The sequence below is a fragment of the Callithrix jacchus genome, chromosome 22 (assembly GCF_049354715.1).
Source record: "Callithrix jacchus isolate 240 chromosome 22, calJac240_pri, whole genome shotgun sequence".
In the NCBI taxonomy this organism is placed as follows: Eukaryota; Metazoa; Chordata; class Mammalia; order Primates; family Cebidae; genus Callithrix; species Callithrix jacchus.
In genome coordinates this window covers 21,493,297-21,615,192 of record NC_133523.1, presented here as the reverse complement: position 1 = coordinate 21,615,192, position 121,896 = coordinate 21,493,297, and the positions used below count along the sequence as shown (strand labels likewise).

Below are 121,896 nucleotides of genomic sequence, written 5' to 3'. Positions count from 1 at the left end.
TGTCTGGGGACTCAACTATTCTCAGTGATTGTCTTGTTACCCCTGCTCTTTGCCCACAGGAGCGGATGTGGCTTGTCTCTGGGCCCAGCACCCAGGTGAGGTAACTGTGCTCGCCTGACTGGGCTGCGCTTACAAAAGAAAGAGTGACTTGTCACCGGGCCCGGCACACAGGCGATGCGGTCCCCTTGTCTGGGTTCTCGTCCACAGGTATCATCATGACATACTTTTGGTCTCTTCTGCTGGGTGGCCTGTGTCGCCCCCTTCTTCCTGGGAAGTGTCCACCGACACTGAAATGGAACATTTCACCTGACTCAGCACCTACACGACCTGTCTCTCGTATTACGCCTTGGCTTTTCCCACCGGGCTGATTGGGACATACAGCTGAGCACAGCCTCTAGGCTATTTAACTCTTCTCTTCTCACGTGGTCCTACCCACAGGAGGTATTGGGATATATTTCTAAGCACTTCACCTAGGTAATGACCCTTTTTGGGGCTTTCCCCGGATACGGTACGGTGACCTATTTCTGGACCAGCACCGAGGCGATGTCCCTCATTTCTCCTACCTGTTGCCTGTTAGGGCAAAGGAATTCCTAGGGGTGTGAGTCTACAGAAACCGCGATTCTTGCCTCCTCAGGAGAAACGACTCCACCGAGGGCCGTAAAGCAGGAGAGTTTCCGAGCAGCAGTAAACGTGTATGAAGAAGCTTCGGAAGCGGAAGAGAAGGAGGGAAAGTACGCGTGGCAGAGTGCCAAGAGGATGACTCACAAGGCAAAAGCAGGATGCGACCTTTCGACCTGGCGTTTTATATGTTGGAATGCCTCTGGGTTGTGGTTGTTGGTCGCGGTGTTGTCTTTCTTTGTTTTTCGTTTTGTTTCGTTTTTCTTCTTTTTTTAAAAGACGGAGTCTCGCCCTCTCGCCCAGGCTGGAGTTCAATGGCCGGATCTCGGCTCACCGCAACCTCCACCCCTCGGGTTCCGGTAATTCTCCTGCCCCAGCCTCCCAAGTCGCTGCGGTTACAGGCGTCTGCCACCACGCCCGGCTAATTTTTTTTTAACTTTTGTATGTGACCTCCGCAAGGGTGCCTGTCGCTCAGCTCTCTGTGGCTTCCTAAGTCGTGGTGACCTGATGACGTTCACCGTTTTCTTCCCCGAGCTCGGCGGGGAAACAGAAACTCCCAGGGATCCGTGGAAAAGCAGCAGCGTGTCGCTGCCCTTTCTATCCAGGTTGCCGAGACTCCCCGTGTGGCAGGAAACAGGAATGCCTCGTCAGGCCGTCTCTGCCCGGGAGAGTTTCTGTCTCCGTGCCTTCGCTCTCGTTTTCTAGAGGAACACGAACCGGATCCACGCAGCTGCGTGTGTGAGAGTGTCGCGGCCACGGCGACACCCACAGACGTGGACGCCTTGACGGAGAGGGGGGGCTTGGAAAACTCAGGCCTGTCACGGGGGTTCGCTTCTGCACGCCACCCTCCCTGGTGACGTGTTCGAGCCCGGAGAGAGGCTTCCAGTTTCCGTAGAATTCCTGGAGAACCCCAGAGGTCCAGCCCCCGAAGCCCCGCGTGTCCCTCCCCCGCCGCTCAGGCCCCACCCCCGACCACCCCACAGGGCCCTGGTGTCCCTGTGGTTTCCGGCTTGAGAGGGCGGGCTACCCCGCCCTGGGTCCCCGGAGCTCATGCAAATTCAGGAAGGGGTGGGGCCGCTAGGTCTCTATAAAAGCGGCCCCTGGCTGGCGGGGCCGGACTCCTGGCTTGACCTGCCTGCAGGTGCGGTGCACAGCAGAGGTGGGCTGAGGCGCGCGGGAGCCGCCGGGCCTCTGTGTGCCTGTGTCTGTCTGTGACACTCGGCCCGGTCTCCCCGCGATGGCTCTCCCCACAGCTCCCGGCAGCCCTCTCCCGGCGGAGGCCCGAGGGCGAGGAAGGCGAAAGAGGCTCGTTTGGACTCCGAGCCAGAGGGACGCCCTGCGAGCGTCCTTTGAGCGGAACCCGTACCCGGGCATGGCCACCAGAGAACAGCTGGCCCAGGCCATCGGCGTTCCGGAGCCCAGGGTCCAGATTTGGTTTCAGAACGAGAGATCGCGCCGGCTGAGGCAGCACCGGCGGGAATCCAGGCCCTGGCCTGGGCCACGCGGCCCGCCAGAAGGCCGGCGAAAGCGGACGGCCGTGACCCAGTCCCAGACCGCCGTGCTCCTCCGGGCCTTCGAGCGAGAGCGCTTTCCGGACTTCGCCACCAGGGAGGAACTGGCCAGAGAGACGGGCCTCCCGGAGTCCAGGATTCAGATTTGGTTTCAGAATCGAAGGGCCAGGCATCCAGGCCGGGCTGGCAGGGGACCCGCGGCCGCAGGCGGCCCGCGCGACACGGCCCCCGGCGGGCGCGGCTCCTCTGCTCGCTCCTGGGTCGCCTCCACCCACACCGGGGCGTGGGGGGCGGCGCTTCCCGCACCCCAAGTGCCCTGCGCGCCTGGGGCCCTCCCACAGGGGCCCGTCGTGAGCCAGGCAGCAGGGGCCGTGCCCCTGCTCCTGCACGGACAGGCCCCACAGGCAGAAGGAATCTCGCAACCTGACCCGGCGCTCGGGGCCCTCGGGGCTTTCGGGTTCGCCGCCCTGGCTCCTTCGGGGGTGGCGCTCCCCCAGCCTCAGAGCCTTCCGGGGCCTCCGCACCCGGGCAGATGCCACGAGGAGCGGGAGCCGCAGCACGCCGGCCTGCCGGGGACGTGCTCCGTGGGACAGCTTGGGCCCGCTCAAGCCGACTCACAGGGGCGAGGTGTGCAGGGTCCCTGGTGGGGCTGGGGCCAGGGGCCCCAGGTGGCCGGGGCGGCAGGGGAACCCCAAGCCGCGCCACCTCCACCTCCGCAGCCCGCACCCCCGGAGGCCTCCGCCTGGCAGGGGCAGATGCCAGCCCTGCAGGCGCCTTCCCAAGCGCTCCAGGAGCCGGAGGAGCGCTCGTCTGCGCTCACCTCCAGCCTGCTGGACGAGCTCCTGTCGACCCCAGAGTTTCAGCAGCAGGCACGACCTTTCCTAGAGACGGAGCCACTGGGGGAGCTGAAGGAGGTGGAAGAGCTCGCTTCCCTGGAGCCACCCCTCAGCGAGGAAGAATACCGGGCTCTGCTGGAGGAGCTTTAAAAGGCGCGCGCGGGTCGGGGAGGGGTGGGGGCAGGGCGGTGGCCTCTCTCCCGCCGTGAGGTGACCGTGTGGCTCCGCTTCCAGCGGCGTGTCTTGGCGTCTCGCCCTCCCGCTGACCTGTCTGGGATCCCTGAGTGCCAGGTCCGTCCGTCCGGTGAGAGACTACACACAGGGCAGGGCTGTGCCGTCCTTCTATCCCGGGCATCTTGGGGACCCCAGAGCCCGCCCAGGGCCCGGGAGCTGGGCGGTCTAGTGCGCCGGCGCGGGTCTGCAGGCAGCCCGCGGCGCTGCGCTTCGGGGGACCAGCGCAGGCAGAGCTGTCGTCCCTCCTCGCAGCCCTGCCCCCACGCCACCCCGCGTACTTCAGGAGGGTGGGCAGAGGGGGCGCTTTGCCCGGGAAACACCGGGCCGGGTCCGAAGGCGGGGCCGCTCTCCAATCCGCGACACGCCTCTTCTTGCCTCCCCGCTCCGCCCACCCATCACTGGCACACCGGTAACCCGCCAGCCTCCCCCTCCCACCGTCACGGAGCAGCGCCGGGCAGCCCAGTGCGGCCCCGAGACCACCCTTCCCCCCACCCCCAACCCCGTCTACCCCGCGAGCAAACGCTTGGACTGCCCTCTCCAGGCGCGAGGGATGGCGGCTAGAGATGGGGAGAGGATCCCAGGACCAGAGGGAGGGACGAGTGAAGGGAGGAAAGGACGGAAGGGAGAGAGGGAGGAAGGGAGGGAGGCAGGGACCGAGGGACAGGGAGGGACGCACAGGGAGGGACCCAGGGAGCGAAGGGAGGGTGAAAAGGAGAAAGAGAGAAAGGGGGAGAGAAAGGAAGAAACCGAGGTTTGGAGGGACTGAGGAAGAAAGGGAAAGACGGGAACAGGGTGGAACAGAGGGGGAGAGAGAGGGACCACGGGACAGAGGGACATAGGCAGAGATTAGAGCGGTCTCCTGCCTCCAGGACCAACGGAGGGACCCCACAGCCTTAAAGCATTTCGGGAGCTCAATGCGATGCGTGCCAGTCCTCGTTTCACCCACGGGGTTCACAGACGGCATATCCCCACGGCGAACCCTGCAACGGAGCGCGAGGCAGTCTCATCCCCACAGGGGTCACCCTCGGGCCGATTGAAGCGTGATTTCCGACTTCAGCCTGTGATCGGCTGGGTGTGCGCGTGCGCGCGTGTGCATGGATTTGAGGCTCCTGCGGCCTGTCTTGCCGTTTCGCTGACCTGCCTGGGAGCCCTCAGTTCTAGGTCCGTCCGGTGAGAGACAGCACACAGGGCGGGGCTGTGCTGTCATTCTCTCCCCAGCATCTAGGGAACCCCAGAACCCGCCCAGGGCCCGGGAGCTGGGCGGTCTAGTGCGCGTGCGCGGGTCTGCAGGCAGCCCGCGGCCGCTTCTGGGGACCAGCGCAGGCAGAGCTGTCGGCCCTCCTCGCAGCCCTGCCCCCACGCCACCCGGCCTACTTCAGGAGGGTGGGCGGAGGGAGCGTTTCGCCCCCCCCCCCCGGAAACACCGGGCCGGGTCCCCAGGCAGGCCGGCTCTCCATTCCGCTGCACCCCTCTTCTGCCTCCCCGATTCGCCCACCGATCACTCGCACACCGGTGCCCCGCCAGCTTCCCCGCCATCACCGAGTAGCGCCTGGCAGCTCAATATAGACCCGAGACCACTCCTCCCACGGCCCCGCTACGAACGACCCCGCGGGCAAACGGAAGGGCTGCTTTCTCCAGGCCGGAGGGAAGGCGGGTAGAGAAGCGGGGAGGATCCCAGGCCGCGAGGGAGGGACGAGGGAAGGGAGGGAAGGACGCAAGGGAGAGAGGGAGGGGGAAGGGAGTGAGGGAGGGACGGAGGGTGGGGGGTAGGGTGGGACCCAGCACCTAGGTCGTGTGACACTGTCCTCCTGCCTTGGCACCTCATGCTTGGGGCTTTGGGACATATGTCTGTGCTCATAACTAGGATGCTGTGATTCCCTTCTCTTGCCTCATATCTGCTCACATAGGAGTCAATAACATATTGCTGGGCCCGCCATCCAGTTACATTCCTTCTCTGTCATGACCCTCTTCTCAGAAAGCATTGCGACACACTGTTGAGTCCACAGTCAATGTGATGTGAGTCCCCTGCGTGAACCCTGCCCACAGAGACCATTGTGACGTCATGTCTGGGGACTCAACTATTCTCAGTGATTGTCTTGTTACCCCTGCTCTTTGCCCACAGGAGCGGATGTGGCTTGTCTCTGGGCCCAGCACCCAGGTGAGGTAACTGTGCTCGCCTGACTGGGCTGCACTTACAAAAGAAAGAGTGACTTGTCACCGGGCCCGGCACACAGGCGATGCGGTCCCCTTGTCTGGGTTCTCGTCCACAGGTATCATCATGACATACTTTTGGTCTCTTCTGCTGGGTGGCCTGTGTCGCCCCCTTCTTCCTGGGAAGTGTCCACCGACACTGAAATGGAACATTTCACCTGACTCAGCACCTACACGACCTGTCTCTCGTATTACGCCTTGGCTTTTCCCACCGGGCTGATTGGGACATACAGCTGAGCACAGCCTCTAGGCTATTTAACTCTTCTCTTCTCACGTGGTCCTACCCACAGGAGGTATTGGGATATATTTCTAAGCACTTCACCTAGGTAATGACCCTTTTTGGGGCTTTCCCCGGATACGGTACGGTGACCTATTTCTGGACCAGCACCGAGGCGATGTCCCTCATTTCTCCTACCTGTTGCCTGTTAGGGCAAAGGAATTCCTAGGGGTGTGAGTCTACAGAAACCGCGATTCTTGCCTCCTCAGGAGAAACGACTCCACCGAGGGCCGTAAAGCAGGAGAGTTTCCGAGCAGCAGTAAACGTGTATGAAGAAGCTTCGGAAGCGGAAGAGAAGGAGGGAAAGTACGCGTGGCAGAGTGCCAAGAGGATGACTCACAAGGCAAAAGCAGGATGCGACCTTTCGACCTGGCGTTTTATATGTTGGAATGCCTCTGGGTTGTGGTTGTTGGTCGCGGTGTTGTCTTTCTTTGTTTTTCGTTTTGTTTCGTTTTTCTTCTTTTTTTAAAAGACGGAGTCTCGCCCTCTCGCCCAGGCTGGAGTTCAATGGCCGGATCTCGGCTCACCGCAACCTCCACCCCTCGGGTTCCGGTAATTCTCCTGCCCCAGCCTCCCAAGTCGCTGCGGTTACAGGCGTCTGCCACCACGCCCGGCTAATTTTTTTTTAACTTTTGTATGTGACCTCCGCAAGGGTGCCTGTCGCTCAGCTCTCTGTGGCTTCCTAAGTCGTGGTGACCTGATGACGTTCACCGTTTTCTTCCCCGAGCTCGGCGGGGAAACAGAAACTCCCAGGGATCCGTGGAAAAGCAGCAGCGTGTCGCTGCCCTTTCTATCCAGGTTGCCGAGACTCCCCGTGTGGCAGGAAACAGGAATGCCTCGTCAGGCCGTCTCTGCCCGGGAGAGTTTCTGTCTCCGTGCCTTCGCTCTCGTTTTCTAGAGGAACACGAACCGGATCCACGCAGCTGCGTGTGTGAGAGTGTCGCGGCCACGGCGACACCCACAGACGTGGACGCCTTGACGGAGAGGGGGGGCTTGGAAAACTCAGGCCTGTCACGGGGGTTCGCTTCTGCACGCCACCCTCCCTGGTGACGTGTTCGAGCCCGGAGAGAGGCTTCCAGTTTCCGTAGAATTCCTGGAGAACCCCAGAGGTCCAGCCCCCGAAGCCCCGCGTGTCCCACCCCCGCCGCTCAGGCCCCACCCCCGACCACCCCACAGGGCCCTGGTGTCCCTGTGGTTTCCGGCTTGAGAGGGCGGGCTACCCCGCCCTGGGTCCCCGGAGCTCATGCAAATTCAGGAAGGGGTGGGGCCGCTAGGTCTCTATAAAAGCGGCCCCTGGCTGGCGGGGCCGGACTCCTGGCTTGACCTGCCTGCAGGTGCGGTGCACAGCAGAGGTGGGCTGAGGCGCGCGGGAGCCGCCGGGCCTCTGTGTGCCTGTGTCTGTCTGTGACACTCGGCCCGGTCTCCCCGCGATGGCTCTCCCCACAGCTCCCGGCAGCCCTCTCCCGGCGGAGGCCCGAGGGCGAGGAAGGCGAAAGAGGCTCGTTTGGACTCCGAGCCAGAGGGACGCCCTGCGAGCGTCCTTTGAGCGGAACCCGTACCCGGGCATGGCCACCAGAGAACAGCTGGCCCAGGCCATCGGCGTTCCGGAGCCCAGGGTCCAGATTTGGTTTCAGAACGAGAGATCGCGCCGGCTGAGGCAGCACCGGCGGGAATCCAGGCCCTGGCCTGGGCCACGCGGCCCGCCAGAAGGCCGGCGAAAGCGGACGGCCGTGACCCAGTCCCAGACCGCCGTGCTCCTCCGGGCCTTCGAGCGAGAGCGCTTTCCGGACTTCGCCACCAGGGAGGAACTGGCCAGAGAGACGGGCCTCCCGGAGTCCAGGATTCAGATTTGGTTTCAGAATCGAAGGGCCAGGCATCCAGGCCGGGCTGGCAGGGGACCCGCGGCCGCAGGTGGCCCGCGCGACACGGCCCCCGGCGGGCGCGGCTCCTCTGCTCGCTCCTGGGTCGCCTCCACCCACACCGGGGCGTGGGGGGCGGCGCTTCCCGCACCCCAAGTGCCCTGCGCGCCTGGGGCCCTCCCACAGGGGCCCGTCGTGAGCCAGGCAGCAGGGGCCCTGCCCCTGCTCCTGCACGGACAGGCCCCACAGGCAGAAGGAATCTCGCAACCTGACCCGGCGCTCGGGGCCCTCGGGGCTTTCGGGTTCGCCGCCCTGGCTCCTTCGGGGGTGGCGCTCCCCCAGCCTCAGAGCCTTCCGGGGCCTCCGCACCCGGGCAGATGCCACGAGGAGCGGGAGCCGCAGCACGCCGGCCTGCCGGGGACGTGCTCCGTGGGACAGCTTGGGCCCGCTCAAGCCGACTCACAGGGGCGAGGTGTGCAGGGTCCCTGGTGGGGCTGGGGCCAGGGGCCCCAGGTGGCCGGGGCGGCAGGGGAACCCCAAGCCGCGCCACCTCCACCTCCGCAGCCCGCACCCCCGGAGGCCTCCGCCTGGCAGGGGCAGATGCCAGCCCTGCAGGCGCCTTCCCAAGCGCTCCAGGAGCCGGAGGAGCGCTCATCTGCGCTCACCTCCAGCCTGCTGGACGAGCTCCTGTCGACCCCAGAGTTTCAGCAGCAGGCACGACCTTTCCTAGAGACGGAGCCACTGGGGGAGCTGAAGGAGGTGGAAGAGCTCGCTTCCCTGGAGCCACCCCTCAGCGAGGAAGAATACCGGGCTCTGCTGGAGGAGCTTTAAAAGGCGCGCGCGGGTCGGGGAGGGGTGGGGGCAGGGGGGTGCCCTCTCTCCCGCCGTGAGGTGACCGTGTGGTTCCGCTTCCAGCGGCGTGTCTTGGCGTCTCGCCCTCCCGCTGACCTGTCTGGGATCCCTGAGTGCCAGGTCCGTCCGTCCGGTGAGAGACTACACACAGGGCAGGGCTGTGCCGTCCTTCTATCCCGGGCATCTTGGGGACCCCAGAGCCCGCCCAGGGCCCGGGAGCTGGGCGGTCTAGTGCGCCGGCGCGGGTCTGCAGGCAGCCCGCGGCGCTGCGCTTCGGGGGACCAGCGCAGGCAGAGCTGTCGTCCCTCCTCGCAGCCCTGCCCCCACGCCACCCCGCGTACTTCAGGAGGGTGGGCAGAGGGGGCGCTTTGCCCGGGAAACACCGGGCCGGGTCCGAAGGCGGGGCCGCTCTCCAATCCGCGACACGCCTCTTCTTGCCTCCCCGCTCCGCCCACCCATCACTGGCACACCGGTAACCCGCCAGCCTCCCCCTCCCACCGTCACGGAGCAGCGCCGGGCAGCCCAGTGCGGCCCCGAGACCACCCTTCCCCCCACCCCCAACCCCGTCTACCCCGCGAGCAAACGCTTGGACTGCCCTCTCCAGGCGCGAGGGATGGCGGCTAGAGATGGGGAGAGGATCCCAGGACCAGAGGGAGGGACGAGTGAAGGGAGGAAAGGACGGAAGGGAGAGAGGGAGGAAGGGAGGGAGGCAGGGACCGAGGGACAGGGAGGGACGCACAGGGAGGGACCCAGGGAGCGAAGGGAGGGTGAAAAGGAGAAAGAGAGAAAGGGGGAGAGAAAGGAAGAAACCGAGGTTTGGAGGGACTGAGGAAGAAAGGGAAAGACGGGAACAGGGTGGAACAGAGGGGGAGAGAGAGGGACCACGGGACAGAGGGACATAGGCAGAGATTAGAGCGGTCTCCTGCCTCCAGGACCAACGGAGGGACCCCACAGCCTTAAAGCATTTCGGGAGCTCAATGCGATGCGTGCCAGTCCTCGTTTCACCCACGGGGTTCACAGACGGCATATCCCCACGGCGAACCCTGCAACGGAGCGCGAGGCAGTCTCATCCCCACAGGGGTCACCCTCGGGCCGATTGAAGCGTGATTTCCGACTTCAGCCTGTGATCGGCTGGGTGTGCGCGTGCGCGCGTGTGCATGGATTTGAGGCTCCTGCGGCCTGTCTTGCCGTTTCGCTGACCTGCCTGGGAGCCCTCAGTTCTAGGTCCGTCCGGTGAGAGACAGCACACAGGGCGGGGCTGTGCTGTCATTCTCTCCCCAGCATCTAGGGAACCCCAGAACCCGCCCAGGGCCCGGGAGCTGGGCGGTCTAGTGCGCGTGCGCGGGTCTGCAGGCAGCCCGCGGCCGCTTCTGGGGACCAGCGCAGGCAGAGCTGTCGGCCCTCCTCGCAGCCCTGCCCCCACGCCACCCGGCCTACTTCAGGAGGGTGGGCGGAGGGAGCGTTTCGCCCCCCCCCCCGGAAACACCGGGCCGGGTCCCCAGGCAGGCCGGCTCTCCATTCCGCTGCACCCCTCTTCTGCCTCCCCGATTCGCCCACCGATCACTCGCACACCGGTGCCCCGCCAGCTTCCCCGCCATCACCGAGTAGCGCCTGGCAGCTCAATATAGACCCGAGACCACTCCTCCCACGGCCCCGCTACGAACGACCCCGCGGGCAAACGGAAGGGCTGCTTTCTCCAGGCCGGAGGGAAGGCGGGTAGAGAAGCGGGGAGGATCCCAGGCCGCGAGGGAGGGACGAGGGAAGGGAGGGAAGGACGCAAGGGAGAGAGGGAGGGGGAAGGGAGTGAGGGAGGGACGGAGGGTGGGGGGTAGGGTGGGACCCAGCACCTAGGTCGTGTGACACTGTCCTCCTGCCTTGGCACCTCATGCTTGGGGCTTTGGGACATATGTCTGTGCTCATAACTAGGATGCTGTGATTCCCTTCTCTTGCCTCATATCTGCTCACATAGGAGTCAATAACATATTGCTGGGCCCGCCATCCAGTTACATTCCTTCTCTGTCATGACCCTCTTCTCAGAAAGCATTGCGACACACTGTTGAGTCCACAGTCAATGTGATGTGAGTCCCCTGCGTGAACCCTGCCCACAGAGACCATTGTGACGTCATGTCTGGGGACTCAACTATTCTCAGTGATTGTCTTGTTACCCCTGCTCTTTGCCCACAGGAGCGGATGTGGCTTGTCTCTGGGCCCAGCACCCAGGTGAGGTAACTGTGCTCGCCTGACTGGGCTGCGCTTACAAAAGAAAGAGTGACTTGTCACCGGGCCCGGCACACAGGCGATGCGGTCCCCTTGCCTGGGTTCTCGTCCACAGGTATCATCATGACATACTTTTGGTCTCTTCTGCTGGGTGGCCTGTGTCGCCCCCTTCTTCCTGGGAAGTGTCCACCGACACTGAAATGGAACATTTCACCTGACTCAGCACCTACACGACCTGTCTCTCGTATTACGCCTTGGCTTTTCCCACCGGGCTGATTGGGACATACAGCTGAGCACAGCCTCTAGGCTATTTAACTCTTCTCTTCTCACGTGGTCCTACCCACAGGAGGTATTGGGATATATTTCTAAGCACTTCACCTAGGTAATGACCCTTTTTGGGGCTTTCCCCGGATACGGTACGGTGACCTATTTCTGGACCAGCACCGAGGCGATGTCCCTCATTTCTCCTACCTGTTGCCTGTTAGGGCAAAGGAATTCCTAGGGGTGTGAGTCTACAGAAACCGCGATTCTTGCCTCCTCAGGAGAAACGACTCCACCGAGGGCCGTAAAGCAGGAGAGTTTCCGAGCAGCAGTAAACGTGTATGAAGAAGCTTCGGAAGCGGAAGAGAAGGAGGGAAAGTACGCGTGGCAGAGTGCCAAGAGGATGACTCACAAGGCAAAAGCAGGATGCGACCTTTCGACCTGGCGTTTTATATGTTGGAATGCCTCTGGGTTGTGGTTGTTGGTCGCGGTGTTGTCTTTCTTTGTTTTTCGTTTTGTTTCGTTTTTCTTCTTTTTTTAAAAGACGGAGTCTCGCCCTCTCGCCCAGGCTGGAGTTCAATGGCCGGATCTCGGCTCACCGCAACCTCCACCCCTCGGGTTCCGGTAATTCTCCTGCCCCAGCCTCCCAAGTCGCTGCGGTTACAGGCGTCTGCCACCACGCCCGGCTAATTTTTTTTTAACTTTTGTATGTGACCTCCGCAAGGGTGCCTGTCGCTCAGCTCTCTGTGGCTTCCTAAGTCGTGGTGACCTGATGACGTTCACCGTTTTCTTCCCCGAGCTCGGCGGGGAAACAGAAACTCCCAGGGATCCGTGGAAAAGCAGCAGCGTGTCGCTGCCCTTTCTATCCAGGTTGCCGAGACTCCCCGTGTGGCAGGAAACAGGAATGCCTCGTCAGGCCGTCTCTGCCCGGGAGAGTTTCTGTCTCCGTGCCTTCGCTCTCGTTTTCTAGAGGAACACGAACCGGATCCACGCAGCTGCGTGTGTGAGAGTGTCGCGGCCACGGCGACACCCACAGACGTGGACGCCTTGACGGAGAGGGGGGGCTTGGAAAACTCAGGCCTGTCACGGGGGTTCGCTTCTGCACGCCACCCTCCCTGGTGACGTGTTCGAGCCCGGAGAGAGGCTTCCAGTTTCCGTAGAATTCCTGGAGAACCCCAGAGGTCCAGCCCCCGAAGCCCCGCGTGTCCCTCCCCCGCCGCTCAGGCCCCACCCCCGACCACCCCACAGGGCCCTGGTGTCCCTGTGGTTTCCGGCTTGAGAGGGCGGGCTACCCCGCCCTGGGTCCCCGGAGCTCATGCAAATTCAGGAAGGGGTGGGGCCGCTAGGTCTCTATAAAAGCGGCCCCTGGCTGGCGGGGCCGGACTCCTGGCTTGACCTGCCTGCAGGTGCGGTGCACAGCAGAGGTTGGCTGAGGCGCGCGGGAGCCGCCGGGCCTCTGTGTGCCTGTGTCTGTCTGTGACACTCGGCCCGGTCTCCCCGCGATGGCTCTCCCCACAGCTCCCGGCAGCCCTCTCCCGGCGGAGGCCCGAGGGCGAGGAAGGCGAAAGAGGCTCGTTTGGACTCCGAGCCAGAGGGACGCCCTGCGAGCGTCCTTTGAGCGGAACCCGTACCCGGGCATGGCCACCAGAGAACAGCTGGCCCAGGCCATCGGCGTTCCGGAGCCCAGGGTCCAGATTTGGTTTCAGAACGAGAGATCGCGCCGGCTGAGGCAGCACCGGCGGGAATCCAGGCCCTGGCCTGGGCCACGCGGCCCGCCAGAAGGCCGGCGAAAGCGGACGGCCGTGACCCAGTCCCAGACCGCCGTGCTCCTCCGGGCCTTCGAGCGAGAGCGCTTTCCGGACTTCGCCACCAGGGAGGAACTGGCCAGAGAGACGGGCCTCCCGGAGTCCAGGATTCAGATTTGGTTTCAGAATCGAAGGGCCAGGCATCCAGGCCGGGCTGGCAGGGGACCCGCGGCCGCAGGCGGCCCGCGCGACACGGCCCCCGGCGGGCGCGGCTCCTCTGCTCGCTCCTGGGTCGCCTCCACCCACACCGGGGCGTGGGGGGCGGCGCTTCCCGCACCCCAAGTGCCCTGCGCGCCTGGGGCCCTCCCACAGGGGCCCGTCGTGAGCCAGGCAGCAGGGGCCGTGCCCCTGCTCCTGCACGGACAGGCCCCACAGGCAGAAGGAATCTCGCAACCTGACCCGGCGCTCGGGGCCCTCGGGGCTTTCGGGTTCGCCGCCCTGGCTCCTTCGGGGGTGGCGCTCCCCCAGCCTCAGAGCCTTCCGGGGCCTCCGCACCCGGGCAGATGCCACGAGGAGCGGGAGCCGCAGCACGCCGGCCTGCCGGGGACGTGCTCCGTGGGACAGCTTGGGCCCGCTCAAGCCGACTCACAGGGGCGAGGTGTGCAGGGTCCCTGGTGGGGCTGGGGCCAGGGGCCCCAGGTGGCCGGGGCGGCAGGGGAACCCCAAGCCGCGCCACCTCCACCTCCGCAGCCCGCACCCCCGGAGGCCTCCGCCTGGCAGGGGCAGATGCCAGCCCTGCAGGCGCCTTCCCAAGCGCTCCAGGAGCCGGAGGAGCGCTCGTCTGCGCTCACCTCCAGCCTGCTGGACGAGCTCCTGTCGACCCCAGAGTTTCAGCAGCAGGCACGACCTTTCCTAGAGACGGAGCCACTGGGGGAGCTGAAGGAGGTGGAAGAGCTCGCTTCCCTGGAGCCACCCCTCAGCGAGGAAGAATACCGGGCTCTGCTGGAGGAGCTTTAAAAGGCGCGCGCGGGTCGGGGAGGGGTGGGGGCAGGGCGGTGGCCTCTCTCCCGCCGTGAGGTGACCGTGTGGCTCCGCTTCCAGCGGCGTGTCTTGGCGTCTCGCCCTCCCGCTGACCTGTCTGGGATCCCTGAGTGCCAGGTCCGTCCGTCCGGTGAGAGACTACACACAGGGCAGGGCTGTGCCGTCCTTCTATCCCGGGCATCTTGGGGACCCCAGAGCCCGCCCAGGGCCCGGGAGCTGGGCGGTCTAGTGCGCCGGCGCGGGTCTGCAGGCAGCCCGCGGCGCTGCGCTTCGGGGGACCAGCGCAGGCAGAGCTGTCGTCCCTCCTCGCAGCCCTGCCCCCACGCCACCCCGCGTACTTCAGGAGGGTGGGCAGAGGGGGCGCTTTGCCCGGGAAACACCGGGCCGGGTCCGAAGGCGGGGCCGCTCTCCAATCCGCGACACGCCTCTTCTTGCCTCCCCGCTCCGCCCACCCATCACTGGCACACCGGTAACCCGCCAGCCTCCCCCTCCCACCGTCACGGAGCAGCGCCGGGCAGCCCAGTGCGGCCCCGAGACCACCCTTCCCCCCACCCCCAACCCCGTCTACCCCGCGAGCAAACGCTTGGACTGCCCTCTCCAGGCGCGAGGGATGGCGGCTAGAGATGGGGAGAGGATCCCAGGACCAGAGGGAGGGACGAGTGAAGGGAGGAAAGGACGGAAGGGAGAGAGGGAGGAAGGGAGGGAGGCAGGGACCGAGGGACAGGGAGGGACGCACAGGGAGGGACCCAGGGAGCGAAGGGAGGGTGAAAAGGAGAAAGAGAGAAAGGGGGAGAGAAAGGAAGAAACCGAGGTTTGGAGGGACTGAGGAAGAAAGGGAAAGACGGGAACAGGGTGGAACAGAGGGGGAGAGAGAGGGACCACGGGACAGAGGGACATAGGCAGAGATTAGAGCGGTCTCCTGCCTCCAGGACCAACGGAGGGACCCCACAGCCTTAAAGCATTTCGGGAGCTCAATGCGATGCGTGCCAGTCCTCGTTTCACCCACGGGGTTCACAGACGGCATATCCCCACGGCGAACCCTGCAACGGAGCGCGAGGCAGTCTCATCCCCACAGGGGTCACCCTCGGGCCGATTGAAGCGTGATTTCCGACTTCAGCCTGTGATCGGCTGGGTGTGCGCGTGCGCGCGTGTGCATGGATTTGAGGCTCCTGCGGCCTGTCTTGCCGTTTCGCTGACCTGCCTGGGAGCCCTCAGTTCTAGGTCCGTCCGGTGAGAGACAGCACACAGGGCGGGGCTGTGCTGTCATTCTCTCCCCAGCATCTAGGGAACCCCAGAACCCGCCCAGGGCCCGGGAGCTGGGCGGTCTAGTGCGCGTGCGCGGGTCTGCAGGCAGCCCGCGGCCGCTTCTGGGGACCAGCGCAGGCAGAGCTGTCGGCCCTCCTCGCAGCCCTGCCCCCACGCCACCCGGCCTACTTCAGGAGGGTGGGCGGAGGGAGCGTTTCGCCCCCCCCCCCGGAAACACCGGGCCGGGTCCCCAGGCAGGCCGGCTCTCCATTCCGCTGCACCCCTCTTCTGCCTCCCCGATTCGCCCACCGATCACTCGCACACCGGTGCCCCGCCAGCTTCCCCGCCATCACCGAGTAGCGCCTGGCAGCTCAATATAGACCCGAGACCACTCCTCCCACGGCCCCGCTACGAACGACCCCGCGGGCAAACGGAAGGGCTGCTTTCTCCAGGCCGGAGGGAAGGCGGGTAGAGAAGCGGGGAGGATCCCAGGCCGCGAGGGAGGGACGAGGGAAGGGAGGGAAGGACGCAAGGGAGAGAGGGAGGGGGAAGGGAGTGAGGGAGGGACGGAGGGTGGGGGGTAGGGTGGGACCCAGCACCTAGGTCGTGTGACACTGTCCTCCTGCCTTGGCACCTCATGCTTGGGGCTTTGGGACATATGTCTGTGCTCATAACTAGGATGCTGTGATTCCCTTCTCTTGCCTCATATCTGCTCACATAGGAGTCAATAACATATTGCTGGGCCCGCCATCCAGTTACATTCCTTCTCTGTCATGACCCTCTTCTCAGAAAGCATTGCGACACACTGTTGAGTCCACAGTCAATGTGATGTGAGTCCCCTGCGTGAACCCTGCCCACAGAGACCATTGTGACGTCATGTCTGGGGACTCAACTATTCTCAGTGATTGTCTTGTTACCCCTGCTCTTTGCCCACAGGAGCGGATGTGGCTTGTCTCTGGGCCCAGCACCCAGGTGAGGTAACTGTGCTCGCCTGACTGGGCTGCGCTTACAAAAGAAAGAGTGACTTGTCACCGGGCCCGGCACACAGGCGATGCGGTCCCCTTGCCTGGGTTCTCGTCCACAGGTATCATCATGACATACTTTTGGTCTCTTCTGCTGGGTGGCCTGTGTCGCCCCCTTCTTCCTGGGAAGTGTCCACCGACACTGAAATGGAACATTTCACCTGACTCAGCACCTACACGACCTGTCTCTCGTATTACGCCTTGGCTTTTCCCACCGGGCTGATTGGGACATACAGCTGAGCACAGCCTCTAGGCTATTTAACTCTTCTCTTCTCACGTGGTCCTACCCACAGGAGGTATTGGGATATATTTCTAAGCACTTCACCTAGGTAATGACCCTTTTTGGGGCTTTCCCCGGATACGGTACGGTGACCTATTTCTGGACCAGCACCGAGGCGATGTCCCTCATTTCTCCTACCTGTTGCCTGTTAGGGCAAAGGAATTCCTAGGGGTGTGAGTCTACAGAAACCGCGATTCTTGCCTCCTCAGGAGAAACGACTCCACCGAGGGCCGTAAAGCAGGAGAGTTTCCGAGCAGCAGTAAACGTGTATGAAGAAGCTTCGGAAGCGGAAGAGAAGGAGGGAAAGTACGCGTGGCAGAGTGCCAAGAGGATGACTCACAAGGCAAAAGCAGGATGCGACCTTTCGACCTGGCGTTTTATATGTTGGAATGCCTCTGGGTTGTGGTTGTTGGTCGCGGTGTTGTCTTTCTTTGTTTTTCGTTTTGTTTCGTTTTTCTTCTTTTTTTAAAAGACGGAGTCTCGCCCTCTCGCCCAGGCTGGAGTTCAATGGCCGGATCTCGGCTCACCGCAACCTCCACCCCTCGGGTTCCGGTAATTCTCCTGCCCCAGCCTCCCAAGTCGCTGCGGTTACAGGCGTCTGCCACCACGCCCGGCTAATTTTTTTTTAACTTTTGTATGTGACCTCCGCAAGGGTGCCTGTCGCTCAGCTCTCTGTGGCTTCCTAAGTCGTGGTGACCTGATGACGTTCACCGTTTTCTTCCCCGAGCTCGGCGGGGAAACAGAAACTCCCAGGGATCCGTGGAAAAGCAGCAGCGTGTCGCTGCCCTTTCTATCCAGGTTGCCGAGACTCCCCGTGTGGCAGGAAACAGGAATGCCTCGTCAGGCCGTCTCTGCCCGGGAGAGTTTCTGTCTCCGTGCCTTCGCTCTCGTTTTCTAGAGGAACACGAACCGGATCCACGCAGCTGCGTGTGTGAGAGTGTCGCGGCCACGGCGACACCCACAGACGTGGACGCCTTGACGGAGAGGGGGGGCTTGGAAAACTCAGGCCTGTCACGGGGGTTCGCTTCTGCACGCCACCCTCCCTGGTGACGTGTTCGAGCCCGGAGAGAGGCTTCCAGTTTCCGTAGAATTCCTGGAGAACCCCAGAGGTCCAGCCCCCGAAGCCCCGCGTGTCCCTCCCCCGCCGCTCAGGCCCCACCCCCGACCACCCCACAGGGCCCTGGTGTCCCTGTGGTTTCCGGCTTGAGAGGGCGGGCTACCCCGCCCTGGGTCCCCGGAGCTCATGCAAATTCAGGAAGGGGTGGGGCCGCTAGGTCTCTATAAAAGCGGCCCCTGGCTGGCGGGGCCGGACTCCTGGCTTGACCTGCCTGCAGGTGCGGTGCACAGCAGAGGTTGGCTGAGGCGCGCGGGAGCCGCCGGGCCTCTGTGTGCCTGTGTCTGTCTGTGACACTCGGCCCGGTCTCCCCGCGATGGCTCTCCCCACAGCTCCCGGCAGCCCTCTCCCGGCGGAGGCCCGAGGGCGAGGAAGGCGAAAGAGGCTCGTTTGGACTCCGAGCCAGAGGGACGCCCTGCGAGCGTCCTTTGAGCGGAACCCGTACCCGGGCATGGCCACCAGAGAACAGCTGGCCCAGGCCATCGGCGTTCCGGAGCCCAGGGTCCAGATTTGGTTTCAGAACGAGAGATCGCGCCGGCTGAGGCAGCACCGGCGGGAATCCAGGCCCTGGCCTGGGCCACGCGGCCCGCCAGAAGGCCGGCGAAAGCGGACGGCCGTGACCCAGTCCCAGACCGCCGTGCTCCTCCGGGCCTTCGAGCGAGAGCGCTTTCCGGACTTCGCCACCAGGGAGGAACTGGCCAGAGAGACGGGCCTCCCGGAGTCCAGGATTCAGATTTGGTTTCAGAATCGAAGGGCCAGGCATCCAGGCCGGGCTGGCAGGGGACCCGCGGCCGCAGGCGGCCCGCGCGACACGGCCCCCGGCGGGCGCGGCTCCTCTGCTCGCTCCTGGGTCGCCTCCACCCACACCGGGGCGTGGGGGGCGGCGCTTCCCGCACCCCAAGTGCCCTGCGCGCCTGGGGCCCTCCCACAGGGGCCCGTCGTGAGCCAGGCAGCAGGGGCCGTGCCCCTGCTCCTGCACGGACAGGCCCCACAGGCAGAAGGAATCTCGCAACCTGACCCGGCGCTCGGGGCCCTCGGGGCTTTCGGGTTCGCCGCCCTGGCTCCTTCGGGGGTGGCGCTCCCCCAGCCTCAGAGCCTTCCGGGGCCTCCGCACCCGGGCAGATGCCACGAGGAGCGGGAGCCGCAGCACGCCGGCCTGCCGGGGACGTGCTCCGTGGGACAGCTTGGGCCCGCTCAAGCCGACTCACAGGGGCGAGGTGTGCAGGGTCCCTGGTGGGGCTGGGGCCAGGGGCCCCAGGTGGCCGGGGCGGCAGGGGAACCCCAAGCCGCGCCACCTCCACCTCCGCAGCCCGCACCCCCGGAGGCCTCCGCCTGGCAGGGGCAGATGCCAGCCCTGCAGGCGCCTTCCCAAGCGCTCCAGGAGCCGGAGGAGCGCTCGTCTGCGCTCACCTCCAGCCTGCTGGACGAGCTCCTGTCGACCCCAGAGTTTCAGCAGCAGGCACGACCTTTCCTAGAGACGGAGCCACTGGGGGAGCTGAAGGAGGTGGAAGAGCTCGCTTCCCTGGAGCCACCCCTCAGCGAGGAAGAATACCGGGCTCTGCTGGAGGAGCTTTAAAAGGCGCGCGCGGGTCGGGGAGGGGTGGGGGCAGGGCGGTGGCCTCTCTCCCGTTGTGAGGTGACCGTGTGGCTCCGCTTCCAGCGGCGTGTCTTGGCGTCTCGCCCTCCCGCTGACCTGTCTGGGATCCCTGAGTGCCAGGTCCGTCCGTCCGGTGAGAGACTACACACAGGGCAGGGCTGTGCCGTCCTTCTATCCCGGGCATCTTGGGGACCCCAGAGCCCGCCCAGGGCCCGGGAGCTGGGCGGTCTAGTGCGCCGGCGCGGGTCTGCAGGCAGCCCGCGGCGCTGCGCTTCGGGGGACCAGCGCAGGCAGAGCTGTCGTCCCTCCTCGCAGCCCTGCCCCCACGCCACCCCGCGTACTTCAGGAGGGTGGGCAGAGGGGGCGCTTTGCCCGGGAAACACCGGGCCGGGTCCGAAGGCGGGGCCGCTCTCCAATCCGCGACACGCCTCTTCTTGCCTCCCCGCTCCGCCCACCCATCACTGGCACACCGGTAACCCGCCAGCCTCCCCCTCCCACCGTCACGGAGCAGCGCCGGGCAGCCCAGTGCGGCCCCGAGACCACCCTTCCCCCCACCCCCAACCCCGTCTACCCCGCGAGCAAACGCTTGGACTGCCCTCTCCAGGCGCGAGGGATGGCGGCTAGAGATGGGGAGAGGATCCCAGGACCAGAGGGAGGGACGAGTGAAGGGAGGAAAGGACGGAAGGGAGAGAGGGAGGAAGGGAGGGAGGCAGGGACCGAGGGACAGGGAGGGACGCACAGGGAGGGACCCAGGGAGCGAAGGGAGGGTGAAAAGGAGAAAGAGAGAAAGGGGGAGAGAAAGGAAGAAACCGAGGTTTGGAGGGACTGAGGAAGAAAGGGAAAGACGGGAACAGGGTGGAACAGAGGGGGAGAGAGAGGGACCACGGGACAGAGGGACATAGGCAGAGATTAGAGCGGTCTCCTGCCTCCAGGACCAACGGAGGGACCCCACAGCCTTAAAGCATTTCGGGAGCTCAATGCGATGCGTGCCAGTCCTCGTTTCACCCACGGGGTTCACAGACGGCATATCCCCACGGCGAACCCTGCAACGGAGCGCGAGGCAGTCTCATCCCCACAGGGGTCACCCTCGGGCCGATTGAAGCGTGATTTCCGACTTCAGCCTGTGATCGGCTGGGTGTGCGCGTGCGCGCGTGTGCATGGATTTGAGGCTCCTGCGGCCTGTCTTGCCGTTTCGCTGACCTGCCTGGGAGCCCTCAGTTCTAGGTCCGTCCGGTGAGAGACAGCACACAGGGCGGGGCTGTGCTGTCATTCTCTCCCCAGCATCTAGGGAACCCCAGAACCCGCCCAGGGCCCGGGAGCTGGGCGGTCTAGTGCGCGTGCGCGGGTCTGCAGGCAGCCCGCGGCCGCTTCTGGGGACCAGCGCAGGCAGAGCTGTCGGCCCTCCTCGCAGCCCTGCCCCCACGCCACCCGGCCTACTTCAGGAGGGTGGGCGGAGGGAGCGTTTCGCCCCCCCCCCCGGAAACACCGGGCCGGGTCCCCAGGCAGGCCGGCTCTCCATTCCGCTGCACCCCTCTTCTGCCTCCCCGATTCGCCCACCGATCACTCGCACACCGGTGCCCCGCCAGCTTCCCCGCCATCACCGAGTAGCGCCTGGCAGCTCAATATAGACCCGAGACCACTCCTCCCACGGCCCCGCTACGAACGACCCCGCGGGCAAACGGAAGGGCTGCTTTCTCCAGGCCGGAGGGAAGGCGGGTAGAGAAGCGGGGAGGATCCCAGGCCGCGAGGGAGGGACGAGGGAAGGGAGGGAAGGACGCAAGGGAGAGAGGGAGGGGGAAGGGAGTGAGGGAGGGACGGAGGGTGGGGGGTAGGGTGGGACCCAGCACCTAGGTCGTGTGACACTGTCCTCCTGCCTTGGCACCTCATGCTTGGGGCTTTGGGACATATGTCTGTGCTCATAACTAGGATGCTGTGATTCCCTTCTCTTGCCTCATATCTGCTCACATAGGAGTCAATAACATATTGCTGGGCCCGCCATCCAGTTACATTCCTTCTCTGTCATGACCCTCTTCTCAGAAAGCATTGCGACACACTGTTGAGTCCACAGTCAATGTGATGTGAGTCCCCTGCGTGAACCCTGCCCACAGAGACCATTGTGACGTCATGTCTGGGGACTCAACTATTCTCAGTGATTGTCTTGTTACCCCTGCTCTTTGCCCACAGGAGCGGATGTGGCTTGTCTCTGGGCCCAGCACCCAGGTGAGGTAACTGTGCTCGCCTGACTGGGCTGCGCTTACAAAAGAAAGAGTGACTTGTCACCGGGCCCGGCACACAGGCGATGCGGTCCCCTTGTCTGGGTTCTCGTCCACAGGTATCATCATGACATACTTTTGGTCTCTTCTGCTGGGTGGCCTGTGTCGCCCCCTTCTTCCTGGGAAGTGTCCACCGACACTGAAATGGAACATTTCACCTGACTCAGCACCTACACGACCTGTCTCTCGTATTACGCCTTGGCTTTTCCCACCGGGCTGATTGGGACATACAGCTGAGCACAGCCTCTAGGCTATTTAACTCTTCTCTTCTCACGTGGTCCTACCCACAGGAGGTATTGGGATATATTTCTAAGCACTTCACCTAGGTAATGACCCTTTTTGGGGCTTTCCCCGGATACGGTACGGTGACCTATTTCTGGACCAGCACCGAGGCGATGTCCCTCATTTCTCCTACCTGTTGCCTGTTAGGGCAAAGGAATTCCTAGGGGTGTGAGTCTACAGAAACCGCGATTCTTGCCTCCTCAGGAGAAACGACTCCACCGAGGGCCGTAAAGAAGGAGAGTTTCCGAGCAGCAGTAAACGTGTATGAAGAAGCTTCGGAAGCGGAAGAGAAGGAGGGAAAGTACGCGTGGCAGAGTGCCAAGAGGATGACTCACAAGGCAAAAGCAGGATGCGACCTTTCGACCTGGCGTTTTATATGTTGGAATGCCTCTGGGTTGTGGTTGTTGGTCGCGGTGTTGTCTTTCTTTGTTTTTCGTTTTGTTTCGTTTTTCTTCTTTTTTTAAAAGACGGAGTCTCGCCCTCTCGCCCAGGCTGGAGTTCAATGGCCGGATCTCGGCTCACCGCAACCTCCACCCCTCGGGTTCCGGTAATTCTCCTGCCCCAGCCTCCCAAGTCGCTGCGGTTACAGGCGTCTGCCACCACGCCCGGCTAATTTTTTTTTAACTTTTGTATGTGACCTCCGCAAGGGTGCCTGTCGCTCAGCTCTCTGTGGCTTCCTAAGTCGTGGTGACCTGATGACGTTCACCGTTTTCTTCCCCGAGCTCGGCGGGGAAACAGAAACTCCCAGGGATCCGTGGAAAAGCAGCAGCGTGTCGCTGCCCTTTCTATCCAGGTTGCCGAGACTCCCCGTGTGGCAGGAAACAGGAATGCCTCGTCAGGCCGTCTCTGCCCGGGAGAGTTTCTGTCTCCGTGCCTTCGCTCTCGTTTTCTAGAGGAACACGAACCGGATCCACGCAGCTGCGTGTGTGAGAGTGTCGCGGCCACGGCGACACCCACAGACGTGGACGCCTTGACGGAGAGGGGGGGCTTGGAAAACTCAGGCCTGTCACGGGGGTTCGCTTCTGCACGCCACCCTCCCTGGTGACGTGTTCGAGCCCGGAGAGAGGCTTCCAGTTTCCGTAGAATTCCTGGAGAACCCCAGAGGTCCAGCCCCCGAAGCCCCGCGTGTCCCTCCCCCGCCGCTCAGGCCCCACCCCCGACCACCCCACAGGGCCCTGGTGTCCCTGTGGTTTCCGGCTTGAGAGGGCGGGCTACCCCGCCCTGGGTCCCCGGAGCTCATGCAAATTCAGGAAGGGGTGGGGCCGCTAGGTCTCTATAAAAGCGGCCCCTGGCTGGCGGGGCCGGACTCCTGGCTTGACCTGCCTGCAGGTGCGGTGCACAGCAGAGGTTGGCTGAGGCGCGCGGGAGCCGCCGGGCCTCTGTGTGCCTGTGTCTGTCTGTGACACTCGGCCCGGTCTCCCCGCGATGGCTCTCCCCACAGCTCCCGGCAGCCCTCTCCCGGCGGAGGCCCGAGGGCGAGGAAGGCGAAAGAGGCTCGTTTGGACTCCGAGCCAGAGGGACGCCCTGCGAGCGTCCTTTGAGCGGAACCCGTACCCGGGCATGGCCACCAGAGAACAGCTGGCCCAGGCCATCGGCGTTCCGGAGCCCAGGGTCCAGATTTGGTTTCAGAACGAGAGATCGCGCCGGCTGAGGCAGCACCGGCGGGAATCCAGGCCCTGGCCTGGGCCACGCGGCCCGCCAGAAGGCCGGCGAAAGCGGACGGCCGTGACCCAGTCCCAGACCGCCGTGCTCCTCCGGGCCTTCGAGCGAGAGCGCTTTCCGGACTTCGCCACCAGGGAGGAACTGGCCAGAGAGACGGGCCTCCCGGAGTCCAGGATTCAGATTTGGTTTCAGAATCGAAGGGCCAGGCATCCAGGCCGGGCTGGCAGGGGACCCGCGGCCGCAGGCGGCCCGCGCGACACGGCCCCCGGCGGGCGCGGCTCCTCTGCTCGCTCCTGGGTCGCCTCCACCCACACCGGGGCGTGGGGGGCGGCGCTTCCCGCACCCCAAGTGCCCTGCGCGCCTGGGGCCCTCCCACAGGGGCCCGTCGTGAGCCAGGCAGCAGGGGCCGTGCCCCTGCTCCTGCACGGACAGGCCCCACAGGCAGAAGGAATCTCGCAACCTGACCCGGCGCTCGGGGCCCTCGGGGCTTTCGGGTTCGCCGCCCTGGCTCCTTCGGGGGTGGCGCTCCCCCAGCCTCAGAGCCTTCCGGGGCCTCCGCACCCGGGCAGATGCCACGAGGAGCGGGAGCCGCAGCACGCCGGCCTGCCGGGGACGTGCTCCGTGGGACAGCTTGGGCCCGCTCAAGCCGACTCACAGGGGCGAGGTGTGCAGGGTCCCTGGTGGGGCTGGGGCCAGGGGCCCCAGGTGGCCGGGGCGGCAGGGGAACCCCAAGCCGCGCCACCTCCACCTCCGCAGCCCGCACCCCCGGAGGCCTCCGCCTGGCAGGGGCAGATGCCAGCCCTGCAGGCGCCTTCCCAAGCGCTCCAGGAGCCGGAGGAGCGCTCGTCTGCGCTCACCTCCAGCCTGCTGGACGAGCTCCTGTCGACCCCAGAGTTTCAGCAGCAGGCACGACCTTTCCTAGAGACGGAGCCACTGGGGGAGCTGAAGGAGGTGGAAGAGCTCGCTTCCCTGGAGCCACCCCTCAGCGAGGAAGAATACCGGGCTCTGCTGGAGGAGCTTTAAAAGGCGCGCGCGGGTCGGGGAGGGGTGGGGGCAGGGCGGTGGCCTCTCTCCCGCCGTGAGGTGACCGTGTGGCTCCGCTTCCAGCGGCGTGTCTTGGCGTCTCGCCCTCCCGCTGACCTGTCTGGGATCCCTGAGTGCCAGGTCCGTCCGTCCGGTGAGAGACTACACACAGGGCAGGGCTGTGCCGTCCTTCTATCCCGGGCATCTTGGGGACCCCAGAGCCCGCCCAGGGCCCGGGAGCTGGGCGGTCTAGTGCGCCGGCGCGGGTCTGCAGGCAGCCCGCGGCGCTGCGCTTCGGGGGACCAGCGCAGGCAGAGCTGTCGTCCCTCCTCGCAGCCCTGCCCCCACGCCACCCCGCGTACTTCAGGAGGGTGGGCAGAGGGGGCGCTTTGCCCGGGAAACACCGGGCCGGGTCCGAAGGCGGGGCCGCTCTCCAATCCGCGACACGCCTCTTCTTGCCTCCCCGCTCCGCCCACCCATCACTGGCACACCGGTAACCCGCCAGCCTCCCCCTCCCACCGTCACGGAGCAGCGCCGGGCAGCCCAGTGCGGCCCCGAGACCACCCTTCCCCCCACCCCCAACCCCGTCTACCCCGCGAGCAAACGCTTGGACTGCCCTCTCCAGGCGCGAGGGATGGCGGCTAGAGATGGGGAGAGGATCCCAGGACCAGAGGGAGGGACGAGTGAAGGGAGGAAAGGACGGAAGGGAGAGAGGGAGGAAGGGAGGGAGGCAGGGACCGAGGGACAGGGAGGGACGCACAGGGAGGGACCCAGGGAGCGAAGGGAGGGTGAAAAGGAGAAAGAGAGAAAGGGGGAGAGAAAGGAAGAAACCGAGGTTTGGAGGGACTGAGGAAGAAAGGGAAAGACGGGAACAGGGTGGAACAGAGGGGGAGAGAGAGGGACCACGGGACAGAGGGACATAGGCAGAGATTAGAGCGGTCTCCTGCCTCCAGGACCAACGGAGGGACCCCACAGCCTTAAAGCATTTCGGGAGCTCAATGCGATGCGTGCCAGTCCTCGTTTCACCCACGGGGTTCACAGACGGCATATCCCCACGGCGAACCCTGCAACGGAGCGCGAGGCAGTCTCATCCCCACAGGGGTCACCCTCGGGCCGATTGAAGCGTGATTTCCGACTTCAGCCTGTGATCGGCTGGGTGTGCGCGTGCGCGCGTGTGCATGGATTTGAGGCTCCTGCGGCCTGTCTTGCCGTTTCGCTGACCTGCCTGGGAGCCCTCAGTTCTAGGTCCGTCCGGTGAGAGACAGCACACAGGGCGGGGCTGTGCTGTCATTCTCTCCCCAGCATCTAGGGAACCCCAGAACCCGCCCAGGGCCCGGGAGCTGGGCGGTCTAGTGCGCGTGCGCGGGTCTGCAGGCAGCCCGCGGCCGCTTCTGGGGACCGGCGCAGGCAGAGCTGTCGGCCCTCCTCGCAGCCCTGCCCCCACGCCACCCGGCCTACTTCAGGAGGGTGGGCGGAGGGAGCGTTTCGCCCCCCCCCCCGGAAACACCGGGCCGGGTCCCCAGGCAGGCCGGCTCTCCATTCCGCTGCACCCCTCTTCTGCCTCCCCGATTCGCCCACCGATCACTCGCACACCGGTGCCCCGCCAGCTTCCCCGCCATCACCGAGTAGCGCCTGGCAGCTCAATATAGACCCGAGACCACTCCTCCCACGGCCCCGCTACGAACGACCCCGCGGGCAAACGGAAGGGCTGCTTTCTCCAGGCCGGAGGGAAGGCGGGTAGAGAAGCGGGGAGGATCCCAGGCCGCGAGGGAGGGACGAGGGAAGGGAGGGAAGGACGCAAGGGAGAGAGGGAGGGGGAAGGGAGTGAGGGAGGGACGGAGGGTGGGGGGTAGGGTGGGACCCAGCACCTAGGTCGTGTGACACTGTCCTCCTGCCTTGGCACCTCATGCTTGGGGCTTTGGGACATATGTCTGTGCTCATAACTAGGATGCTGTGATTCCCTTCTCTTGCCTCATATCTGCTCACATAGGAGTCAATAACATATTGCTGGGCCCGCCATCCAGTTACATTCCTTCTCTGTCATGACCCTCTTCTCAGAAAGCATTGCGACACACTGTTGAGTCCACAGTCAATGTGATGTGAGTCCCCTGCGTGAACCCTGCCCACAGAGACCATTGTGACGTCATGTCTGGGGACTCAACTATTCTCAGTGATTGTCTTGTTACCCCTGCTCTTTGCCCACAGGAGCGGATGTGGCTTGTCTCTGGGCCCAGCACCCAGGTGAGGTAACTGTGCTCGCCTGACTGGGCTGCGCTTACAAAAGAAAGAGTGACTTGTCACCGGGCCCGGCACACAGGCGATGCGGTCCCCTTGTCTGGGTTCTCGTCCACAGGTATCATCATGACATACTTTTGGTCTCTTCTGCTGGGTGGCCTGTGTCGCCCCCTTCTTCCTGGGAAGTGTCCACCGACACTGAAATGGAACATTTCACCTGACTCAGCACCTACACGACCTGTCTCTCGTATTACGCCTTGGCTTTTCCCACCGGGCTGATTGGGACATACAGCTGAGCACAGCCTCTAGGCTATTTAACTCTTCTCTTCTCACGTGGTCCTACCCACAGGAGGTATTGGGATATATTTCTAAGCACTTCACCTAGGTAATGACCCTTTTTGGGGCTTTCCCCGGATACGGTACGGTGACCTATTTCTGGACCAGCACCGAGGCGATGTCCCTCATTTCTCCTACCTGTTGCCTGTTAGGGCAAAGGAATTCCTAGGGGTGTGAGTCTACAGAAACCGCGATTCTTGCCTCCTCAGGAGAAACGACTCCACCGAGGGCCGTAAAGCAGGAGAGTTTCCGAGCAGCAGTAAACGTGTATGAAGAAGCTTCGGAAGCGGAAGAGAAGGAGGGAAAGTACGCGTGGCAGAGTGCCAAGAGGATGACTCACAAGGCAAAAGCAGGATGCGACCTTTCGACCTGGCGTTTTATATGTTGGAATGCCTCTGGGTTGTGGTTGTTGGTCGCGGTGTTGTCTTTCTTTGTTTTTCGTTTTGTTTCGTTTTTCTTCTTTTTTTAAAAGACGGAGTCTCGCCCTCTCGCCCAGGCTGGAGTTCAATGGCCGGATCTCGGCTCACCGCAACCTCCACCCCTCGGGTTCCGGTAATTCTCCTGCCCCAGCCTCCCAAGTCGCTGCGGTTACAGGCGTCTGCCACCACGCCCGGCTAATTTTTTTTTAACTTTTGTATGTGACCTCCGCAAGGGTGCCTGTCGCTCAGCTCTCTGTGGCTTCCTAAGTCGTGGTGACCTGATGACGTTCACCGTTTTCTTCCCCGAGCTCGGCGGGGAAACAGAAACTCCCAGGGATCCGTGGAAAAGCAGCAGCGTGTCGCTGCCCTTTCTATCCAGGTTGCCGAGACTCCCCGTGTGGCAGGAAACAGGAATGCCTCGTCAGGCCGTCTCTGCCCGGGAGAGTTTCTGTCTCCGTGCCTTCGCTCTCGTTTTCTAGAGGAACACGAACCGGATCCACGCAGCTGCGTGTGTGAGAGTGTCGCGGCCACGGCGACACCCACAGACGTGGACGCCTTGACGGAGAGGGGGGGCTTGGAAAACTCAGGCCTGTCACGGGGGTTCGCTTCTGCACGCCACCCTCCCTGGTGACGTGTTCGAGCCCGGAGAGAGGCTTCCAGTTTCCGTAGAATTCCTGGAGAACCCCAGAGGTCCAGCCCCCGAAGCCCCGCGTGTCCCTCCCCCGCCGCTCAGGCCCCACCCCCGACCACCCCACAGGGCCCTGGTGTCCCTGTGGTTTCCGGCTTGAGAGGGCGGGCTACCCCGCCCTGGGTCCCCGGAGCTCATGCAAATTCAGGAAGGGGTGGGGCCGCTAGGTCTCTATAAAAGCGGCCCCTGGCTGGCGGGGCCGGACTCCTGGCTTGACCTGCCTGCAGGTGCGGTGCACAGCAGAGGTTGGCTGAGGCGCGCGGGAGCCGCCGGGCCTCTGTGTGCCTGTGTCTGTCTGTGACACTCGGCCCGGTCTCCCCGCGATGGCTCTCCCCACAGCTCCCGGCAGCCCTCTCCCGGCGGAGGCCCGAGGGCGAGGAAGGCGAAAGAGGCTCGTTTGGACTCCGAGCCAGAGGGACGCCCTGCGAGCGTCCTTTGAGCGGAACCCGTACCCGGGCATGGCCACCAGAGAACAGCTGGCCCAGGCCATCGGCGTTCCGGAGCCCAGGGTCCAGATTTGGTTTCAGAACGAGAGATCGCGCCGGCTGAGGCAGCACCGGCGGGAATCCAGGCCCTGGCCTGGGCCACGCGGCCCGCCAGAAGGCCGGCGAAAGCGGACGGCCGTGACCCAGTCCCAGACCGCCGTGCTCCTCCGGGCCTTCGAGCGAGAGCGCTTTCCGGACTTCGCCACCAGGGAGGAACTGGCCAGAGAGACGGGCCTCCCGGAGTCCAGGATTCAGATTTGGTTTCAGAATCGAAGGGCCAGGCATCCAGGCCGGGCTGGCAGGGGACCCGCGGCCGCAGGCGGCCCGCGCGACACGGCCCCCGGCGGGCGCGGCTCCTCTGCTCGCTCCTGGGTCGCCTCCACCCACACCGGGGCGTGGGGGGCGGCGCTTCCCGCACCCCAAGTGCCCTGCGCGCCTGGGGCCCTCCCACAGGGGCCCGTCGTGAGCCAGGCAGCAGGGGCCGTGCCCCTGCTCCTGCACGGACAGGCCCCACAGGCAGAAGGAATCTCGCAACCTGACCCGGCGCTCGGGGCCCTCGGGGCTTTCGGGTTCGCCGCCCTGGCTCCTTCGGGGGTGGCGCTCCCCCAGCCTCAGAGCCTTCCGGGGCCTCCGCACCCGGGCAGATGCCACGAGGAGCGGGAGCCGCAGCACGCCGGCCTGCCGGGGACGTGCTCCGTGGGACAGCTTGGGCCCGCTCAAGCCGACTCACAGGGGCGAGGTGTGCAGGGTCCCTGGTGGGGCTGGGGCCAGGGGCCCCAGGTGGCCGGGGCGGCAGGGGAACCCCAAGCCGCGCCACCTCCACCTCCGCAGCCCGCACCCCCGGAGGCCTCCGCCTGGCAGGGGCAGATGCCAGCCCTGCAGGCGCCTTCCCAAGCGCTCCAGGAGCCGGAGGAGCGCTCGTCTGCGCTCACCTCCAGCCTGCTGGACGAGCTCCTGTCGACCCCAGAGTTTCAGCAGCAGGCACGACCTTTCCTAGAGACGGAGCCACTGGGGGAGCTGAAGGAGGTGGAAGAGCTCGCTTCCCTGGAGCCACCCCTCAGCGAGGAAGAATACCGGGCTCTGCTGGAGGAGCTTTAAAAGGCGCGCGCGGGTCGGGGAGGGGTGGGGGCAGGGCGGTGGCCTCTCTCCCGCCGTGAGGTGACCGTGTGGCTCCGCTTCCAGCGGCGTGTCTTGGCGTCTCGCCCTCCCGCTGACCTGTCTGGGATCCCTGAGTGCCAGGTCCGTCCGTCCGGTGAGAGACTACACACAGGGCAGGGCTGTGCCGTCCTTCTATCCCGGGCATCTTGGGGACCCCAGAGCCCGCCCAGGGCCCGGGAGCTGGGCGGTCTAGTGCGCCGGCGCGGGTCTGCAGGCAGCCCGCGGCGCTGCGCTTCGGGGGACCAGCGCAGGCAGAGCTGTCGTCCCTCCTCGCAGCCCTGCCCCCACGCCACCCCGCGTACTTCAGGAGGGTGGGCAGAGGGGGCGCTTTGCCCGGGAAACACCGGGCCGGGTCCGAAGGCGGGGCCGCTCTCCAATCCGCGACACGCCTCTTCTTGCCTCCCCGCTCCGCCCACCCATCACTGGCACACCGGTAACCCGCCAGCCTCCCCCTCCCACCGTCACGGAGCAGCGCCGGGCAGCCCAGTGCGGCCCCGAGACCACCCTTCCCCCCACCCCCAACCCCGTCTACCCCGCGAGCAAACGCTTGGACTGCCCTCTCCAGGCGCGAGGGATGGCGGCTAGAGATGGGGAGAGGATCCCAGGACCAGAGGGAGGGACGAGTGAAGGGAGGAAAGGACGGAAGGGAGAGAGGGAGGAAGGGAGGGAGGCAGGGACCGAGGGACAGGGAGGGACGCACAGGGAGGGACCCAGGGAGCGAAGGGAGGGTGAAAAGGAGAAAGAGAGAAAGGGGGAGAGAAAGGAAGAAACCGAGGTTTGGAGGGACTGAGGAAGAAAGGGAAAGACGGGAACAGGGTGGAACAGAGGGGGAGAGAGAGGGACCACGGGACAGAGGGACATAGGCAGAGATTAGAGCGGTCTCCTGCCTCCAGGACCAACGGAGGGACCCCACAGCCTTAAAGCATTTCGGGAGCTCAATGCGATGCGTGCCAGTCCTCGTTTCACCCACGGGGTTCACAGACGGCATATCCCCACGGCGAACCCTGCAACGGAGCGCGAGGCAGTCTCATCCCCACAGGGGTCACCCTCGGGCCGATTGAAGCGTGATTTCCGACTTCAGCCTGTGATCGGCTGGGTGTGCGCGTGCGCGCGTGTGCATGGATTTGAGGCTCCTGCGGCCTGTCTTGCCGTTTCGCTGACCTGCCTGGGAGCCCTCAGTTCTAGGTCCGTCCGGTGAGAGACAGCACACAGGGCGGGGCTGTGCTGTCATTCTCTCCCCAGCATCTAGGGAACCCCAGAACCCGCCCAGGGCCCGGGAGCTGGGCGGTCTAGTGCGCGTGCGCGGGTCTGCAGGCAGCCCGCGGCCGCTTCTGGGGACCGGCGCAGGCAGAGCTGTCGGCCCTCCTCGCAGCCCTGCCCCCACGCCACCCGGCCTACTTCAGGAGGGTGGGCGGAGGGAGCGTTTCGCCCCCCCCCCCGGAAACACCGGGCCGGGTCCCCAGGCAGGCCGGCTCTCCATTCCGCTGCACCCCTCTTCTGCCTCCCCGATTCGCCCACCGATCACTCGCACACCGGTGCCCCGCCAGCTTCCCCGCCATCACCGAGTAGCGCCTGGCAGCTCAATATAGACCCGAGACCACTCCTCCCACGGCCCCGCTACGAACGACCCCGCGGGCAAACGGAAGGGCTGCTTTCTCCAGGCCGGAGGGAAGGCGGGTAGAGAAGCGGGGAGGATCCCAGGCCGCGAGGGAGGGACGAGGGAAGGGAGGGAAGGACGCAAGGGAGAGAGGGAGGGGGAAGGGAGTGAGGGAGGGACGGAGGGTGGGGGGTAGGGTGGGACCCAGCACCTAGGTCGTGTGACACTGTCCTCCTGCCTTGGCACCTCATGCTTGGGGCTTTGGGACATATGTCTGTGCTCATAACTAGGATGCTGTGATTCCCTTCTCTTGCCTCATATCTGCTCACATAGGAGTCAATAACATATTGCTGGGCCCGCCATCCAGTTACATTCCTTCTCTGTCATGACCCTCTTCTCAGAAAGCATTGCGACACACTGTTGAGTCCACAGTCAATGTGATGTGAGTCCCCTGCGTGAACCCTGCCCACAGAGACCATTGTGACGTCATGTCTGGGGACTCAACTATTCTCAGTGATTGTCTTGTTACCCCTGCTCTTTGCCCACAGGAGCGGATGTGGCTTGTCTCTGGGCCCAGCACCCAGGTGAGGTAACTGTGCTCGCCTGACTGGGCTGCGCTTACAAAAGAAAGAGTGACTTGTCACCGGGCCCGGCACACAGGCGATGCGGTCCCCTTGTCTGGGTTCTCGTCCACAGGTATCATCATGACATACTTTTGGTCTCTTCTGCTGGGTGGCCTGTGTCGCCCCCTTCTTCCTGGGAAGTGTCCACCGACACTGAAATGGAACATTTCACCTGACTCAGCACCTACACGACCTGTCTCTCGTATTACGCCTTGGCTTTTCCCACCGGGCTGATTGGGACATACAGCTGAGCACAGCCTCTAGGCTATTTAACTCTTCTCTTCTCACGTGGTCCTACCCACAGGAGGTATTGGGATATATTTCTAAGCACTTCACCTAGGTAATGACCCTTTTTGGGGCTTTCCCCGGATACGGTACGGTGACCTATTTCTGGACCAGCACCGAGGCGATGTCCCTCATTTCTCCTACCTGTTGCCTGTTAGGGCAAAGGAATTCCTAGGGGTGTGAGTCTACAGAAACCGCGATTCTTGCCTCCTCAGGAGAAACGACTCCACCGAGGGCCGTAAAGCAGGAGAGTTTCCGAGCAGCAGTAAACGTGTATGAAGAAGCTTCGGAAGCGGAAGAGAAGGAGGGAAAGTACGCGTGGCAGAGTGCCAAGAGGATGACTCACAAGGCAAAAGCAGGATGCGACCTTTCGACCTGGCGTTTTATATGTTGGAATGCCTCTGGGTTGTGGTTGTTGGTCGCGGTGTTGTCTTTCTTTGTTTTTCGTTTTGTTTCGTTTTTCTTCTTTTTTTAAAAGACGGAGTCTCGCCCTCTCGCCCAGGCTGGAGTTCAATGGCCGGATCTCGGCTCACCGCAACCTCCACCCCTCGGGTTCCGGTAATTCTCCTGCCCCAGCCTCCCAAGTCGCTGCGGTTACAGGCGTCTGCCACCACGCCCGGCTAATTTTTTTTTAACTTTTGTATGTGACCTCCGCAAGGGTGCCTGTCGCTCAGCTCTCTGTGGCTTCCTAAGTCGTGGTGACCTGATGACGTTCACCGTTTTCTTCCCCGAGCTCGGCGGGGAAACAGAAACTCCCAGGGATCCGTGGAAAAGCAGCAGCGTGTCGCTGCCCTTTCTATCCAGGTTGCCGAGACTCCCCGTGTGGCAGGAAACAGGAATGCCTCGTCAGGCCGTCTCTGCCCGGGAGAGTTTCTGTCTCCGTGCCTTCGCTCTCGTTTTCTAGAGGAACACGAACCGGATCCACGCAGCTGCGTGTGTGAGAGTGTCGCGGCCACGGCGACACCCACAGACGTGGACGCCTTGACGGAGAGGGGGGGCTTGGAAAACTCAGGCCTGTCACGGGGGTTCGCTTCTGCACGCCACCCTCCCTGGTGACGTGTTCGAGCCCGGAGAGAGGCTTCCAGTTTCCGTAGAATTCCTGGAGAACCCCAGAGGTCCAGCCCCCGAAGCCCCGCGTGTCCCTCCCCCGCCGCTCAGGCCCCACCCCCGACCACCCCACAGGGCCCTGGTGTCCCTGTGGTTTCCGGCTTGAGAGGGCGGGCTACCCCGCCCTGGGTCCCCGGAGCTCATGCAAATTCAGGAAGGGGTGGGGCCGCTAGGTCTCTATAAAAGCGGCCCCTGGCTGGCGGGGCCGGACTCCTGGCTTGACCTGCCTGCAGGTGCGGTGCACAGCAGAGGTTGGCTGAGGCGCGCGGGAGCCGCCGGGCCTCTGTGTGCCTGTGTCTGTCTGTGACACTCGGCCCGGTCTCCCCGCGATGGCTCTCCCCACAGCTCCCGGCAGCCCTCTCCCGGCGGAGGCCCGAGGGCGAGGAAGGCGAAAGAGGCTCGTTTGGACTCCGAGCCAGAGGGACGCCCTGCGAGCGTCCTTTGAGCGGAACCCGTACCCGGGCATGGCCACCAGAGAACAGCTGGCCCAGGCCATCGGCGTTCCGGAGCCCAGGGTCCAGATTTGGTTTCAGAACGAGAGATCGCGCCGGCTGAGGCAGCACCGGCGGGAATCCAGGCCCTGGCCTGGGCCACGCGGCCCGCCAGAAGGCCGGCGAAAGCGGACGGCCGTGACCCAGTCCCAGACCGCCGTGCTCCTCCGGGCCTTCGAGCGAGAGCGCTTTCCGGACTTCGCCACCAGGGAGGAACTGGCCAGAGAGACGGGCCTCCCGGAGTCCAGGATTCAGATTTGGTTTCAGAATCGAAGGGCCAGGCATCCAGGCCGGGCTGGCAGGGGACCCGCGGCCGCAGGCGGCCCGCGCGACACGGCCCCCGGCGGGCGCGGCTCCTCTGCTCGCTCCTGGGTCGCCTCCACCCACACCGGGGCGTGGGGGGCGGCGCTTCCCGCACCCCAAGTGCCCTGCGCGCCTGGGGCCCTCCCACAGGGGCCCGTCGTGAGCCAGGCAGCAGGGGCCGTGCCCCTGCTCCTGCACGGACAGGCCCCACAGGCAGAAGGAATCTCGCAACCTGACCCGGCGCTCGGGGCCCTCGGGGCTTTCGGGTTCGCCGCCCTGGCTCCTTCGGGGGTGGCGCTCCCCCAGCCTCAGAGCCTTCCGGGGCCTCCGCACCCGGGCAGATGCCACGAGGAGCGGGAGCCGCAGCACGCCGGCCTGCCGGGGACGTGCTCCGTGGGACAGCTTGGGCCCGCTCAAGCCGACTCACAGGGGCGAGGTGTGCAGGGTCCCTGGTGGGGCTGGGGCCAGGGGCCCCAGGTGGCCGGGGCGGCAGGGGAACCCCAAGCCGCGCCACCTCCACCTCCGCAGCCCGCACCCCCGGAGGCCTCCGCCTGGCAGGGGCAGATGCCAGCCCTGCAGGCGCCTTCCCAAGCGCTCCAGGAGCCGGAGGAGCGCTCGTCTGCGCTCACCTCCAGCCTGCTGGACGAGCTCCTGTCGACCCCAGAGTTTCAGCAGCAGGCACGACCTTTCCTAGAGACGGAGCCACTGGGGGAGCTGAAGGAGGTGGAAGAGCTCGCTTCCCTGGAGCCACCCCTCAGCGAGGAAGAATACCGGGCTCTGCTGGAGGAGCTTTAAAAGGCGCGCGCGGGTCGGGGAGGGGTGGGGGCAGGGCGGTGGCCTCTCTCCCGCCGTGAGGTGACCGTGTGGCTCCGCTTCCAGCGGCGTGTCTTGGCGTCTCGCCCTCCCGCTGACCTGTCTGGGATCCCTGAGTGCCAGGTCCGTCCGTCCGGTGAGAGACTACACACAGGGCAGGGCTGTGCCGTCCTTCTATCCCGGGCATCTTGGGGACCCCAGAGCCCGCCCAGGGCCCGGGAGCTGGGCGGTCTAGTGCGCCGGCGCGGGTCTGCAGGCAGCCCGCGGCGCTGCGCTTCGGGGGACCAGCGCAGGCAGAGCTGTCGTCCCTCCTCGCAGCCCTGCCCCCACGCCACCCCGCGTACTTCAGGAGGGTGGGCAGAGGGGGCGCTTTGCCCGGGAAACACCGGGCCGGGTCCGAAGGCGGGGCCGCTCTCCAATCCGCGACACGCCTCTTCTTGCCTCCCCGCTCCGCCCACCCATCACTGGCACACCGGTAACCCGCCAGCCTCCCCCTCCCACCGTCACGGAGCAGCGCCGGGCAGCCCAGTGCGGCCCCGAGACCACCCTTCCCCCCACCCCCAACCCCGTCTACCCCGCGAGCAAACGCTTGGACTGCCCTCTCCAGGCGCGAGGGATGGCGGCTAGAGATGGGGAGAGGATCCCAGGACCAGAGGGAGGGACGAGTGAAGGGAGGAAAGGACGGAAGGGAGAGAGGGAGGAAGGGAGGGAGGCAGGGACCGAGGGACAGGGAGGGACGCACAGGGAGGGACCCAGGGAGCGAAGGGAGGGTGAAAAGGAGAAAGAGAGAAAGGGGGAGAGAAAGGAAGAAACCGAGGTTTGGAGGGACTGAGGAAGAAAGGGAAAGACGGGAACAGGGTGGAACAGAGGGGGAGAGAGAGGGACCACGGGACAGAGGGACATAGGCAGAGATTAGAGCGGTCTCCTGCCTCCAGGACCAACGGAGGGACCCCACAGCCTTAAAGCATTTCGGGAGCTCAATGCGATGCGTGCCAGTCCTCGTTTCACCCACGGGGTTCACAGACGGCATATCCCCACGGCGAACCCTGCAACGGAGCGCGAGGCAGTCTCATCCCCACAGGGGTCACCCTCGGGCCGATTGAAGCGTGATTTCCGACTTCAGCCTGTGATCGGCTGGGTGTGCGCGTGCGCGCGTGTGCATGGATTTGAGGCTCCTGCGGCCTGTCTTGCCGTTTCGCTGACCTGCCTGGGAGCCCTCAGTTCTAGGTCCGTCCGGTGAGAGACAGCACACAGGGCGGGGCTGTGCTGTCATTCTCTCCCCAGCATCTAGGGAACCCCAGAACCCGCCCAGGGCCCGGGAGCTGGGCGGTCTAGTGCGCGTGCGCGGGTCTGCAGGCAGCCCGCGGCCGCTTCTGGGGACCAGCGCAGGCAGAGCTGTCGGCCCTCCTCGCAGCCCTGCCCCCACGCCACCCGGCCTACTTCAGGAGGGTGGGCGGAGGGAGCGTTTCGCCCCCCCCCCCCGGAAACACCGGGCCGGGTCCCCAGGCAGGCCGGCTCTCCATTCCGCTGCACCCCTCTTCTGCCTCCCCGATTCGCCCACCGATCACTCGCACACCGGTGCCCCGCCAGCTTCCCCGCCATCACCGAGTAGCGCCTGGCAGCTCAATATAGACCCGAGACCACTCCTCCCACGGCCCCGCTACGAACGACCCCGCGGGCAAACGGAAGGGCTGCTTTCTCCAGGCCGGAGGGAAGGCGGGTAGAGAAGCGGGGAGGATCCCAGGCCGCGAGGGAGGGACGAGGGAAGGGAGGGAAGGACGCAAGGGAGAGAGGGAGGGGGAAGGGAGTGAGGGAGGGACGGAGGGTGGGGGGTAGGGTGGGACCCAGCACCTAGGTCGTGTGACACTGTCCTCCTGCCTTGGCACCTCATGCTTGGGGCTTTGGGACATATGTCTGTGCTCATAACTAGGATGCTGTGATTCCCTTCTCTTGCCTCATATCTGCTCACATAGGAGTCAATAACATATTGCTGGGCCCGCCATCCAGTTACATTCCTTCTCTGTCATGACCCTCTTCTCAGAAAGCATTGCGACACACTGTTGAGTCCACAGTCAATGTGATGTGAGTCCCCTGCGTGAACCCTGCCCACAGAGACCATTGTGACGTCATGTCTGGGGACTCAACTATTCTCAGTGATTGTCTTGTTACCCCTGCTCTTTGCCCACAGGAGCGGATGTGGCTTGTCTCTGGGCCCAGCACCCAGGTGAGGTAACTGTGCTCGCCTGACTGGGCTGCGCTTACAAAAGAAAGAGTGACTTGTCACCGGGCCCGGCACACAGGCGATGCGGTCCCCTTGTCTGGGTTCTCGTCCACAGGTATCATCATGACATACTTTTGGTCTCTTCTGCTGGGTGGCCTGTGTCGCCCCCTTCTTCCTGGGAAGTGTCCACCGACACTGAAATGGAACATTTCACCTGACTCAGCACCTACACGACCTGTCTCTCGTATTACGCCTTGGCTTTTCCCACCGGGCTGATTGGGACATACAGCTGAGCACAGCCTCTAGGCTATTTAACTCTTCTCTTCTCACGTGGTCCTACCCACAGGAGGTATTGGGATATATTTCTAAGCACTTCACCTAGGTAATGACCCTTTTTGGGGCTTTCCCCGGATACGGTACGGTGACCTATTTCTGGACCAGCACCGAGGCGATGTCCCTCATTTCTCCTACCTGTTGCCTGTTAGGGCAAAGGAATTCCTAGGGGTGTGAGTCTACAGAAACCGCGATTCTTGCCTCCTCAGGAGAAACGACTCCACCGAGGGCCGTAAAGCAGGAGAGTTTCCGAGCAGCAGTAAACGTGTATGAAGAAGCTTCGGAAGCGGAAGAGAAGGAGGGAAAGTACGCGTGGCAGAGTGCCAAGAGGATGACTCACAAGGCAAAAGCAGGATGCGACCTTTCGACCTGGCGTTTTATATGTTGGAATGCCTCTGGGTTGTGGTTGTTGGTCGCGGTGTTGTCTTTCTTTGTTTTTCGTTTTGTTTCGTTTTTCTTCTTTTTTTAAAAGACGGAGTCTCGCCCTCTCGCCCAGGCTGGAGTTCAATGGCCGGATCTCGGCTCACCGCAACCTCCACCCCTCGGGTTCCGGTAATTCTCCTGCCCCAGCCTCCCAAGTCGCTGCGGTTACAGGCGTCTGCCACCACGCCCGGCTAATTTTTTTTTAACTTTTGTATGTGACCTCCGCAAGGGTGCCTGTCGCTCAGCTCTCTGTGGCTTCCTAAGTCGTGGTGACCTGATGACGTTCACCGTTTTCTTCCCCGAGCTCGGCGGGGAAACAGAAACTCCCAGGGATCCGTGGAAAAGCAGCAGCGTGTCGCTGCCCTTTCTATCCAGGTTGCCGAGACTCCCCGTGTGGCAGGAAACAGGAATGCCTCGTCAGGCCGTCTCTGCCCGGGAGAGTTTCTGTCTCCGTGCCTTCGCTCTCGTTTTCTAGAGGAACACGAACCGGATCCACGCAGCTGCGTGTGTGAGAGTGTCGCGGCCACGGCGACACCCACAGACGTGGACGCCTTGACGGAGAGGGGGGGCTTGGAAAACTCAGGCCTGTCACGGGGGTTCGCTTCTGCACGCCACCCTCCCTGGTGACGTGTTCGAGCCCGGAGAGAGGCTTCCAGTTTCCGTAGAATTCCTGGAGAACCCCAGAGGTCCAGCCCCCGAAGCCCCGCGTGTCCCTCCCCCGCCGCTCAGGCCCCACCCCCGACCACCCCACAGGGCCCTGGTGTCCCTGTGGTTTCCGGCTTGAGAGGGCGGGCTACCCCGCCCTGGGTCCCCGGAGCTCATGCAAATTCAGGAAGGGGTGGGGCCGCTAGGTCTCTATAAAAGCGGCCCCTGGCTGGCGGGGCCGGACTCCTGGCTTGACCTGCCTGCAGGTGCGGTGCACAGCAGAGGTTGGCTGAGGCGCGCGGGAGCCGCCGGGCCTCTGTGTGCCTGTGTCTGTCTGTGACACTCGGCCCGGTCTCCCCGCGATGGCTCTCCCCACAGCTCCCGGCAGCCCTCTCCCGGCGGAGGCCCGAGGGCGAGGAAGGCGAAAGAGGCTCGTTTGGACTCCGAGCCAGAGGGACGCCCTGCGAGCGTCCTTTGAGCGGAACCCGTACCCGGGCATGGCCACCAGAGAACAGCTGGCCCAGGCCATCGGCGTTCCGGAGCCCAGGGTCCAGATTTGGTTTCAGAACGAGAGATCGCGCCGGCTGAGGCAGCACCGGCGGGAATCCAGGCCCTGGCCTGGGCCACGCGGCCCGCCAGAAGGCCGGCGAAAGCGGACGGCCGTGACCCAGTCCCAGACCGCCGTGCTCCTCCGGGCCTTCGAGCGAGAGCGCTTTCCGGACTTCGCCACCAGGGAGGAACTGGCCAGAGAGACGGGCCTCCCGGAGTCCAGGATTCAGATTTGGTTTCAGAATCGAAGGGCCAGGCATCCAGGCCGGGCTGGCAGGGGACCCGCGGCCGCAGGCGGCCCGCGCGACACGGCCCCCGGCGGGCGCGGCTCCTCTGCTCGCTCCTGGGTCGCCTCCACCCACACCGGGGCGTGGGGGGCGGCGCTTCCCGCACCCCAAGTGCCCTGCGCGCCTGGGGCCCTCCCACAGGGGCCCGTCGTGAGCCAGGCAGCAGGGGCCGTGCCCCTGCTCCTGCACGGACAGGCCCCACAGGCAGAAGGAATCTCGCAACCTGACCCGGCGCTCGGGGCCCTCGGGGCTTTCGGGTTCGCCGCCCTGGCTCCTTCGGGGGTGGCGCTCCCCCAGCCTCAGAGCCTTCCGGGGCCTCCGCACCCGGGCAGATGCCACGAGGAGCGGGAGCCGCAGCACGCCGGCCTGCCGGGGACGTGCTCCGTGGGACAGCTTGGGCCCGCTCAAGCCGACTCACAGGGGCGAGGTGTGCAGGGTCCCTGGTGGGGCTGGGGCCAGGGGCCCCAGGTGGCCGGGGCGGCAGGGGAACCCCAAGCCGCGCCACCTCCACCTCCGCAGCCCGCACCCCCGGAGGCCTCCGCCTGGCAGGGGCAGATGCCAGCCCTGCAGGCGCCTTCCCAAGCGCTCCAGGAGCCGGAGGAGCGCTCGTCTGCGCTCACCTCCAGCCTGCTGGACGAGCTCCTGTCGACCCCAGAGTTTCAGCAGCAGGCACGACCTTTCCTAGAGACGGAGCCACTGGGGGAGCTGAAGGAGGTGGAAGAGCTCGCTTCCCTGGAGCCACCCCTCAGCGAGGAAGAATACCGGGCTCTGCTGGAGGAGCTTTAAAAGGCGCGCGCGGGTCGGGGAGGGGTGGGGGCAGGGCGGTGGCCTCTCTCCCGCCGTGAGGTGACCGTGTGGCTCCGCTTCCAGCGGCGTGTCTTGGCGTCTCGCCCTCCCGCTGACCTGTCTGGGATCCCTGAGTGCCAGGTCCGTCCGTCCGGTGAGAGACTACACACAGGGCAGGGCTGTGCCGTCCTTCTATCCCGGGCATCTTGGGGACCCCAGAGCCCGCCCAGGGCCCGGGAGCTGGGCGGTCTAGTGCGCCGGCGCGGGTCTGCAGGCAGCCCGCGGCGCTGCGCTTCGGGGGACCAGCGCAGGCAGAGCTGTCGTCCCTCCTCGCAGCCCTGCCCCCACGCCACCCCGCGTACTTCAGGAGGGTGGGCAGAGGGGGCGCTTTGCCCGGGAAACACCGGGCCGGGTCCGAAGGCGGGGCCGCTCTCCAATCCGCGACACGCCTCTTCTTGCCTCCCCGCTCCGCCCACCCATCACTGGCACACCGGTAACCCGCCAGCCTCCCCCTCCCACCGTCACGGAGCAGCGCCGGGCAGCCCAGTGCGGCCCCGAGACCACCCTTCCCCCCACCCCCAACCCCGTCTACCCCGCGAGCAAACGCTTGGACTGCCCTCTCCAGGCGCGAGGGATGGCGGCTAGAGATGGGGAGAGGATCCCAGGACCAGAGGGAGGGACGAGTGAAGGGAGGAAAGGACGGAAGGGAGAGAGGGAGGAAGGGAGGGAGGCAGGGACCGAGGGACAGGGAGGGACGCACAGGGAGGGACCCAGGGAGCGAAGGGAGGGTGAAAAGGAGAAAGAGAGAAAGGGGGAGAGAAAGGAAGAAACCGAGGTTTGGAGGGACTGAGGAAGAAAGGGAAAGACGGGAACAGGGTGGAACAGAGGGGGAGAGAGAGGGACCACGGGACAGAGGGACATAGGCAGAGATTAGAGCGGTCTCCTGCCTCCAGGACCAACGGAGGGACCCCACAGCCTTAAAGCATTTCGGGAGCTCAATGCGATGCGTGCCAGTCCTCGTTTCACCCACGGGGTTCACAGACGGCATATCCCCACGGCGAACCCTGCAACGGAGCGCGAGGCAGTCTCATCCCCACAGGGGTCACCCTCGGGCCGATTGAAGCGTGATTTCCGACTTCAGCCTGTGATCGGCTGGGTGTGCGCGTGCGCGCGTGTGCATGGATTTGAGGCTCCTGCGGCCTGTCTTGCCGTTTCGCTGACCTGCCTGGGAGCCCTCAGTTCTAGGTCCGTCCGGTGAGAGACAGCACACAGGGCGGGGCTGTGCTGTCATTCTCTCCCCAGCATCTAGGGAACCCCAGAACCCGCCCAGGGCCCGGGAGCTGGGCGGTCTAGTGCGCGTGCGCGGGTCTGCAGGCAGCCCGCGGCCGCTTCTGGGGACCGGCGCAGGCAGAGCTGTCGGCCCTCCTCGCAGCCCTGCCCCCACGCCACCCGGCCTACTTCAGGAGGGTGGGCGGAGGGAGCGTTTCGCCCCCCCCCCGGAAACACCGGGCCGGGTCCCCAGGCAGGCCGGCTCTCCATTCCGCTGCACCCCTCTTCTGCCTCCCCGATTCGCCCACCGATCACTCGCACACCGGTGCCCCGCCAGCTTCCCCGCCATCACCGAGTAGCGCCTGGCAGCTCAATATAGACCCGAGACCACTCCTCCCACGGCCCCGCTACGAACGACCCCGCGGGCAAACGGAAGGGCTGCTTTCTCCAGGCCGGAGGGAAGGCGGGTAGAGAAGCGGGGAGGATCCCAGGCCGCGAGGGAGGGACGAGGGAAGGGAGGGAAGGACGCAAGGGAGAGAGGGAGGGGGAAGGGAGTGAGGGAGGGACGGAGGGTGGGGGGTAGGGTGGGACCCAGCACCTAGGTCGTGTGACACTGTCCTCCTGCCTTGGCACCTCATGCTTGGGGCTTTGGGACATATGTCTGTGCTCATAACTAGGATGCTGTGATTCCCTTCTCTTGCCTCATATCTGCTCACATAGGAGTCAATAACATATTGCTGGGCCCGCCATCCAGTTACATTCCTTCTCTGTCATGACCCTCTTCTCAGAAAGCATTGCGACACACTGTTGAGTCCACAGTCAATGTGATGTGAGTCCCCTGCGTGAACCCTGCCCACAGAGACCATTGTGACGTCATGTCTGGGGACTCAACTATTCTCAGTGATTGTCTTGTTACCCCTGCTCTTTGCCCACAGGAGCGGATGTGGCTTGTCTCTGGGCCCAGCACCCAGGTGAGGTAACTGTGCTCGCCTGACTGGGCTGCGCTTACAAAAGAAAGAGTGACTTGTCACCGGGCCCGGCACACAGGCGATGCGGTCCCCTTGTCTGGGTTCTCGTCCACAGGTATCATCATGACATACTTTTGGTCTCTTCTGCTGGGTGGCCTGTGTCGCCCCCTTCTTCCTGGGAAGTGTCCACCGACACTGAAATGGAACATTTCACCTGACTCAGCACCTACACGACCTGTCTCTCGTATTACGCCTTGGCTTTTCCCACCGGGCTGATTGGGACATACAGCTGAGCACAGCCTCTAGGCTATTTAACTCTTCTCTTCTCACGTGGTCCTACCCACAGGAGGTATTGGGATATATTTCTAAGCACTTCACCTAGGTAATGACCCTTTTTGGGGCTTTCCCCGGATACGGTACGGTGACCTATTTCTGGACCAGCACCGAGGCGATGTCCCTCATTTCTCCTACCTGTTGCCTGTTAGGGCAAAGGAATTCCTAGGGGTGTGAGTCTACAGAAACCGCGATTCTTGCCTCCTCAGGAGAAACGACTCCACCGAGGGCCGTAAAGCAGGAGAGTTTCCGAGCAGCAGTAAACGTGTATGAAGAAGCTTCGGAAGCGGAAGAGAAGGAGGGAAAGTACGCGTGGCAGAGTGCCAAGAGGATGACTCACAAGGCAAAAGCAGGATGCGACCTTTCGACCTGGCGTTTTATATGTTGGAATGCCTCTGGGTTGTGGTTGTTGGTCGCGGTGTTGTCTTTCTTTGTTTTTCGTTTTGTTTCGTTTTTCTTCTTTTTTTAAAAGACGGAGTCTCGCCCTCTCGCCCAGGCTGGAGTTCAATGGCCGGATCTCGGCTCACCGCAACCTCCACCCCTCGGGTTCCGGTAATTCTCCTGCCCCAGCCTCCCAAGTCGCTGCGGTTACAGGCGTCTGCCACCACGCCCGGCTAATTTTTTTTTAACTTTTGTATGTGACCTCCGCAAGGGTGCCTGTCGCTCAGCTCTCTGTGGCTTCCTAAGTCGTGGTGACCTGATGACGTTCACCGTTTTCTTCCCCGAGCTCGGCGGGGAAACAGAAACTCCCAGGGATCCGTGGAAAAGCAGCAGCGTGTCGCTGCCCTTTCTATCCAGGTTGCCGAGACTCCCCGTGTGGCAGGAAACAGGAATGCCTCGTCAGGCCGTCTCTGCCCGGGAGAGTTTCTGTCTCCGTGCCTTCGCTCTCGTTTTCTAGAGGAACACGAACCGGATCCACGCAGCTGCGTGTGTGAGAGTGTCGCGGCCACGGCGACACCCACAGACGTGGACGCCTTGACGGAGAGGGGGGGCTTGGAAAACTCAGGCCTGTCACGGGGGTTCGCTTCTGCACGCCACCCTCCCTGGTGACGTGTTCGAGCCCGGAGAGAGGCTTCCAGTTTCCGTAGAATTCCTGGAGAACCCCAGAGGTCCAGCCCCCGAAGCCCCGCGTGTCCCTCCCCCGCCGCTCAGGCCCCACCCCCGACCACCCCACAGGGCCCTGGTGTCCCTGTGGTTTCCGGCTTGAGAGGGCGGGCTACCCCGCCCTGGGTCCCCGGAGCTCATGCAAATTCAGGAAGGGGTGGGGCCGCTAGGTCTCTATAAAAGCGGCCCCTGGCTGGCGGGGCCGGACTCCTGGCTTGACCTGCCTGCAGGTGCGGTGCACAGCAGAGGTTGGCTGAGGCGCGCGGGAGCCGCCGGGCCTCTGTGTGCCTGTGTCTGTCTGTGACACTCGGCCCGGTCTCCCCGCGATGGCTCTCCCCACAGCTCCCGGCAGCCCTCTCCCGGCGGAGGCCCGAGGGCGAGGAAGGCGAAAGAGGCTCGTTTGGACTCCGAGCCAGAGGGACGCCCTGCGAGCGTCCTTTGAGCGGAACCCGTACCCGGGCATGGCCACCAGAGAACAGCTGGCCCAGGCCATCGGCGTTCCGGAGCCCAGGGTCCAGATTTGGTTTCAGAACGAGAGATCGCGCCGGCTGAGGCAGCACCGGCGGGAATCCAGGCCCTGGCCTGGGCCACGCGGCCCGCCAGAAGGCCGGCGAAAGCGGACGGCCGTGACCCAGTCCCAGACCGCCGTGCTCCTCCGGGCCTTCGAGCGAGAGCGCTTTCCGGACTTCGCCACCAGGGAGGAACTGGCCAGAGAGACGGGCCTCCCGGAGTCCAGGATTCAGATTTGGTTTCAGAATCGAAGGGCCAGGCATCCAGGCCGGGCTGGCAGGGGACCCGCGGCCGCAGGCGGCCCGCGCGACACGGCCCCCGGCGGGCGCGGCTCCTCTGCTCGCTCCTGGGTCGCCTCCACCCACACCGGGGCGTGGGGGGCGGCGCTTCCCGCACCCCAAGTGCCCTGCGCGCCTGGGGCCCTCCCACAGGGGCCCGTCGTGAGCCAGGCAGCAGGGGCCGTGCCCCTGCTCCTGCACGGACAGGCCCCACAGGCAGAAGGAATCTCGCAACCTGACCCGGCGCTCGGGGCCCTCGGGGCTTTCGGGTTCGCCGCCCTGGCTCCTTCGGGGGTGGCGCTCCCCCAGCCTCAGAGCCTTCCGGGGCCTCCGCACCCGGGCAGATGCCACGAGGAGCGGGAGCCGCAGCACGCCGGCCTGCCGGGGACGTGCTCCGTGGGACAGCTTGGGCCCGCTCAAGCCGACTCACAGGGGCGAGGTGTGCAGGGTCCCTGGTGGGGCTGGGGCCAGGGGCCCCAGGTGGCCGGGGCGGCAGGGGAACCCCAAGCCGCGCCACCTCCACCTCCGCAGCCCGCACCCCCGGAGGCCTCCGCCTGGCAGGGGCAGATGCCAGCCCTGCAGGCGCCTTCCCAAGCGCTCCAGGAGCCGGAGGAGCGCTCGTCTGCGCTCACCTCCAGCCTGCTGGACGAGCTCCTGTCGACCCCAGAGTTTCAGCAGCAGGCACGACCTTTCCTAGAGACGGAGCCACTGGGGGAGCTGAAGGAGGTGGAAGAGCTCGCTTCCCTGGAGCCACCCCTCAGCGAGGAAGAATACCGGGCTCTGCTGGAGGAGCTTTAAAAGGCGCGCGCGGGTCGGGGAGGGGTGGGGGCAGGGCGGTGGCCTCTCTCCCGCCGTGAGGTGACCGTGTGGCTCCGCTTCCAGCGGCGTGTCTTGGCGTCTCGCCCTCCCGCTGACCTGTCTGGGATCCCTGAGTGCCAGGTCCGTCCGTCCGGTGAGAGACTACACACAGGGCAGGGCTGTGCCGTCCTTCTATCCCGGGCATCTTGGGGACCCCAGAGCCCGCCCAGGGCCCGGGAGCTGGGCGGTCTAGTGCGCCGGCGCGGGTCTGCAGGCAGCCCGCGGCGCTGCGCTTCGGGGGACCAGCGCAGGCAGAGCTGTCGTCCCTCCTCGCAGCCCTGCCCCCACGCCACCCCGCGTACTTCAGGAGGGTGGGCAGAGGGGGCGCTTTGCCCGGGAAACACCGGGCCGGGTCCGAAGGCGGGGCCGCTCTCCAATCCGCGACACGCCTCTTCTTGCCTCCCCGCTCCGCCCACCCATCACTGGCACACCGGTAACCCGCCAGCCTCCCCCTCCCACCGTCACGGAGCAGCGCCGGGCAGCCCAGTGCGGCCCCGAGACCACCCTTCCCCCCACCCCCAACCCCGTCTACCCCGCGAGCAAACGCTTGGACTGCCCTCTCCAGGCGCGAGGGATGGCGGCTAGAGATGGGGAGAGGATCCCAGGACCAGAGGGAGGGACGAGTGAAGGGAGGAAAGGACGGAAGGGAGAGAGGGAGGAAGGGAGGGAGGCAGGGACCGAGGGACAGGGAGGGACGCACAGGGAGGGACCCAGGGAGCGAAGGGAGGGTGAAAAGGAGAAAGAGAGAAAGGGGGAGAGAAAGGAAGAAACCGAGGTTTGGAGGGACTGAGGAAGAAAGGGAAAGACGGGAACAGGGTGGAACAGAGGGGGAGAGAGAGGGACCACGGGACAGAGGGACATAGGCAGAGATTAGAGCGGTCTCCTGCCTCCAGGACCAACGGAGGGACCCCACAGCCTTAAAGCATTTCGGGAGCTCAATGCGATGCGTGCCAGTCCTCGTTTCACCCACGGGGTTCACAGACGGCATATCCCCACGGCGAACCCTGCAACGGAGCGCGAGGCAGTCTCATCCCCACAGGGGTCACCCTCGGGCCGATTGAAGCGTGATTTCCGACTTCAGCCTGTGATCGGCTGGGTGTGCGCGTGCGCGCGTGTGCATGGATTTGAGGCTCCTGCGGCCTGTCTTGCCGTTTCGCTGACCTGCCTGGGAGCCCTCAGTTCTAGGTCCGTCCGGTGAGAGACAGCACACAGGGCGGGGCTGTGCTGTCATTCTCTCCCCAGCATCTAGGGAACCCCAGAACCCGCCCAGGGCCCGGGAGCTGGGCGGTCTAGTGCGCGTGCGCGGGTCTGCAGGCAGCCCGCGGCCGCTTCTGGGGACCGGCGCAGGCAGAGCTGTCGGCCCTCCTCGCAGCCCTGCCCCCACGCCACCCGGCCTACTTCAGGAGGGTGGGCGGAGGGAGCGTTTCGCCCCCCCCCCCCGGAAACACCGGGCCGGGTCCCCAGGCAGGCCGGCTCTCCATTCCGCTGCACCCCTCTTCTGCCTCCCCGATTCGCCCACCGATCACTCGCACACCGGTGCCCCGCCAGCTTCCCCGCCATCACCGAGTAGCGCCTGGCAGCTCAATATAGACCCGAGACCACTCCTCCCACGGCCCCGCTACGAACGACCCCGCGGGCAAACGGAAGGGCTGCTTTCTCCAGGCCGGAGGGAAGGCGGGTAGAGAAGCGGGGAGGATCCCAGGCCGCGAGGGAGGGACGAGGGAAGGGAGGGAAGGACGCAAGGGAGAGAGGGAGGGGGAAGGGAGTGAGGGAGGGACGGAGGGTGGGGGGTAGGGTGGGACCCAGCACCTAGGTCGTGTGACACTGTCCTCCTGCCTTGGCACCTCATGCTTGGGGCTTTGGGACATATGTCTGTGCTCATAACTAGGATGCTGTGATTCCCTTCTCTTGCCTCATATCTGCTCACATAGGAGTCAATAACATATTGCTGGGCCCGCCATCCAGTTACATTCCTTCTCTGTCATGACCCTCTTCTCAGAAAGCATTGCGACACACTGTTGAGTCCACAGTCAATGTGATGTGAGTCCCCTGCGTGAACCCTGCCCACAGAGACCATTGTGACGTCATGTCTGGGGACTCAACTATTCTCAGTGATTGTCTTGTTACCCCTGCTCTTTGCCCACAGGAGCGGATGTGGCTTGTCTCTGGGCCCAGCACCCAGGTGAGGTAACTGTGCTCGCCTGACTGGGCTGCGCTTACAAAAGAAAGAGTGACTTGTCACCGGGCCCGGCACACAGGCGATGCGGTCCCCTTGCCTGGGTTCTCGTCCACAGGTATCATCATGACATACTTTTGGTCTCTTCTGCTGGGTGGCCTGTGTCGCCCCCTTCTTCCTGGGAAGTGTCCACCGACACTGAAATGGAACATTTCACCTGACTCAGCACCTACACGACCTGTCTCTCGTATTACGCCTTGGCTTTTCCCACCGGGCTGATTGGGACATACAGCTGAGCACAGCCTCTAGGCTATTTAACTCTTCTCTTCTCACGTGGTCCTACCCACAGGAGGTATTGGGATATATTTCTAAGCACTTCACCTAGGTAATGACCCTTTTTGGGGCTTTCCCCGGATACGGTACGGTGACCTATTTCTGGACCAGCACCGAGGCGATGTCCCTCATTTCTCCTACCTGTTGCCTGTTAGGGCAAAGGAATTCCTAGGGGTGTGAGTCTACAGAAACCGCGATTCTTGCCTCCTCAGGAGAAACGACTCCACCGAGGGCCGTAAAGCAGGAGAGTTTCCGAGCAGCAGTAAACGTGTATGAAGAAGCTTCGGAAGCGGAAGAGAAGGAGGGAAAGTACGCGTGGCAGAGTGCCAAGAGGATGACTCACAAGGCAAAAGCAGGATGCGACCTTTCGACCTGGCGTTTTATATGTTGGAATGCCTCTGGGTTGTGGTTGTTGGTCGCGGTGTTGTCTTTCTTTGTTTTTCGTTTTGTTTCGTTTTTCTTCTTTTTTTAAAAGACGGAGTCTCGCCCTCTCGCCCAGGCTGGAGTTCAATGGCCGGATCTCGGCTCACCGCAACCTCCACCCCTCGGGTTCCGGTAATTCTCCTGCCCCAGCCTCCCAAGTCGCTGCGGTTACAGGCGTCTGCCACCACGCCCGGCTAATTTTTTTTTAACTTTTGTATGTGACCTCCGCAAGGGTGCCTGTCGCTCAGCTCTCTGTGGCTTCCTAAGTCGTGGTGACCTGATGACGTTCACCGTTTTCTTCCCCGAGCTCGGCGGGGAAACAGAAACTCCCAGGGATCCGTGGAAAAGCAGCAGCGTGTCGCTGCCCTTTCTATCCAGGTTGCCGAGACTCCCCGTGTGGCAGGAAACAGGAATGCCTCGTCAGGCCGTCTCTGCCCGGGAGAGTTTCTGTCTCCGTGCCTTCGCTCTCGTTTTCTAGAGGAACACGAACCGGATCCACGCAGCTGCGTGTGTGAGAGTGTCGCGGCCACGGCGACACCCACAGACGTGGACGCCTTGACGGAGAGGGGGGGCTTGGAAAACTCAGGCCTGTCACGGGGGTTCGCTTCTGCACGCCACCCTCCCTGGTGACGTGTTCGAGCCCGGAGAGAGGCTTCCAGTTTCCGTAGAATTCCTGGAGAACCCCAGAGGTCCAGCCCCCGAAGCCCCGCGTGTCCCTCCCCCGCCGCTCAGGCCCCACCCCCGACCACCCCACAGGGCCCTGGTGTCCCTGTGGTTTCCGGCTTGAGAGGGCGGGCTACCCCGCCCTGGGTCCCCGGAGCTCATGCAAATTCAGGAAGGGGTGGGGCCGCTAGGTCTCTATAAAAGCGGCCCCTGGCTGGCGGGGCCGGACTCCTGGCTTGACCTGCCTGCAGGTGCGGTGCACAGCAGAGGTTGGCTGAGGCGCGCGGGAGCCGCCGGGCCTCTGTGTGCCTGTGTCTGTCTGTGACACTCGGCCCGGTCTCCCCGCGATGGCTCTCCCCACAGCTCCCGGCAGCCCTCTCCCGGCGGAGGCCCGAGGGCGAGGAAGGCGAAAGAGGCTCGTTTGGACTCCGAGCCAGAGGGACGCCCTGCGAGCGTCCTTTGAGCGGAACCCGTACCCGGGCATGGCCACCAGAGAACAGCTGGCCCAGGCCATCGGCGTTCCGGAGCCCAGGGTCCAGATTTGGTTTCAGAACGAGAGATCGCGCCGGCTGAGGCAGCACCGGCGGGAATCCAGGCCCTGGCCTGGGCCACGCGGCCCGCCAGAAGGCCGGCGAAAGCGGACGGCCGTGACCCAGTCCCAGACCGCCGTGCTCCTCCGGGCCTTCGAGCGAGAGCGCTTTCCGGACTTCGCCACCAGGGAGGAACTGGCCAGAGAGACGGGCCTCCCGGAGTCCAGGATTCAGATTTGGTTTCAGAATCGAAGGGCCAGGCATCCAGGCCGGGCTGGCAGGGGACCCGCGGCCGCAGGCGGCCCGCGCGACACGGCCCCCGGCGGGCGCGGCTCCTCTGCTCGCTCCTGGGTCGCCTCCACCCACACCGGGGCGTGGGGGGCGGCGCTTCCCGCACCCCAAGTGCCCTGCGCGCCTGGGGCCCTCCCACAGGGGCCCGTCGTGAGCCAGGCAGCAGGGGCCGTGCCCCTGCTCCTGCACGGACAGGCCCCACAGGCAGAAGGAATCTCGCAACCTGACCCGGCGCTCGGGGCCCTCGGGGCTTTCGGGTTCGCCGCCCTGGCTCCTTCGGGGGTGGCGCTCCCCCAGCCTCAGAGCCTTCCGGGGCCTCCGCACCCGGGCAGATGCCACGAGGAGCGGGAGCCGCAGCACGCCGGCCTGCCGGGGACGTGCTCCGTGGGACAGCTTGGGCCCGCTCAAGCCGACTCACAGGGGCGAGGTGTGCAGGGTCCCTGGTGGGGCTGGGGCCAGGGGCCCCAGGTGGCCGGGGCGGCAGGGGAACCCCAAGCCGCGCCACCTCCACCTCCGCAGCCCGCACCCCCGGAGGCCTCCGCCTGGCAGGGGCAGATGCCAGCCCTGCAGGCGCCTTCCCAAGCGCTCCAGGAGCCGGAGGAGCGCTCGTCTGCGCTCACCTCCAGCCTGCTGGACGAGCTCCTGTCGACCCCAGAGTTTCAGCAGCAGGCACGACCTTTCCTAGAGACGGAGCCACTGGGGGAGCTGAAGGAGGTGGAAGAGCTCGCTTCCCTGGAGCCACCCCTCAGCGAGGAAGAATACCGGGCTCTGCTGGAGGAGCTTTAAAAGGCGCGCGCGGGTCGGGGAGGGGTGGGGGCAGGGCGGTGGCCTCTCTCCCGCCGTGAGGTGACCGTGTGGCTCCGCTTCCAGCGGCGTGTCTTGGCGTCTCGCCCTCCCGCTGACCTGTCTGGGATCCCTGAGTGCCAGGTCCGTCCGTCCGGTGAGAGACTACACACAGGGCAGGGCTGTGCCGTCCTTCTATCCCGGGCATCTTGGGGACCCCAGAGCCCGCCCAGGGCCCGGGAGCTGGGCGGTCTAGTGCGCCGGCGCGGGTCTGCAGGCAGCCCGCGGCGCTGCGCTTCGGGGGACCAGCGCAGGCAGAGCTGTCGTCCCTCCTCGCAGCCCTGCCCCCACGCCACCCCGCGTACTTCAGGAGGGTGGGCAGAGGGGGCGCTTTGCCCGGGAAACACCGGGCCGGGTCCGAAGGCGGGGCCGCTCTCCAATCCGCGACACGCCTCTTCTTGCCTCCCCGCTCCGCCCACCCATCACTGGCACACCGGTAACCCGCCAGCCTCCCCCTCCCACCGTCACGGAGCAGCGCCGGGCAGCCCAGTGCGGCCCCGAGACCACCCTTCCCCCCACCCCCAACCCCGTCTACCCCGCGAGCAAACGCTTGGACTGCCCTCTCCAGGCGCGAGGGATGGCGGCTAGAGATGGGGAGAGGATCCCAGGACCAGAGGGAGGGACGAGTGAAGGGAGGAAAGGACGGAAGGGAGAGAGGGAGGAAGGGAGGGAGGCAGGGACCGAGGGACAGGGAGGGACGCACAGGGAGGGACCCAGGGAGCGAAGGGAGGGTGAAAAGGAGAAAGAGAGAAAGGGGGAGAGAAAGGAAGAAACCGAGGTTTGGAGGGACTGAGGAAGAAAGGGAAAGACGGGAACAGGGTGGAACAGAGGGGGAGAGAGAGGGACCACGGGACAGAGGGACATAGGCAGAGATTAGAGCGGTCTCCTGCCTCCAGGACCAACGGAGGGACCCCACAGCCTTAAAGCATTTCGGGAGCTCAATGCGATGCGTGCCAGTCCTCGTTTCACCCACGGGGTTCACAGACGGCATATCCCCACGGCGAACCCTGCAACGGAGCGCGAGGCAGTCTCATCCCCACAGGGGTCACCCTCGGGCCGATTGAAGCGTGATTTCCGACTTCAGCCTGTGATCGGCTGGGTGTGCGCGTGCGCGCGTGTGCATGGATTTGAGGCTCCTGCGGCCTGTCTTGCCGTTTCGCTGACCTGCCTGGGAGCCCTCAGTTCTAGGTCCGTCCGGTGAGAGACAGCACACAGGGCGGGGCTGTGCTGTCATTCTCTCCCCAGCATCTAGGGAACCCCAGAACCCGCCCAGGGCCCGGGAGCTGGGCGGTCTAGTGCGCGTGCGCGGGTCTGCAGGCAGCCCGCGGCCGCTTCTGGGGACCAGCGCAGGCAGAGCTGTCGGCCCTCCTCGCAGCCCTGCCCCCACGCCACCCGGCCTACTTCAGGAGGGTGGGCGGAGGGAGCGTTTCGCCCCCCCCCCCGGAAACACCGGGCCGGGTCCCCAGGCAGGCCGGCTCTCCATTCCGCTGCACCCCTCTTCTGCCTCCCCGATTCGCCCACCGATCACTCGCACACCGGTGCCCCGCCAGCTTCCCCGCCATCACCGAGTAGCGCCTGGCAGCTCAATATAGACCCGAGACCACTCCTCCCACGGCCCCGCTACGAACGACCCCGCGGGCAAACGGAAGGGCTGCTTTCTCCAGGCCGGAGGGAAGGCGGGTAGAGAAGCGGGGAGGATCCCAGGCCGCGAGGGAGGGACGAGGGAAGGGAGGGAAGGACGCAAGGGAGAGAGGGAGGGGGAAGGGAGTGAGGGAGGGACGGAGGGTGGGGGGTAGGGTGGGACCCAGCACCTAGGTCGTGTGACACTGTCCTCCTGCCTTGGCACCTCATGCTTGGGGCTTTGGGACATATGTCTGTGCTCATAACTAGGATGCTGTGATTCCCTTCTCTTGCCTCATATCTGCTCACATAGGAGTCAATAACATATTGCTGGGCCCGCCATCCAGTTACATTCCTTCTCTGTCATGACCCTCTTCTCAGAAAGCATTGCGACACACTGTTGAGTCCACAGTCAATGTGATGTGAGTCCCCTGCGTGAACCCTGCCCACAGAGACCATTGTGACGTCATGTCTGGGGACTCAACTATTCTCAGTGATTGTCTTGTTACCCCTGCTCTTTGCCCACAGGAGCGGATGTGGCTTGTCTCTGGGCCCAGCACCCAGGTGAGGTAACTGTGCTCGCCTGACTGGGCTGCGCTTACAAAAGAAAGAGTGACTTGTCACCGGGCCCGGCACACAGGCGGTGCGGTCCCCTTGCCTGGGTTCTCGTCCACAGGTATCATCATGACATACTTTTGGTCTCTTCTGCTGGGTGGCCTGTGTCGCCCCCTTCTTCCTGGGAAGTGTCCACCGACACTGAAATGGAACATTTCACCTGACTCAGCACCTACACGACCTGTCTCTCGTATTACGCCTTGGCTTTTCCCACCGGGCTGATTGGGACATACAGCTGAGCACAGCCTCTAGGCTATTTAACTCTTCTCTTCTCACGTGGTCCTACCCACAGGAGGTATTGGGATATATTTCTAAGCACTTCACCTAGGTAATGACCCTTTTTGGGGCTTTCCCCGGATACGGTACGGTGACCTATTTCTGGACCAGCACCGAGGCGATGTCCCTCATTTCTCCTACCTGTTGCCTGTTAGGGCAAAGGAATTCCTAGGGGTGTGAGTCTACAGAAACCGCGATTCTTGCCTCCTCAGGAGAAACGACTCCACCGAGGGCCGTAAAGCAGGAGAGTTTCCGAGCAGCAGTAAACGTGTATGAAGAAGCTTCGGAAGCGGAAGAGAAGGAGGGAAAGTACGCGTGGCAGAGTGCCAAGAGGATGACTCACAAGGCAAAAGCAGGATGCGACCTTTCGACCTGGCGTTTTATATGTTGGAATGCCTCTGGGTTGTGGTTGTTGGTCGCGGTGTTGTCTTTCTTTGTTTTTCGTTTTGTTTCGTTTTTCTTCTTTTTTTAAAAGACGGAGTCTCGCCCTCTCGCCCAGGCTGGAGTTCAATGGCCGGATCTCGGCTCACCGCAACCTCCACCCCTCGGGTTCCGGTAATTCTCCTGCCCCAGCCTCCCAAGTCGCTGCGGTTACAGGCGTCTGCCACCACGCCCGGCTAATTTTTTTTTAACTTTTGTATGTGACCTCCGCAAGGGTGCCTGTCGCTCAGCTCTCTGTGGCTTCCTAAGTCGTGGTGACCTGATGACGTTCACCGTTTTCTTCCCCGAGCTCGGCGGGGAAACAGAAACTCCCAGGGATCCGTGGAAAAGCAGCAGCGTGTCGCTGCCCTTTCTATCCAGGTTGCCGAGACTCCCCGTGTGGCAGGAAACAGGAATGCCTCGTCAGGCCGTCTCTGCCCGGGAGAGTTTCTGTCTCCGTGCCTTCGCTCTCGTTTTCTAGAGGAACACGAACCGGATCCACGCAGCTGCGTGTGTGAGAGTGTCGCGGCCACGGCGACACCCACAGACGTGGACGCCTTGACGGAGAGGGGGGGCTTGGAAAACTCAGGCCTGTCACGGGGGTTCGCTTCTGCACGCCACCCTCCCTGGTGACGTGTTCGAGCCCGGAGAGAGGCTTCCAGTTTCCGTAGAATTCCTGGAGAACCCCAGAGGTCCAGCCCCCGAAGCCCCGCGTGTCCCTCCCCCGCCGCTCAGGCCCCACCCCCGACCACCCCACAGGGCCCTGGTGTCCCTGTGGTTTCCGGCTTGAGAGGGCGGGCTACCCCGCCCTGGGTCCCCGGAGCTCATGCAAATTCAGGAAGGGGTGGGGCCGCTAGGTCTCTATAAAAGCGGCCCCTGGCTGGCGGGGCCGGACTCCTGGCTTGACCTGCCTGCAGGTGCGGTGCACAGCAGAGGTTGGCTGAGGCGCGCGGGAGCCGCCGGGCCTCTGTGTGCCTGTGTCTGTCTGTGACACTCGGCCCGGTCTCCCCGCGATGGCTCTCCCCACAGCTCCCGGCAGCCCTCTCCCGGCGGAGGCCCGAGGGCGAGGAAGGCGAAAGAGGCTCGTTTGGACTCCGAGCCAGAGGGACGCCCTGCGAGCGTCCTTTGAGCGGAACCCGTACCCGGGCATGGCCACCAGAGAACAGCTGGCCCAGGCCATCGGCGTTCCGGAGCCCAGGGTCCAGATTTGGTTTCAGAACGAGAGATCGCGCCGGCTGAGGCAGCACCGGCGGGAATCCAGGCCCTGGCCTGGGCCACGCGGCCCGCCAGAAGGCCGGCGAAAGCGGACGGCCGTGACCCAGTCCCAGACCGCCGTGCTCCTCCGGGCCTTCGAGCGAGAGCGCTTTCCGGACTTCGCCACCAGGGAGGAACTGGCCAGAGAGACGGGCCTCCCGGAGTCCAGGATTCAGATTTGGTTTCAGAATCGAAGGGCCAGGCATCCAGGCCGGGCTGGCAGGGGACCCGCGGCCGCAGGCGGCCCGCGCGACACGGCCCCCGGCGGGCGCGGCTCCTCTGCTCGCTCCTGGGTCGCCTCCACCCACACCGGGGCGTGGGGGGCGGCGCTTCCCGCACCCCAAGTGCCCTGCGCGCCTGGGGCCCTCCCACAGGGGCCCGTCGTGAGCCAGGCAGCAGGGGCCGTGCCCCTGCTCCTGCACGGACAGGCCCCACAGGCAGAAGGAATCTCGCAACCTGACCCGGCGCTCGGGGCCCTCGGGGCTTTCGGGTTCGCCGCCCTGGCTCCTTCGGGGGTGGCGCTCCCCCAGCCTCAGAGCCTTCCGGGGCCTCCGCACCCGGGCAGATGCCACGAGGAGCGGGAGCCGCAGCACGCCGGCCTGCCGGGGACGTGCTCCGTGGGACAGCTTGGGCCCGCTCAAGCCGACTCACAGGGGCGAGGTGTGCAGGGTCCCTGGTGGGGCTGGGGCCAGGGGCCCCAGGTGGCCGGGGCGGCAGGGGAACCCCAAGCCGCGCCACCTCCACCTCCGCAGCCCGCACCCCCGGAGGCCTCCGCCTGGCAGGGGCAGATGCCAGCCCTGCAGGCGCCTTCCCAAGCGCTCCAGGAGCCGGAGGAGCGCTCGTCTGCGCTCACCTCCAGCCTGCTGGACGAGCTCCTGTCGACCCCAGAGTTTCAGCAGCAGGCACGACCTTTCCTAGAGACGGAGCCACTGGGGGAGCTGAAGGAGGTGGAAGAGCTCGCTTCCCTGGAGCCACCCCTCAGCGAGGAAGAATACCGGGCTCTGCTGGAGGAGCTTTAAAAGGCGCGCGCGGGTCGGGGAGGGGTGGGGGCAGGGCGGTGGCCTCTCTCCCGCCGTGAGGTGACCGTGTGGCTCCGCTTCCAGCGGCGTGTCTTGGCGTCTCGCCCTCCCGCTGACCTGTCTGGGATCCCTGAGTGCCAGGTCCGTCCGTCCGGTGAGAGACTACACACAGGGCAGGGCTGTGCCGTCCTTCTATCCCGGGCATCTTGGGGACCCCAGAGCCCGCCCAGGGCCCGGGAGCTGGGCGGTCTAGTGCGCCGGCGCGGGTCTGCAGGCAGCCCGCGGCGCTGCGCTTCGGGGGACCAGCGCAGGCAGAGCTGTCGTCCCTCCTCGCAGCCCTGCCCCCACGCCACCCCGCGTACTTCAGGAGGGTGGGCAGAGGGGGCGCTTTGCCCGGGAAACACCGGGCCGGGTCCGAAGGCGGGGCCGCTCTCCAATCCGCGACACGCCTCTTCTTGCCTCCCCGCTCCGCCCACCCATCACTGGCACACCGGTAACCCGCCAGCCTCCCCCTCCCACCGTCACGGAGCAGCGCCGGGCAGCCCAGTGCGGCCCCGAGACCACCCTTCCCCCCACCCCCAACCCCGTCTACCCCGCGAGCAAACGCTTGGACTGCCCTCTCCAGGCGCGAGGGATGGCGGCTAGAGATGGGGAGAGGATCCCAGGACCAGAGGGAGGGACGAGTGAAGGGAGGAAAGGACGGAAGGGAGAGAGGGAGGAAGGGAGGGAGGCAGGGACCGAGGGACAGGGAGGGACGCACAGGGAGGGACCCAGGGAGCGAAGGGAGGGTGAAAAGGAGAAAGAGAGAAAGGGGGAGAGAAAGGAAGAAACCGAGGTTTGGAGGGACTGAGGAAGAAAGGGAAAGACGGGAACAGGGTGGAACAGAGGGGGAGAGAGAGGGACCACGGGACAGAGGGACATAGGCAGAGATTAGAGCGGTCTCCTGCCTCCAGGACCAACGGAGGGACCCCACAGCCTTAAAGCATTTCGGGAGCTCAATGCGATGCGTGCCAGTCCTCGTTTCACCCACGGGGTTCACAGACGGCATATCCCCACGGCGAACCCTGCAACGGAGCGCGAGGCAGTCTCATCCCCACAGGGGTCACCCTCGGGCCGATTGAAGCGTGATTTCCGACTTCAGCCTGTGATCGGCTGGGTGTGCGCGTGCGCGCGTGTGCATGGATTTGAGGCTCCTGCGGCCTGTCTTGCCGTTTCGCTGACCTGCCTGGGAGCCCTCAGTTCTAGGTCCGTCCGGTGAGAGACAGCACACAGGGCGGGGCTGTGCTGTCATTCTCTCCCCAGCATCTAGGGAACCCCAGAACCCGCCCAGGGCCCGGGAGCTGGGCGGTCTAGTGCGCGTGCGCGGGTCTGCAGGCAGCCCGCGGCCGCTTCTGGGGACCAGCGCAGGCAGAGCTGTCGGCCCTCCTCGCAGCCCTGCCCCCGCGCCACCCGGCCTACTTCAGGAGGGTGGGCGGAGGGAGCGTTTCGCCCCCCCCCCCGGAAACACCGGGCCGGGTCCCCAGGCAGGCCGGCTCTCCATTCCGCTGCACCCCTCTTCTGCCTCCCCGATTCGCCCACCGATCACTCGCACACCGGTGCCCCGCCAGCTTCCCCGCCATCACCGAGTAGCGCCTGGCAGCTCAATATAGACCCGAGACCACTCCTCCCACGGCCCCGCTACGAACGACCCCGCGGGCAAACGGAAGGGCTGCTTTCTCCAGGCCGGAGGGAAGGCGGGTAGAGAAGCGGGGAGGATCCCAGGCCGCGAGGGAGGGACGAGGGAAGGGAGGGAAGGACGCAAGGGAGAGAGGGAGGGGGAAGGGAGTGAGGGAGGGACGGAGGGTGGGGGGTAGGGTGGGACCCAGCACCTAGGTCGTGTGACACTGTCCTCCTGCCTTGGCACCTCATGCTTGGGGCTTTGGGACATATGTCTGTGCTCATAACTAGGATGCTGTGATTCCCTTCTCTTGCCTCATATCTGCTCACATAGGAGTCAATAACATATTGCTGGGCCCGCCATCCAGTTACATTCCTTCTCTGTCATGACCCTCTTCTCAGAAAGCATTGCGACACACTGTTGAGTCCACAGTCAATGTGATGTGAGTCCCCTGCGTGAACCCTGCCCACAGAGACCATTGTGACGTCATGTCTGGGGACTCAACTATTCTCAGTGATTGTCTTGTTACCCCTGCTCTTTGCCCACAGGAGCGGATGTGGCTTGTCTCTGGGCCCAGCACCCAGGTGAGGTAACTGTGCTCGCCTGACTGGGCTGCGCTTACAAAAGAAAGAGTGACTTGTCACCGGGCCCGGCACACAGGCGGTGCGGTCCCCTTGTCTGGGTTCTCGTCCACAGGTATCATCATGACATACTTTTGGTCTCTTCTGCTGGGTGGCCTGTGTCGCCCCCTTCTTCCTGGGAAGTGTCCACCGACACTGAAATGGAACATTTCACCTGACTCAGCACCTACACGACCTGTCTCTCGTATTACGCCTTGGCTTTTCCCACCGGGCTGATTGGGACATACAGCTGAGCACAGCCTCTAGGCTATTTAACTCTTCTCTTCTCACGTGGTCCTACCCACAGGAGGTATTGGGATATATTTCTAAGCACTTCACCTAGGTAATGACCCTTTTTGGGGCTTTCCCCGGATACGGTACGGTGACCTATTTCTGGACCAGCACCGAGGCGATGTCCCTCATTTCTCCTACCTGTTGCCTGTTAGGGCAAAGGAATTCCTAGGGGTGTGAGTCTACAGAAACCGCGATTCTTGCCTCCTCAGGAGAAACGACTCCACCGAGGGCCGTAAAGCAGGAGAGTTTCCGAGCAGCAGTAAACGTGTATGAAGAAGCTTCGGAAGCGGAAGAGAAGGAGGGAAAGTACGCGTGGCAGAGTGCCAAGAGGATGACTCACAAGGCAAAAGCAGGATGCGACCTTTCGACCTGGCGTTTTATATGTTGGAATGCCTCTGGGTTGTGGTTGTTGGTCGCGGTGTTGTCTTTCTTTGTTTTTCGTTTTGTTTCGTTTTTCTTCTTTTTTTAAAAGACGGAGTCTCGCCCTCTCGCCCAGGCTGGAGTTCAATGGCCGGATCTCGGCTCACCGCAACCTCCACCCCTCGGGTTCCGGTAATTCTCCTGCCCCAGCCTCCCAAGTCGCTGCGGTTACAGGCGTCTGCCACCACGCCCGGCTAATTTTTTTTTAACTTTTGTATGTGACCTCCGCAAGGGTGCCTGTCGCTCAGCTCTCTGTGGCTTCCTAAGTCGTGGTGACCTGATGACGTTCACCGTTTTCTTCCCCGAGCTCGGCGGGGAAACAGAAACTCCCAGGGATCCGTGGAAAAGCAGCAGCGTGTCGCTGCCCTTTCTATCCAGGTTGCCGAGACTCCCCGTGTGGCAGGAAACAGGAATGCCTCGTCAGGCCGTCTCTGCCCGGGAGAGTTTCTGTCTCCGTGCCTTCGCTCTCGTTTTCTAGAGGAACACGAACCGGATCCACGCAGCTGCGTGTGTGAGAGTGTCGCGGCCACGGCGACACCCACAGACGTGGACGCCTTGACGGAGAGGGGGGGCTTGGAAAACTCAGGCCTGTCACGGGGGTTCGCTTCTGCACGCCACCCTCCCTGGTGACGTGTTCGAGCCCGGAGAGAGGCTTCCAGTTTCCGTAGAATTCCTGGAGAACCCCAGAGGTCCAGCCCCCGAAGCCCCGCGTGTCCCTCCCCCGCCGCTCAGGCCCCACCCCCGACCACCCCACAGGGCCCTGGTGTCCCTGTGGTTTCCGGCTTGAGAGGGCGGGCTACCCCGCCCTGGGTCCCCGGAGCTCATGCAAATTCAGGAAGGGGTGGGGCCGCTAGGTCTCTATAAAAGCGGCCCCTGGCTGGCGGGGCCGGACTCCTGGCTTGACCTGCCTGCAGGTGCGGTGCACAGCAGAGGTTGGCTGAGGCGCGCGGGAGCCGCCGGGCCTCTGTGTGCCTGTGTCTGTCTGTGACACTCGGCCCGGTCTCCCCGCGATGGCTCTCCCCACAGCTCCCGGCAGCCCTCTCCCGGCGGAGGCCCGAGGGCGAGGAAGGCGAAAGAGGCTCGTTTGGACTCCGAGCCAGAGGGACGCCCTGCGAGCGTCCTTTGAGCGGAACCCGTACCCGGGCATGGCCACCAGAGAACAGCTGGCCCAGGCCATCGGCGTTCCGGAGCCCAGGGTCCAGATTTGGTTTCAGAACGAGAGATCGCGCCGGCTGAGGCAGCACCGGCGGGAATCCAGGCCCTGGCCTGGGCCACGCGGCCCGCCAGAAGGCCGGCGAAAGCGGACGGCCGTGACCCAGTCCCAGACCGCCGTGCTCCTCCGGGCCTTCGAGCGAGAGCGCTTTCCGGACTTCGCCACCAGGGAGGAACTGGCCAGAGAGACGGGCCTCCCGGAGTCCAGGATTCAGATTTGGTTTCAGAATCGAAGGGCCAGGCATCCAGGCCGGGCTGGCAGGGGACCCGCGGCCGCAGGCGGCCCGCGCGACACGGCCCCCGGCGGGCGCGGCTCCTCTGCTCGCTCCTGGGTCGCCTCCACCCACACCGGGGCGTGGGGGGCGGCGCTTCCCGCACCCCAAGTGCCCTGCGCGCCTGGGGCCCTCCCACAGGGGCCCGTCGTGAGCCAGGCAGCAGGGGCCGTGCCCCTGCTCCTGCACGGACAGGCCCCACAGGCAGAAGGAATCTCGCAACCTGACCCGGCGCTCGGGGCCCTCGGGGCTTTCGGGTTCGCCGCCCTGGCTCCTTCGGGGGTGGCGCTCCCCCAGCCTCAGAGCCTTCCGGGGCCTCCGCACCCGGGCAGATGCCACGAGGAGCGGGAGCCGCAGCACGCCGGCCTGCCGGGGACGTGCTCCGTGGGACAGCTTGGGCCCGCTCAAGCCGACTCACAGGGGCGAGGTGTGCAGGGTCCCTGGTGGGGCTGGGGCCAGGGGCCCCAGGTGGCCGGGGCGGCAGGGGAACCCCAAGCCGCGCCACCTCCACCTCCGCAGCCCGCACCCCCGGAGGCCTCCGCCTGGCAGGGGCAGATGCCAGCCCTGCAGGCGCCTTCCCAAGCGCTCCAGGAGCCGGAGGAGCGCTCGTCTGCGCTCACCTCCAGCCTGCTGGACGAGCTCCTGTCGACCCCAGAGTTTCAGCAGCAGGCACGACCTTTCCTAGAGACGGAGCCACTGGGGGAGCTGAAGGAGGTGGAAGAGCTCGCTTCCCTGGAGCCACCCCTCAGCGAGGAAGAATACCGGGCTCTGCTGGAGGAGCTTTAAAAGGCGCGCGCGGGTCGGGGAGGGGTGGGGGCAGGGCGGTGGCCTCTCTCCCGCCGTGAGGTGACCGTGTGGCTCCGCTTCCAGCGGCGTGTCTTGGCGTCTCGCCCTCCCGCTGACCTGTCTGGGATCCCTGAGTGCCAGGTCCGTCCGTCCGGTGAGAGACTACACACAGGGCAGGGCTGTGCCGTCCTTCTATCCCGGGCATCTTGGGGACCCCAGAGCCCGCCCAGGGCCCGGGAGCTGGGCGGTCTAGTGCGCCGGCGCGGGTCTGCAGGCAGCCCGCGGCGCTGCGCTTCGGGGGACCAGCGCAGGCAGAGCTGTCGTCCCTCCTCGCAGCCCTGCCCCCACGCCACCCCGCGTACTTCAGGAGGGTGGGCAGAGGGGGCGCTTTGCCCGGGAAACACCGGGCCGGGTCCGAAGGCGGGGCCGCTCTCCAATCCGCGACACGCCTCTTCTTGCCTCCCCGCTCCGCCCACCCATCACTGGCACACCGGTAACCCGCCAGCCTCCCCCTCCCACCGTCACGGAGCAGCGCCGGGCAGCCCAGTGCGGCCCCGAGACCACCCTTCCCCCCACCCCCAACCCCGTCTACCCCGCGAGCAAACGCTTGGACTGCCCTCTCCAGGCGCGAGGGATGGCGGCTAGAGATGGGGAGAGGATCCCAGGACCAGAGGGAGGGACGAGTGAAGGGAGGAAAGGACGGAAGGGAGAGAGGGAGGAAGGGAGGGAGGCAGGGACCGAGGGACAGGGAGGGACGCACAGGGAGGGACCCAGGGAGCGAAGGGAGGGTGAAAAGGAGAAAGAGAGAAAGGGGGAGAGAAAGGAAGAAACCGAGGTTTGGAGGGACTGAGGAAGAAAGGGAAAGACGGGAACAGGGTGGAACAGAGGGGGAGAGAGAGGGACCACGGGACAGAGGGACATAGGCAGAGATTAGAGCGGTCTCCTGCCTCCAGGACCAACGGAGGGACCCCACAGCCTTAAAGCATTTCGGGAGCTCAATGCGATGCGTGCCAGTCCTCGTTTCACCCACGGGGTTCACAGACGGCATATCCCCACGGCGAACCCTGCAACGGAGCGCGAGGCAGTCTCATCCCCACAGGGGTCACCCTCGGGCCGATTGAAGCGTGATTTCCGACTTCAGCCTGTGATCGGCTGGGTGTGCGCGTGCGCGCGTGTGCATGGATTTGAGGCTCCTGCGGCCTGTCTTGCCGTTTCGCTGACCTGCCTGGGAGCCCTCAGTTCTAGGTCCGTCCGGTGAGAGACAGCACACAGGGCGGGGCTGTGCTGTCATTCTCTCCCCAGCATCTAGGGAACCCCAGAACCCGCCCAGGGCCCGGGAGCTGGGCGGTCTAGTGCGCGTGCGCGGGTCTGCAGGCAGCCCGCGGCCGCTTCTGGGGACCAGCGCAGGCAGAGCTGTCGGCCCTCCTCGCAGCCCTGCCCCCACGCCACCCGGCCTACTTCAGGAGGGTGGGCGGAGGGAGCGTTTCGCCCCCCCCCCCGGAAACACCGGGCCGGGTCCCCAGGCAGGCCGGCTCTCCATTCCGCTGCACCCCTCTTCTGCCTCCCCGATTCGCCCACCGATCACTCGCACACCGGTGCCCCGCCAGCTTCCCCGCCATCACCGAGTAGCGCCTGGCAGCTCAATATAGACCCGAGACCACTCCTCCCACGGCCCCGCTACGAACGACCCCGCGGGCAAACGGAAGGGCTGCTTTCTCCAGGCCGGAGGGAAGGCGGGTAGAGAAGCGGGGAGGATCCCAGGCCGCGAGGGAGGGAGGAGGGAAGGGAGGGAAGGACGCAAGGGAGAGAGGGAGGGGGAAGGGAGTGAGGGAGGGACGGAGGGTGGGGGGTAGGGTGGGACCCAGCACCTAGGTCGTGTGACACTGTCCTCCTGCCTTGGCACCTCATGCTTGGGGCTTTGGGACATATGTCTGTGCTCATAACTAGGATGCTGTGATTCCCTTCTCTTGCCTCATATCTGCTCACATAGGAGTCAATAACATATTGCTGGGCCCGCCATCCAGTTACATTCCTTCTCTGTCATGACCCTCTTCTCAGAAAGCATTGCGACACACTGTTGAGTCCACAGTCAATGTGATGTGAGTCCCCTGCGTGAACCCTGCCCACAGAGACCATTGTGACGTCATGTCTGGGGACTCAACTATTCTCAGTGATTGTCTTGTTACCCCTGCTCTTTGCCCACAGGAGCGGATGTGGCTTGTCTCTGGGCCCAGCACCCAGGTGAGGTAACTGTGCTCGCCTGACTGGGCTGCGCTTACAAAAGAAAGAGTGACTTGTCACCGGGCCCGGCACACAGGCGGTGCGGTCCCCTTGTCTGGGTTCTCGTCCACAGGTATCATCATGACATACTTTTGGTCTCTTCTGCTGGGTGGCCTGTGTCGCCCCCTTCTTCCTGGGAAGTGTCCACCGACACTGAAATGGAACATTTCACCTGACTCAGCACCTACACGACCTGTCTCTCGTATTACGCCTTGGCTTTTCCCACCGGGCTGATTGGGACATACAGCTGAGCACAGCCTCTAGGCTATTTAACTCTTCTCTTCTCACGTGGTCCTACCCACAGGAGGTATTGGGATATATTTCTAAGCACTTCACCTAGGTAATGACCCTTTTTGGGGCTTTCCCCGGATACGGTACGGTGACCTATTTCTGGACCAGCACCGAGGCGATGTCCCTCATTTCTCCTACCTGTTGCCTGTTAGGGCAAAGGAATTCCTAGGGGTGTGAGTCTACAGAAACCGCGATTCTTGCCTCCTCAGGAGAAACGACTCCACCGAGGGCCGTAAAGCAGGAGAGTTTCCGAGCAGCAGTAAACGTGTATGAAGAAGCTTCGGAAGCGGAAGAGAAGGAGGGAAAGTACGCGTGGCAGAGTGCCAAGAGGATGACTCACAAGGCAAAAGCAGGATGCGACCTTTCGACCTGGCGTTTTATATGTTGGAATGCCTCTGGGTTGTGGTTGTTGGTCGCGGTGTTGTCTTTCTTTGTTTTTCGTTTTGTTTCGTTTTTCTTCTTTTTTTAAAAGACGGAGTCTCGCCCTCTCGCCCAGGCTGGAGTTCAATGGCCGGATCTCGGCTCACCGCAACCTCCACCCCTCGGGTTCCGGTAATTCTCCTGCCCCAGCCTCCCAAGTCGCTGCGGTTACAGGCGTCTGCCACCACGCCCGGCTAATTTTTTTTTAACTTTTGTATGTGACCTCCGCAAGGGTGCCTGTCGCTCAGCTCTCTGTGGCTTCCTAAGTCGTGGTGACCTGATGACGTTCACCGTTTTCTTCCCCGAGCTCGGCGGGGAAACAGAAACTCCCAGGGATCCGTGGAAAAGCAGCAGCGTGTCGCTGCCCTTTCTATCCAGGTTGCCGAGACTCCCCGTGTGGCAGGAAACAGGAATGCCTCGTCAGGCCGTCTCTGCCCGGGAGAGTTTCTGTCTCCGTGCCTTCGCTCTCGTTTTCTAGAGGAACACGAACCGGATCCACGCAGCTGCGTGTGTGAGAGTGTCGCGGCCACGGCGACACCCACAGACGTGGACGCCTTGACGGAGAGGGGGGGCTTGGAAAACTCAGGCCTGTCACGGGGGTTCGCTTCTGCACGCCACCCTCCCTGGTGACGTGTTCGAGCCCGGAGAGAGGCTTCCAGTTTCCGTAGAATTCCTGGAGAACCCCAGAGGTCCAGCCCCCGAAGCCCCGCGTGTCCCTCCCCCGCCGCTCAGGCCCCACCCCCGACCACCCCACAGGGCCCTGGTGTCCCTGTGGTTTCCGGCTTGAGAGGGCGGGCTACCCCGCCCTGGGTCCCCGGAGCTCATGCAAATTCAGGAAGGGGTGGGGCCGCTAGGTCTCTATAAAAGCGGCCCCTGGCTGGCGGGGCCGGACTCCTGGCTTGACCTGCCTGCAGGTGCGGTGCACAGCAGAGGTTGGCTGAGGCGCGCGGGAGCCGCCGGGCCTCTGTGTGCCTGTGTCTGTCTGTGACACTCGGCCCGGTCTCCCCGCGATGGCTCTCCCCACAGCTCCCGGCAGCCCTCTCCCGGCGGAGGCCCGAGGGCGAGGAAGGCGAAAGAGGCTCGTTTGGACTCCGAGCCAGAGGGACGCCCTGCGAGCGTCCTTTGAGCGGAACCCGTACCCGGGCATGGCCACCAGAGAACAGCTGGCCCAGGCCATCGGCGTTCCGGAGCCCAGGGTCCAGATTTGGTTTCAGAACGAGAGATCGCGCCGGCTGAGGCAGCACCGGCGGGAATCCAGGCCCTGGCCTGGGCCACGCGGCCCGCCAGAAGGCCGGCGAAAGCGGACGGCCGTGACCCAGTCCCAGACCGCCGTGCTCCTCCGGGCCTTCGAGCGAGAGCGCTTTCCGGACTTCGCCACCAGGGAGGAACTGGCCAGAGAGACGGGCCTCCCGGAGTCCAGGATTCAGATTTGGTTTCAGAATCGAAGGGCCAGGCATCCAGGCCGGGCTGGCAGGGGACCCGCGGCCGCAGGCGGCCCGCGCGACACGGCCCCCGGCGGGCGCGGCTCCTCTGCTCGCTCCTGGGTCGCCTCCACCCACACCGGGGCGTGGGGGGCGGCGCTTCCCGCACCCCAAGTGCCCTGCGCGCCTGGGGCCCTCCCACAGGGGCCCGTCGTGAGCCAGGCAGCAGGGGCCGTGCCCCTGCTCCTGCACGGACAGGCCCCACAGGCAGAAGGAATCTCGCAACCTGACCCGGCGCTCGGGGCCCTCGGGGCTTTCGGGTTCGCCGCCCTGGCTCCTTCGGGGGTGGCGCTCCCCCAGCCTCAGAGCCTTCCGGGGCCTCCGCACCCGGGCAGATGCCACGAGGAGCGGGAGCCGCAGCACGCCGGCCTGCCGGGGACGTGCTCCGTGGGACAGCTTGGGCCCGCTCAAGCCGACTCACAGGGGCGAGGTGTGCAGGGTCCCTGGTGGGGCTGGGGCCAGGGGCCCCAGGTGGCCGGGGCGGCAGGGGAACCCCAAGCCGCGCCACCTCCACCTCCGCAGCCCGCACCCCCGGAGGCCTCCGCCTGGCAGGGGCAGATGCCAGCCCTGCAGGCGCCTTCCCAAGCGCTCCAGGAGCCGGAGGAGCGCTCGTCTGCGCTCACCTCCAGCCTGCTGGACGAGCTCCTGTCGACCCCAGAGTTTCAGCAGCAGGCACGACCTTTCCTAGAGACGGAGCCACTGGGGGAGCTGAAGGAGGTGGAAGAGCTCGCTTCCCTGGAGCCACCCCTCAGCGAGGAAGAATACCGGGCTCTGCTGGAGGAGCTTTAAAAGGCGCGCGCGGGTCGGGGAGGGGTGGGGGCAGGGCGGTGGCCTCTCTCCCGCCGTGAGGTGACCGTGTGGCTCCGCTTCCAGCGGCGTGTCTTGGCGTCTCGCCCTCCCGCTGACCTGTCTGGGATCCCTGAGTGCCAGGTCCGTCCGTCCGGTGAGAGACTACACACAGGGCAGGGCTGTGCCGTCCTTCTATCCCGGGCATCTTGGGGACCCCAGAGCCCGCCCAGGGCCCGGGAGCTGGGCGGTCTAGTGCGCCGGCGCGGGTCTGCAGGCAGCCCGCGGCGCTGCGCTTCGGGGGACCAGCGCAGGCAGAGCTGTCGTCCCTCCTCGCAGCCCTGCCCCCACGCCACCCCGCGTACTTCAGGAGGGTGGGCAGAGGGGGCGCTTTGCCCGGGAAACACCGGGCCGGGTCCGAAGGCGGGGCCGCTCTCCAATCCGCGACACGCCTCTTCTTGCCTCCCCGCTCCGCCCACCCATCACTGGCACACCGGTAACCCGCCAGCCTCCCCCTCCCACCGTCACGGAGCAGCGCCGGGCAGCCCAGTGCGGCCCCGAGACCACCCTTCCCCCCACCCCCAACCCCGTCTACCCCGCGAGCAAACGCTTGGACTGCCCTCTCCAGGCGCGAGGGATGGCGGCTAGAGATGGGGAGAGGATCCCAGGACCAGAGGGAGGGACGAGTGAAGGGAGGAAAGGACGGAAGGGAGAGAGGGAGGAAGGGAGGGAGGCAGGGACCGAGGGACAGGGAGGGACGCACAGGGAGGGACCCAGGGAGCGAAGGGAGGGTGAAAAGGAGAAAGAGAGAAAGGGGGAGAGAAAGGAAGAAACCGAGGTTTGGAGGGACTGAGGAAGAAAGGGAAAGACGGGAACAGGGTGGAACAGAGGGGGAGAGAGAGGGACCACGGGACAGAGGGACATAGGCAGAGATTAGAGCGGTCTCCTGCCTCCAGGACCAACGGAGGGACCCCACAGCCTTAAAGCATTTCGGGAGCTCAATGCGATGCGTGCCAGTCCTCGTTTCACCCACGGGGTTCACAGACGGCATATCCCCACGGCGAACCCTGCAACGGAGCGCGAGGCAGTCTCATCCCCACAGGGGTCACCCTCGGGCCGATTGAAGCGTGATTTCCGACTTCAGCCTGTGATCGGCTGGGTGTGCGCGTGCGCGCGTGTGCATGGATTTGAGGCTCCTGCGGCCTGTCTTGCCGTTTCGCTGACCTGCCTGGGAGCCCTCAGTTCTAGGTCCGTCCGGTGAGAGACAGCACACAGGGCGGGGCTGTGCTGTCATTCTCTCCCCAGCATCTAGGGAACCCCAGAACCCGCCCAGGGCCCGGGAGCTGGGCGGTCTAGTGCGCGTGCGCGGGTCTGCAGGCAGCCCGCGGCCGCTTCTGGGGACCAGCGCAGGCAGAGCTGTCGGCCCTCCTCGCAGCCCTGCCCCCACGCCACCCGGCCTACTTCAGGAGGGTGGGCGGAGGGAGCGTTTCGCCCCCCCCCCCCGGAAACACCGGGCCGGGTCCCCAGGCAGGCCGGCTCTCCATTCCGCTGCACCCCTCTTCTGCCTCCCCGATTCGCCCACCGATCACTCGCACACCGGTGCCCCGCCAGCTTCCCCGCCATCACCGAGTAGCGCCTGGCAGCTCAATATAGACCCGAGACCACTCCTCCCACGGCCCCGCTACGAACGACCCCGCGGGCAAACGGAAGGGCTGCTTTCTCCAGGCCGGAGGGAAGGCGGGTAGAGAAGCGGGGAGGATCCCAGGCCGCGAGGGAGGGACGAGGGAAGGGAGGGAAGGACGCAAGGGAGAGAGGGAGGGGGAAGGGAGTGAGGGAGGGACGGAGGGTGGGGGGTAGGGTGGGACCCAGCACCTAGGTCGTGTGACACTGTCCTCCTGCCTTGGCACCTCATGCTTGGGGCTTTGGGACATATGTCTGTGCTCATAACTAGGATGCTGTGATTCCCTTCTCTTGCCTCATATCTGCTCACATAGGAGTCAATAACATATTGCTGGGCCCGCCATCCAGTTACATTCCTTCTCTGTCATGACCCTCTTCTCAGAAAGCATTGCGACACACTGTTGAGTCCACAGTCAATGTGATGTGAGTCCCCTGCGTGAACCCTGCCCACAGAGACCATTGTGACGTCATGTCTGGGGACTCAACTATTCTCAGTGATTGTCTTGTTACCCCTGCTCTTTGCCCACAGGAGCGGATGTGGCTTGTCTCTGGGCCCAGCACCCAGGTGAGGTAACTGTGCTCGCCTGACTGGGCTGCGCTTACAAAAGAAAGAGTGACTTGTCACCGGGCCCGGCACACAGGCGATGCGGTCCCCTTGTCTGGGTTCTCGTCCACAGGTATCATCATGACATACTTTTGGTCTCTTCTGCTGGGTGGCCTGTGTCGCCCCCTTCTTCCTGGGAAGTGTCCACCGACACTGAAATGGAACATTTCACCTGACTCAGCACCTACACGACCTGTCTCTCGTATTACGCCTTGGCTTTTCCCACCGGGCTGATTGGGACATACAGCTGAGCACAGCCTCTAGGCTATTTAACTCTTCTCTTCTCACGTGGTCCTACCCACAGGAGGTATTGGGATATATTTCTAAGCACTTCACCTAGGTAATGACCCTTTTTGGGGCTTTCCCCGGATACGGTACGGTGACCTATTTCTGGACCAGCACCGAGGCGATGTCCCTCATTTCTCCTACCTGTTGCCTGTTAGGGCAAAGGAATTCCTAGGGGTGTGAGTCTACAGAAACCGCGATTCTTGCCTCCTCAGGAGAAACGACTCCACCGAGGGCCGTAAAGCAGGAGAGTTTCCGAGCAGCAGTAAACGTGTATGAAGAAGCTTCGGAAGCGGAAGAGAAGGAGGGAAAGTACGCGTGGCAGAGTGCCAAGAGGATGACTCACAAGGCAAAAGCAGGATGCGACCTTTCGACCTGGCGTTTTATATGTTGGAATGCCTCTGGGTTGTGGTTGTTGGTCGCGGTGTTGTCTTTCTTTGTTTTTCGTTTTGTTTCGTTTTTCTTCTTTTTTTAAAAGACGGAGTCTCGCCCTCTCGCCCAGGCTGGAGTTCAATGGCCGGATCTCGGCTCACCGCAACCTCCACCCCTCGGGTTCCGGTAATTCTCCTGCCCCAGCCTCCCAAGTCGCTGCGGTTACAGGCGTCTGCCACCACGCCCGGCTAATTTTTTTTTAACTTTTGTATGTGACCTCCGCAAGGGTGCCTGTCGCTCAGCTCTCTGTGGCTTCCTAAGTCGTGGTGACCTGATGACGTTCACCGTTTTCTTCCCCGAGCTCGGCGGGGAAACAGAAACTCCCAGGGATCCGTGGAAAAGCAGCAGCGTGTCGCTGCCCTTTCTATCCAGGTTGCCGAGACTCCCCGTGTGGCAGGAAACAGGAATGCCTCGTCAGGCCGTCTCTGCCCGGGAGAGTTTCTGTCTCCGTGCCTTCGCTCTCGTTTTCTAGAGGAACACGAACCGGATCCACGCAGCTGCGTGTGTGAGAGTGTCGCGGCCACGGCGACACCCACAGACGTGGACGCCTTGACGGAGAGGGGGGGCTTGGAAAACTCAGGCCTGTCACGGGGGTTCGCTTCTGCACGCCACCCTCCCTGGTGACGTGTTCGAGCCCGGAGAGAGGCTTCCAGTTTCCGTAGAATTCCTGGAGAACCCCAGAGGTCCAGCCCCCGAAGCCCCGCGTGTCCCTCCCCCGCCGCTCAGGCCCCACCCCCGACCACCCCACAGGGCCCTGGTGTCCCTGTGGTTTCCGGCTTGAGAGGGCGGGCTACCCCGCCCTGGGTCCCCGGAGCTCATGCAAATTCAGGAAGGGGTGGGGCCGCTAGGTCTCTATAAAAGCGGCCCCTGGCTGGCGGGGCCGGACTCCTGGCTTGACCTGCCTGCAGGTGCGGTGCACAGCAGAGGTTGGCTGAGGCGCGCGGGAGCCGCCGGGCCTCTGTGTGCCTGTGTCTGTCTGTGACACTCGGCCCGGTCTCCCCGCGATGGCTCTCCCCACAGCTCCCGGCAGCCCTCTCCCGGCGGAGGCCCGAGGGCGAGGAAGGCGAAAGAGGCTCGTTTGGACTCCGAGCCAGAGGGACGCCCTGCGAGCGTCCTTTGAGCGGAACCCGTACCCGGGCATGGCCACCAGAGAACAGCTGGCCCAGGCCATCGGCGTTCCGGAGCCCAGGGTCCAGATTTGGTTTCAGAACGAGAGATCGCGCCGGCTGAGGCAGCACCGGCGGGAATCCAGGCCCTGGCCTGGGCCACGCGGCCCGCCAGAAGGCCGGCGAAAGCGGACGGCCGTGACCCAGTCCCAGACCGCCGTGCTCCTCCGGGCCTTCGAGCGAGAGCGCTTTCCGGACTTCGCCACCAGGGAGGAACTGGCCAGAGAGACGGGCCTCCCGGAGTCCAGGATTCAGATTTGGTTTCAGAATCGAAGGGCCAGGCATCCAGGCCGGGCTGGCAGGGGACCCGCGGCCGCAGGCGGCCCGCGCGACACGGCCCCCGGCGGGCGCGGCTCCTCTGCTCGCTCCTGGGTCGCCTCCACCCACACCGGGGCGTGGGGGGCGGCGCTTCCCGCACCCCAAGTGCCCTGCGCGCCTGGGGCCCTCCCACAGGGGCCCGTCGTGAGCCAGGCAGCAGGGGCCGTGCCCCTGCTCCTGCACGGACAGGCCCCACAGGCAGAAGGAATCTCGCAACCTGACCCGGCGCTCGGGGCCCTCGGGGCTTTCGGGTTCGCCGCCCTGGCTCCTTCGGGGGTGGCGCTCCCCCAGCCTCAGAGCCTTCCGGGGCCTCCGCACCCGGGCAGATGCCACGAGGAGCGGGAGCCGCAGCACGCCGGCCTGCCGGGGACGTGCTCCGTGGGACAGCTTGGGCCCGCTCAAGCCGACTCACAGGGGCGAGGTGTGCAGGGTCCCTGGTGGGGCTGGGGCCAGGGGCCCCAGGTGGCCGGGGCGGCAGGGGAACCCCAAGCCGCGCCACCTCCACCTCCGCAGCCCGCACCCCCGGAGGCCTCCGCCTGGCAGGGGCAGATGCCAGCCCTGCAGGCGCCTTCCCAAGCGCTCCAGGAGCCGGAGGAGCGCTCGTCTGCGCTCACCTCCAGCCTGCTGGACGAGCTCCTGTCGACCCCAGAGTTTCAGCAGCAGGCACGACCTTTCCTAGAGACGGAGCCACTGGGGGAGCTGAAGGAGGTGGAAGAGCTCGCTTCCCTGGAGCCACCCCTCAGCGAGGAAGAATACCGGGCTCTGCTGGAGGAGCTTTAAAAGGCGCGCGCGGGTCGGGGAGGGGTGGGGGCAGGGCGGTGGCCTCTCTCCCGCCGTGAGGTGACCGTGTGGCTCCGCTTCCAGCGGCGTGTCTTGGCGTCTCGCCCTCCCGCTGACCTGTCTGGGATCCCTGAGTGCCAGGTCCGTCCGTCCGGTGAGAGACTACACACAGGGCAGGGCTGTGCCGTCCTTCTATCCCGGGCATCTTGGGGACCCCAGAGCCCGCCCAGGGCCCGGGAGCTGGGCGGTCTAGTGCGCCGGCGCGGGTCTGCAGGCAGCCCGCGGCGCTGCGCTTCGGGGGACCAGCGCAGGCAGAGCTGTCGTCCCTCCTCGCAGCCCTGCCCCCACGCCACCCCGCGTACTTCAGGAGGGTGGGCAGAGGGGGCGCTTTGCCCGGGAAACACCGGGCCGGGTCCGAAGGCGGGGCCGCTCTCCAATCCGCGACACGCCTCTTCTTGCCTCCCCGCTCCGCCCACCCATCACTGGCACACCGGTAACCCGCCAGCCTCCCCCTCCCACCGTCACGGAGCAGCGCCGGGCAGCCCAGTGCGGCCCCGAGACCACCCTTCCCCCCACCCCCAACCCCGTCTACCCCGCGAGCAAACGCTTGGACTGCCCTCTCCAGGCGCGAGGGATGGCGGCTAGAGATGGGGAGAGGATCCCAGGACCAGAGGGAGGGACGAGTGAAGGGAGGAAAGGACGGAAGGGAGAGAGGGAGGAAGGGAGGGAGGCAGGGACCGAGGGACAGGGAGGGACGCACAGGGAGGGACCCAGGGAGCGAAGGGAGGGTGAAAAGGAGAAAGAGAGAAAGGGGGAGAGAAAGGAAGAAACCGAGGTTTGGAGGGACTGAGGAAGAAAGGGAAAGACGGGAACAGGGTGGAACAGAGGGGGAGAGAGAGGGACCACGGGACAGAGGGACATAGGCAGAGATTAGAGCGGTCTCCTGCCTCCAGGACCAACGGAGGGACCCCACAGCCTTAAAGCATTTCGGGAGCTCAATGCGATGCGTGCCAGTCCTCGTTTCACCCACGGGGTTCACAGACGGCATATCCCCACGGCGAACCCTGCAACGGAGCGCGAGGCAGTCTCATCCCCACAGGGGTCACCCTCGGGCCGATTGAAGCGTGATTTCCGACTTCAGCCTGTGATCGGCTGGGTGTGCGCGTGCGCGCGTGTGCATGGATTTGAGGCTCCTGCGGCCTGTCTTGCCGTTTCGCTGACCTGCCTGGGAGCCCTCAGTTCTAGGTCCGTCCGGTGAGAGACAGCACACAGGGCGGGGCTGTGCTGTCATTCTCTCCCCAGCATCTAGGGAACCCCAGAACCCGCCCAGGGCCCGGGAGCTGGGCGGTCTAGTGCGCGTGCGCGGGTCTGCAGGCAGCCCGCGGCCGCTTCTGGGGACCAGCGCAGGCAGAGCTGTCGGCCCTCCTCGCAGCCCTGCCCCCACGCCACCCGGCCTACTTCAGGAGGGTGGGCGGAGGGAGCGTTTCGCCCCCCCCCCCCGGAAACACCGGGCCGGGTCCCCAGGCAGGCCGGCTCTCCATTCCGCTGCACCCCTCTTCTGCCTCCCCGATTCGCCCACCGATCACTCGCACACCGGTGCCCCGCCAGCTTCCCCGCCATCACCGAGTAGCGCCTGGCAGCTCAATATAGACCCGAGACCACTCCTCCCACGGCCCCGCTACGAACGACCCCGCGGGCAAACGGAAGGGCTGCTTTCTCCAGGCCGGAGGGAAGGCGGGTAGAGAAGCGGGGAGGATCCCAGGCCGCGAGGGAGGGACGAGGGAAGGGAGGGAAGGACGCAAGGGAGAGAGGGAGGGGGAAGGGAGTGAGGGAGGGACGGAGGGTGGGGGGTAGGGTGGGACCCAGCACCTAGGTCGTGTGACACTGTCCTCCTGCCTTGGCACCTCATGCTTGGGGCTTTGGGACATATGTCTGTGCTCATAACTAGGATGCTGTGATTCCCTTCTCTTGCCTCATATCTGCTCACATAGGAGTCAATAACATATTGCTGGGCCCGCCATCCAGTTACATTCCTTCTCTGTCATGACCCTCTTCTCAGAAAGCATTGCGACACACTGTTGAGTCCACAGTCAATGTGATGTGAGTCCCCTGCGTGAACCCTGCCCACAGAGACCATTGTGACGTCATGTCTGGGGACTCAACTATTCTCAGTGATTGTCTTGTTACCCCTGCTCTTTGCCCACAGGAGCGGATGTGGCTTGTCTCTGGGCCCAGCACCCAGGTGAGGTAACTGTGCTCGCCTGACTGGGCTGCGCTTACAAAAGAAAGAGTGACTTGTCACCGGGCCCGGCACACAGGCGATGCGGTCCCCTTGTCTGGGTTCTCGTCCACAGGTATCATCATGACATACTTTTGGTCTCTTCTGCTGGGTGGCCTGTGTCGCCCCCTTCTTCCTGGGAAGTGTCCACCGACACTGAAATGGAACATTTCACCTGACTCAGCACCTACACGACCTGTCTCTCGTATTACGCCTTGGCTTTTCCCACCGGGCTGATTGGGACATACAGCTGAGCACAGCCTCTAGGCTATTTAACTCTTCTCTTCTCACGTGGTCCTACCCACAGGAGGTATTGGGATATATTTCTAAGCACTTCACCTAGGTAATGACCCTTTTTGGGGCTTTCCCCGGATACGGTACGGTGACCTATTTCTGGACCAGCACCGAGGCGATGTCCCTCATTTCTCCTACCTGTTGCCTGTTAGGGCAAAGGAATTCCTAGGGGTGTGAGTCTACAGAAACCGCGATTCTTGCCTCCTCAGGAGAAACGACTCCACCGAGGGCCGTAAAGCAGGAGAGTTTCCGAGCAGCAGTAAACGTGTATGAAGAAGCTTCGGAAGCGGAAGAGAAGGAGGGAAAGTACGCGTGGCAGAGTGCCAAGAGGATGACTCACAAGGCAAAAGCAGGATGCGACCTTTCGACCTGGCGTTTTATATGTTGGAATGCCTCTGGGTTGTGGTTGTTGGTCGCGGTGTTGTCTTTCTTTGTTTTTCGTTTTGTTTCGTTTTTCTTCTTTTTTTAAAAGACGGAGTCTCGCCCTCTCGCCCAGGCTGGAGTTCAATGGCCGGATCTCGGCTCACCGCAACCTCCACCCCTCGGGTTCCGGTAATTCTCCTGCCCCAGCCTCCCAAGTCGCTGCGGTTACAGGCGTCTGCCACCACGCCCGGCTAATTTTTTTTTAACTTTTGTATGTGACCTCCGCAAGGGTGCCTGTCGCTCAGCTCTCTGTGGCTTCCTAAGTCGTGGTGACCTGATGACGTTCACCGTTTTCTTCCCCGAGCTCGGCGGGGAAACAGAAACTCCCAGGGATCCGTGGAAAAGCAGCAGCGTGTCGCTGCCCTTTCTATCCAGGTTGCCGAGACTCCCCGTGTGGCAGGAAACAGGAATGCCTCGTCAGGCCGTCTCTGCCCGGGAGAGTTTCTGTCTCCGTGCCTTCGCTCTCGTTTTCTAGAGGAACACGAACCGGATCCACGCAGCTGCGTGTGTGAGAGTGTCGCGGCCACGGCGACACCCACAGACGTGGACGCCTTGACGGAGAGGGGGGGCTTGGAAAACTCAGGCCTGTCACGGGGGTTCGCTTCTGCACGCCACCCTCCCTGGTGACGTGTTCGAGCCCGGAGAGAGGCTTCCAGTTTCCGTAGAATTCCTGGAGAACCCCAGAGGTCCAGCCCCCGAAGCCCCGCGTGTCCCTCCCCCGCCGCTCAGGCCCCACCCCCGACCACCCCACAGGGCCCTGGTGTCCCTGTGGTTTCCGGCTTGAGAGGGCGGGCTACCCCGCCCTGGGTCCCCGGAGCTCATGCAAATTCAGGAAGGGGTGGGGCCGCTAGGTCTCTATAAAAGCGGCCCCTGGCTGGCGGGGCCGGACTCCTGGCTTGACCTGCCTGCAGGTGCGGTGCACAGCAGAGGTTGGCTGAGGCGCGCGGGAGCCGCCGGGCCTCTGTGTGCCTGTGTCTGTCTGTGACACTCGGCCCGGTCTCCCCGCGATGGCTCTCCCCACAGCTCCCGGCAGCCCTCTCCCGGCGGAGGCCCGAGGGCGAGGAAGGCGAAAGAGGCTCGTTTGGACTCCGAGCCAGAGGGACGCCCTGCGAGCGTCCTTTGAGCGGAACCCGTACCCGGGCATGGCCACCAGAGAACAGCTGGCCCAGGCCATCGGCGTTCCGGAGCCCAGGGTCCAGATTTGGTTTCAGAACGAGAGATCGCGCCGGCTGAGGCAGCACCGGCGGGAATCCAGGCCCTGGCCTGGGCCACGCGGCCCGCCAGAAGGCCGGCGAAAGCGGACGGCCGTGACCCAGTCCCAGACCGCCGTGCTCCTCCGGGCCTTCGAGCGAGAGCGCTTTCCGGACTTCGCCACCAGGGAGGAACTGGCCAGAGAGACGGGCCTCCCGGAGTCCAGGATTCAGATTTGGTTTCAGAATCGAAGGGCCAGGCATCCAGGCCGGGCTGGCAGGGGACCCGCGGCCGCAGGCGGCCCGCGCGACACGGCCCCCGGCGGGCGCGGCTCCTCTGCTCGCTCCTGGGTCGCCTCCACCCACACCGGGGCGTGGGGGGCGGCGCTTCCCGCACCCCAAGTGCCCTGCGCGCCTGGGGCCCTCCCACAGGGGCCCGTCGTGAGCCAGGCAGCAGGGGCCGTGCCCCTGCTCCTGCACGGACAGGCCCCACAGGCAGAAGGAATCTCGCAACCTGACCCGGCGCTCGGGGCCCTCGGGGCTTTCGGGTTCGCCGCCCTGGCTCCTTCGGGGGTGGCGCTCCCCCAGCCTCAGAGCCTTCCGGGGCCTCCGCACCCGGGCAGATGCCACGAGGAGCGGGAGCCGCAGCACGCCGGCCTGCCGGGGACGTGCTCCGTGGGACAGCTTGGGCCCGCTCAAGCCGACTCACAGGGGCGAGGTGTGCAGGGTCCCTGGTGGGGCTGGGGCCAGGGGCCCCAGGTGGCCGGGGCGGCAGGGGAACCCCAAGCCGCGCCACCTCCACCTCCGCAGCCCGCACCCCCGGAGGCCTCCGCCTGGCAGGGGCAGATGCCAGCCCTGCAGGCGCCTTCCCAAGCGCTCCAGGAGCCGGAGGAGCGCTCGTCTGCGCTCACCTCCAGCCTGCTGGACGAGCTCCTGTCGACCCCAGAGTTTCAGCAGCAGGCACGACCTTTCCTAGAGACGGAGCCACTGGGGGAGCTGAAGGAGGTGGAAGAGCTCGCTTCCCTGGAGCCACCCCTCAGCGAGGAAGAATACCGGGCTCTGCTGGAGGAGCTTTAAAAGGCGCGCGCGGGTCGGGGAGGGGTGGGGGCAGGGCGGTGGCCTCTCTCCCGCCGTGAGGTGACCGTGTGGCTCCGCTTCCAGCGGCGTGTCTTGGCGTCTCGCCCTCCCGCTGACCTGTCTGGGATCCCTGAGTGCCAGGTCCGTCCGTCCGGTGAGAGACTACACACAGGGCAGGGCTGTGCCGTCCTTCTATCCCGGGCATCTTGGGGACCCCAGAGCCCGCCCAGGGCCCGGGAGCTGGGCGGTCTAGTGCGCCGGCGCGGGTCTGCAGGCAGCCCGCGGCGCTGCGCTTCGGGGGACCAGCGCAGGCAGAGCTGTCGTCCCTCCTCGCAGCCCTGCCCCCACGCCACCCCGCGTACTTCAGGAGGGTGGGCAGAGGGGGCGCTTTGCCCGGGAAACACCGGGCCGGGTCCGAAGGCGGGGCCGCTCTCCAATCCGCGACACGCCTCTTCTTGCCTCCGCGCTCCGCCCACCCATCACTGGCACACCGGTAACCCGCCAGCCTCCCCCTCCCACCGTCACGGAGCAGCGCCGGGCAGCCCAGTGCGGCCCCGAGACCACCCTTCCCCCCACCCCCAACCCCGTCTACCCCGCGAGCAAACGCTTGGACTGCCCTCTCCAGGCGCGAGGGATGGCGGCTAGAGATGGGGAGAGGATCCCAGGACCAGAGGGAGGGACGAGTGAAGGGAGGAAAGGACGGAAGGGAGAGAGGGAGGAAGGGAGGGAGGCAGGGACCGAGGGACAGGGAGGGACGCACAGGGAGGGACCCAGGGAGCGAAGGGAGGGTGAAAAGGAGAAAGAGAGAAAGGGGGAGAGAAAGGAAGAAACCGAGGTTTGGAGGGACTGAGGAAGAAAGGGAAAGACGGGAACAGGGTGGAACAGAGGGGGAGAGAGAGGGACCACGGGACAGAGGGACATAGGCAGAGATTAGAGCGGTCTCCTGCCTCCAGGACCAACGGAGGGACCCCACAGCCTTAAAGCATTTCGGGAGCTCAATGCGATGCGTGCCAGTCCTCGTTTCACCCACGGGGTTCACAGACGGCATATCCCCACGGCGAACCCTGCAACGGAGCGCGAGGCAGTCTCATCCCCACAGGGGTCACCCTCCGGCCGATTGAAGCGTGATTTCCGACTTCAGCCTGTGATCGGCTGGGTGTGCGCGTGCGCGCGTGTGCATGGATTTGAGGCTCCTGCGGCCTGTCTTGCCGTTTCGCTGACCTGCCTGGGAGCCCTCAGTTCTAGGTCCGTCCGGTGAGAGACAGCACACAGGGCGGGGCTGTGCTGTCATTCTCTCCCCAGCATCTAGGGAACCCCAGAACCCGCCCAGGGCCCGGGAGCTGGGCGGTCTAGTGCGCGTGCGCGGGTCTGCAGGCAGCCCGCGGCCGCTTCTGGGGACCAGCGCAGGCAGAGCTGTCGGCCCTCCTCGCAGCCCTGCCCCCACGCCACCCGGCCTACTTCAGGAGGGTGGGCGGAGGGAGCGTTTCGCCCCCCCCCCCCGGAAACACCGGGCCGGGTCCCCAGGCAGGCCGGCTCTCCATTCCGCTGCACCCCTCTTCTGCCTCCCCGATTCGCCCACCGATCACTCGCACACCGGTGCCCCGCCAGCTTCCCCGCCATCACCGAGTAGCGCCTGGCAGCTCAATATAGACCCGAGACCACTCCTCCCACGGCCCCGCTACGAACGACCCCGCGGGCAAACGGAAGGGCTGCTTTCTCCAGGCCGGAGGGAAGGCGGGTAGAGAAGCGGGGAGGATCCCAGGCCGCGAGGGAGGGACGAGGGAAGGGAGGGAAGGACGCAAGGGAGAGAGGGAGGGGGAAGGGAGTGAGGGAGGGACGGAGGGTGGGGGGTAGGGTGGGACCCAGCACCTAGGTCGTGTGACACTGTCCTCCTGCCTTGGCACCTCATGCTTGGGGCTTTGGGACATATGTCTGTGCTCATAACTAGGATGCTGTGATTCCCTTCTCTTGCCTCATATCTGCTCACATAGGAGTCAATAACATATTGCTGGGCCCGCCATCCAGTTACATTCCTTCTCTGTCATGACCCTCTTCTCAGAAAGCATTGCGACACACTGTTGAGTCCACAGTCAATGTGATGTGAGTCCCCTGCGTGAACCCTGCCCACAGAGACCATTGTGACGTCATGTCTGGGGACTCAACTATTCTCAGTGATTGTCTTGTTACCCCTGCTCTTTGCCCACAGGAGCGGATGTGGCTTGTCTCTGGGCCCAGCACCCAGGTGAGGTAACTGTGCTCGCCTGACTGGGCTGCGCTTACAAAAGAAAGAGTGACTTGTCACCGGGCCCGGCACACAGGCGATGCGGTCCCCTTGTCTGGGTTCTCGTCCACAGGTATCATCATGACATACTTTTGGTCTCTTCTGCTGGGTGGCCTGTGTCGCCCCCTTCTTCCTGGGAAGTGTCCACCGACACTGAAATGGAACATTTCACCTGACTCAGCACCTACACGACCTGTCTCTCGTATTACGCCTTGGCTTTTCCCACCGGGCTGATTGGGACATACAGCTGAGCACAGCCTCTAGGCTATTTAACTCTTCTCTTCTCACGTGGTCCTACCCACAGGAGGTATTGGGATATATTTCTAAGCACTTCACCTAGGTAATGACCCTTTTTGGGGCTTTCCCCGGATACGGTACGGTGACCTATTTCTGGACCAGCACCGAGGCGATGTCCCTCATTTCTCCTACCTGTTGCCTGTTAGGGCAAAGGAATTCCTAGGGGTGTGAGTCTACAGAAACCGCGATTCTTGCCTCCTCAGGAGAAACGACTCCACCGAGGGCCGTAAAGCAGGAGAGTTTCCGAGCAGCAGTAAACGTGTATGAAGAAGCTTCGGAAGCGGAAGAGAAGGAGGGAAAGTACGCGTGGCAGAGTGCCAAGAGGATGACTCACAAGGCAAAAGCAGGATGCGACCTTTCGACCTGGCGTTTTATATGTTGGAATGCCTCTGGGTTGTGGTTGTTGGTCGCGGTGTTGTCTTTCTTTGTTTTTCGTTTTGTTTCGTTTTTCTTCTTTTTTTAAAAGACGGAGTCTCGCCCTCTCGCCCAGGCTGGAGTTCAATGGCCGGATCTCGGCTCACCGCAACCTCCACCCCTCGGGTTCCGGTAATTCTCCTGCCCCAGCCTCCCAAGTCGCTGCGGTTACAGGCGTCTGCCACCACGCCCGGCTAATTTTTTTTTAACTTTTGTATGTGACCTCCGCAAGGGTGCCTGTCGCTCAGCTCTCTGTGGCTTCCTAAGTCGTGGTGACCTGATGACGTTCACCGTTTTCTTCCCCGAGCTCGGCGGGGAAACAGAAACTCCCAGGGATCCGTGGAAAAGCAGCAGCGTGTCGCTGCCCTTTCTATCCAGGTTGCCGAGACTCCCCGTGTGGCAGGAAACAGGAATGCCTCGTCAGGCCGTCTCTGCCCGGGAGAGTTTCTGTCTCCGTGCCTTCGCTCTCGTTTTCTAGAGGAACACGAACCGGATCCACGCAGCTGCGTGTGTGAGAGTGTCGCGGCCACGGCGACACCCACAGACGTGGACGCCTTGACGGAGAGGGGGGGCTTGGAAAACTCAGGCCTGTCACGGGGGTTCGCTTCTGCACGCCACCCTCCCTGGTGACGTGTTCGAGCCCGGAGAGAGGCTTCCAGTTTCCGTAGAATTCCTGGAGAACCCCAGAGGTCCAGCCCCCGAAGCCCCGCGTGTCCCTCCCCCGCCGCTCAGGCCCCACCCCCGACCACCCCACAGGGCCCTGGTGTCCCTGTGGTTTCCGGCTTGAGAGGGCGGGCTACCCCGCCCTGGGTCCCCGGAGCTCATGCAAATTCAGGAAGGGGTGGGGCCGCTAGGTCTCTATAAAAGCGGCCCCTGGCTGGCGGGGCCGGACTCCTGGCTTGACCTGCCTGCAGGTGCGGTGCACAGCAGAGGTTGGCTGAGGCGCGCGGGAGCCACCGGGCCTCTGTGTGCCTGTGTCTGTCTGTGACACTCGGCCCGGTCTCCCCGCGATGGCTCTCCCCACAGCTCCCGGCAGCCCTCTCCCGGCGGAGGCCCGAGGGCGAGGAAGGCGAAAGAGGCTCGTTTGGACTCCGAGCCAGAGGGACGCCCTGCGAGCGTCCTTTGAGCGGAACCCGTACCCGGGCATGGCCACCAGAGAACAGCTGGCCCAGGCCATCGGCGTTCCGGAGCCCAGGGTCCAGATTTGGTTTCAGAACGAGAGATCGCGCCGGCTGAGGCAGCACCGGCGGGAATCCAGGCCCTGGCCTGGGCCACGCGGCCCGCCAGAAGGCCGGCGAAAGCGGACGGCCGTGACCCAGTCCCAGACCGCCGTGCTCCTCCGGGCCTTCGAGCGAGAGCGCTTTCCGGACTTCGCCACCAGGGAGGAACTGGCCAGAGAGACGGGCCTCCCGGAGTCCAGGATTCAGATTTGGTTTCAGAATCGAAGGGCCAGGCATCCAGGCCGGGCTGGCAGGGGACCCGCGGCCGCAGGCGGCCCGCGCGACACGGCCCCCGGCGGGCGCGGCTCCTCTGCTCGCTCCTGGGTCGCCTCCACCCACACCGGGGCGTGGGGGGCGGCGCTTCCCGCACCCCAAGTGCCCTGCGCGCCTGGGGCCCTCCCACAGGGGCCCGTCGTGAGCCAGGCAGCAGGGGCCGTGCCCCTGCTCCTGCACGGACAGGCCCCACAGGCAGAAGGAATCTCGCAACCTGACCCGGCGCTCGGGGCCCTCGGGGCTTTCGGGTTCGCCGCCCTGGCTCCTTCGGGGGTGGCGCTCCCCCAGCCTCAGAGCCTTCCGGGGCCTCCGCACCCGGGCAGATGCCACGAGGAGCGGGAGCCGCAGCACGCCGGCCTGCCGGGGACGTGCTCCGTGGGACAGCTTGGGCCCGCTCAAGCCGACTCACAGGGGCGAGGTGTGCAGGGTCCCTGGTGGGGCTGGGGCCAGGGGCCCCAGGTGGCCGGGGCGGCAGGGGAACCCCAAGCCGCGCCACCTCCACCTCCGCAGCCCGCACCCCCGGAGGCCTCCGCCTGGCAGGGGCAGATGCCAGCCCTGCAGGCGCCTTCCCAAGCGCTCCAGGAGCCGGAGGAGCGCTCGTCTGCGCTCACCTCCAGCCTGCTGGACGAGCTCCTGTCGACCCCAGAGTTTCAGCAGCAGGCACGACCTTTCCTAGAGACGGAGCCACTGGGGGAGCTGAAGGAGGTGGAAGAGCTCGCTTCCCTGGAGCCACCCCTCAGCGAGGAAGAATACCGGGCTCTGCTGGAGGAGCTTTAAAAGGCGCGCGCGGGTCGGGGAGGGGTGGGGGCAGGGCGGTGGCCTCTCTCCCGCCGTGAGGTGACCGTGTGGCTCCGCTTCCAGCGGCGTGTCTTGGCGTCTCGCCCTCCCGCTGACCTGTCTGGGATCCCTGAGTGCCAGGTCCGTCCGTCCGGTGAGAGACTACACACAGGGCAGGGCTGTGCCGTCCTTCTATCCCGGGCATCTTGGGGACCCCAGAGCCCGCCCAGGGCCCGGGAGCTGGGCGGTCTAGTGCGCCGGCGCGGGTCTGCAGGCAGCCCGCGGCGCTGCGCTTCGGGGGACCAGCGCAGGCAGAGCTGTCGTCCCTCCTCGCAGCCCTGCCCCCACGCCACCCCGCGTACTTCAGGAGGGTGGGCAGAGGGGGCGCTTTGCCCGGGAAACACCGGGCCGGGTCCGAAGGCGGGGCCGCTCTCCAATCCGCGACACGCCTCTTCTTGCCTCCCCGCTCCGCCCACCCATCACTGGCACACCGGTAACCCGCCAGCCTCCCCCTCCCACCGTCACGGAGCAGCGCCGGGCAGCCCAGTGCGGCCCCGAGACCACCCTTCCCCCCACCCCCAACCCCGTCTACCCCGCGAGCAAACGCTTGGACTGCCCTCTCCAGGCGCGAGGGATGGCGGCTAGAGATGGGGAGAGGATCCCAGGACCAGAGGGAGGGACGAGTGAAGGGAGGAAAGGACGGAAGGGAGAGAGGGAGGAAGGGAGGGAGGCAGGGACCGAGGGACAGGGAGGGACGCACAGGGAGGGACCCAGGGAGCGAAGGGAGGGTGAAAAGGAGAAAGAGAGAAAGGGGGAGAGAAAGGAAGAAACCGAGGTTTGGAGGGACTGAGGAAGAAAGGGAAAGACGGGAACAGGGTGGAACAGAGGGGGAGAGAGAGGGACCACGGGACAGAGGGACATAGGCAGAGATTAGAGCGGTCTCCTGCCTCCAGGACCAACGGAGGGACCCCACAGCCTTAAAGCATTTCGGGAGCTCAATGCGATGCGTGCCAGTCCTCGTTTCACCCACGGGGTTCACAGACGGCATATCCCCACGGCGAACCCTGCAACGGAGCGCGAGGCAGTCTCATCCCCACAGGGGTCACCCTCGGGCCGATTGAAGCGTGATTTCCGACTTCAGCCTGTGATCGGCTGGGTGTGCGCGTGCGCGCGTGTGCATGGATTTGAGGCTCCTGCGGCCTGTCTTGCCGTTTCGCTGACCTGCCTGGGAGCCCTCAGTTCTAGGTCCGTCCGGTGAGAGACAGCACACAGGGCGGGGCTGTGCTGTCATTCTCTCCCCAGCATCTAGGGAACCCCAGAACCCGCCCAGGGCCCGGGAGCTGGGCGGTCTAGTGCGCGTGCGCGGGTCTGCAGGCAGCCCGCGGCCGCTTCTGGGGACCAGCGCAGGCAGAGCTGTCGGCCCTCCTCGCAGCCCTGCCCCCACGCCACCCGGCCTACTTCAGGAGGGTGGGCGGAGGGAGCGTTTCGCCCCCCCCCCCGGAAACACCGGGCCGGGTCCCCAGGCAGGCCGGCTCTCCATTCCGCTGCACCCCTCTTCTGCCTCCCCGATTCGCCCACCGATCACTCGCACACCGGTGCCCCGCCAGCTTCCCCGCCATCACCGAGTAGCGCCTGGCAGCTCAATATAGACCCGAGACCACTCCTCCCACGGCCCCGCTACGAACGACCCCGCGGGCAAACGGAAGGGCTGCTTTCTCCAGGCCGGAGGGAAGGCGGGTAGAGAAGCGGGGAGGATCCCAGGCCGCGAGGGAGGGACGAGGGAAGGGAGGGAAGGACGCAAGGGAGAGAGGGAGGGGGAAGGGAGTGAGGGAGGGACGGAGGGTGGGGGGTAGGGTGGGACCCAGCACCTAGGTCGTGTGACACTGTCCTCCTGCCTTGGCACCTCATGCTTGGGGCTTTGGGACATATGTCTGTGCTCATAACTAGGATGCTGTGATTCCCTTCTCTTGCCTCATATCTGCTCACATAGGAGTCAATAACATATTGCTGGGCCCGCCATCCAGTTACATTCCTTCTCTGTCATGACCCTCTTCTCAGAAAGCATTGCGACACACTGTTGAGTCCACAGTCAATGTGATGTGAGTCCCCTGCGTGAACCCTGCCCACAGAGACCATTGTGACGTCATGTCTGGGGACTCAACTATTCTCAGTGATTGTCTTGTTACCCCTGCTCTTTGCCCACAGGAGCGGATGTGGCTTGTCTCTGGGCCCAGCACCCAGGTGAGGTAACTGTGCTCGCCTGACTGGGCTGCGCTTACAAAAGAAAGAGTGACTTGTCACCGGGCCCGGCACACAGGCGATGCGGTCCCCTTGTCTGGGTTCTCGTCCACAGGTATCATCATGACATACTTTTGGTCTCTTCTGCTGGGTGGCCTGTGTCGCCCCCTTCTTCCTGGGAAGTGTCCACCGACACTGAAATGGAACATTTCACCTGACTCAGCACCTACACGACCTGTCTCTCGTATTACGCCTTGGCTTTTCCCACCGGGCTGATTGGGACATACAGCTGAGCACAGCCTCTAGGCTATTTAACTCTTCTCTTCTCACGTGGTCCTACCCACAGGAGGTATTGGGATATATTTCTAAGCACTTCACCTAGGTAATGACCCTTTTTGGGGCTTTCCCCGGATACGGTACGGTGACCTATTTCTGGACCAGCACCGAGGCGATGTCCCTCATTTCTCCTACCTGTTGCCTGTTAGGGCAAAGGAATTCCTAGGGGTGTGAGTCTACAGAAACCGCGATTCTTGCCTCCTCAGGAGAAACGACTCCACCGAGGGCCGTAAAGCAGGAGAGTTTCCGAGCAGCAGTAAACGTGTATGAAGAAGCTTCGGAAGCGGAAGAGAAGGAGGGAAAGTACGCGTGGCAGAGTGCCAAGAGGATGACTCACAAGGCAAAAGCAGGATGCGACCTTTCGACCTGGCGTTTTATATGTTGGAATGCCTCTGGGTTGTGGTTGTTGGTCGCGGTGTTGTCTTTCTTTGTTTTTCGTTTTGTTTCGTTTTTCTTCTTTTTTTAAAAGACGGAGTCTCGCCCTCTCGCCCAGGCTGGAGTTCAATGGCCGGATCTCGGCTCACCGCAACCTCCACCCCTCGGGTTCCGGTAATTCTCCTGCCCCAGCCTCCCAAGTCGCTGCGGTTACAGGCGTCTGCCACCACGCCCGGCTAATTTTTTTTTAACTTTTGTATGTGACCTCCGCAAGGGTGCCTGTCGCTCAGCTCTCTGTGGCTTCCTAAGTCGTGGTGACCTGATGACGTTCACCGTTTTCTTCCCCGAGCTCGGCGGGGAAACAGAAACTCCCAGGGATCCGTGGAAAAGCAGCAGCGTGTCGCTGCCCTTTCTATCCAGGTTGCCGAGACTCCCCGTGTGGCAGGAAACAGGAATGCCTCGTCAGGCCGTCTCTGCCCGGGAGAGTTTCTGTCTCCGTGCCTTCGCTCTCGTTTTCTAGAGGAACACGAACCGGATCCACGCAGCTGCGTGTGTGAGAGTGTCGCGGCCACGGCGACACCCACAGACGTGGACGCCTTGACGGAGAGGGGGGGCTTGGAAAACTCAGGCCTGTCACGGGGGTTCGCTTCTGCACGCCACCCTCCCTGGTGACGTGTTCGAGCCCGGAGAGAGGCTTCCAGTTTCCGTAGAATTCCTGGAGAACCCCAGAGGTCCAGCCCCCGAAGCCCCGCGTGTCCCTCCCCCGCCGCTCAGGCCCCACCCCCGACCACCCCACAGGGCCCTGGTGTCCCTGTGGTTTCCGGCTTGAGAGGGCGGGCTACCCCGCCCTGGGTCCCCGGAGCTCATGCAAATTCAGGAAGGGGTGGGGCCGCTAGGTCTCTATAAAAGCGGCCCCTGGCTGGCGGGGCCGGACTCCTGGCTTGACCTGCCTGCAGGTGCGGTGCACAGCAGAGGTTGGCTGAGGCGCGCGGGAGCCGCCGGGCCTCTGTGTGCCTGTGTCTGTCTGTGACACTCGGCCCGGTCTCCCCGCGATGGCTCTCCCCACAGCTCCCGGCAGCCCTCTCCCGGCGGAGGCCCGAGGGCGAGGAAGGCGAAAGAGGCTCGTTTGGACTCCGAGCCAGAGGGACGCCCTGCGAGCGTCCTTTGAGCGGAACCCGTACCCGGGCATGGCCACCAGAGAACAGCTGGCCCAGGCCATCGGCGTTCCGGAGCCCAGGGTCCAGATTTGGTTTCAGAACGAGAGATCGCGCCGGCTGAGGCAGCACCGGCGGGAATCCAGGCCCTGGCCTGGGCCACGCGGCCCGCCAGAAGGCCGGCGAAAGCGGACGGCCGTGACCCAGTCCCAGACCGCCGTGCTCCTCCGGGCCTTCGAGCGAGAGCGCTTTCCGGACTTCGCCACCAGGGAGGAACTGGCCAGAGAGACGGGCCTCCCGGAGTCCAGGATTCAGATTTGGTTTCAGAATCGAAGGGCCAGGCATCCAGGCCGGGCTGGCAGGGGACCCGCGGCCGCAGGCGGCCCGCGCGACACGGCCCCCGGCGGGCGCGGCTCCTCTGCTCGCTCCTGGGTCGCCTCCACCCACACCGGGGCGTGGGGGGCGGCGCTTCCCGCACCCCAAGTGCCCTGCGCGCCTGGGGCCCTCCCACAGGGGCCCGTCGTGAGCCAGGCAGCAGGGGCCGTGCCCCTGCTCCTGCACGGACAGGCCCCACAGGCAGAAGGAATCTCGCAACCTGACCCGGCGCTCGGGGCCCTCGGGGCTTTCGGGTTCGCCGCCCTGGCTCCTTCGGGGGTGGCGCTCCCCCAGCCTCAGAGCCTTCCGGGGCCTCCGCACCCGGGCAGATGCCACGAGGAGCGGGAGCCGCAGCACGCCGGCCTGCCGGGGACGTGCTCCGTGGGACAGCTTGGGCCCGCTCAAGCCGACTCACAGGGGCGAGGTGTGCAGGGTCCCTGGTGGGGCTGGGGCCAGGGGCCCCAGGTGGCCGGGGCGGCAGGGGAACCCCAAGCCGCGCCACCTCCACCTCCGCAGCCCGCACCCCCGGAGGCCTCCGCCTGGCAGGGGCAGATGCCAGCCCTGCAGGCGCCTTCCCAAGCGCTCCAGGAGCCGGAGGAGCGCTCGTCTGCGCTCACCTCCAGCCTGCTGGACGAGCTCCTGTCGACCCCAGAGTTTCAGCAGCAGGCACGACCTTTCCTAGAGACGGAGCCACTGGGGGAGCTGAAGGAGGTGGAAGAGCTCGCTTCCCTGGAGCCACCCCTCAGCGAGGAAGAATACCGGGCTCTGCTGGAGGAGCTTTAAAAGGCGCGCGCGGGTCGGGGAGGGGTGGGGGCAGGGCGGTGGCCTCTCTCCCGCCGTGAGGTGACCGTGTGGCTCCGCTTCCAGCGGCGTGTCTTGGCGTCTCGCCCTCCCGCTGACCTGTCTGGGATCCCTGAGTGCCAGGTCCGTCCGTCCGGTGAGAGACTACACACAGGGCAGGGCTGTGCCGTCCTTCTATCCCGGGCATCTTGGGGACCCCAGAGCCCGCCCAGGGCCCGGGAGCTGGGCGGTCTAGTGCGCCGGCGCGGGTCTGCAGGCAGCCCGCGGCGCTGCGCTTCGGGGGACCAGCGCAGGCAGAGCTGTCGTCCCTCCTCGCAGCCCTGCCCCCACGCCACCCCGCGTACTTCAGGAGGGTGGGCAGAGGGGGCGCTTTGCCCGGGAAACACCGGGCCGGGTCCGAAGGCGGGGCCGCTCTCCAATCCGCGACACGCCTCTTCTTGCCTCCCCGCTCCGCCCACCCATCACTGGCACACCGGTAACCCGCCAGCCTCCCCCTCCCACCGTCACGGAGCAGCGCCGGGCAGCCCAGTGCGGCCCCGAGACCACCCTTCCCCCCACCCCCAACCCCGTCTACCCCGCGAGCAAACGCTTGGACTGCCCTCTCCAGGCGCGAGGGATGGCGGCTAGAGATGGGGAGAGGATCCCAGGACCAGAGGGAGGGACGAGTGAAGGGAGGAAAGGACGGAAGGGAGAGAGGGAGGAAGGGAGGGAGGCAGGGACCGAGGGACAGGGAGGGACGCACAGGGAGGGACCCAGGGAGCGAAGGGAGGGTGAAAAGGAGAAAGAGAGAAAGGGGGAGAGAAAGGAAGAAACCGAGGTTTGGAGGGACTGAGGAAGAAAGGGAAAGACGGGAACAGGGTGGAACAGAGGGGGAGAGAGAGGGACCACGGGACAGAGGGACATAGGCAGAGATTAGAGCGGTCTCCTGCCTCCAGGACCAACGGAGGGACCCCACAGCCTTAAAGCATTTCGGGAGCTCAATGCGATGCGTGCCAGTCCTCGTTTCACCCACGGGGTTCACAGACGGCATATCCCCACGGCGAACCCTGCAACGGAGCGCGAGGCAGTCTCATCCCCACAGGGGTCACCCTCGGGCCGATTGAAGCGTGATTTCCGACTTCAGCCTGTGATCGGCTGGGTGTGCGCGTGCGCGCGTGTGCATGGATTTGAGGCTCCTGCGGCCTGTCTTGCCGTTTCGCTGACCTGCCTGGGAGCCCTCAGTTCTAGGTCCGTCCGGTGAGAGACAGCACACAGGGCGGGGCTGTGCTGTCATTCTCTCCCCAGCATCTAGGGAACCCCAGAACCCGCCCAGGGCCCGGGAGCTGGGCGGTCTAGTGCGCGTGCGCGGGTCTGCAGGCAGCCCGCGGCCGCTTCTGGGGACCGGCGCAGGCAGAGCTGTCGGCCCTCCTCGCAGCCCTGCCCCCACGCCACCCGGCCTACTTCAGGAGGGTGGGCGGAGGGAGCGTTTCGCCCCCCCCCCCGGAAACACCGGGCCGGGTCCCCAGGCAGGCCGGCTCTCCATTCCGCTGCACCCCTCTTCTGCCTCCCCGATTCGCCCACCGATCACTCGCACACCGGTGCCCCGCCAGCTTCCCCGCCATCACCGAGTAGCGCCTGGCAGCTCAATATAGACCCGAGACCACTCCTCCCACGGCCCCGCTACGAACGACCCCGCGGGCAAACGGAAGGGCTGCTTTCTCCAGGCCGGAGGGAAGGCGGGTAGAGAAGCGGGGAGGATCCCAGGCCGCGAGGGAGGGACGAGGGAAGGGAGGGAAGGACGCAAGGGAGAGAGGGAGGGGGAAGGGAGTGAGGGAGGGACGGAGGGTGGGGGGTAGGGTGGGACCCAGCACCTAGGTCGTGTGACACTGTCCTCCTGCCTTGGCACCTCATGCTTGGGGCTTTGGGACATATGTCTGTGCTCATAACTAGGATGCTGTGATTCCCTTCTCTTGCCTCATATCTGCTCACATAGGAGTCAATAACATATTGCTGGGCCCGCCATCCAGTTACATTCCTTCTCTGTCATGACCCTCTTCTCAGAAAGCATTGCGACACACTGTTGAGTCCACAGTCAATGTGATGTGAGTCCCCTGCGTGAACCCTGCCCACAGAGACCATTGTGACGTCATGTCTGGGGACTCAACTATTCTCAGTGATTGTCTTGTTACCCCTGCTCTTTGCCCACAGGAGCGGATGTGGCTTGTCTCTGGGCCCAGCACCCAGGTGAGGTAACTGTGCTCGCCTGACTGGGCTGCGCTTACAAAAGAAAGAGTGACTTGTCACCGGGCCCGGCACACAGGCGATGCGGTCCCCTTGTCTGGGTTCTCGTCCACAGGTATCATCATGACATACTTTTGGTCTCTTCTGCTGGGTGGCCTGTGTCGCCCCCTTCTTCCTGGGAAGTGTCCACCGACACTGAAATGGAACATTTCACCTGACTCAGCACCTACACGACCTGTCTCTCGTATTACGCCTTGGCTTTTCCCACCGGGCTGATTGGGACATACAGCTGAGCACAGCCTCTAGGCTATTTAACTCTTCTCTTCTCACGTGGTCCTACCCACAGGAGGTATTGGGATATATTTCTAAGCACTTCACCTAGGTAATGACCCTTTTTGGGGCTTTCCCCGGATACGGTACGGTGACCTATTTCTGGACCAGCACCGAGGCGATGTCCCTCATTTCTCCTACCTGTTGCCTGTTAGGGCAAAGGAATTCCTAGGGGTGTGAGTCTACAGAAACCGCGATTCTTGCCTCCTCAGGAGAAACGACTCCACCGAGGGCCGTAAAGCAGGAGAGTTTCCGAGCAGCAGTAAACGTGTATGAAGAAGCTTCGGAAGCGGAAGAGAAGGAGGGAAAGTACGCGTGGCAGAGTGCCAAGAGGATGACTCACAAGGCAAAAGCAGGATGCGACCTTTCGACCTGGCGTTTTATATGTTGGAATGCCTCTGGGTTGTGGTTGTTGGTCGCGGTGTTGTCTTTCTTTGTTTTTCGTTTTGTTTCGTTTTTCTTCTTTTTTTAAAAGACGGAGTCTCGCCCTCTCGCCCAGGCTGGAGTTCAATGGCCGGATCTCGGCTCACCGCAACCTCCACCCCTCGGGTTCCGGTAATTCTCCTGCCCCAGCCTCCCAAGTCGCTGCGGTTACAGGCGTCTGCCACCACGCCCGGCTAATTTTTTTTTAACTTTTGTATGTGACCTCCGCAAGGGTGCCTGTCGCTCAGCTCTCTGTGGCTTCCTAAGTCGTGGTGACCTGATGACGTTCACCGTTTTCTTCCCCGAGCTCGGCGGGGAAACAGAAACTCCCAGGGATCCGTGGAAAAGCAGCAGCGTGTCGCTGCCCTTTCTATCCAGGTTGCCGAGACTCCCCGTGTGGCAGGAAACAGGAATGCCTCGTCAGGCCGTCTCTGCCCGGGAGAGTTTCTGTCTCCGTGCCTTCGCTCTCGTTTTCTAGAGGAACACGAACCGGATCCACGCAGCTGCGTGTGTGAGAGTGTCGCGGCCACGGCGACACCCACAGACGTGGACGCCTTGACGGAGAGGGGGGGCTTGGAAAACTCAGGCCTGTCACGGGGGTTCGCTTCTGCACGCCACCCTCCCTGGTGACGTGTTCGAGCCCGGAGAGAGGCTTCCAGTTTCCGTAGAATTCCTGGAGAACCCCAGAGGTCCAGCCCCCGAAGCCCCGCGTGTCCCTCCCCCGCCGCTCAGGCCCCACCCCCGACCACCCCACAGGGCCCTGGTGTCCCTGTGGTTTCCGGCTTGAGAGGGCGGGCTACCCCGCCCTGGGTCCCCGGAGCTCATGCAAATTCAGGAAGGGGTGGGGCCGCTAGGTCTCTATAAAAGCGGCCCCTGGCTGGCGGGGCCGGACTCCTGGCTTGACCTGCCTGCAGGTGCGGTGCACAGCAGAGGTTGGCTGAGGCGCGCGGGAGCCGCCGGGCCTCTGTGTGCCTGTGTCTGTCTGTGACACTCGGCCCGGTCTCCCCGCGATGGCTCTCCCCACAGCTCCCGGCAGCCCTCTCCCGGCGGAGGCCCGAGGGCGAGGAAGGCGAAAGAGGCTCGTTTGGACTCCGAGCCAGAGGGACGCCCTGCGAGCGTCCTTTGAGCGGAACCCGTACCCGGGCATGGCCACCAGAGAACAGCTGGCCCAGGCCATCGGCGTTCCGGAGCCCAGGGTCCAGATTTGGTTTCAGAACGAGAGATCGCGCCGGCTGAGGCAGCACCGGCGGGAATCCAGGCCCTGGCCTGGGCCACGCGGCCCGCCAGAAGGCCGGCGAAAGCGGACGGCCGTGACCCAGTCCCAGACCGCCGTGCTCCTCCGGGCCTTCGAGCGAGAGCGCTTTCCGGACTTCGCCACCAGGGAGGAACTGGCCAGAGAGACGGGCCTCCCGGAGTCCAGGATTCAGATTTGGTTTCAGAATCGAAGGGCCAGGCATCCAGGCCGGGCTGGCAGGGGACCCGCGGCCGCAGGCGGCCCGCGCGACACGGCCCCCGGCGGGCGCGGCTCCTCTGCTCGCTCCTGGGTCGCCTCCACCCACACCGGGGCGTGGGGGGCGGCGCTTCCCGCACCCCAAGTGCCCTGCGCGCCTGGGGCCCTCCCACAGGGGCCCGTCGTGAGCCAGGCAGCAGGGGCCGTGCCCCTGCTCCTGCACGGACAGGCCCCACAGGCAGAAGGAATCTCGCAACCTGACCCGGCGCTCGGGGCCCTCGGGGCTTTCGGGTTCGCCGCCCTGGCTCCTTCGGGGGTGGCGCTCCCCCAGCCTCAGAGCCTTCCGGGGCCTCCGCACCCGGGCAGATGCCACGAGGAGCGGGAGCCGCAGCACGCCGGCCTGCCGGGGACGTGCTCCGTGGGACAGCTTGGGCCCGCTCAAGCCGACTCACAGGGGCGAGGTGTGCAGGGTCCCTGGTGGGGCTGGGGCCAGGGGCCCCAGGTGGCCGGGGCGGCAGGGGAACCCCAAGCCGCGCCACCTCCACCTCCGCAGCCCGCACCCCCGGAGGCCTCCGCCTGGCAGGGGCAGATGCCAGCCCTGCAGGCGCCTTCCCAAGCGCTCCAGGAGCCGGAGGAGCGCTCGTCTGCGCTCACCTCCAGCCTGCTGGACGAGCTCCTGTCGACCCCAGAGTTTCAGCAGCAGGCACGACCTTTCCTAGAGACGGAGCCACTGGGGGAGCTGAAGGAGGTGGAAGAGCTCGCTTCCCTGGAGCCACCCCTCAGCGAGGAAGAATACCGGGCTCTGCTGGAGGAGCTTTAAAAGGCGCGCGCGGGTCGGGGAGGGGTGGGGGCAGGGCGGTGGCCTCTCTCCCGCCGTGAGGTGACCGTGTGGCTCCGCTTCCAGCGGCGTGTCTTGGCGTCTCGCCCTCCCGCTGACCTGTCTGGGATCCCTGAGTGCCAGGTCCGTCCGTCCGGTGAGAGACTACACACAGGGCAGGGCTGTGCCGTCCTTCTATCCCGGGCATCTTGGGGACCCCAGAGCCCGCCCAGGGCCCGGGAGCTGGGCGGTCTAGTGCGCCGGCGCGGGTCTGCAGGCAGCCCGCGGCGCTGCGCTTCGGGGGACCAGCGCAGGCAGAGCTGTCGTCCCTCCTCGCAGCCCTGCCCCCACGCCACCCCGCGTACTTCAGGAGGGTGGGCAGAGGGGGCGCTTTGCCCGGGAAACACCGGGCCGGGTCCGAAGGCGGGGCCGCTCTCCAATCCGCGACACGCCTCTTCTTGCCTCCCCGCTCCGCCCACCCATCACTGGCACACCGGTAACCCGCCAGCCTCCCCCTCCCACCGTCACGGAGCAGCGCCGGGCAGCCCAGTGCGGCCCCGAGACCACCCTTCCCCCCACCCCCAACCCCGTCTACCCCGCGAGCAAACGCTTGGACTGCCCTCTCCAGGCGCGAGGGATGGCGGCTAGAGATGGGGAGAGGATCCCAGGACCAGAGGGAGGGACGAGTGAAGGGAGGAAAGGACGGAAGGGAGAGAGGGAGGAAGGGAGGGAGGCAGGGACCGAGGGACAGGGAGGGACGCACAGGGAGGGACCCAGGGAGCGAAGGGAGGGTGAAAAGGAGAAAGAGAGAAAGGGGGAGAGAAAGGAAGAAACCGAGGTTTGGAGGGACTGAGGAAGAAAGGGAAAGACGGGAACAGGGTGGAACAGAGGGGGAGAGAGAGGGACCACGGGACAGAGGGACATAGGCAGAGATTAGAGCGGTCTCCTGCCTCCAGGACCAACGGAGGGACCCCACAGCCTTAAAGCATTTCGGGAGCTCAATGCGATGCGTGCCAGTCCTCGTTTCACCCACGGGGTTCACAGACGGCATATCCCCACGGCGAACCCTGCAACGGAGCGCGAGGCAGTCTCATCCCCACAGGGGTCACCCTCGGGCCGATTGAAGCGTGATTTCCGACTTCAGCCTGTGATCGGCTGGGTGTGCGCGTGCGCGCGTGTGCATGGATTTGAGGCTCCTGCGGCCTGTCTTGCCGTTTCGCTGACCTGCCTGGGAGCCCTCAGTTCTAGGTCCGTCCGGTGAGAGACAGCACACAGGGCGGGGCTGTGCTGTCATTCTCTCCCCAGCATCTAGGGAACCCCAGAACCCGCCCAGGGCCCGGGAGCTGGGCGGTCTAGTGCGCGTGCGCGGGTCTGCAGGCAGCCCGCGGCCGCTTCTGGGGACCGGCGCAGGCAGAGCTGTCGGCCCTCCTCGCAGCCCTGCCCCCACGCCACCCGGCCTACTTCAGGAGGGTGGGCGGAGGGAGCGTTTCGCCCCCCCCCCCGGAAACACCGGGCCGGGTCCCCAGGCAGGCCGGCTCTCCATTCCGCTGCACCCCTCTTCTGCCTCCCCGATTCGCCCACCGATCACTCGCACACCGGTGCCCCGCCAGCTTCCCCGCCATCACCGAGTAGCGCCTGGCAGCTCAATATAGACCCGAGACCACTCCTCCCACGGCCCCGCTACGAACGACCCCGCGGGCAAACGGAAGGGCTGCTTTCTCCAGGCCGGAGGGAAGGCGGGTAGAGAAGCGGGGAGGATCCCAGGCCGCGAGGGAGGGACGAGGGAAGGGAGGGAAGGACGCAAGGGAGAGAGGGAGGGGGAAGGGAGTGAGGGAGGGACGGAGGGTGGGGGGTAGGGTGGGACCCAGCACCTAGGTCGTGTGACACTGTCCTCCTGCCTTGGCACCTCATGCTTGGGGCTTTGGGACATATGTCTGTGCTCATAACTAGGATGCTGTGATTCCCTTCTCTTGCCTCATATCTGCTCACATAGGAGTCAATAACATATTGCTGGGCCCGCCATCCAGTTACATTCCTTCTCTGTCATGACCCTCTTCTCAGAAAGCATTGCGACACACTGTTGAGTCCACAGTCAATGTGATGTGAGTCCCCTGCGTGAACCCTGCCCACAGAGACCATTGTGACGTCATGTCTGGGGACTCAACTATTCTCAGTGATTGTCTTGTTACCCCTGCTCTTTGCCCACAGGAGCGGATGTGGCTTGTCTCTGGGCCCAGCACCCAGGTGAGGTAACTGTGCTCGCCTGACTGGGCTGCGCTTACAAAAGAAAGAGTGACTTGTCACCGGGCCCGGCACACAGGCGATGCGGTCCCCTTGTCTGGGTTCTCGTCCACAGGTATCATCATGACATACTTTTGGTCTCTTCTGCTGGGTGGCCTGTGTCGCCCCCTTCTTCCTGGGAAGTGTCCACCGACACTGAAATGGAACATTTCACCTGACTCAGCACCTACACGACCTGTCTCTCGTATTACGCCTTGGCTTTTCCCACCGGGCTGATTGGGACATACAGCTGAGCACAGCCTCTAGGCTATTTAACTCTTCTCTTCTCACGTGGTCCTACCCACAGGAGGTATTGGGATATATTTCTAAGCACTTCACCTAGGTAATGACCCTTTTTGGGGCTTTCCCCGGATACGGTACGGTGACCTATTTCTGGACCAGCACCGAGGCGATGTCCCTCATTTCTCCTACCTGTTGCCTGTTAGGGCAAAGGAATTCCTAGGGGTGTGAGTCTACAGAAACCGCGATTCTTGCCTCCTCAGGAGAAACGACTCCACCGAGGGCCGTAAAGCAGGAGAGTTTCCGAGCAGCAGTAAACGTGTATGAAGAAGCTTCGGAAGCGGAAGAGAAGGAGGGAAAGTACGCGTGGCAGAGTGCCAAGAGGATGACTCACAAGGCAAAAGCAGGATGCGACCTTTCGACCTGGCGTTTTATATGTTGGAATGCCTCTGGGTTGTGGTTGTTGGTCGCGGTGTTGTCTTTCTTTGTTTTTCGTTTTGTTTCGTTTTTCTTCTTTTTTTAAAAGACGGAGTCTCGCCCTCTCGCCCAGGCTGGAGTTCAATGGCCGGATCTCGGCTCACCGCAACCTCCACCCCTCGGGTTCCGGTAATTCTCCTGCCCCAGCCTCCCAAGTCGCTGCGGTTACAGGCGTCTGCCACCACGCCCGGCTAATTTTTTTTTAACTTTTGTATGTGACCTCCGCAAGGGTGCCTGTCGCTCAGCTCTCTGTGGCTTCCTAAGTCGTGGTGACCTGATGACGTTCACCGTTTTCTTCCCCGAGCTCGGCGGGGAAACAGAAACTCCCAGGGATCCGTGGAAAAGCAGCAGCGTGTCGCTGCCCTTTCTATCCAGGTTGCCGAGACTCCCCGTGTGGCAGGAAACAGGAATGCCTCGTCAGGCCGTCTCTGCCCGGGAGAGTTTCTGTCTCCGTGCCTTCGCTCTCGTTTTCTAGAGGAACACGAACCGGATCCACGCAGCTGCGTGTGTGAGAGTGTCGCGGCCACGGCGACACCCACAGACGTGGACGCCTTGACGGAGAGGGGGGGCTTGGAAAACTCAGGCCTGTCACGGGGGTTCGCTTCTGCACGCCACCCTCCCTGGTGACGTGTTCGAGCCCGGAGAGAGGCTTCCAGTTTCCGTAGAATTCCTGGAGAACCCCAGAGGTCCAGCCCCCGAAGCCCCGCGTGTCCCTCCCCCGCCGCTCAGGCCCCACCCCCGACCACCCCACAGGGCCCTGGTGTCCCTGTGGTTTCCGGCTTGAGAGGGCGGGCTACCCCGCCCTGGGTCCCCGGAGCTCATGCAAATTCAGGAAGGGGTGGGGCCGCTAGGTCTCTATAAAAGCGGCCCCTGGCTGGCGGGGCCGGACTCCTGGCTTGACCTGCCTGCAGGTGCGGTGCACAGCAGAGGTTGGCTGAGGCGCGCGGGAGCCGCCGGGCCTCTGTGTGCCTGTGTCTGTCTGTGACACTCGGCCCGGTCTCCCCGCGATGGCTCTCCCCACAGCTCCCGGCAGCCCTCTCCCGGCGGAGGCCCGAGGGCGAGGAAGGCGAAAGAGGCTCGTTTGGACTCCGAGCCAGAGGGACGCCCTGCGAGCGTCCTTTGAGCGGAACCCGTACCCGGGCATGGCCACCAGAGAACAGCTGGCCCAGGCCATCGGCGTTCCGGAGCCCAGGGTCCAGATTTGGTTTCAGAACGAGAGATCGCGCCGGCTGAGGCAGCACCGGCGGGAATCCAGGCCCTGGCCTGGGCCACGCGGCCCGCCAGAAGGCCGGCGAAAGCGGACGGCCGTGACCCAGTCCCAGACCGCCGTGCTCCTCCGGGCCTTCGAGCGAGAGCGCTTTCCGGACTTCGCCACCAGGGAGGAACTGGCCAGAGAGACGGGCCTCCCGGAGTCCAGGATTCAGATTTGGTTTCAGAATCGAAGGGCCAGGCATCCAGGCCGGGCTGGCAGGGGACCCGCGGCCGCAGGCGGCCCGCGCGACACGGCCCCCGGCGGGCGCGGCTCCTCTGCTCGCTCCTGGGTCGCCTCCACCCACACCGGGGCGTGGGGGGCGGCGCTTCCCGCACCCCAAGTGCCCTGCGCGCCTGGGGCCCTCCCACAGGGGCCCGTCGTGAGCCAGGCAGCAGGGGCCGTGCCCCTGCTCCTGCACGGACAGGCCCCACAGGCAGAAGGAATCTCGCAACCTGACCCGGCGCTCGGGGCCCTCGGGGCTTTCGGGTTCGCCGCCCTGGCTCCTTCGGGGGTGGCGCTCCCCCAGCCTCAGAGCCTTCCGGGGCCTCCGCACCCGGGCAGATGCCACGAGGAGCGGGAGCCGCAGCACGCCGGCCTGCCGGGGACGTGCTCCGTGGGACAGCTTGGGCCCGCTCAAGCCGACTCACAGGGGCGAGGTGTGCAGGGTCCCTGGTGGGGCTGGGGCCAGGGGCCCCAGGTGGCCGGGGCGGCAGGGGAACCCCAAGCCGCGCCACCTCCACCTCCGCAGCCCGCACCCCCGGAGGCCTCCGCCTGGCAGGGGCAGATGCCAGCCCTGCAGGCGCCTTCCCAAGCGCTCCAGGAGCCGGAGGAGCGCTCGTCTGCGCTCACCTCCAGCCTGCTGGACGAGCTCCTGTCGACCCCAGAGTTTCAGCAGCAGGCACGACCTTTCCTAGAGACGGAGCCACTGGGGGAGCTGAAGGAGGTGGAAGAGCTCGCTTCCCTGGAGCCACCCCTCAGCGAGGAAGAATACCGGGCTCTGCTGGAGGAGCTTTAAAAGGCGCGCGCGGGTCGGGGAGGGGTGGGGGCAGGGCGGTGGCCTCTCTCCCGCCGTGAGGTGACCGTGTGGCTCCGCTTCCAGCGGCGTGTCTTGGCGTCTCGCCCTCCCGCTGACCTGTCTGGGATCCCTGAGTGCCAGGTCCGTCCGTCCGGTGAGAGACTACACACAGGGCAGGGCTGTGCCGTCCTTCTATCCCGGGCATCTTGGGGACCCCAGAGCCCGCCCAGGGCCCGGGAGCTGGGCGGTCTAGTGCGCCGGCGCGGGTCTGCAGGCAGCCCGCGGCGCTGCGCTTCGGGGGACCAGCGCAGGCAGAGCTGTCGTCCCTCCTCGCAGCCCTGCCCCCACGCCACCCCGCGTACTTCAGGAGGGTGGGCAGAGGGGGCGCTTTGCCCGGGAAACACCGGGCCGGGTCCGAAGGCGGGGCCGCTCTCCAATCCGCGACACGCCTCTTCTTGCCTCCCCGCTCCGCCCACCCATCACTGGCACACCGGTAACCCGCCAGCCTCCCCCTCCCACCGTCACGGAGCAGCGCCGGGCAGCCCAGTGCGGCCCCGAGACCACCCTTCCCCCCACCCCCAACCCCGTCTACCCCGCGAGCAAACGCTTGGACTGCCCTCTCCAGGCGCGAGGGATGGCGGCTAGAGATGGGGAGAGGATCCCAGGACCAGAGGGAGGGACGAGTGAAGGGAGGAAAGGACGGAAGGGAGAGAGGGAGGAAGGGAGGGAGGCAGGGACCGAGGGACAGGGAGGGACGCACAGGGAGGGACCCAGGGAGCGAAGGGAGGGTGAAAAGGAGAAAGAGAGAAAGGGGGAGAGAAAGGAAGAAACCGAGGTTTGGAGGGACTGAGGAAGAAAGGGAAAGACGGGAACAGGGTGGAACAGAGGGGGAGAGAGAGGGACCACGGGACAGAGGGACATAGGCAGAGATTAGAGCGGTCTCCTGCCTCCAGGACCAACGGAGGGACCCCACAGCCTTAAAGCATTTCGGGAGCTCAATGCGATGCGTGCCAGTCCTCGTTTCACCCACGGGGTTCACAGACGGCATATCCCCACGGCGAACCCTGCAACGGAGCGCGAGGCAGTCTCATCCCCACAGGGGTCACCCTCGGGCCGATTGAAGCGTGATTTCCGACTTCAGCCTGTGATCGGCTGGGTGTGCGCGTGCGCGCGTGTGCATGGATTTGAGGCTCCTGCGGCCTGTCTTGCCGTTTCGCTGACCTGCCTGGGAGCCCTCAGTTCTAGGTCCGTCCGGTGAGAGACAGCACACAGGGCGGGGCTGTGCTGTCATTCTCTCCCCAGCATCTAGGGAACCCCAGAACCCGCCCAGGGCCCGGGAGCTGGGCGGTCTAGTGCGCGTGCGCGGGTCTGCAGGCAGCCCGCGGCCGCTTCTGGGGACCGGCGCAGGCAGAGCTGTCGGCCCTCCTCGCAGCCCTGCCCCCACGCCACCCGGCCTACTTCAGGAGGGTGGGCGGAGGGAGCGTTTCGCCCCCCCCCCCGGAAACACCGGGCCGGGTCCCCAGGCAGGCCGGCTCTCCATTCCGCTGCACCCCTCTTCTGCCTCCCCGATTCGCCCACCGATCACTCGCACACCGGTGCCCCGCCAGCTTCCCCGCCATCACCGAGTAGCGCCTGGCAGCTCAATATAGACCCGAGACCACTCCTCCCACGGCCCCGCTACGAACGACCCCGCGGGCAAACGGAAGGGCTGCTTTCTCCAGGCCGGAGGGAAGGCGGGTAGAGAAGCGGGGAGGATCCCAGGCCGCGAGGGAGGGACGAGGGAAGGGAGGGAAGGACGCAAGGGAGAGAGGGAGGGGGAAGGGAGTGAGGGAGGGACGGAGGGTGGGGGGTAGGGTGGGACCCAGCACCTAGGTCGTGTGACACTGTCCTCCTGCCTTGGCACCTCATGCTTGGGGCTTTGGGACATATGTCTGTGCTCATAACTAGGATGCTGTGATTCCCTTCTCTTGCCTCATATCTGCTCACATAGGAGTCAATAACATATTGCTGGGCCCGCCATCCAGTTACATTCCTTCTCTGTCATGACCCTCTTCTCAGAAAGCATTGCGACACACTGTTGAGTCCACAGTCAATGTGATGTGAGTCCCCTGCGTGAACCCTGCCCACAGAGACCATTGTGACGTCATGTCTGGGGACTCAACTATTCTCAGTGATTGTCTTGTTACCCCTGCTCTTTGCCCACAGGAGCGGATGTGGCTTGTCTCTGGGCCCAGCACCCAGGTGAGGTAACTGTGCTCGCCTGACTGGGCTGCGCTTACAAAAGAAAGAGTGACTTGTCACCGGGCCCGGCACACAGGCGATGCGGTCCCCTTGTCTGGGTTCTCGTCCACAGGTATCATCATGACATACTTTTGGTCTCTTCTGCTGGGTGGCCTGTGTCGCCCCCTTCTTCCTGGGAAGTGTCCACCGACACTGAAATGGAACATTTCACCTGACTCAGCACCTACACGACCTGTCTCTCGTATTACGCCTTGGCTTTTCCCACCGGGCTGATTGGGACATACAGCTGAGCACAGCCTCTAGGCTATTTAACTCTTCTCTTCTCACGTGGTCCTACCCACAGGAGGTATTGGGATATATTTCTAAGCACTTCACCTAGGTAATGACCCTTTTTGGGGCTTTCCCCGGATACGGTACGGTGACCTATTTCTGGACCAGCACCGAGGCGATGTCCCTCATTTCTCCTACCTGTTGCCTGTTAGGGCAAAGGAATTCCTAGGGGTGTGAGTCTACAGAAACCGCGATTCTTGCCTCCTCAGGAGAAACGACTCCACCGAGGGCCGTAAAGCAGGAGAGTTTCCGAGCAGCAGTAAACGTGTATGAAGAAGCTTCGGAAGCGGAAGAGAAGGAGGGAAAGTACGCGTGGCAGAGTGCCAAGAGGATGACTCACAAGGCAAAAGCAGGATGCGACCTTTCGACCTGGCGTTTTATATGTTGGAATGCCTCTGGGTTGTGGTTGTTGGTCGCGGTGTTGTCTTTCTTTGTTTTTCGTTTTGTTTCGTTTTTCTTCTTTTTTTAAAAGACGGAGTCTCGCCCTCTCGCCCAGGCTGGAGTTCAATGGCCGGATCTCGGCTCACCGCAACCTCCACCCCTCGGGTTCCGGTAATTCTCCTGCCCCAGCCTCCCAAGTCGCTGCGGTTACAGGCGTCTGCCACCACGCCCGGCTAATTTTTTTTTAACTTTTGTATGTGACCTCCGCAAGGGTGCCTGTCGCTCAGCTCTCTGTGGCTTCCTAAGTCGTGGTGACCTGATGACGTTCACCGTTTTCTTCCCCGAGCTCGGCGGGGAAACAGAAACTCCCAGGGATCCGTGGAAAAGCAGCAGCGTGTCGCTGCCCTTTCTATCCAGGTTGCCGAGACTCCCCGTGTGGCAGGAAACAGGAATGCCTCGTCAGGCCGTCTCTGCCCGGGAGAGTTTCTGTCTCCGTGCCTTCGCTCTCGTTTTCTAGAGGAACACGAACCGGATCCACGCAGCTGCGTGTGTGAGAGTGTCGCGGCCACGGCGACACCCACAGACGTGGACGCCTTGACGGAGAGGGGGGGCTTGGAAAACTCAGGCCTGTCACGGGGGTTCGCTTCTGCACGCCACCCTCCCTGGTGACGTGTTCGAGCCCGGAGAGAGGCTTCCAGTTTCCGTAGAATTCCTGGAGAACCCCAGAGGTCCAGCCCCCGAAGCCCCGCGTGTCCCTCCCCCGCCGCTCAGGCCCCACCCCCGACCACCCCACAGGGCCCTGGTGTCCCTGTGGTTTCCGGCTTGAGAGGGCGGGCTACCCCGCCCTGGGTCCCCGGAGCTCATGCAAATTCAGGAAGGGGTGGGGCCGCTAGGTCTCTATAAAAGCGGCCCCTGGCTGGCGGGGCCGGACTCCTGGCTTGACCTGCCTGCAGGTGCGGTGCACAGCAGAGGTTGGCTGAGGCGCGCGGGAGCCGCCGGGCCTCTGTGTGCCTGTGTCTGTCTGTGACACTCGGCCCGGTCTCCCCGCGATGGCTCTCCCCACAGCTCCCGGCAGCCCTCTCCCGGCGGAGGCCCGAGGGCGAGGAAGGCGAAAGAGGCTCGTTTGGACTCCGAGCCAGAGGGACGCCCTGCGAGCGTCCTTTGAGCGGAACCCGTACCCGGGCATGGCCACCAGAGAACAGCTGGCCCAGGCCATCGGCGTTCCGGAGCCCAGGGTCCAGATTTGGTTTCAGAACGAGAGATCGCGCCGGCTGAGGCAGCACCGGCGGGAATCCAGGCCCTGGCCTGGGCCACGCGGCCCGCCAGAAGGCCGGCGAAAGCGGACGGCCGTGACCCAGTCCCAGACCGCCGTGCTCCTCCGGGCCTTCGAGCGAGAGCGCTTTCCGGACTTCGCCACCAGGGAGGAACTGGCCAGAGAGACGGGCCTCCCGGAGTCCAGGATTCAGATTTGGTTTCAGAATCGAAGGGCCAGGCATCCAGGCCGGGCTGGCAGGGGACCCGCGGCCGCAGGCGGCCCGCGCGACACGGCCCCCGGCGGGCGCGGCTCCTCTGCTCGCTCCTGGGTCGCCTCCACCCACACCGGGGCGTGGGGGGCGGCGCTTCCCGCACCCCAAGTGCCCTGCGCGCCTGGGGCCCTCCCACAGGGGCCCGTCGTGAGCCAGGCAGCAGGGGCCGTGCCCCTGCTCCTGCACGGACAGGCCCCACAGGCAGAAGGAATCTCGCAACCTGACCCGGCGCTCGGGGCCCTCGGGGCTTTCGGGTTCGCCGCCCTGGCTCCTTCGGGGGTGGCGCTCCCCCAGCCTCAGAGCCTTCCGGGGCCTCCGCACCCGGGCAGATGCCACGAGGAGCGGGAGCCGCAGCACGCCGGCCTGCCGGGGGGACGTGCTCCGTGGGACAGCTTGGGCCCGCTCAAGCCGACTCACAGGGGCGAGGTGTGCAGGGTCCCTGGTGGGGCTGGGGCCAGGGGCCCCAGGTGGCCGGGGCGGCAGGGGAACCCCAAGCCGCGCCACCTCCACCTCCGCAGCCCGCACCCCCGGAGGCCTCCGCCTGGCAGGGGCAGATGCCAGCCCTGCAGGCGCCTTCCCAAGCGCTCCAGGAGCCGGAGGAGCGCTCGTCTGCGCTCACCTCCAGCCTGCTGGACGAGCTCCTGTCGACCCCAGAGTTTCAGCAGCAGGCACGACCTTTCCTAGAGACGGAGCCACTGGGGGAGCTGAAGGAGGTGGAAGAGCTCGCTTCCCTGGAGCCACCCCTCAGCGAGGAAGAATACCGGGCTCTGCTGGAGGAGCTTTAAAAGGCGCGCGCGGGTCGGGGAGGGGTGGGGGCAGGGCGGTGGCCTCTCTCCCGCCGTGAGGTGACCGTGTGGCTCCGCTTCCAGCGGCGTGTCTTGGCGTCTCGCCCTCCCGCTGACCTGTCTGGGATCCCTGAGTGCCAGGTCCGTCCGTCCGGTGAGAGACTACACACAGGGCAGGGCTGTGCCGTCCTTCTATCCCGGGCATCTTGGGGACCCCAGAGCCCGCCCAGGGCCCGGGAGCTGGGCGGTCTAGTGCGCCGGCGCGGGTCTGCAGGCAGCCCGCGGCGCTGCGCTTCGGGGGACCAGCGCAGGCAGAGCTGTCGTCCCTCCTCGCAGCCCTGCCCCCACGCCACCCCGCGTACTTCAGGAGGGTGGGCAGAGGGGGCGCTTTGCCCGGGAAACACCGGGCCGGGTCCGAAGGCGGGGCCGCTCTCCAATCCGCGACACGCCTCTTCTTGCCTCCCCGCTCCGCCCACCCATCACTGGCACACCGGTAACCCGCCAGCCTCCCCCTCCCACCGTCACGGAGCAGCGCCGGGCAGCCCAGTGCGGCCCCGAGACCACCCTTCCCCCCACCCCCAACCCCGTCTACCCCGCGAGCAAACGCTTGGACTGCCCTCTCCAGGCGCGAGGGATGGCGGCTAGAGATGGGGAGAGGATCCCAGGACCAGAGGGAGGGACGAGTGAAGGGAGGAAAGGACGGAAGGGAGAGAGGGAGGAAGGGAGGGAGGCAGGGACCGAGGGACAGGGAGGGACGCACAGGGAGGGACCCAGGGAGCGAAGGGAGGGTGAAAAGGAGAAAGAGAGAAAGGGGGAGAGAAAGGAAGAAACCGAGGTTTGGAGGGACTGAGGAAGAAAGGGAAAGACGGGAACAGGGTGGAACAGAGGGGGAGAGAGAGGGACCACGGGACAGAGGGACATAGGCAGAGATTAGAGCGGTCTCCTGCCTCCAGGACCAACGGAGGGACCCCACAGCCTTAAAGCATTTCGGGAGCTCAATGCGATGCGTGCCAGTCCTCGTTTCACCCACGGGGTTCACAGACGGCATATCCCCACGGCGAACCCTGCAACGGAGCGCGAGGCAGTCTCATCCCCACAGGGGTCACCCTCGGGCCGATTGAAGCGTGATTTCCGACTTCAGCCTGTGATCGGCTGGGTGTGCGCGTGCGCGCGTGTGCATGGATTTGAGGCTCCTGCGGCCTGTCTTGCCGTTTCGCTGACCTGCCTGGGAGCCCTCAGTTCTAGGTCCGTCCGGTGAGAGACAGCACACAGGGCGGGGCTGTGCTGTCATTCTCTCCCCAGCATCTAGGGAACCCCAGAACCCGCCCAGGGCCCGGGAGCTGGGCGGTCTAGTGCGCGTGCGCGGGTCTGCAGGCAGCCCGCGGCCGCTTCTGGGGACCAGCGCAGGCAGAGCTGTCGGCCCTCCTCGCAGCCCTGCCCCCACGCCACCCGGCCTACTTCAGGAGGGTGGGCGGAGGGAGCGTTTCGCCCCCCCCCCCCGGAAACACCGGGCCGGGTCCCCAGGCAGGCCGGCTCTCCATTCCGCTGCACCCCTCTTCTGCCTCCCCGATTCGCCCACCGATCACTCGCACACCGGTGCCCCGCCAGCTTCCCCGCCATCACCGAGTAGCGCCTGGCAGCTCAATATAGACCCGAGACCACTCCTCCCACGGCCCCGCTACGAACGACCCCGCGGGCAAACGGAAGGGCTGCTTTCTCCAGGCCGGAGGGAAGGCGGGTAGAGAAGCGGGGAGGATCCCAGGCCGCGAGGGAGGGACGAGGGAAGGGAGGGAAGGACGCAAGGGAGAGAGGGAGGGGGAAGGGAGTGAGGGAGGGACGGAGGGTGGGGGGTAGGGTGGGACCCAGCACCTAGGTCGTGTGACACTGTCCTCCTGCCTTGGCACCTCATGCTTGGGGCTTTGGGACATATGTCTGTGCTCATAACTAGGATGCTGTGATTCCCTTCTCTTGCCTCATATCTGCTCACATAGGAGTCAATAACATATTGCTGGGCCCGCCATCCAGTTACATTCCTTCTCTGTCATGACCCTCTTCTCAGAAAGCATTGCGACACACTGTTGAGTCCACAGTCAATGTGATGTGAGTCCCCTGCGTGAACCCTGCCCACAGAGACCATTGTGACGTCATGTCTGGGGACTCAACTATTCTCAGTGATTGTCTTGTTACCCCTGCTCTTTGCCCACAGGAGCGGATGTGGCTTGTCTCTGGGCCCAGCACCCAGGTGAGGTAACTGTGCTCGCCTGACTGGGCTGCGCTTACAAAAGAAAGAGTGACTTGTCACCGGGCCCGGCACACAGGCGATGCGGTCCCCTTGTCTGGGTTCTCGTCCACAGGTATCATCATGACATACTTTTGGTCTCTTCTGCTGGGTGGCCTGTGTCGCCCCCTTCTTCCTGGGAAGTGTCCACCGACACTGAAATGGAACATTTCACCTGACTCAGCACCTACACGACCTGTCTCTCGTATTACGCCTTGGCTTTTCCCACCGGGCTGATTGGGACATACAGCTGAGCACAGCCTCTAGGCTATTTAACTCTTCTCTTCTCACGTGGTCCTACCCACAGGAGGTATTGGGATATATTTCTAAGCACTTCACCTAGGTAATGACCCTTTTTGGGGCTTTCCCCGGATACGGTACGGTGACCTATTTCTGGACCAGCACCGAGGCGATGTCCCTCATTTCTCCTACCTGTTGCCTGTTAGGGCAAAGGAATTCCTAGGGGTGTGAGTCTACAGAAACCGCGATTCTTGCCTCCTCAGGAGAAACGACTCCACCGAGGGCCGTAAAGCAGGAGAGTTTCCGAGCAGCAGTAAACGTGTATGAAGAAGCTTCGGAAGCGGAAGAGAAGGAGGGAAAGTACGCGTGGCAGAGTGCCAAGAGGATGACTCACAAGGCAAAAGCAGGATGCGACCTTTCGACCTGGCGTTTTATATGTTGGAATGCCTCTGGGTTGTGGTTGTTGGTCGCGGTGTTGTCTTTCTTTGTTTTTCGTTTTGTTTCGTTTTTCTTCTTTTTTTAAAAGACGGAGTCTCGCCCTCTCGCCCAGGCTGGAGTTCAATGGCCGGATCTCGGCTCACCGCAACCTCCACCCCTCGGGTTCCGGTAATTCTCCTGCCCCAGCCTCCCAAGTCGCTGCGGTTACAGGCGTCTGCCACCACGCCCGGCTAATTTTTTTTTAACTTTTGTATGTGACCTCCGCAAGGGTGCCTGTCGCTCAGCTCTCTGTGGCTTCCTAAGTCGTGGTGACCTGATGACGTTCACCGTTTTCTTCCCCGAGCTCGGCGGGGAAACAGAAACTCCCAGGGATCCGTGGAAAAGCAGCAGCGTGTCGCTGCCCTTTCTATCCAGGTTGCCGAGACTCCCCGTGTGGCAGGAAACAGGAATGCCTCGTCAGGCCGTCTCTGCCCGGGAGAGTTTCTGTCTCCGTGCCTTCGCTCTCGTTTTCTAGAGGAACACGAACCGGATCCACGCAGCTGCGTGTGTGAGAGTGTCGCGGCCACGGCGACACCCACAGACGTGGACGCCTTGACGGAGAGGGGGGGCTTGGAAAACTCAGGCCTGTCACGGGGGTTCGCTTCTGCACGCCACCCTCCCTGGTGACGTGTTCGAGCCCGGAGAGAGGCTTCCAGTTTCCGTAGAATTCCTGGAGAACCCCAGAGGTCCAGCCCCCGAAGCCCCGCGTGTCCCTCCCCCGCCGCTCAGGCCCCACCCCCGACCACCCCACAGGGCCCTGGTGTCCCTGTGGTTTCCGGCTTGAGAGGGCGGGCTACCCCGCCCTGGGTCCCCGGAGCTCATGCAAATTCAGGAAGGGGTGGGGCCGCTAGGTCTCTATAAAAGCGGCCCCTGGCTGGCGGGGCCGGACTCCTGGCTTGACCTGCCTGCAGGTGCGGTGCACAGCAGAGGTTGGCTGAGGCGCGCGGGAGCCGCCGGGCCTCTGTGTGCCTGTGTCTGTCTGTGACACTCGGCCCGGTCTCCCCGCGATGGCTCTCCCCACAGCTCCCGGCAGCCCTCTCCCGGCGGAGGCCCGAGGGCGAGGAAGGCGAAAGAGGCTCGTTTGGACTCCGAGCCAGAGGGACGCCCTGCGAGCGTCCTTTGAGCGGAACCCGTACCCGGGCATGGCCACCAGAGAACAGCTGGCCCAGGCCATCGGCGTTCCGGAGCCCAGGGTCCAGATTTGGTTTCAGAAGGAGAGATCGCGCCGGCTGAGGCAGCACCGGCGGGAATCCAGGCCCTGGCCTGGGCCACGCGGCCCGCCAGAAGGCCGGCGAAAGCGGACGGCCGTGACCCAGTCCCAGACCGCCGTGCTCCTCCGGGCCTTCGAGCGAGAGCGCTTTCCGGACTTCGCCACCAGGGAGGAACTGGCCAGAGAGACGGGCCTCCCGGAGTCCAGGATTCAGATTTGGTTTCAGAATCGAAGGGCCAGGCATCCAGGCCGGGCTGGCAGGGGACCCGCGGCCGCAGGCGGCCCGCGCGACACGGCCCCCGGCGGGCGCGGCTCCTCTGCTCGCTCCTGGGTCGCCTCCACCCACACCGGGGCGTGGGGGGCGGCGCTTCCCGCACCCCAAGTGCCCTGCGCGCCTGGGGCCCTCCCACAGGGGCCCGTCGTGAGCCAGGCAGCAGGGGCCGTGCCCCTGCTCCTGCACGGACAGGCCCCACAGGCAGAAGGAATCTCGCAACCTGACCCGGCGCTCGGGGCCCTCGGGGCTTTCGGGTTCGCCGCCCTGGCTCCTTCGGGGGTGGCGCTCCCCCAGCCTCAGAGCCTTCCGGGGCCTCCGCACCCGGGCAGATGCCACGAGGAGCGGGAGCCGCAGCACGCCGGCCTGCCGGGGACGTGCTCCGTGGGACAGCTTGGGCCCGCTCAAGCCGACTCACAGGGGCGAGGTGTGCAGGGTCCCTGGTGGGGCTGGGGCCAGGGGCCCCAGGTGGCCGGGGCGGCAGGGGAACCCCAAGCCGCGCCACCTCCACCTCCGCAGCCCGCACCCCCGGAGGCCTCCGCCTGGCAGGGGCAGATGCCAGCCCTGCAGGCGCCTTCCCAAGCGCTCCAGGAGCCGGAGGAGCGCTCGTCTGCGCTCACCTCCAGCCTGCTGGACGAGCTCCTGTCGACCCCAGAGTTTCAGCAGCAGGCACGACCTTTCCTAGAGACGGAGCCACTGGGGGAGCTGAAGGAGGTGGAAGAGCTCGCTTCCCTGGAGCCACCCCTCAGCGAGGAAGAATACCGGGCTCTGCTGGAGGAGCTTTAAAAGGCGCGCGCGGGTCGGGGAGGGGTGGGGGCAGGGCGGTGGCCTCTCTCCCGCCGTGAGGTGACCGTGTGGCTCCGCTTCCAGCGGCGTGTCTTGGCGTCTCGCCCTCCCGCTGACCTGTCTGGGATCCCTGAGTGCCAGGTCCGTCCGTCCGGTGAGAGACTACACACAGGGCAGGGCTGTGCCGTCCTTCTATCCCGGGCATCTTGGGGACCCCAGAGCCCGCCCAGGGCCCGGGAGCTGGGCGGTCTAGTGCGCCGGCGCGGGTCTGCAGGCAGCCCGCGGCGCTGCGCTTCGGGGGACCAGCGCAGGCAGAGCTGTCGTCCCTCCTCGCAGCCCTGCCCCCACGCCACCCCGCGTACTTCAGGAGGGTGGGCAGAGGGGGCGCTTTGCCCGGGAAACACCGGGCCGGGTCCGAAGGCGGGGCCGCTCTCCAATCCGCGACACGCCTCTTCTTGCCTCCCCGCTCCGCCCACCCATCACTGGCACACCGGTAACCCGCCAGCCTCCCCCTCCCACCGTCACGGAGCAGCGCCGGGCAGCCCAGTGCGGCCCCGAGACCACCCTTCCCCCCACCCCCAACCCCGTCTACCCCGCGAGCAAACGCTTGGACTGCCCTCTCCAGGCGCGAGGGATGGCGGCTAGAGATGGGGAGAGGATCCCAGGACCAGAGGGAGGGACGAGTGAAGGGAGGAAAGGACGGAAGGGAGAGAGGGAGGAAGGGAGGGAGGCAGGGACCGAGGGACAGGGAGGGACGCACAGGGAGGGACCCAGGGAGCGAAGGGAGGGTGAAAAGGAGAAAGAGAGAAAGGGGGAGAGAAAGGAAGAAACCGAGGTTTGGAGGGACTGAGGAAGAAAGGGAAAGACGGGAACAGGGTGGAACAGAGGGGGAGAGAGAGGGACCACGGGACAGAGGGACATAGGCAGAGATTAGAGCGGTCTCCTGCCTCCAGGACCAACGGAGGGACCCCACAGCCTTAAAGCATTTCGGGAGCTCAATGCGATGCGTGCCAGTCCTCGTTTCACCCACGGGGTTCACAGACGGCATATCCCCACGGCGAACCCTGCAACGGAGCGCGAGGCAGTCTCATCCCCACAGGGGTCACCCTCGGGCCGATTGAAGCGTGATTTCCGACTTCAGCCTGTGATCGGCTGGGTGTGCGCGTGCGCGCGTGTGCATGGATTTGAGGCTCCTGCGGCCTGTCTTGCCGTTTCGCTGACCTGCCTGGGAGCCCTCAGTTCTAGGTCCGTCCGGTGAGAGACAGCACACAGGGCGGGGCTGTGCTGTCATTCTCTCCCCAGCATCTAGGGAACCCCAGAACCCGCCCAGGGCCCGGGAGCTGGGCGGTCTAGTGCGCGTGCGCGGGTCTGCAGGCAGCCCGCGGCCGCTTCTGGGGACCGGCGCAGGCAGAGCTGTCGGCCCTCCTCGCAGCCCTGCCCCCACGCCACCCGGCCTACTTCAGGAGGGTGGGCGGAGGGAGCGTTTCGCCCCCCCCCCCCGGAAACACCGGGCCGGGTCCCCAGGCAGGCCGGCTCTCCATTCCGCTGCACCCCTCTTCTGCCTCCCCGATTCGCCCACCGATCACTCGCACACCGGTGCCCCGCCAGCTTCCCCGCCATCACCGAGTAGCGCCTGGCAGCTCAATATAGACCCGAGACCACTCCTCCCACGGCCCCGCTACGAACGACCCCGCGGGCAAACGGAAGGGCTGCTTTCTCCAGGCCGGAGGGAAGGCGGGTAGAGAAGCGGGGAGGATCCCAGGCCGCGAGGGAGGGACGAGGGAAGGGAGGGAAGGACGCAAGGGAGAGAGGGAGGGGGAAGGGAGTGAGGGAGGGACGGAGGGTGGGGGGTAGGGTGGGACCCAGCACCTAGGTCGTGTGACACTGTCCTCCTGCCTTGGCACCTCATGCTTGGGGCTTTGGGACATATGTCTGTGCTCATAACTAGGATGCTGTGATTCCCTTCTCTTGCCTCATATCTGCTCACATAGGAGTCAATAACATATTGCTGGGCCCGCCATCCAGTTACATTCCTTCTCTGTCATGACCCTCTTCTCAGAAAGCATTGCGACACACTGTTGAGTCCACAGTCAATGTGATGTGAGTCCCCTGCGTGAACCCTGCCCACAGAGACCATTGTGACGTCATGTCTGGGGACTCAACTATTCTCAGTGATTGTCTTGTTACCCCTGCTCTTTGCCCACAGGAGCGGATGTGGCTTGTCTCTGGGCCCAGCACCCAGGTGAGGTAACTGTGCTCGCCTGACTGGGCTGCGCTTACAAAAGAAAGAGTGACTTGTCACCGGGCCCGGCACACAGGCGATGCGGTCCCCTTGTCTGGGTTCTCGTCCACAGGTATCATCATGACATACTTTTGGTCTCTTCTGCTGGGTGGCCTGTGTCGCCCCCTTCTTCCTGGGAAGTGTCCACCGACACTGAAATGGAACATTTCACCTGACTCAGCACCTACACGACCTGTCTCTCGTATTACGCCTTGGCTTTTCCCACCGGGCTGATTGGGACATACAGCTGAGCACAGCCTCTAGGCTATTTAACTCTTCTCTTCTCACGTGGTCCTACCCACAGGAGGTATTGGGATATATTTCTAAGCACTTCACCTAGGTAATGACCCTTTTTGGGGCTTTCCCCGGATACGGTACGGTGACCTATTTCTGGACCAGCACCGAGGCGATGTCCCTCATTTCTCCTACCTGTTGCCTGTTAGGGCAAAGGAATTCCTAGGGGTGTGAGTCTACAGAAACCGCGATTCTTGCCTCCTCAGGAGAAACGACTCCACCGAGGGCCGTAAAGCAGGAGAGTTTCCGAGCAGCAGTAAACGTGTATGAAGAAGCTTCGGAAGCGGAAGAGAAGGAGGGAAAGTACGCGTGGCAGAGTGCCAAGAGGATGACTCACAAGGCAAAAGCAGGATGCGACCTTTCGACCTGGCGTTTTATATGTTGGAATGCCTCTGGGTTGTGGTTGTTGGTCGCGGTGTTGTCTTTCTTTGTTTTTCGTTTTGTTTCGTTTTTCTTCTTTTTTTAAAAGACGGAGTCTCGCCCTCTCGCCCAGGCTGGAGTTCAATGGCCGGATCTCGGCTCACCGCAACCTCCACCCCTCGGGTTCCGGTAATTCTCCTGCCCCAGCCTCCCAAGTCGCTGCGGTTACAGGCGTCTGCCACCACGCCCGGCTAATTTTTTTTTAACTTTTGTATGTGACCTCCGCAAGGGTGCCTGTCGCTCAGCTCTCTGTGGCTTCCTAAGTCGTGGTGACCTGATGACGTTCACCGTTTTCTTCCCCGAGCTCGGCGGGGAAACAGAAACTCCCAGGGATCCGTGGAAAAGCAGCAGCGTGTCGCTGCCCTTTCTATCCAGGTTGCCGAGACTCCCCGTGTGGCAGGAAACAGGAATGCCTCGTCAGGCCGTCTCTGCCCGGGAGAGTTTCTGTCTCCGTGCCTTCGCTCTCGTTTTCTAGAGGAACACGAACAGGATCCACGCAGCTGCGTGTGTGAGAGTGTCGCGGCCACGGCGACACCCACAGACGTGGACGCCTTGACGGAGAGGGGGGGCTTGGAAAACTCAGGCCTGTCACGGGGGTTCGCTTCTGCACGCCACCCTCCCTGGTGACGTGTTCGAGCCCGGAGAGAGGCTTCCAGTTTCCGTAGAATTCCTGGAGAACCCCAGAGGTCCAGCCCCCGAAGCCCCGCGTGTCCCTCCCCCGCCGCTCAGGCCCCACCCCCGACCACCCCACAGGGCCCTGGTGTCCCTGTGGTTTCCGGCTTGAGAGGGCGGGCTACCCCGCCCTGGGTCCCCGGAGCTCATGCAAATTCAGGAAGGGGTGGGGCCGCTAGGTCTCTATAAAAGCGGCCCCTGGCTGGCGGGGCCGGACTCCTGGCTTGACCTGCCTGCAGGTGCGGTGCACAGCAGAGGTTGGCTGAGGCGCGCGGGAGCCGCCGGGCCTCTGTGTGCCTGTGTCTGTCTGTGACACTCGGCCCGGTCTCCCCGCGATGGCTCTCCCCACAGCTCCCGGCAGCCCTCTCCCGGCGGAGGCCCGAGGGCGAGGAAGGCGAAAGAGGCTCGTTTGGACTCCGAGCCAGAGGGACGCCCTGCGAGCGTCCTTTGAGCGGAACCCGTACCCGGGCATGGCCACCAGAGAACAGCTGGCCCAGGCCATCGGCGTTCCGGAGCCCAGGGTCCAGATTTGGTTTCAGAACGAGAGATCGCGCCGGCTGAGGCAGCACCGGCGGGAATCCAGGCCCTGGCCTGGGCCACGCGGCCCGCCAGAAGGCCGGCGAAAGCGGACGGCCGTGACCCAGTCCCAGACCGCCGTGCTCCTCCGGGCCTTCGAGCGAGAGCGCTTTCCGGACTTCGCCACCAGGGAGGAACTGGCCAGAGAGACGGGCCTCCCGGAGTCCAGGATTCAGATTTGGTTTCAGAATCGAAGGGCCAGGCATCCAGGCCGGGCTGGCAGGGGACCCGCGGCCGCAGGCGGCCCGCGCGACACGGCCCCCGGCGGGCGCGGCTCCTCTGCTCGCTCCTGGGTCGCCTCCACCCACACCGGGGCGTGGGGGGCGGCGCTTCCCGCACCCCAAGTGCCCTGCGCGCCTGGGGCCCTCCCACAGGGGCCCGTCGTGAGCCAGGCAGCAGGGGCCGTGCCCCTGCTCCTGCACGGACAGGCCCCACAGGCAGAAGGAATCTCGCAACCTGACCCGGCGCTCGGGGCCCTCGGGGCTTTCGGGTTCGCCGCCCTGGCTCCTTCGGGGGTGGCGCTCCCCCAGCCTCAGAGCCTTCCGGGGCCTCCGCACCCGGGCAGATGCCACGAGGAGCGGGAGCCGCAGCACGCCGGCCTGCCGGGGACGTGCTCCGTGGGACAGCTTGGGCCCGCTCAAGCCGACTCACAGGGGCGAGGTGTGCAGGGTCCCTGGTGGGGCTGGGGCCAGGGGCCCCAGGTGGCCGGGGCGGCAGGGGAACCCCAAGCCGCGCCACCTCCACCTCCGCAGCCCGCACCCCCGGAGGCCTCCGCCTGGCAGGGGCAGATGCCAGCCCTGCAGGCGCCTTCCCAAGCGCTCCAGGAGCCGGAGGAGCGCTCGTCTGCGCTCACCTCCAGCCTGCTGGACGAGCTCCTGTCGACCCCAGAGTTTCAGCAGCAGGCACGACCTTTCCTAGAGACGGAGCCACTGGGGGAGCTGAAGGAGGTGGAAGAGCTCGCTTCCCTGGAGCCACCCCTCAGCGAGGAAGAATACCGGGCTCTGCTGGAGGAGCTTTAAAAGGCGCGCGCGGGTCGGGGAGGGGTGGGGGCAGGGCGGTGGCCTCTCTCCCGCCGTGAGGTGACCGTGTGGCTCCGCTTCCAGCGGCGTGTCTTGGCGTCTCGCCCTCCCGCTGACCTGTCTGGGATCCCTGAGTGCCAGGTCCGTCCGTCCGGTGAGAGACTACACACAGGGCAGGGCTGTGCCGTCCTTCTATCCCGGGCATCTTGGGGACCCCAGAGCCCGCCCAGGGCCCGGGAGCTGGGCGGTCTAGTGCGCCGGCGCGGGTCTGCAGGCAGCCCGCGGCGCTGCGCTTCGGGGGACCAGCGCAGGCAGAGCTGTCGTCCCTCCTCGCAGCCCTGCCCCCACGCCACCCCGCGTACTTCAGGAGGGTGGGCAGAGGGGGCGCTTTGCCCGGGAAACACCGGGCCGGGTCCGAAGGCGGGGCCGCTCTCCAATCCGCGACACGCCTCTTCTTGCCTCCCCGCTCCGCCCACCCATCACTGGCACACCGGTAACCCGCCAGCCTCCCCCTCCCACCGTCACGGAGCAGCGCCGGGCAGCCCAGTGCGGCCCCGAGACCACCCTTCCCCCCACCCCCAACCCCGTCTACCCCGCGAGCAAACGCTTGGACTGCCCTCTCCAGGCGCGAGGGATGGCGGCTAGAGATGGGGAGAGGATCCCAGGACCAGAGGGAGGGACGAGTGAAGGGAGGAAAGGACGGAAGGGAGAGAGGGAGGAAGGGAGGGAGGCAGGGACCGAGGGACAGGGAGGGACGCACAGGGAGGGACCCAGGGAGCGAAGGGAGGGTGAAAAGGAGAAAGAGAGAAAGGGGGAGAGAAAGGAAGAAACCGAGGTTTGGAGGGACTGAGGAAGAAAGGGAAAGACGGGAACAGGGTGGAACAGAGGGGGAGAGAGAGGGACCACGGGACAGAGGGACATAGGCAGAGATTAGAGCGGTCTCCTGCCTCCAGGACCAACGGAGGGACCCCACAGCCTTAAAGCATTTCGGGAGCTCAATGCGATGCGTGCCAGTCCTCGTTTCACCCACGGGGTTCACAGACGGCATATCCCCACGGCGAACCCTGCAACGGAGCGCGAGGCAGTCTCATCCCCACAGGGGTCACCCTCGGGCCGATTGAAGCGTGATTTCCGACTTCAGCCTGTGATCGGCTGGGTGTGCGCGTGCGCGCGTGTGCATGGATTTGAGGCTCCTGCGGCCTGTCTTGCCGTTTCGCTGACCTGCCTGGGAGCCCTCAGTTCTAGGTCCGTCCGGTGAGAGACAGCACACAGGGCGGGGCTGTGCTGTCATTCTCTCCCCAGCATCTAGGGAACCCCAGAACCCGCCCAGGGCCCGGGAGCTGGGCGGTCTAGTGCGCGTGCGCGGGTCTGCAGGCAGCCCGCGGCCGCTTCTGGGGACCAGCGCAGGCAGAGCTGTCGGCCCTCCTCGCAGCCCTGCCCCCACGCCACCCGGCCTACTTCAGGAGGGTGGGCGGAGGGAGCGTTTCGCCCCCCCCCCCGGAAACACCGGGCCGGGTCCCCAGGCAGGCCGGCTCTCCATTCCGCTGCACCCCTCTTCTGCCTCCCCGATTCGCCCACCGATCACTCGCACACCGGTGCCCCGCCAGCTTCCCCGCCATCACCGAGTAGCGCCTGGCAGCTCAATATAGACCCGAGACCACTCCTCCCACGGCCCCGCTACGAACGACCCCGCGGGCAAACGGAAGGGCTGCTTTCTCCAGGCCGGAGGGAAGGCGGGTAGAGAAGCGGGGAGGATCCCAGGCCGCGAGGGAGGGACGAGGGAAGGGAGGGAAGGACGCAAGGGAGAGAGGGAGGGGGAAGGGAGTGAGGGAGGGACGGAGGGTGGGGGGTAGGGTGGGACCCAGCACCTAGGTCGTGTGACACTGTCCTCCTGCCTTGGCACCTCATGCTTGGGGCTTTGGGACATATGTCTGTGCTCATAACTAGGATGCTGTGATTCCCTTCTCTTGCCTCATATCTGCTCACATAGGAGTCAATAACATATTGCTGGGCCCGCCATCCAGTTACATTCCTTCTCTGTCATGACCCTCTTCTCAGAAAGCATTGCGACACACTGTTGAGTCCACAGTCAATGTGATGTGAGTCCCCTGCGTGAACCCTGCCCACAGAGACCATTGTGACGTCATGTCTGGGGACTCAACTATTCTCAGTGATTGTCTTGTTACCCCTGCTCTTTGCCCACAGGAGCGGATGTGGCTTGTCTCTGGGCCCAGCACCCAGGTGAGGTAACTGTGCTCGCCTGACTGGGCTGCGCTTACAAAAGAAAGAGTGACTTGTCACCGGGCCCGGCACACAGGCGATGCGGTCCCCTTGTCTGGGTTCTCGTCCACAGGTATCATCATGACATACTTTTGGTCTCTTCTGCTGGGTGGCCTGTGTCGCCCCCTTCTTCCTGGGAAGTGTCCACCGACACTGAAATGGAACATTTCACCTGACTCAGCACCTACACGACCTGTCTCTCGTATTACGCCTTGGCTTTTCCCACCGGGCTGATTGGGACATACAGCTGAGCACAGCCTCTAGGCTATTTAACTCTTCTCTTCTCACGTGGTCCTACCCACAGGAGGTATTGGGATATATTTCTAAGCACTTCACCTAGGTAATGACCCTTTTTGGGGCTTTCCCCGGATACGGTACGGTGACCTATTTCTGGACCAGCACCGAGGCGATGTCCCTCATTTCTCCTACCTGTTGCCTGTTAGGGCAAAGGAATTCCTAGGGGTGTGAGTCTACAGAAACCGCGATTCTTGCCTCCTCAGGAGAAACGACTCCACCGAGGGCCGTAAAGCAGGAGAGTTTCCGAGCAGCAGTAAACGTGTATGAAGAAGCTTCGGAAGCGGAAGAGAAGGAGGGAAAGTACGCGTGGCAGAGTGCCAAGAGGATGACTCACAAGGCAAAAGCAGGATGCGACCTTTCGACCTGGCGTTTTATATGTTGGAATGCCTCTGGGTTGTGGTTGTTGGTCGCGGTGTTGTCTTTCTTTGTTTTTCGTTTTGTTTCGTTTTTCTTCTTTTTTTAAAAGACGGAGTCTCGCCCTCTCGCCCAGGCTGGAGTTCAATGGCCGGATCTCGGCTCACCGCAACCTCCACCCCTCGGGTTCCGGTAATTCTCCTGCCCCAGCCTCCCAAGTCGCTGCGGTTACAGGCGTCTGCCACCACGCCCGGCTAATTTTTTTTTAACTTTTGTATGTGACCTCCGCAAGGGTGCCTGTCGCTCAGCTCTCTGTGGCTTCCTAAGTCGTGGTGACCTGATGACGTTCACCGTTTTCGTCCCCGAGCTCGGCGGGGAAACAGAAACTCCCAGGGATCCGTGGAAAAGCAGCAGCGTGTCGCTGCCCTTTCTATCCAGGTTGCCGAGACTCCCCGTGTGGCAGGAAACAGGAATGCCTCGTCAGGCCGTCTCTGCCCGGGAGAGTTTCTGTCTCCGTGCCTTCGCTCTCGTTTTCTAGAGGAACACGAACCGGATCCACGCAGCTGCGTGTGTGAGAGTGTCGCGGCCACGGCGACACCCACAGACGTGGACGCCTTGACGGAGAGGGGGGGCTTGGAAAACTCAGGCCTGTCACGGGGGTTCGCTTCTGCACCCCACCCTCCCTGGTGACGTGTTCGAGCCCGGAGAGAGGCTTCCAGTTTCCGTAGAATTCCTGGAGAACCCCAGAGGTCCAGCCCCCGAAGCCCCGCGTGTCCCTCCCCCGCCGCTCAGGCCCCACCCCCGACCACCCCACAGGGCCCTGGTGTCCCTGTGGTTTCCGGCTTGAGAGGGCGGGCTACCCCGCCCTGGGTCCCCGGAGCTCATGCAAATTCAGGAAGGGGTGGGGCCGCTAGGTCTCTATAAAAGCGGCCCCTGGCTGGCGGGGCCGGACTCCTGGCTTGACCTGCCTGCAGGTGCGGTGCACAGCAGAGGTTGGCTGAGGCGCGCGGGAGCCGCCGGGCCTCTGTGTGCCTGTGTCTGTCTGTGACACTCGGCCCGGTCTCCCCGCGATGGCTCTCCCCACAGCTCCCGGCAGCCCTCTCCCGGCGGAGGCCCGAGGGCGAGGAAGGCGAAAGAGGCTCGTTTGGACTCCGAGCCAGAGGGACGCCCTGCGAGCGTCCTTTGAGCGGAACCCGTACCCGGGCATGGCCACCAGAGAACAGCTGGCCCAGGCCATCGGCGTTCCGGAGCCCAGGGTCCAGATTTGGTTTCAGAACGAGAGATCGCGCCGGCTGAGGCAGCACCGGCGGGAATCCAGGCCCTGGCCTGGGCCACGCGGCCCGCCAGAAGGCCGGCGAAAGCGGACGGCCGTGACCCAGTCCCAGACCGCCGTGCTCCTCCGGGCCTTCGAGCGAGAGCGCTTTCCGGACTTCGCCACCAGGGAGGAACTGGCCAGAGAGACGGGCCTCCCGGAGTCCAGGATTCAGATTTGGTTTCAGAATCGAAGGGCCAGGCATCCAGGCCGGGCTGGCAGGGGACCCGCGGCCGCAGGCGGCCCGCGCGACACGGCCCCCGGCGGGCGCGGCTCCTCTGCTCGCTCCTGGGTCGCCTCCACCCACACCGGGGCGTGGGGGGCGGCGCTTCCCGCACCCCAAGTGCCCTGCGCGCCTGGGGCCCTCCCACAGGGGCCCGTCGTGAGCCAGGCAGCAGGGGCCGTGCCCCTGCTCCTGCACGGACAGGCCCCACAGGCAGAAGGAATCTCGCAACCTGACCCGGCGCTCGGGGCCCTCGGGGCTTTCGGGTTCGCCGCCCTGGCTCCTTCGGGGGTGGCGCTCCCCCAGCCTCAGAGCCTTCCGGGGCCTCCGCACCCGGGCAGATGCCACGAGGAGCGGGAGCCGCAGCACGCCGGCCTGCCGGGGACGTGCTCCGTGGGACAGCTTGGGCCCGCTCAAGCCGACTCACAGGGGCGAGGTGTGCAGGGTCCCTGGTGGGGCTGGGGCCAGGGGCCCCAGGTGGCCGGGGCGGCAGGGGAACCCCAAGCCGCGCCACCTCCACCTCCGCAGCCCGCACCCCCGGAGGCCTCCGCCTGGCAGGGGCAGATGCCAGCCCTGCAGGCGCCTTCCCAAGCGCTCCAGGAGCCGGAGGAGCGCTCGTCTGCGCTCACCTCCAGCCTGCTGGACGAGCTCCTGTCGACCCCAGAGTTTCAGCAGCAGGCACGACCTTTCCTAGAGACGGAGCCACTGGGGGAGCTGAAGGAGGTGGAAGAGCTCGCTTCCCTGGAGCCACCCCTCAGCGAGGAAGAATACCGGGCTCTGCTGGAGGAGCTTTAAAAGGCGCGCGCGGGTCGGGGAGGGGTGGGGGCAGGGCGGTGGCCTCTCTCCCGCCGTGAGGTGACCGTGTGGCTCCGCTTCCAGCGGCGTGTCTTGGCGTCTCGCCCTCCCGCTGACCTGTCTGGGATCCCTGAGTGCCAGGTCCGTCCGTCCGGTGAGAGACTACACACAGGGCAGGGCTGTGCCGTCCTTCTATCCCGGGCATCTTGGGGACCCCAGAGCCCGCCCAGGGCCCGGGAGCTGGGCGGTCTAGTGCGCCGGCGCGGGTCTGCAGGCAGCCCGCGGCGCTGCGCTTCGGGGGACCAGCGCAGGCAGAGCTGTCGTCCCTCCTCGCAGCCCTGCCCCCACGCCACCCCGCGTACTTCAGGAGGGTGGGCAGAGGGGGCGCTTTGCCCGGGAAACACCGGGCCGGGTCCGAAGGCGGGGCCGCTCTCCAATCCGCGACACGCCTCTTCTTGCCTCCCCGCTCCGCCCACCCATCACTGGCACACCGGTAACCCGCCAGCCTCCCCCTCCCACCGTCACGGAGCAGCGCCGGGCAGCCCAGTGCGGCCCCGAGACCACCCTTCCCCCCACCCCCAACCCCGTCTACCCCGCGAGCAAACGCTTGGACTGCCCTCTCCAGGCGCGAGGGATGGCGGCTAGAGATGGGGAGAGGATCCCAGGACCAGAGGGAGGGACGAGTGAAGGGAGGAAAGGACGGAAGGGAGAGAGGGAGGAAGGGAGGGAGGCAGGGACCGAGGGACAGGGAGGGACGCACAGGGAGGGACCCAGGGAGCGAAGGGAGGGTGAAAAGGAGAAAGAGAGAAAGGGGGAGAGAAAGGAAGAAACCGAGGTTTGGAGGGACTGAGGAAGAAAGGGAAAGACGGGAACAGGGTGGAACAGAGGGGGAGAGAGAGGGACCACGGGACAGAGGGACATAGGCAGAGATTAGAGCGGTCTCCTGCCTCCAGGACCAACGGAGGGACCCCACAGCCTTAAAGCATTTCGGGAGCTCAATGCGATGCGTGCCAGTCCTCGTTTCACCCACGGGGTTCACAGACGGCATATCCCCACGGCGAACCCTGCAACGGAGCGCGAGGCAGTCTCATCCCCACAGGGGTCACCCTCGGGCCGATTGAAGCGTGATTTCCGACTTCAGCCTGTGATCGGCTGGGTGTGCGCGTGCGCGCGTGTGCATGGATTTGAGGCTCCTGCGGCCTGTCTTGCCGTTTCGCTGACCTGCCTGGGAGCCCTCAGTTCTAGGTCCGTCCGGTGAGAGACAGCACACAGGGCGGGGCTGTGCTGTCATTCTCTCCCCAGCATCTAGGGAACCCCAGAACCCGCCCAGGGCCCGGGAGCTGGGCGGTCTAGTGCGCGTGCGCGGGTCTGCAGGCAGCCCGCGGCCGCTTCTGGGGACCGGCGCAGGCAGAGCTGTCGGCCCTCCTCGCAGCCCTGCCCCCACGCCACCCGGCCTACTTCAGGAGGGTGGGCGGAGGGAGCGTTTCGCCCCCCCCCCCGGAAACACCGGGCCGGGTCCCCAGGCAGGCCGGCTCTCCATTCCGCTGCACCCCTCTTCTGCCTCCCCGATTCGCCCACCGATCACTCGCACACCGGTGCCCCGCCAGCTTCCCCGCCATCACCGAGTAGCGCCTGGCAGCTCAATATAGACCCGAGACCACTCCTCCCACGGCCCCGCTACGAACGACCCCGCGGGCAAACGGAAGGGCTGCTTTCTCCAGGCCGGAGGGAAGGCGGGTAGAGAAGCGGGGAGGATCCCAGGCCGCGAGGGAGGGACGAGGGAAGGGAGGGAAGGACGCAAGGGAGAGAGGGAGGGGGAAGGGAGTGAGGGAGGGACGGAGGGTGGGGGGTAGGGTGGGACCCAGCACCTAGGTCGTGTGACACTGTCCTCCTGCCTTGGCACCTCATGCTTGGGGCTTTGGGACATATGTCTGTGCTCATAACTAGGATGCTGTGATTCCCTTCTCTTGCCTCATATCTGCTCACATAGGAGTCAATAACATATTGCTGGGCCCGCCATCCAGTTACATTCCTTCTCTGTCATGACCCTCTTCTCAGAAAGCATTGCGACACACTGTTGAGTCCACAGTCAATGTGATGTGAGTCCCCTGCGTGAACCCTGCCCACAGAGACCATTGTGACGTCATGTCTGGGGACTCAACTATTCTCAGTGATTGTCTTGTTACCCCTGCTCTTTGCCCACAGGAGCGGATGTGGCTTGTCTCTGGGCCCAGCACCCAGGTGAGGTAACTGTGCTCGCCTGACTGGGCTGCGCTTACAAAAGAAAGAGTGACTTGTCACCGGGCCCGGCACACAGGCGATGCGGTCCCCTTGTCTGGGTTCTCGTCCACAGGTATCATCATGACATACTTTTGGTCTCTTCTGCTGGGTGGCCTGTGTCGCCCCCTTCTTCCTGGGAAGTGTCCACCGACACTGAAATGGAACATTTCACCTGACTCAGCACCTACACGACCTGTCTCTCGTATTACGCCTTGGCTTTTCCCACCGGGCTGATTGGGACATACAGCTGAGCACAGCCTCTAGGCTATTTAACTCTTCTCTTCTCACGTGGTCCTACCCACAGGAGGTATTGGGATATATTTCTAAGCACTTCACCTAGGTAATGACCCTTTTTGGGGCTTTCCCCGGATACGGTACGGTGACCTATTTCTGGACCAGCACCGAGGCGATGTCCCTCATTTCTCCTACCTGTTGCCTGTTAGGGCAAAGGAATTCCTAGGGGTGTGAGTCTACAGAAACCGCGATTCTTGCCTCCTCAGGAGAAACGACTCCACCGAGGGCCGTAAAGCAGGAGAGTTTCCGAGCAGCAGTAAACGTGTATGAAGAAGCTTCGGAAGCGGAAGAGAAGGAGGGAAAGTACGCGTGGCAGAGTGCCAAGAGGATGACTCACAAGGCAAAAGCAGGATGCGACCTTTCGACCTGGCGTTTTATATGTTGGAATGCCTCTGGGTTGTGGTTGTTGGTCGCGGTGTTGTCTTTCTTTGTTTTTCGTTTTGTTTCGTTTTTCTT

General features: G+C 64.6%; 21 protein-coding genes and 1 pseudogene across 21 annotated transcripts; all 22 read left to right on the top strand.

The window, feature by feature from the left end:
• The first annotated feature begins 1,855 nt into the window (after window positions 1-1,855).
• Window positions 1,856-3,115, top strand: LOC144580884 (double homeobox protein 4-like protein 4). Its single transcript, XM_078361086.1, has one exon. It carries the CDS (start codon window positions 1,856-1,858, stop codon window positions 3,113-3,115), a length of 1,260 nt encoding a protein of 419 aa, XP_078217212.1.
• A 1,003-nt stretch (window positions 3,116-4,118) lies between these two features.
• On the top strand, window positions 4,119-8,276 carry LOC128928105 (uncharacterized). The gene is given in 9 exon segments (XM_078359599.1): window positions 4,119-4,287; window positions 4,418-4,849; window positions 5,322-5,357; window positions 5,897-6,030; window positions 6,486-6,693; window positions 7,050-7,866; window positions 7,868-8,011; window positions 8,013-8,122; window positions 8,125-8,276. Coding segments are annotated over 9 exon segments (2,202 nt in total).
• Window positions 8,277-12,334: 4,058 nt separating this feature from the next.
• Window positions 12,335-13,638, top strand: LOC144580872 (double homeobox protein 4-like protein 4). The gene has a single exon (XM_078360945.1). The coding sequence runs from the start codon at window positions 12,379-12,381 to the stop codon at window positions 13,636-13,638; it is 1,260 nt and encodes a 419-aa protein (XP_078217071.1). The 5' UTR covers window positions 12,335-12,378.
• A 3,957-nt stretch (window positions 13,639-17,595) lies between these two features.
• On the top strand, window positions 17,596-18,899 carry LOC144580868 (double homeobox protein 4-like protein 4). Its single transcript, XM_078360941.1, has one exon. The coding sequence runs from the start codon at window positions 17,640-17,642 to the stop codon at window positions 18,897-18,899; it is 1,260 nt and encodes a 419-aa protein (XP_078217067.1). The 5' UTR covers window positions 17,596-17,639.
• A 3,957-nt stretch (window positions 18,900-22,856) lies between these two features.
• On the top strand, window positions 22,857-24,160 carry LOC144580867 (double homeobox protein 4-like protein 4). The gene has a single exon (XM_078360940.1). The coding sequence runs from the start codon at window positions 22,901-22,903 to the stop codon at window positions 24,158-24,160; it is 1,260 nt and encodes a 419-aa protein (XP_078217066.1). The 5' UTR covers window positions 22,857-22,900.
• Window positions 24,161-28,117: 3,957 nt separating this feature from the next.
• On the top strand, window positions 28,118-29,421 carry LOC144580869 (double homeobox protein 4-like protein 4). Its single transcript, XM_078360942.1, has one exon. The coding sequence runs from the start codon at window positions 28,162-28,164 to the stop codon at window positions 29,419-29,421; it is 1,260 nt and encodes a 419-aa protein (XP_078217068.1). The 5' UTR covers window positions 28,118-28,161.
• A 3,957-nt stretch (window positions 29,422-33,378) lies between these two features.
• On the top strand, window positions 33,379-34,682 carry LOC144580825 (double homeobox protein 4-like protein 4). The gene has a single exon (XM_078360250.1). The coding sequence runs from the start codon at window positions 33,423-33,425 to the stop codon at window positions 34,680-34,682; it is 1,260 nt and encodes a 419-aa protein (XP_078216376.1). The 5' UTR covers window positions 33,379-33,422.
• Window positions 34,683-38,640: 3,958 nt separating this feature from the next.
• Window positions 38,641-39,944, top strand: LOC144580817 (double homeobox protein 4-like protein 4). Its single transcript, XM_078360190.1, has one exon. The coding sequence runs from the start codon at window positions 38,685-38,687 to the stop codon at window positions 39,942-39,944; it is 1,260 nt and encodes a 419-aa protein (XP_078216316.1). The 5' UTR covers window positions 38,641-38,684.
• Window positions 39,945-43,900: 3,956 nt separating this feature from the next.
• Window positions 43,901-45,204, top strand: LOC144580826 (double homeobox protein 4-like protein 4). Its single transcript, XM_078360251.1, has one exon. It carries the CDS (start codon window positions 43,945-43,947, stop codon window positions 45,202-45,204), a length of 1,260 nt encoding a protein of 419 aa, XP_078216377.1. The 5' UTR covers window positions 43,901-43,944.
• A 3,958-nt stretch (window positions 45,205-49,162) lies between these two features.
• LOC128930485 (double homeobox protein 4-like protein 4) lies at window positions 49,163-50,466 on the top strand. The gene has a single exon (XM_078360253.1). The coding sequence runs from the start codon at window positions 49,207-49,209 to the stop codon at window positions 50,464-50,466; it is 1,260 nt and encodes a 419-aa protein (XP_078216379.1). The 5' UTR covers window positions 49,163-49,206.
• Window positions 50,467-54,423: 3,957 nt separating this feature from the next.
• On the top strand, window positions 54,424-55,727 carry LOC144580819 (double homeobox protein 4-like protein 4). The gene has a single exon (XM_078360193.1). It carries the CDS (start codon window positions 54,468-54,470, stop codon window positions 55,725-55,727), a length of 1,260 nt encoding a protein of 419 aa, XP_078216319.1. The 5' UTR covers window positions 54,424-54,467.
• A 3,957-nt stretch (window positions 55,728-59,684) lies between these two features.
• LOC144580818 (double homeobox protein 4-like protein 4) lies at window positions 59,685-60,988 on the top strand. Its single transcript, XM_078360192.1, has one exon. It carries the CDS (start codon window positions 59,729-59,731, stop codon window positions 60,986-60,988), a length of 1,260 nt encoding a protein of 419 aa, XP_078216318.1. The 5' UTR covers window positions 59,685-59,728.
• A 3,957-nt stretch (window positions 60,989-64,945) lies between these two features.
• LOC144580816 (double homeobox protein 4-like protein 4) lies at window positions 64,946-66,249 on the top strand. Its single transcript, XM_078360189.1, has one exon. The coding sequence runs from the start codon at window positions 64,990-64,992 to the stop codon at window positions 66,247-66,249; it is 1,260 nt and encodes a 419-aa protein (XP_078216315.1). The 5' UTR covers window positions 64,946-64,989.
• A 3,958-nt stretch (window positions 66,250-70,207) lies between these two features.
• On the top strand, window positions 70,208-71,511 carry LOC144580821 (double homeobox protein 4-like protein 4). The gene has a single exon (XM_078360195.1). It carries the CDS (start codon window positions 70,252-70,254, stop codon window positions 71,509-71,511), a length of 1,260 nt encoding a protein of 419 aa, XP_078216321.1. The 5' UTR covers window positions 70,208-70,251.
• A 3,958-nt stretch (window positions 71,512-75,469) lies between these two features.
• LOC144580820 (double homeobox protein 4-like protein 4) lies at window positions 75,470-76,773 on the top strand. Its single transcript, XM_078360194.1, has one exon. It carries the CDS (start codon window positions 75,514-75,516, stop codon window positions 76,771-76,773), a length of 1,260 nt encoding a protein of 419 aa, XP_078216320.1. The 5' UTR covers window positions 75,470-75,513.
• A 3,958-nt stretch (window positions 76,774-80,731) lies between these two features.
• On the top strand, window positions 80,732-82,035 carry LOC144580870 (double homeobox protein 4-like protein 4). The gene has a single exon (XM_078360943.1). The coding sequence runs from the start codon at window positions 80,776-80,778 to the stop codon at window positions 82,033-82,035; it is 1,260 nt and encodes a 419-aa protein (XP_078217069.1). The 5' UTR covers window positions 80,732-80,775.
• A 3,957-nt stretch (window positions 82,036-85,992) lies between these two features.
• On the top strand, window positions 85,993-87,296 carry LOC144580815 (double homeobox protein 4-like protein 4). Its single transcript, XM_078360188.1, has one exon. The coding sequence runs from the start codon at window positions 86,037-86,039 to the stop codon at window positions 87,294-87,296; it is 1,260 nt and encodes a 419-aa protein (XP_078216314.1). The 5' UTR covers window positions 85,993-86,036.
• A 3,957-nt stretch (window positions 87,297-91,253) lies between these two features.
• LOC128930487 (double homeobox protein 4-like protein 4) lies at window positions 91,254-92,557 on the top strand. Its single transcript, XM_078360254.1, has one exon. It carries the CDS (start codon window positions 91,298-91,300, stop codon window positions 92,555-92,557), a length of 1,260 nt encoding a protein of 419 aa, XP_078216380.1. The 5' UTR covers window positions 91,254-91,297.
• Window positions 92,558-96,514: 3,957 nt separating this feature from the next.
• On the top strand, window positions 96,515-97,818 carry LOC144580828 (double homeobox protein 4-like protein 4). The gene has a single exon (XM_078360256.1). It carries the CDS (start codon window positions 96,559-96,561, stop codon window positions 97,816-97,818), a length of 1,260 nt encoding a protein of 419 aa, XP_078216382.1. The 5' UTR covers window positions 96,515-96,558.
• A 3,957-nt stretch (window positions 97,819-101,775) lies between these two features.
• LOC144580895 (double homeobox protein 4C-like) lies at window positions 101,776-102,980 on the top strand (annotated as a pseudogene).
• Window positions 102,981-112,301: 9,321 nt separating this feature from the next.
• LOC144580827 (double homeobox protein 4-like protein 4) lies at window positions 112,302-113,605 on the top strand. Its single transcript, XM_078360255.1, has one exon. It carries the CDS (start codon window positions 112,346-112,348, stop codon window positions 113,603-113,605), a length of 1,260 nt encoding a protein of 419 aa, XP_078216381.1. The 5' UTR covers window positions 112,302-112,345.
• A 3,957-nt stretch (window positions 113,606-117,562) lies between these two features.
• LOC144580822 (double homeobox protein 4-like protein 4) lies at window positions 117,563-118,866 on the top strand. Its single transcript, XM_078360198.1, has one exon. The coding sequence runs from the start codon at window positions 117,607-117,609 to the stop codon at window positions 118,864-118,866; it is 1,260 nt and encodes a 419-aa protein (XP_078216324.1). The 5' UTR covers window positions 117,563-117,606.
• The last annotated feature ends 3,030 nt before the right edge of the window (window positions 118,867-121,896 follow it).

What these genes read in the sequence shown, in the direction of transcription:
- LOC144580884 (XM_078361086.1), top strand. Translation starts at nt 1,856, where the DNA reads ATGGCTCTCCCCACAGCTCCCGGCAGCCCTCTCCCGGCGGAGGCCCGA.
- LOC144580872 (XM_078360945.1), top strand. Translation starts at nt 12,379, where the DNA reads ATGGCTCTCCCCACAGCTCCCGGCAGCCCTCTCCCGGCGGAGGCCCGA.
- LOC144580868 (XM_078360941.1), top strand. Translation starts at nt 17,640, where the DNA reads ATGGCTCTCCCCACAGCTCCCGGCAGCCCTCTCCCGGCGGAGGCCCGA.
- LOC144580867 (XM_078360940.1), top strand. Translation starts at nt 22,901, where the DNA reads ATGGCTCTCCCCACAGCTCCCGGCAGCCCTCTCCCGGCGGAGGCCCGA.
- LOC144580869 (XM_078360942.1), top strand. Translation starts at nt 28,162, where the DNA reads ATGGCTCTCCCCACAGCTCCCGGCAGCCCTCTCCCGGCGGAGGCCCGA.
- LOC144580825 (XM_078360250.1), top strand. Translation starts at nt 33,423, where the DNA reads ATGGCTCTCCCCACAGCTCCCGGCAGCCCTCTCCCGGCGGAGGCCCGA.
- LOC144580817 (XM_078360190.1), top strand. Translation starts at nt 38,685, where the DNA reads ATGGCTCTCCCCACAGCTCCCGGCAGCCCTCTCCCGGCGGAGGCCCGA.
- LOC144580826 (XM_078360251.1), top strand. Translation starts at nt 43,945, where the DNA reads ATGGCTCTCCCCACAGCTCCCGGCAGCCCTCTCCCGGCGGAGGCCCGA.
- LOC128930485 (XM_078360253.1), top strand. Translation starts at nt 49,207, where the DNA reads ATGGCTCTCCCCACAGCTCCCGGCAGCCCTCTCCCGGCGGAGGCCCGA.
- LOC144580819 (XM_078360193.1), top strand. Translation starts at nt 54,468, where the DNA reads ATGGCTCTCCCCACAGCTCCCGGCAGCCCTCTCCCGGCGGAGGCCCGA.
- LOC144580818 (XM_078360192.1), top strand. Translation starts at nt 59,729, where the DNA reads ATGGCTCTCCCCACAGCTCCCGGCAGCCCTCTCCCGGCGGAGGCCCGA.
- LOC144580816 (XM_078360189.1), top strand. Translation starts at nt 64,990, where the DNA reads ATGGCTCTCCCCACAGCTCCCGGCAGCCCTCTCCCGGCGGAGGCCCGA.
- LOC144580821 (XM_078360195.1), top strand. Translation starts at nt 70,252, where the DNA reads ATGGCTCTCCCCACAGCTCCCGGCAGCCCTCTCCCGGCGGAGGCCCGA.
- LOC144580820 (XM_078360194.1), top strand. Translation starts at nt 75,514, where the DNA reads ATGGCTCTCCCCACAGCTCCCGGCAGCCCTCTCCCGGCGGAGGCCCGA.
- LOC144580870 (XM_078360943.1), top strand. Translation starts at nt 80,776, where the DNA reads ATGGCTCTCCCCACAGCTCCCGGCAGCCCTCTCCCGGCGGAGGCCCGA.
- LOC144580815 (XM_078360188.1), top strand. Translation starts at nt 86,037, where the DNA reads ATGGCTCTCCCCACAGCTCCCGGCAGCCCTCTCCCGGCGGAGGCCCGA.
- LOC128930487 (XM_078360254.1), top strand. Translation starts at nt 91,298, where the DNA reads ATGGCTCTCCCCACAGCTCCCGGCAGCCCTCTCCCGGCGGAGGCCCGA.
- LOC144580828 (XM_078360256.1), top strand. Translation starts at nt 96,559, where the DNA reads ATGGCTCTCCCCACAGCTCCCGGCAGCCCTCTCCCGGCGGAGGCCCGA.
- LOC144580827 (XM_078360255.1), top strand. Translation starts at nt 112,346, where the DNA reads ATGGCTCTCCCCACAGCTCCCGGCAGCCCTCTCCCGGCGGAGGCCCGA.
- LOC144580822 (XM_078360198.1), top strand. Translation starts at nt 117,607, where the DNA reads ATGGCTCTCCCCACAGCTCCCGGCAGCCCTCTCCCGGCGGAGGCCCGA.